General features: G+C 33.8%; 13 protein-coding genes across 15 annotated transcripts; 7 read left to right on the top strand and 6 right to left on the bottom strand.

Moving 5' to 3' along the window:
* Positions 1–10: 10 nt before the first annotated feature.
* On the top strand, positions 11–1,240 carry LOC133288551 (UDP-glycosyltransferase 72E1-like; the record flags this gene model as incomplete). Its single annotated transcript, XM_061486332.1, has 1 exon — positions 11–1,240. A coding segment is annotated over one exon (1,230 nt), but the record flags the coding sequence as incomplete, so codon positions are not given.
* A 9,226-nt stretch (positions 1,241–10,466) lies between these two features.
* On the bottom strand, positions 10,467–17,739 carry LOC133288530 (aminopeptidase P1). Its single transcript, XM_061486308.1, has 16 exons — positions 17,605–17,739; positions 17,374–17,437; positions 16,780–16,919; positions 15,727–16,011; positions 15,461–15,583; positions 14,793–15,110; positions 14,108–14,194; positions 13,862–13,929; positions 13,254–13,320; positions 12,784–12,918; positions 12,575–12,655; positions 12,189–12,243; positions 11,967–12,071; positions 11,775–11,846; positions 11,463–11,587; positions 10,467–10,854 (listed from the first exon to the last, which is right to left on the bottom strand). Exons 1-16 carry the CDS (start codon positions 17,695–17,697, stop codon positions 10,693–10,695), a joined length of 1,980 nt encoding a protein of 659 aa, XP_061342292.1. The 5' UTR covers positions 17,698–17,739; the 3' UTR covers positions 10,467–10,692.
* A 9,780-nt stretch (positions 17,740–27,519) lies between these two features.
* Positions 27,520–29,962, bottom strand: LOC133288560 (probable NAD(P)H dehydrogenase (quinone) FQR1-like 2). Of its 2 annotated transcripts, XM_061486344.1 has the most exons (3): positions 29,780–29,962; positions 29,268–29,638; positions 27,520–27,960 (listed from the first exon to the last, which is right to left on the bottom strand). In XM_061486344.1, exons 1-3 carry the CDS (start codon positions 29,825–29,827, stop codon positions 27,732–27,734), a joined length of 648 nt encoding a protein of 215 aa, XP_061342328.1. In that variant the 5' UTR covers positions 29,828–29,962; the 3' UTR covers positions 27,520–27,731. The 2 variants fall into 2 exon arrangements, with proteins under 2 accessions (XP_061342328.1, XP_061342327.1); XM_061486343.1 differs by having other exon boundaries at positions 29,268–29,962.
* Positions 29,963–42,978: 13,016 nt separating this feature from the next.
* On the top strand, positions 42,979–44,744 carry LOC133288597 (homeobox-leucine zipper protein ATHB-40). Its single transcript, XM_061486399.1, has 3 exons — positions 42,979–43,100; positions 43,225–43,541; positions 44,508–44,744. Exons 1-3 carry the CDS (start codon positions 43,013–43,015, stop codon positions 44,742–44,744), a joined length of 642 nt encoding a protein of 213 aa, XP_061342383.1. The 5' UTR covers positions 42,979–43,012.
* A 3,254-nt stretch (positions 44,745–47,998) lies between these two features.
* On the top strand, positions 47,999–59,680 carry LOC133288550 (serine/threonine/tyrosine-protein kinase HT1-like). Its single transcript, XM_061486331.1, has 7 exons — positions 47,999–48,045; positions 55,095–55,226; positions 56,948–57,080; positions 57,864–58,059; positions 58,232–58,353; positions 58,520–58,675; positions 59,261–59,680. Exons 1-7 carry the CDS (start codon positions 47,999–48,001, stop codon positions 59,678–59,680), a joined length of 1,206 nt encoding a protein of 401 aa, XP_061342315.1.
* A 3,958-nt stretch (positions 59,681–63,638) lies between these two features.
* LOC133288556 (G-box-binding factor 1) lies at positions 63,639–69,541 on the top strand. Its single transcript, XM_061486338.1, has 12 exons — positions 63,639–63,907; positions 66,637–66,767; positions 66,860–66,907; positions 67,008–67,097; positions 67,188–67,277; positions 67,475–67,641; positions 67,739–67,796; positions 68,027–68,075; positions 68,157–68,389; positions 68,591–68,668; positions 68,821–68,946; positions 69,024–69,541. The coding sequence occupies exons 2-12, from the start codon at positions 66,711–66,713 to the stop codon at positions 69,072–69,074; spliced, it is 1,047 nt and encodes a 348-aa protein (XP_061342322.1). The 5' UTR covers positions 63,639–63,907; positions 66,637–66,710; the 3' UTR covers positions 69,075–69,541.
* Positions 69,542–70,081: 540 nt separating this feature from the next.
* LOC133288581 (HVA22-like protein k) lies at positions 70,082–75,527 on the bottom strand. Its single transcript, XM_061486378.1, has 8 exons — positions 75,401–75,527; positions 75,023–75,081; positions 74,828–74,925; positions 72,464–72,515; positions 72,124–72,187; positions 70,879–70,974; positions 70,577–70,649; positions 70,082–70,487 (listed from the first exon to the last, which is right to left on the bottom strand). Exons 1-8 carry the CDS (start codon positions 75,431–75,433, stop codon positions 70,363–70,365), a joined length of 600 nt encoding a protein of 199 aa, XP_061342362.1. The 5' UTR covers positions 75,434–75,527; the 3' UTR covers positions 70,082–70,362.
* A 1,029-nt stretch (positions 75,528–76,556) lies between these two features.
* On the bottom strand, positions 76,557–90,898 carry LOC133288592 (HVA22-like protein k). 2 transcript variants are annotated; one of them, XR_009748377.1, is made up of 7 exons: positions 90,550–90,898; positions 90,167–90,225; positions 89,973–90,070; positions 87,396–87,447; positions 78,528–78,579; positions 78,220–78,283; positions 76,727–76,782 (listed from the first exon to the last, which is right to left on the bottom strand). XR_009748377.1 is itself a non-coding variant. In XM_061486391.1 (6 exons), exons 1-6 carry the CDS (start codon positions 90,580–90,582, stop codon positions 76,666–76,668), a joined length of 423 nt encoding a protein of 140 aa, XP_061342375.1. In that variant the 5' UTR covers positions 90,583–90,898; the 3' UTR covers positions 76,557–76,665. The 2 variants fall into 2 exon arrangements, 1 of the variants encoding a protein (XP_061342375.1); XM_061486391.1 differs by lacking the exon at positions 78,528–78,579 and having other exon boundaries at positions 76,557–76,782.
* Positions 90,899–91,779: 881 nt separating this feature from the next.
* On the bottom strand, positions 91,780–93,823 carry LOC133288580 (scarecrow-like protein 15). Its single transcript, XM_061486377.1, has one exon. The coding sequence runs from the start codon at positions 93,621–93,623 to the stop codon at positions 92,067–92,069; it is 1,557 nt and encodes a 518-aa protein (XP_061342361.1). The 5' UTR covers positions 93,624–93,823; the 3' UTR covers positions 91,780–92,066.
* Positions 93,824–108,326: 14,503 nt separating this feature from the next.
* On the top strand, positions 108,327–111,500 carry LOC133288549 (vicilin-like seed storage protein At4g36700). Its single transcript, XM_061486330.1, is given in 6 exon segments — positions 108,327–108,347; positions 109,053–109,389; positions 110,108–110,283; positions 110,382–110,462; positions 110,659–110,940; positions 111,027–111,500. Coding segments are annotated over 6 exon segments (1,371 nt in total).
* Positions 111,501–115,365: 3,865 nt separating this feature from the next.
* On the top strand, positions 115,366–115,908 carry LOC133288548 (vicilin-like seed storage protein At4g36700). The gene is made up of 2 exons (XM_061486329.1): positions 115,366–115,681; positions 115,850–115,908. Exons 1-2 carry the CDS (start codon positions 115,366–115,368, stop codon positions 115,906–115,908), a joined length of 375 nt encoding a protein of 124 aa, XP_061342313.1.
* A 143-nt stretch (positions 115,909–116,051) lies between these two features.
* LOC133288589 (vicilin-like seed storage protein At2g18540) lies at positions 116,052–118,633 on the top strand. The gene is made up of 5 exons (XM_061486388.1): positions 116,052–116,056; positions 116,161–116,241; positions 116,407–116,688; positions 116,787–117,848; positions 117,945–118,633. The coding sequence occupies exons 2-5, from the start codon at positions 116,224–116,226 to the stop codon at positions 118,620–118,622; spliced, it is 2,040 nt and encodes a 679-aa protein (XP_061342372.1). The 5' UTR covers positions 116,052–116,056; positions 116,161–116,223; the 3' UTR covers positions 118,623–118,633.
* Positions 118,634–119,497: 864 nt separating this feature from the next.
* Positions 119,498–122,840, bottom strand: LOC133288577 (probable protein phosphatase 2C 80). The gene is made up of 4 exons (XM_061486375.1): positions 122,045–122,840; positions 121,401–121,725; positions 120,509–120,658; positions 119,498–119,925 (listed from the first exon to the last, which is right to left on the bottom strand). Exons 1-4 carry the CDS (start codon positions 122,572–122,574, stop codon positions 119,629–119,631), a joined length of 1,302 nt encoding a protein of 433 aa, XP_061342359.1. The 5' UTR covers positions 122,575–122,840; the 3' UTR covers positions 119,498–119,628.
* Positions 122,841–127,611: the final 4,771 nt, after the last annotated feature.

The raw sequence follows: 127,611 nt of genomic DNA, 5'->3' as shown, positions 1-127,611 counted from the left end.
CAACAAACCAAACCCCTCGTTAGTAGCACGAGTTTGTTTAACCGTGATTGAGTCCCTACCCCTTCTTCGCTCTTCCATCCTATCCATGAAGCTTCCTCCATCAACTATTGTTGTGGACATCTTCGGTACTGTAGCTTTTCCCATGGCACGTGAGCTCCGCATGTCGACCTACGTCTTCTTCGCTACCAGTGCCTGGTTCTCTGCGCTTAGCATATACCTTCCTGTCATCGATAAGCAAATGGAAGAAAGGCACGCTATCAACTGCGAACCGCTTTTTATTCCAGGTTGTGAGCCGATTCGTTTTGAGGACACCCTCGAACCGTTATTATCACCGGGCGCACCTGAGTACGAAGGTTACTTGAGAGCAGCATTGGACATGCTATCTGCGGATGGAATTCTGATGAACACGTGGCAAGATCTGGAGCCCAAAGCAACGAAGGCCGTGAGAGAACCGGGGATTTTAGGACGGTTTACCAGGGGACCGGTATATGCGGTTGGACCGCTAGTGAGAACCATCGAGCCGAAATCGGACCTTGGTCAGCGAAATATGGTTATGAATTGGCTTGACGGTCAACCTGCTGAGTCGGTGATGTATGTGTCGTTTGGGAGTGGTGGGACCATGTCAGAAGCTCAGATGACTGAGCTGGCTTGGGGATTAGAGCTGAGTCAGCAGAGGTTTGTTTGGGTGGTGCGGCCGCCCATGGAAGGCAATGCGAGCGGCGCATTTTTCAACGTCACTGGTGTCCCCAGCGATGGGACGCCAGATTATTTGCCAGAGGGGTTCGTGGGGAGGACAAAGGAGGTGGGGCTGGTGGTCCCAATGTGGGCCCCTCAGGCTGAGATCCTGGGACATCCTGCGACGGGTGGTTTTGTGACGCACTGTGGTTGGAATTCTGTGCTGGAGAGCTTCCTCAACGAGGTGCCGATGGTGGCGTGGCCCCTTTATGCGGAGCAGAAAATGAATGCTTTCATGTTAACGGAGGAGCTGGGGGTGGCGGTGAGAGCGAAGGCGGAGGAGGAGGATGAAGGAGTTGTGCGCAGGGAAAAGATAGCTGAGCTGGTAAGAAGAGTGATGGTGGATAAAGAAGGGATAGGGATGAGGATTAAAGTGAAAGAGCTGATACACCTTGGAAAGAAAGCTTTGTCTAAGTCTGGCTCCTCTCATGAAGCACTGTGTCAGATGACCAAGGACTGTGAGTTTCATCTGCAGGGTTCAGAGGGAAAAGCTCGGGGTGCTTAGATGATATGTTACGGCTCATGCATTCAGCGAATTTGATCTTGAACCTTTCTTTCCTATCTTAATAAATGGAACGTTAATCTTTTTGCATGCAAATGGAATATAATATATGATAATGTTTGTTGTACGTCTTGTAAGCTGATATTTCATCAACTTTAAAGTTAGTGATAGGATTTACGCGGTAGTTTATAAAAAATAAAATCAATTTAATTATATTTACATAATAAAATATTTATAAGTTAATTAGTTATTAAGGGAAATCGCTGAAGCAACCGATGCCGCATTGTTGGCTCTTAACCGGGGAAAATGCTAATAACTGATACGGTAACAGGTGCAGTGCATTTGACATGAAGTGTGATCTGGTCTTTCTTATGTAATTAAATGGTGGATAACATGGGTGTTAGTTAGTAAGAAGATAAAATTATTACTCAAGTGTGGATCCTCTCACTCACATGCATGTGACAAGATTCTGCCGGTTCTGATATAAATTAATTGTTATTTTTTATCATCTTTAAACTTAATCCATTCTCCTATATTACTGTCTGTTAATTTATAAGTTAATTGCGATCTTTTTATATAGTTACGTGAGAGGATTAGCCCAAAATGAAAGACTCGAAAGACTCTTGGGTTTGGGAGTTAGTTTTTGGAGGAGAAGGAAGGGAAGGGTTTTAGAAAGCTCTTCCCTTGTTTGTGAGTTTAAAAAATGAGGGAAGGAAATTGAGGATTTTTACTAAACTCTCCGAAATCCTCATTCTTCTTAAAATTAAAGTTCCTACAATTTGGAGGGTTTGAGGGGAGAAATAGTAAAAACTACTTATTTACCCTTAGCATTAAAATGTGAAAACTACATAAATGTTAATCATTTTTAAAAGTGACATTATTAGAAAAGTCTCAAATACTGACAAAATTTATCAACGAAAAATATTTCGTCGAACATAGTGACGAAAATCACGTTACGTCCTAAATAGAGACGAAACAAGAATTGGCCATAATCACTAACATAAATATTTTTCAGAGAAAAATTCTTGATAGAATCTAAATTCTGTTGAAAATTTCAACGGAAATATTTCCATCAAACTTTTAGTGGAAAAATATTTCGATAAAAAGCTGTGACATAAAAAAATAATGTAAAAAAAAAATTTGTCGAAAAAAATTTCCATCAAATTTTTTTACAGAAAATATTTCCATCAAAATTTTCAACGGAACACATTTCTAGCGACAATTTTCGAGGAATTTTTTTTTCGTAAAACTTTGTGACGAAAAATATTTTCATAAAAATTTGCGACGAAAAATATTTTCGTAAAAAATCCTGACAGAAAATTTTTTGTGTCAAAATTATTTACATAATCTAAATTCCGTTAAAATATTTGACAAAACAACTTATTTGTCGAAATTTTCGATGAAGAACATTTCCTTCAAAATTTTTAAAGAAACACATTTCCATTGAAATATTTCTTTAAAAAATTTTGACGGGAAAAAAATGTCAAAATTCCGTCAAAAGTTTTCAACGAAAATATTTTCATCATACATTTTGACGAAAAAAATTCCGTTGAAATTTTCTACGAAACACATTTCCATCGAAAATTTTCGACCGAAAATATTTCCGGCAAAATTTGCAACAAAAAACATTTCTATCATAATTTTCAACGGAACACATTTCTGTCAAAAATTTTAGATGGAAAATATTTTCGTAAAAAATTTGACAAAAAAGATTTTTGAAAAAAATTTGGACAAAAAAAAAATATTCTGTCAAAATTCTTTACGGAATCTGAATTCCGTCGAAAGTTTTACAGAAACATTTCCTTAAAAAAATTTTACAAAAAAATTTTCGTCGAATTTTCGTTGTGACACATTTTCATCAAAAAAATTTGACGAAAAACATTCCGTCAAATTTTTTGGTGGAATTCTTTTTTTCGTCAAAACTTTTGATGGAATTTTTGTCGTCAAAAATATTAAAAAAATTATTTTCGTTAAAACTTTTGACGGAAACTAAATTTCGTCGTAAATTTTGACAAAAATTTAGTTTTGAAAAAAATTTCATCGGATATAACTTCTATCTCCTTTCGATGAAAAGTATTCCGACGGAAAAATATTTTTTGACGAAATTTTTATTGTTTGCAACGTAGAATTTTCGTCGAAAATATGATTTATTTTAGTAGTGTGAAAAATGCATTAATAATTTTGTTTAGAAATTTTAAACTTAATTTTATTTGTAAAATGTAAAAATATATTAATTCCTCCAATTTTTTCCTTGCCATTTTTTTAACTTTCAAACAAGGGAAAGAAATACCCTTCAATTACCTTCCCTTTCTTTCCCTTGGATCCTCTTCCTTTCTTTTCTCTCCAAACTCCCAAACAAAGCCTTAAGATCTCCTTGAAGGATACGATGATACGAATTAAGAAAAATATTAGAGACAGAAAATATAATAAGTTTGATGTATGTATTTACATAACTAGATGGCTATGAAGAAGGAAGACATTATTACAAGGGGTTGGGCCTACCAAACATATGCCTCTCAGCCTCCCAAAAAAAGTTGGCTTCCTCAAGAGGTCAAGTCTGACATTTCTCTCGGTCACAATTTGACTTTGTTCGTCCTTTCGGAGTGAGGTTATTGACTTATTTCATGGTTTGAACTGTAATGATTTTTATAACTTGTCCCGAAGTGTTTTTCATAGGAATCGAACCCATAATTTTATCGGCCAAAAAGACCCGACTCTTGAGCTACAATCCGCTTACCAACTGAGCTACACTATGAGATTAGTTATTGACTTATTCTTATTAGAAAGTATTACAGTTTTAAATAATTTATATACCATTTCAATCTTTTAAAATATTTTATTATAATTAAAGTAATTATAAACATAGTTAAATAAATTAAACTGTCAAATGAGGTCCCACACAACTTACGCGATATTAATTTAAATTCTCACTTAAATGAGGTACTAATCTCAGTAAATAAAATAAGATGAGACATCATTCTTTGAACTTGCTCCTTATTAGTTTGGTTCATTCTCCCGACAACTCCATTCAATTGTGGCGCTATTGGAGGAGTCTTTTTTAACTTTATGACCTATCGAGTTGTAGTACATCACAAAGGGATCTCATTGCTCGCCACCATTACCTGCTGCGATGGCTTTTAACTTCTTCGTGGTCTCCATTTCTACTCGCATGAAACTCCTTCAATGCTTGGAGTATTTCATCTTTTGTGTTCAACAAAGATACCTATAATCTCATAGAGCAGACGCCAATAAAAGTAACAAAATAATGTGTATCGCCTAGAGATATTTTCGACACGAAACTTACATTAGTGTGAATTAAGACAAGGATATACCTCATTCTTCTAGTCTGGTAAAATCTCTTGAATGATACTAGACATTATTTGTTAACAAAACAATAGGTGCATGCACCCAAGAGTTAGCCATTCAGGTTTGATAGCAATTCTTTTTTGGTGAGGATTTATAATCCATTTTAACTCACGTGGCCAAATCTTCTATGCCAGAGCTCCAGGTTTGAGCCATATCCAACAATAATAATCTTTCCACTTCTTACTTTACCTTGCATAACGTAGAAAAACTATTCATTCTTTCTTCTGGCAACCATCGTGCTTCCTTTAGTAAGTTTCCATCAACCTAGACCAAAGTAATCTACTAGCTCGACTTTAATAAGCTTAGGTCACATGTCTGGTATATGTCTAATCGCCTTCAAAAACAATTTGCAACCCACGTTGGTCGGCATAGTGACTTTTCCAATGTTGACAATTTTGCTGGTAACTTGGTTACCCATCTTCCCAATAACAAAGTTGCCACCGTAATACGATGAGAAAAATCCTATATGATGAGTGACATGCAAAGATGCTTCTAAGTTTATAATTCACGAACAATCATCACATGCTACATTAAGATTATTATCTTTGACCAATAAAGAAGACATTAACATCGACATTAATTGCAACAACTGTGATACTTTTCTCGTCTTTCTTGTTCGGATGTATTAGGTCCTACTTGACAATGTCTGTCTTGTAATCTCTCTTCAAAGTACAACACGTAAATCTCTTGTGACCCGGTTTCCCACAAGAGTAGCATGTAAATTCGGATCTTGGCTTTGACTAACCTCGAGACTTGTCTCATCCTCGACTTTTACTTCTTCCTCAATTTTTGACGATGTTTCTTCATATTGATTACTCGTCATCTTCATTCAATAGGCTATCAGAAACTGAGTTCATTAAACTTCCCCCTTTTGGGGCCGAGTTGCTCAGCGTTACAACTAATGTGTCCTAACTCTCGGCAACAATTGAAAAGTAAGAGAGCTTGCAACTCATCATCAATTTTTATATCAATTTTTGTTAGCTGATTTACGAGTCACTTGTATGTGTTCAAAAGCTTAATCATGCTTTCTCTATCCTTGTACTCCAACTTCACAAGTCGGCGCACCAAATGTGCTTCATTGTGTGGCATCTTCTTCTGAGTTATGGATTCATGTTTTATCCACAACTCACGAACATTTGTGCAGGTCAACATATGCTCGAACAAACTCTTATTAATGTATATGTGGATCATAGCAAACGCCTTCTGATTTAGGTGCTTCCATTCTTTATCACTCTTCCCTTCTGCCTCATTAGCGCTAAGGATTGACTTAAACAAATTTTTACGATAAAGATGGTCCTCCATTATGGGCTTTCAATACAAATAGTTCTCTATGGTTGGCTTGAACATTTCATCATCATGAGTGCGGTACCTTCCTCCCCTAACATCACAAAACCCTTGATTAAAAGATTTGATACCACTATTGTGGAAGGAGCCCTATTAGCGGAAGTGAAAAACAACAAACGTAAAAGAGACAAAGGTGTAAAAACAACAATGAGCACGCACCAATTTTTAACGTGGAAAAGCTTTCCAATATGAACAGTAAAAACTATGGGACTTAGTGTAGAAAAATATCTGTTATGGACTTGACATAGCGGCCCATATTCCAGAAGGCCCAAGAAGGGCTAACGGCTAAGAGAAAAATTAAGAAAAGATTCATTAATTATACTAATCATAATACACAACAATGGATTAAGAACTGGACCCTCAATATTTCTAAGAGGCCCAAAATTCCACTCATATCAGGTAACCCATCTATAAATAAAGGGTTAAGCCAATATGGTACAAACATTCTAATCCCTATCTCTTACCTGTTACTGTGCACACATCCCACTATTTGGCTTTGCCGTCAGTATTATTGTGCATAGTGATCTGTCTTCCTTCAAAGGTATCTCTTTCATAGATACCTGAGAGAGGATGCATAGATCTTATAAAAATATTACCAATAACTGGTTGGACATATCTGTCACGAAGACAGAACAATATCCACTATGAAAATAAGATTACAAGATTATCTCTCAAGTATAGAAACTAGAGGAATGCACTCAAATTACCTCACTCTTTAATGTGAAGGCTATAACTATTTTCTCTTATAACGAGGATATCTCCCTTTTTTCTCCTGTGACAACAACTCTGCTTTAGAGGTTCTTTTTCTTCGGCGTTTAGACTGGATCTTCTTCATCTAAGACTATTTCTCTTTTTGGATTTCCCTCCCTTGTTACGACTGTCTTCAGTAGCGGGAATGTAATCCCTTTTAAACTTATTGAGACAACCTTTGTTGTTAGTTCATCATGAGTCACGAACCCTAACAAAAGAAGAAGGCCAAAGAGAAGCAAAAAAAGCAATCGAAAGCTCCTCGTAACAACATTTGAAAATAATTACATATTTTTAATTTTTTTAATTAAAGAATATTTTCTTGTTTAAATGCTTTTTTAAAATATTGTTTGGCCATATTTCTACTTTTAAGAAAAAGAGAAGATGAAAATAAGTAACGTTGAATATGCACTATGTTCAAATATGCAATTTTTTTCATGGAATATTTTTCATCGGTTTATCAATTATTCATCTAATTCGATTCGAGCTGGATAGGATGACATGAGTGACAAAGCTCTGCCTACCAAACTGGAATAACCCATGGTAAATACACAAATTTTTTGTGACCATTATCAAATTTCTGATGCATAAAATTTTAACCATCAACTTTATTTGCGATCTAATTTTTTTTTCTACAATATTTTTTTTTAACTTATGATGTATTCAATTTATAGTATCATTTGCTTTATTTCAAAAAATTGCATTTTTTTAGGAGACAAAAATATACTATCTTTTAGTATATCTTAATTGAAACGAACCTCTTAATAGTTATGATATGATACGACTCATGCATTAACCGAATTTTATCTTGAACCTTTCTTTCTTATCATAATAAATGGAATGTTAGTCTCTTTGCATGCAAATGGAATATAATATATGAAAATGTTTGTTGGACGCCTTGTAAGCTGACATTTCATCACATTTAAAGTTAGTGATAGGGTTTACGCGGAAGTTTATAAAATTTAAAATGAAATTAATTATATTTATACAATAAAAATTATATAAGTTAATTAGTTATTAATTAAGGGAAATCGTTGAAGCAACCGATGCAGTATTGTTGGCTATATTAACTGGGGAAAATGCTACTAAGTACTAACTGATAAGGTAACAGGTGCAGTGCACTTGATATGAAGAGTGATCTGGTTATTCTTGTGTAATTAAATGGCGGATAACATGGGTGTTAGTACGAAGATCAAATTATTATTCAGAGAGTGATCCTCTCACGTGCATGTAACAAGATTTTGGCGGTTCGAATATAAATTAATTGTTATTCTTTTATCATATTTTAACTTAATCCATTTTCCTATTACCGTGGACCGTCCGTTAATTTATATATGAATTGAGATCTTTTTTATAGTTACATGAGAAGATTAGCCCATAATTAAAGACTCTAAAGATTCTTATTATCTCATTGAAGGAGACGATGGGAAGACTTATTGGAAGCAGAAAATATTAAAAGTTTGATCTATTAAATTACGTAACTTGATGGCTATGAAGCAGGAAGATATTATTAACTAGGGGTTGGGTTGGGCCCACCACAGATAAGTCTCCCAAAAAAAAGATGACTTGCTTGAGCAGTCAAGCCTGTAATTTCTCTGTCAGTCTCAATTTCACTCTGCCCCTTCTCTCATGGTTATTGACTTATTCTTATTAGAGAGGATTAAGTTTTTAAAAAACTATATACAATTTTAATCATTTAAAAGATTTTATTATAATTAAAAGTAGTTATAAACATAGTTAAATAAATTAAACCGTCCAGTTAAAAATTGCACGATGTGTAGGGAGTGTTTGATAGGGGAATTATTTTTGAAAATCCAAGAAAGTGGAGATGTGTTTCTAAGAAGTCAATGTTTAATAGCATATTTAAGAAAAAAAAAATTGGAAAATTGATTTTTTCGAAATTTTGTTTTGTGTATATTTTTTAAATCAAAATACCTTGATAGGGGGATTATTTTTGTGTGTATTCTTGGAATCCGATTCGGTGGAAAAATTTCACAAACTTCTTCGGACAAAATTATCCCCCTCTCTTTGTTCCCTGCGTTAATGGAGCTTCATTCTCATCGACGTGTTTCCAACCATACGGTTTCCGCAGCAGGGAAGGAGAAGCAATTGAAAATATTTTTTGTTGGCTTCAAATCCATCACTGTCCATTTTGTACTGGTTTTGTTAAAATACAAATACTAATGGTCTTCTTTCTTCTCTGAACCTTTTTCATTTTTTACTTTGTAAAGATGATAACTTCGAAAATATCTTTGTTATCACCGGAGTACTAAAGCCTCAGGGTATCATTTATTCAATTTCAAAAAAGTAATATATTTTTCTTATCATTTTATCCTTTTTTTTGTATGGTTATTTTTTTTTAAATCATCATCTTTTTCTACTTTTAATAAAAAAGTACATACTCCAATAACATCAAAGATATGCTCGATAACTTCAAAGCATATCACTCTTCTGCATCGTTGGTATTGCCGTTGGAGAAGATAATGCTTCTGATTTTTCTGACGATGGCAAGCTTTTATCCAGCGCTGGCAAAATGGGCTAGGCTCACAGGCCAACCCGTCAAACGGGGTGAGGCGGGCTGAGTTTTTCAGCTCACTTTCAAAAGCGGGCGGGGCGGGCTGACTCATTTTTTTGCAAGTAGATGACGAGATGGGGCGGATCGCGTACTTTGCCACATCTACTTTTATCTAATCTGGAAGGTGGGTTGTGTCATGCGGTTATTATGTAAAGCAACTCACATTTCCACATTTCGAGTAATATTATTACATAATCAACTAAATATAGAATTAAATTTAATATTTCCAATAATATTTTAAGGTTTTAATATTTTTACAGTAAATACAAATAAATTGTCATTTTAATTAAAAACTTAAAAAATTATAATAATAAAGACTATTATAACCCCAAAATAAATTATAATTATAAAAATACTTTGATTTTTGCCTCAAAACGATATCATTTTAGATTCAATGTAGATAAATTATATACATTAATTGTAAAAAAAAAAACCATATTTGAATCTACCAAACAATTTTTTATTCAGAAAATTTACTTTCTCAGCCTCTGCCAAACACCCGTAGTTTCTTTTGAACCGTAGGATATGGAATTCCTTTACCAACATAGTATTATCTCTTACATTTTATTTATTAGATATATTGAGTGTTAAACATCAAAAAGAAAATATTGCTTTGACAAAACCAACCATACCATAAATTGAATTTATAAAAGAAGCACGTGGGGAGGAGTGAGCCGTACTTTTTTTATTTCAAAATTCAAGGAGGGTTATCTTTTGGCAGTGATATAGTTGTCCGACATCAACCCTTTTACATTCTCGGTCCTTAAAAGTCATGCGATAGTCATGTACAGTCACACTTTTATCTCAATTAAACGCCAAGTTAGCTAATGATTTTCAAAATTAGGAATAGTCATATACACTGACTTGTTTGTCAACTAAACGACAATTTAGCTATGATTTTCAAAATTAGGAAGTAACGTGTGCTATATAGTACCAATTCGGGGGAAGGCATGAGTAATTTACCGAAGAAATTAAGCCATTCGGATTGCTTCAAGAAATTATGTCATCTTCTCCGTCCGGGAGATCTATTCATCTTAATTGCCACGGTGCCCCCCAAAAATGGTTCTACGAGCCGTCAAGCAAGAAAGTATCTACCAGTAAAACTTTGTCCACTTTCAGCTGTACTTGTGGTTCTTAATCGTTTTTTAGGCACAAGGTAATCTTAATTACAATAACAGGTCGATAACGACAAAAATATTAGGCGAAACAAAAGAACTGATGGCAAGTGGATAAACCAATTCAACAACATTACACCTTATTATGAGCACCATAGTCATATCTATGCTGTATACTTGAATTGAAGGAATAGCCATCCCAACAGGACATCTAAAATCTAGATTACAGTATATAATATGCATTCCTGAAGACAATGCAGATATTATGCTGAAGTAACGAAATTGATAACTTCTCAACTCAATACAGCTCATACACCTACAGGTTCAGTGGCTTTCTTCAGCCATGCATTTTCAGCTTCATCCAAATGTGGCGCCAGAATATCTCTACATGTGGAGTGGTAGGAGTTCAGCCAATTTATCTCATCAGGCATTAGAAGGTTCAGGTCAATCAACTTCGTTTGGTATGGTGTCTGAACAAGAGAAATATCAAGCACTTAGAAACACCATAAGAAATAGTATTTTATTGTTAGTAAGCGACAAATGAATCTTTTAAATAATGCTTCCTAATCAGAGGAAATTCTCCAAATTTAAAAACACCAATAAAACAGCAAAGGTCAGAAATAGGAGGCTAAACATGTAAAAGATAATTAGAAGGAAGCATATTATGTTTCTAATAAGCACTGCTAGTAACACCTTAAAAAAAACCATACTAACACGGTAACTCCATTGATGAAGTATAAGCTGTGTCATTTAACTTGCAAGTTGACTTCGCAATATAAACTTTAAAGGAAAGTGAAAATATGTAACACAATTCTAAACATCAAAAGGAAATTTAGAATGTTATACAGTTAAACATAAAAATAGATTTCTGCTACACCTATCTTAAAGTACATAAACAAAACCCCTACACCAAAGCCAGCCATTAATTAGTGTGAAAAAGGGACCCCATCAACACAAGATCAATTATAAGCCTTGACCGATGGAACTGAATAAAGCACGAAAGCTTTTAAGGATATAAAAAATAAACATCTCACGCGAATAAACTAATCACAAAAATAATACACAGATTAGGTCTTACCCAGGTAATGTGTTCAAAAGATAAGTAACCTTTATCACCAAAATTGAATTTTGTATCAGCCTCCTTGACAATAAGCACATTCTCCAATCTTATCCCAAAATTTTGATCCTCGTAGTAACCAGGTTCTGAAAAAACCAATTCATATGTATAATCCATAATAAATGTATTTAAGTAGAATTGAAAATTTGTGGCTTTTGAAATGATCAGTAAATAAATTGAAAATAATTCAACACAATCAATTGCAAATAATAGGAAAAGACAAATGATGTAGCAATCCTGATCTCATGGTCCACTAAGAAATTTGATACTAACCATCTGTAACGGTCATGGAAGATTGCAACGATACATTTCGAGCATGTGGTCTGAAACTGATTAAATGAGGTCCTGCACAACTTACATGATATTAATTTAAATTCTCACTTTGTATTGATGTGAGGAAAAAGGAAAAAGCTTGAATATAGAATCAAAATAAGCAAAAAGGAAACAGTGATAGTTCCTCAATACCTTCATGAACATTTAGGTAAGATCCAATACCATGCCCAGTACCATGTCGATAATCAAGACCATCCTTCCACAAAGGAATTCGAGCAAGAATATCAAGGGCATGACCTAAAGTTTTTTATTTTGAAAAAAAAAGGAAAAAGTAGCTGAGTTCTAATGTTAAATGGAGACTAGCTCAATTATATTCACAGAATTTGATACAAAAAATGGTCAAATTTTTTATACCACTTGTTCCATTAGGAAATCTAGCATTTCCAAGAGCAATGTGACCCTTTAGGACCTGTGCAAAATTCAGCAAATCAAGCAACTTAGTATAAAGGCTCTATAGAAAAGAAAGAAAAATGGAAAAGGGGGATGATAACTGAGTATTATTGTCTCCTTTCAGGTTGCTGACTAATAAACTAGCAGCTTTATTAGCAATATGAGATATTAAATGTTAATAAAGCATTTCCCTTTCCAAAAAAAACCTAACACCAGAAGAATAATTTCGAAACTTGTTTGCTATATTAGAATCCCACTTCCTACCAAAGGGAAAAACTTAGAATATTAAATGATTCATGGTATAGTTTTGAAACTATGTAACTTGTAAAAAAGAAAATAAAGGCACATACTGCTGTATAGCATGCTTTTTCATGTGCCGAAGGTTTCCCGAAATGAACTGTTCGCGTAATATCAGTTGTTCCATCTTGATACTTCAAAGACACCAACATAATCAAAATACAGAGGTGGAGATCATGATTATAAAATTTCACTAATAGTAACATTCTCCACAACTTCAGCAAAAGTCTATGTTGCAAACTGTTTAAAATATTAGACAGACCTGGGCTCCAGAATCAAAAAGATAAATTTTGTCTGGATCAAGCTCAGCACATGTTTCAGCCTGTGGAGAATAATGAATGATAGCTGCATTTGGGCCAACTGAGGAAATAGTAGGGAAACTCAATCCTCTGAAATGCTGAAAAGAGAAAGGAAAAAAAAATCTTAGGACTGAACACATACTGGCACACTCTCTTCAATCGGCATAGTAGTGCATATAAGAGCATCTATTTCCATGCATTTATAGTCCATTAAGTTTATAGGAAAGAAACATTTGACCTCATTTTTTTCATTCTCTTGAAATCTATAACCTTTTATGCTTAAGAAAATGCAGTCAAACACGATAATAAAATGAAGCTGCAAGATGAAATGCAATTCCTTATTATCGTGTGATTCCTACTTGTTATAGAATTTATATGCAGAATCTGAAGAAATACTATCCAAATAAATACTAAATTGTTTACTTGACTCTACCTCTTTTGATGCTCGAAAACCTTCAAGCTTGTCACTTGCAGTCACCTCAGTCAATTTCAAGGACTGCCTGCCAAATTTTGAAGAAATTCTATTATTACACTATATGGTCCAGCTTTTTACTGATGCATATGGAGCTAACTACTCTGAAAGATATGCCCAGACTCTAAGCATTTTCACTTGTTCAATAATAAGAAAAAAAACATCATCGTTGAGAAAGGTTAAAATAACTCTTATTTATTTAACTTTGGCATCGAGTCTGTAACAGTGATAAAGCTATTCTTTATTGACCGAGAGGTCACTGGTTCGAATCCAAAAAATAGTCTTCTTACAAAAACACAAGGATAAGGTTGCATACAAAGATTTCTCTCACCCTACCCTTGCAAGTCAGGGTTTCATGGAGAGAGTTTTTGATTTCATCTTAACAATATTCTGATAAAGAGCATGTTAATTTTTTAAAAAGCTTTATAGTAAGAGTTTCTTCTGATCATCATGAATTCCAGCCATAAACAAATAAAACCAACTTCACAACTTTTTCTCAATTTCTACAATGTTATATCATGATAAGCATGTTAGAGTTTAGGACATTCCAAATTTGATATCATACTTACAAATGTTTTTCCTTTTTAACAGAAATCTCCTCCACAAAGTAACCAGATGCTCCATAAATATCCTGCATCTGCACATTCAACCAAGCTTTTGCATCATTATTTCACACCTCAAAACTTGTTGTATATTTTGGTGGGTTACATGAAAAAAAAAGAAAAATATAGTAATTTAGAGAGAAGAGACTGAAAGATATGGTTGTTCTCATCTAAAATAAAACATATCCAGAGACATAAGATCCAAATGCAAACCTTCTTATCCAGCCAGACAAGATATTGCACAACAGCTGCACCATCCCGAATATGTGCCTTTCTTAACCCATCCAATTCCACTGGATTCTACAAGTATTGGAGTAAGAAAAAATAAGCAATTTTTGACATGAAGAAATGAAAAAATGAATTTTTTAAAGACATGTATAATTTTTCATTCAATTAATTGCTGAGACTTAGGCATGTTTGATTGTGTTCTGCCTTTTTAGTTCTTAAAACCGTTTTGTAGAATAGTTAATAAAATAGGTGTTTTCTATGTTTTTTTGTTTTGAAAGTTAAAAGTCAAAGCACAAAACAAAAACAACTCAGATATGTTCTCCAAGTTCAATTCTAAAAACTAAAAAACAGTTATAATTTTTAGAAATATTTTTACAAAAAAGGCATTATCAAACAAGTTTTTGTTTTTTTTTTGTTCTGAAAATCAAAAAACTGATTTTGAGAACTGAATTCAAACAGGCCCATTTTTCACTATTTCCTTCTAAAGTAATAAACTTAAGGGATATCAAAATCTATTAGCTATCCTGGATACAGACATCCATATATATATGAATCTAATTGAAACTTCCTTAATTTTCATGCAAGGTTGATTTGAGAAAGCTCCACCAACTTATGTGCTGCAAAAAAAATCAGATGGCCTTTATTAAAGGGGTATAAGTGTACAACCTACCTTTAAAGCTTTCGCAAGGGCCAAAGGTGACTGCTGCAAGAGAACTGTATCAGGGTTCAATTTTGAATACAGTGCATAACAGCATGAACCCGGATCAGCCCATATGAGATCATTACTATTTTCTTCTGCTTGATGTTTCCCATTTACACTCTTATTGATCTCACTGGCATTTTTTTCGGCCTCCTTTGTAACTTCAGCTACAGCACCCTTGGCAGTAGACACAGCATCAAGCTCATTCGTTGCAAGCAATGCCACATCAAAGTTTACTGCTGTATACTCTCGAATTTCAATTCTATTCTCCTCTAAATGATTTTTTACCTGGCACAAAACACAAATTTCAATGAGTTTAATATTTCAAACTGCCCCTTCCAACATCAGGATACCTAGATCATTAACCAAAGCAATACTCTATCAACATTTTTTTCTTAATCTTCCCTAGTAAATAAATTTGATTTAATTTGACCATGAAAAAAATGTTTTAATTGGTTCAGATGATTAGTATCGAGCATTCAGAAATACTACCATTCTTATTAGATTGTATAGATAAGGGCAATATACACATATAGTAACTTGATATAATATACTTCTTAGTTTTCTGTACTGTCACAGCTATGCAAACCTCCGGTTTGCGACACATTCAGAGATGATGAGACATTGCTCAAACTGACCTCGTCAGACACCTTTCGTTTGTCCACATAAACGAAAGCAGAACTGGTTGTCACAATAGCAAATGCATGAACAACGGGATTGTATGCCACATCGCTTCCACGAATATTATACAACCATGCAACCTGTATTGAAGCCACGTTATAGATAATAAAATGAAAAAAAAAAGAAAATAACCTTAAAAAGAATGAACATGTCAGGCAAAAAATAACATCGAAATCATAAGGTTTAAAAAAACGGATGAGAGTTGTTAAAATGATAAACTCACTTCATCAAGTGCTGTGAAAACTATCCCACGAGCTTGCTCTTGCACAAGCTTTTTTCTCAAATCTTTCAACTTTTCAGCAACAGAGCGACCTGCAAATTTCAATGGTTGTACAATAACAGCATTAATCTCTGCCGGTGGGCGATTTATCCATACTTCATCTACCAAATTTTTTGTTGTTTGAACCAGCTTCTGCGGTTTTTTGGCAAAAGCACGCTCCCATCTTTGGGCGGTATCAATTGATATGCACCAAGGGTCAACCCCAATGGACGCATCTTTTGGCAAGTTCTAGTGGAAGGAAATGACTTATTAGTACAGATATCCCACCTACTAAAATCACAGATATAGTCCTATCACATGAGATGAATAGAAAATGAACTTCTCAAAAGCAATTAATGGATGAGGCAAGATTGATCCAGTATGTTATTCTCATTCATAATAGTAAGTTTACGTTTTGGCTATATGAATATGATTTTATTATTTTTATTGTTATTTTTATTTTTTGGATAGTTCCAATAGTATCAAGCCTTATTCCTATTTGGCATTTCTATTTTCTAGAATGTTTAAATTGTCTTTCTTTCTCTGCCTCTCTCTCTCTAGTTCTCTACCAAACCCCTCTTTTCTCTCTTTAATTTGTTAACAATGTTAAGGAGTGTACAAGCTCAGTCAGCTCTTCCTAAACAAGAAGCTACTTGGGTACAACAAATAAGGTTCCTCTAAAGTGAGCTTGTCAATAAAGTGCACAAGTAAGGAGGAATCCACCCTTGATTTAATGTAAAGTATATCATGATCTTAATCCAATTCATGGGTGTATACACCCTTACTTGTGCACTTACGAGACAAACTCACTTTAGAGGAGCTTTTTCTGGGAACAACATATCAATCATGCTGAGATGTAGGCGGTGTGATTCTTGATCCAAGCTGTAATATTATGCTTTGGTGTGGCCAAACAAAGAGAAAACCATAAAAAGAACATCATTTGCTAAATTTTAGCATTTGTATTATATTTATCAAAAATATACATCACAGAATGCTTTTTAAAAGCTGGTGACTCACATCGGCCATCCAGGCATCTACAGCAGGATCTTCACCAATACGCATTAGCCTCCACTGATCACTAAGTTGTTGTTCAGCCTGCAAAAAGTATCGTCCATCGGTCCACAGCAGTGCTTCATCCTTTGTTATAAGTGCCAAACCTGAAAATCATTAAAAATAATAATAATAATAATAATAATAATAATAATAATGAAAAACAACACAAGAAGACACTTGATTGATTTTATCATGTATTAAATACACAAGACCATGGCATAGCAGTATAGCAAATAATAGGTACATCTAGAAACTCCAAAAACAGACTCAAAATCCATTTTAGAATCCATTATTTGACACTTCCGGTCTTAGAAACTCCATCCAGTGATTAGTGCATGCATTCCATAGCAACCACTGAGAATGAATTAGGGTGTAACTAAAATTCCCAACCCCAGCCAATCTTTTTTATTAAAAAAAGAGAGAGCAGGATGATCATTAATCATCAATTCAAGGCTAGCAACGAACCCTAATTCTTTTAAAAAATTGTAGAAAACGAAACTTACTTCCAAACCAATACGAAAATGCATAAAAGAAATTTCAATTTAGAAAGAAACAGACCAGCACTTCCAGTGAAGCCGGAAACGAATGCGCGGCGCTCGTCTCGTTCAGATACATATTCACTCTGCAAAGAGTAAATGTCATCGCAAAGAGAGGCAGAAGAGATTTCATATTAAAAAATAAAAATAAAAATCATCGGATTAGTCAACAGAATTAAAAAACCGAAAAATCTTCGATCTAAGTAATATTAGTGAAGAGGTGGAAAAAGCAATTGATAAGAAGATGATGAACCTGGTGATAATCTTCGGAGGGAACAACTAGAGCATCAAGAGGTGGAGAGTGAGAAGCCATCAAAGACCTCAAAGCAGAAAGTGTGTCTTCCATTTTTCTTTATTTTCTCAATCTCCCAAACAAGACTCTTTTGAGTTTCCAGTAACGAACAACACTGAACGTCTTAATATATAGAACGACAAATGCTGTTGTACACGCCTCCAAGCGTTTCCAAGGTCGACACGACACATGCTGCGAAATAATAATTAATAATGTCCTTTTCTATTTTTATTTTTTATTTTATATAAATGATTCAACCTATCTTTTTTTTTTTATGCTTACACATTATATCTATTATTTTTCATTACGGTTATATTATAATCTCGATTAGTATTTATTATTTTTCTCTTTTTTAAAAATTTTGATCTAAAAGTTTTGAAAAGTGATAAGAAAAATTGGCATAGAAAATAGTATGTTTTTAAGGATGGGATTCTAATAAGATTAGGAATATCACATCTTTATGTTGATAAAAAATTAAAAGAAAAAAATTGAACTATTATATTATAACTCAATCATTAATTTTTATTCTCGTTTTTGTCTATTATATTCTTTCTCTCGTTATATTAAATTTTAAAGATATTATATAAAAATTTACATATTAACTAAATATATTTTTGAATTTACTCAAACATAATATTCTTAGAGGAAAGTTATACTTACAATTTTTTTTTTACAACTTCTTACAACCATATATCATAACTGTTGATTTCCGACAATCAACGATTGTCATTTATTATGAATTAATAATTAATTAATGAGTTTAATTTGCGAAAATTATAACCGTTGAATGACGGAAATCAACGGTTATACTATATGGTTGTAAGAGATTATAAAAAAAAAATTGTAAGTATAACTTCTCCCGTATTCTTAATTATAATATCCTAAAATATATAATCCTTAAAATTATAGAATAGCTTATTACAAAAAATAAAAATAAAAAATTATAGAATAGCTTAAAGTATCTGAACTCGTTATAGGTTCGTTGCGTGAGTTAACTCCGAAATGGAAAATATTATTCTCCTGAATATATCCAACCGAGTTGAACAGGTCTTTCACATTATTTATTATTATCCTAATAATGCGTGACAGTGAGATTATTCTTACTGAAAATTGTCTACTTACTGAAATGCCTAATTACTGAGAAGAAGAAAAAAACTTAAACTGCCGTAAAGACTTAAAGTTTCAACGAAATATATAGGGCTGATTAGCTTGCAAATCTATTGGATGATCCTCCAACTTAAAATTTCATATAGAGTACTGTAAAATTTTAATGTTTATCTCATTCTTCAATAAATGTTGATAAATTATAATTAGAGTCTTCATAAATGTACGTGCGATTCACGTCCCAACTCTATATACTCTGCAATTTCAAAACTTGTGTCCTGATTTTTGTTCTTTTTTTAAGCATCATAATGTCCGTGTTTAGATACAAACATTGATGGATACGATTAGGTTATAGGATCTTTACATCTGGCATATTCAACACTTATTTATTAGATACATTAAACTCATTTTCTAAAATCCTATTTAATTATAAAAAGGCAAGCATTAAGCTATTTGAAAAATTTAGATTTGATAAATTAAATAAATATAAATAATATATTATTGTTATATTATAATTTTATTATAATATAATAAAATTTTATATTTGTTAGTCTATTTAAAGACCTGTTAGAGATATGATATGACATGATTAGGATACAAGTTGAATAGTCAACATGAATACGAAATCACAAATCTTAATTTTACTGTAAAAAAAACTATTTCAAGTTAAAAATGTAATTTTCAAAATATATTTAAAACGTAAGCATTAATTAGTTAGATGGTAAACAAGTTTAATTTTAAAGATTGTAACACTTTGGCAATGTCAGCTGTTTGAGTTTTAATAAAGTATGGGAATGCTGGCCTACATATATAAACAAAGAATAATTTTATATTAAGAAGATTTAAAAATATCTCATTTTTAAAAAGGCTAAATTATAATTTACCACCCCTGTACTTAGAGTATGCATGACAACCATTCTATTTTCTAGCACTGTTTCTAAAAAGAAACAATTCTTTTCTATTTCTATGCCTTGGAACAGTTTTTGAAAAAAAAATGTGTTTGATAACATATTCCATTTTTATTCCAAGAATGAGAATTGTGTTTGATAACACATCAAATAATATAATAAAAAATAATTCCTATTAAATATAAAATTATTTCGAATCATCACTTTCCTTTCCATATGGTGTAGTTGTGGTGGTGGTGACGGTGGGTGGCGTGGTGGTGGCAGTGGCGTGGTGAAGATAGTGGTGATGATTGTGATGGCAGTGGCTGCGACGATGGCGGTGATATTGGTGGTGGCGGCGGCGGTAGTGGAGGTGACGGCATGCAATGACTGCGACAATGGTGGTGGGTATGGTGGTTGGTGGCGACAACAATGGTAGCAGTGGCATGGTTGTGAAGGCATCATGGTGGTGGTAGTGGCAATGGCTGCGGCGGCGGAGGTGGTGGTAGGTGACAGTGGTGGTGGTGGTGGTGGTGATGATGGTGGCAGTGGTGGTAGTGGTAGTGGTGGTGATGGTAGTAACAGGGGTGGTGTAATGGTGGTGTGACGGTAATGGCTGTGACGATGGTGGTGGTGATTGGTGGCGGCGGCAATGATAATGGTGGTTGGAGACATTGGTGGTGATGGTAGTGGTGGCGTTGTGGAGGTGGTAGTAGTGGCAGTGGGGGTGGCAGTGGTGTGTGATGGCGATGGTGGCGGTGACGGCAGTAGTTGCGATGATGGTGGTGGTGATGGTTGATGGCGGTAGTGGTGATGGTGGTGGTGACGGTGACGGTGATAGTGGTGGTGGTGGTGGTGGCAGCGGTGGTAGTTGTGGTGGTGGTGACGATAGCATGGTGGTAGTGATGGATGGAGGTGGTGGTAACAGTGGCGGTGACATCATGGTGGTGACGACGACACTAGTGGTACGATGACGGCGGCGACGACGGTGGCGGCAGTCGTGTCGGGATGATGGTGGTGGTGGTGGTGATGATGGTAAAGGTGGAGAGTGACTGAGAGAGATAAGTGTTTCTCATTTTGTGCCCGGGAACAAAAAAAGCAAAAAAATTTGATTATTTTTTCTGTTCCCTAGCACAAAAGTTAAATCGGCTCATCTCGAGAACAAAAAAATAAACCAATTTTACCAAAAAAGTTTCCTATCCATTTCTATTCCCGAAAACAGAAATTAAAAAAGAATTAATTCCGGGAAGGTTGTCATGCACACCCTAGACCTTCTTCAGAAAACCACCCTTAACTTCTAATTTAAACAATTAACCTAATTAAATTATATTACTTAAAAAATTAAACATATCTATAAAGAATGTAAAGAATATCTCTAACTCCATTAAATGTCTCACGTGACTTACAAAAACTCATGTTGTTTTTTCTTTGCTCCCATAAATCGAAACATGTTCCTGCGTGTATCCTTGAACTTGTGTCTAACATTAGTCAGGTTGTCCGTGTGAAAGAAATAACATCATCAAGTATGTATGATGGGTACTTGCGCACCACTTGGGAAACACCAAATTATGGTTGGATTAAGGTGAATGTCGATGGAGCTGTCTCTCAAAATAATTCAAAAGGAGCATGTGGAGCATAAAAGTATGTATGATGGTGTCGATGGGTACTTGCGCACCCTTGCATTGTTACAGGTTGATCTTCCTTGTATATATATAACGCAGATGGAGGTTGGACACAAGTTGCAAATATGAACTAGTAGCTAGTAGAGTTTGTTTTATTTTGTTTTCTTAATATTTTAAGTTTGAATATTGGAATAGAAATGAGTGAAAAATGAAGCTCTATAATGTCAATTGTAAAAGAGCCACTTTTAACAAAATTTTGCCTGTGGGCTTAAAAAAAGCGCAAGTGATTGTTTTGTTTGTATCAAGGTATCAAAAAATCGTGTCGCTATATTATGTCTTTGACAAATACGAGACATAACAACTTAAATATTTGAGGATATTACAAGCTTCAATAAGGTGCCGACTTTGGCCATTTGTAATTATAATAGTAACCATATTCATTTGACTGATCTGTTAATATTAGTGGTCTTCTAGCACAAGTATTTTTTTGCCAGCATTTGATACCATGTGTAGTTTTGAAGTTTGTCAAATGTCATGTTTGTTTCTTTTTATGATAGCTTTCATCCAGATTACATTCAAGTGGTTGCAAGAGTAGTATAGTTTAAAGGTGACTTGGTAGGAAGCCTGAACGAGAGAGACAGGGAGGGTTACGATGAGAGAGTATTCAGGCGAGTTAAAATACAAGTTAGCACAAGACACCACTCTCTTGATGCGCCTCTCATTGCCGCACACTCTAGCAGAAACATGCTCTTCCATTGTGTGTATCTTTGAAGTCAAAACGTGAAAAAAGAGAATGAAAATCGATTTTAGAAGAAGAATAACAATATTTTTTTTTAAAAGAAGATTGGATGTTAAGTGAAAGTGAGGGAGAAGGTGATCAACTACGCAATAATAATAAGAAGAGAATGTGAATTTTTTTAGAAGAACAGTAATAACTCTTTTAAAAGTAGCACATGAATTGATTTTGCGATTTTTATTGGCATCACATGAGAGTAACGAAATTGGATGCCACTCTTAACAATATGCCTAATTATTTAAGTGATATAATTTAATTAGGTTAATTATTTGAATTAGAAGTAAAAGGCATTTTTTTGCAAAATGGTCTAACTATAGGGTGGTAACTTATAATTTAGCCTAAAAAAAGGGTTTTATAATTCTCATGTAATTTAAGAATTAAAATTTTTTTACACACTATTCGATTTCTATGCTGAATAGGTTTCACGTATGACTTTTTCTAGTCCCACATGTTTGTATCTATATGGCATAAGAATTAATTTCTCATGAGAATTATAAAAAAAAAAAAAAAAAACTATAATCAATCATTCATAATGCTTAAGATTAAAAAAATTTGAGCATTTCAAAAGTTGGCATCATCTACTTTATACGCAATAAAAAATTATTATCCAATCCTTATAATTTTTATCTGTATTGACAAATACAAAACTTCTAAAATACTTATAAGTACCCAATTATGTTGAAGAAGTATCTGATCCCAATACGTGTCCAACACAAATATAGCAGGATAATTATATTTATACATCATTTCATCATACCATATTTATATCAGTTCCCTTGTAAATAATAAAACCAATAAATCTTAAAATTTCATTATATTATTTTCGTAATTTTGGAATTCAAATAATCAATTTTAACTACTACGATTTATTAAACTTTACACACCCTACATTTTATTTTTTATCAAGTAAAGTGTAAATGTGGGTAAGTACCATGGTGTAGAAATATCATTTTCAAAGAAGAACTCATTTTAAAGTGTTAACTGTTAAGCTTCGTTGCTATGCTTCTTACGTTCAACAAACAATGACATTTCCCTACATCAATGAAGTTTCAACCGGAGGCCCATCTAACTAAAATGTTGAAAGTTGCTGTTTTACACGCATGCAAGCCCATCAACATTGTGACTTTAAATTTCAATTTTGGGTCGAGTACGCCTGTCCGGAGAAAACGTATTATTATTATTATTATTATTATTATTTTTTAGTACATTAAATCGTTTTCTTTTAGTTCAAAAGTTAGTTGTAATGTCACAAACATAATAAATAATCTATTTTTTATGATTGAAATACTAGCCACATATAAACAAGGATGGAAAGGAATAGGGTAATGCATAGAAGTTCATCTTTTATAGAGAAGCTATTCATTATAATCATATCCTAAGTTCATATCCTTACTTTGCTAGTTTTTGCTCAGATACAAATGGTTCTCACTTACATAACTTCTATGGCATTTTTTTTTACATAATGTTCAAGCAAGTGTACTGTTATCTTCCTATTTATTTATTTTTTACCTTTCTGCTTAAGAGCGCCTTTCGTTTTATTTTGCAATTTCTTCAATGTTAGTTCATTTCTTAAAAAATTGAGCTTTATTGAAAAAGTTCTGTCCCAACTCCCAAGTACATAAAATAATTTTTCTTTTCTCTTTTAATTAAGAATAATAATGAAGGTTTGAATAGACAAAACACAAATTATAAATGATAACCCATCCTTAAAAACAACTAAACAAAAATGAAATAACCCAATAACAAAAACTACCCATTAACATGTCCCTAACATTCTCATTCTCTTAGAATTTTTTTTTGTTCTCGAGTAAAATCAAGTAATTAAATCATCTTTAATGTCTATGCATGCCCCTTCATTATTGTTGATTGGAAAAGGTCCTATATCATTGACCCTTTGTTTCCTCTTCTCAAGAAATTTTAGAATTGAAATTTTTCTTGAATATCTTATGTTCGAACTGAATACTTGGGGTTTTGGTCAAGGCCGATCTTATTTGACTGAGACACTCTAACCATGCTCAAATTTTCACCAGTAATGACAATTTTAGGGGGTTGCTCGATTAATGGAGGTAGAAAGGGGGAAAAAATGTGTGAGCATAAAAGCTATTGGAGACTCATGATTAAAATGAGAGCACTGACAATGGTATAAAGTTATGGTTTGGTAATAGGTACTAAAATATTTAGCCGATTTGGAGTTGGGAATGCATCTTCTAAATTTTTAAGCTACACGTACAATATTTTTAATAAAAAAAAACTGAGCTATAATGAGGAAATTCAAATACACAAGTACACAAAACAATTCTTCTTTTTAAGATTTAAATAGACAAAATACAGATTTAAAATAATAACCACGGACTACAATAACTAAACGTAGTTAGAAGCTTACAATGTTACTCTGTTTTTGTTTTGGTATGTTTTGTTGAATTAAAAAAAAAAAAACTCAAGTTACTCAAATTACTTATGGCTATGCGTGAAGCATGAAGAATCTTGCCACATGTGCATCTTGTTGTAGAAGACAGTGGGTGAATAATCATCAAGAGATTTAGATCCGTGCAACGAAGATGTTATAGTTAAATATATAATTAAGGTGTAATAAAAATAAGGAACGAACTCACACGATATATATAAAAAGATGTCAATACGTAGATAAATTTGAACCCAACAAATGTTCTCTCCTTAAGACAATTTGTTCCTTCTATGAATGTCGAAGGATGTTGAACAATTGCCTTCCAAGATAGAACAAATTGTGTCTTCAGAACGATGGCACTACCGATCAGAAGCCCGAACTAACACAACTGAATGTCAGATGATTCATACTATCTAATACTATGGTATGGATGCACAATGCATAGAAAAAAAACTTAAATGAAATTCTAACTCTCTATATATTTATAGAAAACGTAAGGTCTCAAAAGGCACATTTTTGTCGATGAAAGAGCACATTCATTCGACACAAAAGATACATATGTTCGATACAAAAAGACATATTTGTTCGACACGAAAAGACATATCTGCTGATATGAAAAGACACATCTGTTCGACACGAAAAGATGCATGTTTGTTGACGAACTCGGCAAGTGTATCGGTCGTACAAGTAATAAAGTGATAAGAAAGTTGTCGATCCCACGAGGACTGATGACCAAGCAATAATATATTTATTTAAATAAAGTTGGATCGATCATTAAAGGTTTTCTTGAGAATATTGTGATTTAATTAAAAGCAGGATTTGTAAAACTATTTTTTATTTTAATATTTTAGAAATTAAATTCAGAATTTAGAATACTAGAAATTGAGTTAAGATTTTTAATAAAAAGGTGTAGTTAGAATTCAACTTCGCCAATAGTTTCTTAACGAGTTTGCATATTCTTACGATTACATTCAAGATTAAACTATTAAAAGCTCTTTCTATAATTGACTAAATCCCAATCCCTTAGTAATTTAATTCTTTATTCTAATCCAAAGCCTAATCCCTTAGTACTTTTTCATAAAATAAGTATTAACGCAAGAACTCACAATTATAAAATTCACAAGTCTATCCCTAGATCATGCAAATTCCAGCAATCAACCAATCAGAATCACATACCAACATCCTATTGTCATATATGACTCATATGTTTATCTACGAGTGATCAAGTCATAAATAAAACTAAGCATAACTATCATATTGATTGCATAATATAGAAACAAGAATGTAGTTCATAAGAATAAACAAACATCAACTAAGAGCCCATTGGTTCTGTATCTTCCTAACTACTAAAAGTAAATTAGCTACGCATAGTGATAAAAACAGAATTTAAAGCTACTGTAAAAGTAATGAGGTTCATGATAAAACTTGTTTAATGGTAATGAACAATGGTGCAGAATTGACTCCTTCCTTCTCCTCTGCAACGCTCCAGCATTCCTCTTCACTCCTGCCCTTCGTCTTCGTCTCTGACTTCGTTTTTCTCAGAGTTCCAAAATTCCCTTTCACGGCTTCCTTCGCTTCGTATTTAAAGAGAAAATGTGGGCTTCTGAATTTTGGACCTGCTTGCTAAGGAGCTCCCTAAAGCGAGCTACTTAGCGAGCATTATTTTTGTTGGTCGCTCCATAGGTCGCTTGTGCGAAGACCTTAGCGAGTTGGTTGCTCGCTTTAGCGAGCAACTTTGCGAGCTGCTCGCCCACTTGCTCGCTTTAGCGAGCAGTGGAGCGAGCGTTACACTTTTTATTTTATTTATTATTTAATTTCTAATTTTCTCATTGCTCCGCGGATTCCACTGTTGTCTCGTCCTTATCATATTGGCACTTTGTTATTCTAGTTTCAACAACTTGAAACAACAACAAATATTCAGAATCTTCTATTTGTTGACAATTCATTTTGCTTTACTGTTTTATTGTTTTAACATTATATTTTTAACTATTTTAATAATTATTTGAACTCTTTTTAACCATAAAAACATAGTGTTTTGGAAACTTATCAATGTTCAACATGAAAAGACACATCCGTTCAACGACAAAAAGACACAGCTTTTCAAATTAAACTTTTTATTTATAACCCATGAGATTTAGACCAAAAAATCCAACATATGCAACGATGTCTTGACTGCTTTTTGCTGTCATATTCAATTCAATCGCTGACTGTGATTCTATGCTGCATTTTGAGAATGGAGCATCTCCATTTTCAAGTGAACAAACTTATATGGGAATATTTGTTACGCACAAATGTCTTTTGGAGCGTTTGGTTCAGGTGAAATTTTTTTTATCAGGGAAATGTAATTACCAGAGATCAGCAAGAAAAGTGAATTAGGTGAGAAAGTTAAAAAAAGTTGTTTGGTTGGGCCAAATATTACCAGAAAATTGATTAAAGTTTTTGAAATGTATGTTTGGTTGAAGATAAAATATTGATGGGTAAATGGTATAAAATTACAAAAGTAACCCCATAATAATTTTTTAATATTAATACAAGTGGCCATTGCTCTTTAGATGAGGATATTTTGGTCTGCTTTTGGTTAGCCTTCTTGCCATTTAGCCGGCTAAATACACAATACCACCTCCAAGTTGTCTTTCAGAACAATGACTTATGCTTGCATTTTACGGGGAAATATTTTCAAAATTGTCTATCAAACATGGACGTCGTACTTTTCCAAAATCATATACACAGGAAACTATTTGAAAAACTTGAACCAAACGCCACCTTAATCATTTGTCATAATTTTTTTAAACAATAAGTAAGATTAAATAACTAATAATTATTCCTATAGCTACACATTAAAAGTGATTTTTACTTTATTATACCCAAATAAATTCAAACCAATATAATCAATTATTTTCCAATCTAAACAACAATTAAACAAGTTGATGTCATAATCTCGAGTTATCGGATGGTCCTCGAAGATAAAAACAATTTCATTATACCAATTCAAAATACATATTCAATCACAAAAACACTCCAAAAAATAAACGGAGACATGACGATACACAAATTCACATTAATATTTGATATAACTTTATAAACATCTACAGCTTCCAGAAGAATACAGAACCGAGAACAAAATGGGATCCCCATTCTCAACAGAATTGATGGTGGAACAGAGCTGCCATTCCTCGGTGCAATGCAATGGTTAATGCCAGAACCAATTTGACAACAAAGAAAGGTAAAAAAATACAGATGAGCAACAAGAATAGAATGAAATCAAGAAAACACCATCATGACTGGGCGAGCCTCTTAACTATAACAGCCATATACTTGCCCTGAAACTCTGCAAGGGCAAGCTCTGTTTCACTTGGCTCTCTTGTGCCATCACCGGCAAATACTCCTGCACCATATGGAGAACCCCCTCTAATTGAGTTCATTTTGAACATTCCCGGTCCAAAGGTATATCCAATAGGAACATACAGCATTCCATGGTGTGCCAACTGAGTGATTGCCGTCCAACTGCAATATAAAGCACAAAACTAAGAATTCCATAATGCTTTTCAAGCACCAAGGGACCGTTCTAATTTCCATCATGAAGTGAAATAAAATATGTTTCTGGAAATGTAGAGAAGAATGAATGATGGTCTTGGAAGTCAGACAGCAGACATGCACTTCTATAAATTACAATTCAATTTCAACTTGCTTGTCTACAAGAGTTTCCAGTTAACTTATCAACATAAAAGACCATCCCCCAAATGAATAGGAAGAAATGAAATTTTTGCCTCTTGATCTATGCATAACTTTTTTTAAAAAAAAAAAAAAGGTTTGCCCCACTGTGGTTATCCCTTGACAATCTTTGCGTATTACCCTGAACTTTAAGTAACCATCTTTTGATATCATCTACTCATTATAATTGAAAACTCAATAGGTTGGTGATGTCGATACTAATACGAACAATAAATAACATGTAGCTCACGTGAACTCAAGAATACATTGAAACTTTCTTAAGTTTCATTCACTCATCAATTAAAGCTGGTGAAAACCTGAGATAACTTGTCAGATATACCAGAAGAAAGCTCCCCATAAATTAAGACCATAAACATCGAATATATAACTTTAAGAGCTAATAATTTGACCCACTAAGTAATTTGCTACCGTGCTTGTAAAGATGCTTCTTACACGCCATGCATCTTGCAAATGAATATCGCAGCCCTAGCAATCATACTAAACAATAGCAAAAATATATTAGCACTCTCTCTCTCTCTCTCTCTCTCTCTCTCTCTCTCTTTTGACGATTGGGGATAAAAAAGAAAGATGATGCAGTATGAAATTATGAAAACAAGCCATGCAAAATCACATCATACAAAAACAAGAAACAATGCTGAATACAAGCCTGCGAATGTAAACAAGCAGACTTTACATTATATATATATATATAAGACCAGCCAATTCCACTAGGCATTTTCAATTTTTATGATAATGATCTACAATCCAATCAATGTCAAGTACATCAAAATCTGACCTATAATCTCATGTAAAAGAGAGCTATTCAAGTCAAATCAAGTCAACTTAGAAAACGGCCACCTTTGCCCTCTTCACAATAAGATCAAGGCATACAAAACTACTAGTTCGGATTCGAGACAACCTAATCTTTATACCTATGATGCAAAGCTTGGGATCCATGAACAATTCAAAGTTCTAATACCTGGATTATCATGTGACAAGTTAACTAACACCATGAGTCTAATACATCAAAGAAGATTTTATTTTATTTTATTTTAGACATGAAAATGGTAAAAAAAAAGGAAGAAAGAAAGAATCCTCACGCTGTAGTTTCTTGACCACCTCCTTGAGTGCCAGTACTTACAAAGAAGCCAGCTGGTTTCCCTGCAAGTTTTTGCTCCTTCCATAACTGCCCCGTTGAGTCAAAGAAAGCCTTCATTTGCGCTGCCATGGAACCATACCTCGTCGGAAACCCAAACAAGACCCCATCGGCGGCAGGAAGCTCCGCCGGCGTTATCTCCGGAATGGTTTCGTCCTTGGGCGGTGCCTTCATCTGGTTCAAGACCTCAATCGGCAATGTCTCCGGCACCCTATACAAAACCCCTTCCACACCTTCAACACCGTCCACACCCTTCTTCAACCTCCTCGCCAGCCCTTCAACGTGTCCATACATGGAATAGAACACAATGAAGACCTTCAATTTGGTATCAACAGAAACCGACGTCACCGTTTCCTGTATTGGCGCATCGGTTCCCTCGCTTACTGTGTTCTCCTGGACCGGGATCGGCGCAGTACCCGATCCTCCGGCGACGTCCGGCAATGAATCTCCGGCGACAGGCGGTGGCTTCTTCTTGCTGGGAACGCAGCCTCCTCCTTTCCCCATCAAAGAGCAAGCAAAATTAAAAACCCGAAGCCAAATTGGGAATGTAAAATGAGAATTGAAGAGAGCAGAGTTGCCTAACAATGAAGAATTTTCGAAAGCTGAATTTCAGAGCTTAGAGTTGAGTTTCGGACTTGTTTTGAGTATATTCGAATGATTGGTGATGTCACTCTCGCTTCGCTGGAGGAGTGGCATTCAAATAAAAGATAATAAACGTCCCCAACCTAATCGAAACGACGACGCTGCTCTGCTCTCTATGTACGACACTTATTATTAGTAGCTTAATGCGTTCGTTTCTTCCATCCCTACTTTCACGCGAAAATGGACAATCCGCGTCGCTTTTTCTTATTAATATTTTATCTAATACTTGCTCTTGAAGGGTGGGTTGGTTTGGTTGCTTAAGGAGAAAAGAATAAACAAAATCGATGCGTTTCTTAATTTAAATTATTTGATTATCGTGAACGACAATTAAGCACTTGGAAATGCCAATGGCAACTTCTAGAAACGATTGACAATTTTGATAGCCTCCAAATTCTTCGTTGAAGATAATGTCGAGACATCCACGTCAGACTACATTAGTCTAATTTCCAGTATTATTATTATCAGTACCTATGTTGAGATGTTCTGATTTGATGTATTACTATTTATGTTCCATTTTATACGCACCACCAACTCTTCACTAATGTATTACTTACACTATAGAATAGTATAATCCCCTTACATGCATTTTGTTAGCTTTTTATTTAATATACATAGTCATATAAAACTTCTTTTCTTTTATTGTAGTTAAGTGATGTTTAAATCAATTTCCGAATATTTCACTTATATAAATTTTTTATCTAGGCAAAAGTGAGTCATATTCAATATCGGAGTAACTACTTTAATAGGAGTCGTCAAATTATTTTATTTTACATATATATGCAAATTATATGAAAATATTAACAGCATTGTCTAAACATGCAAATTTGACTGACTTCTCAACCAAGACAAAAACGGCCCATTTATTCGTTTACTTTATTTTAGTGCTATTTTTTAATTAATTGAAATTGATTCATTCGTGCTAATAAGTGATAACTTCCCTTTACAAACGACGAGCGAGGGTTGCAATTTGCAAATGTAGCCTTCGATTCTTCGAACTAGCCCACAACGTTTTGCCGGGCCTCATAGATGAGAAAGGTTTATAATTGATTTATTGCGTGAATAAGCTCAGCCCGCATAATTTTTCTGTGTGTTTTGGGAATTGAAATTCTCTGATTGGGTTAGGGCCTAGTGCCCATTTTGTGTCTTTGAAAGACCATATGAGCCCACTATACACAAAAAAAAGGCCGAAAAAAGGAAAAACAACAACAAAACTGATGTAATGATTGATTACAAATCTTAGATATCATATTCATTAATTGTAGTGAAAAAAAATACTACATTAAGGGGTGTTTTTTTTTAATAATTTTTAATTGATAAAATACTACATTAAGTGTGGTTTGTTAATTTTTATTTTTATGTTTAATTGGTATATTTTATTAATAATTACAGAGATGTCATCGATCGTATATTTAGTTTATTTCCTGTTTTCAAGATTTTGTTAAGGAACTGCTAAAACAACAAGTTTTCAGCTTTTTCTTCAAAAAATCATGAAAAATAAAATATATTCACTGAATTTTTATTTTTTTTGTTTTATTTTCAACGTTTTATTTGTAAATTCTTAAAAATATGAATACAATAAAATTAATCTGATATTTTTGTAAGTGATTAGTAAAAACATATGAAAACTTGGGGTTGAAAACTTTGTTCTGATGGAGTATACTTCTAACTGAAATGTCTGTTTAAAAATTTGAAAAGAAAATTTGATTTCATTTTCCGATTATTTTTCTTTTTCTTGAAACCATGTAAAACTATAATGACCATTAGATATTCTGACACGGATCGATACTTTCATGCAAAAAGTATTAAAAAGATTTTGATTAGATTTAAACTTCATGCAAACTTATAATAAAACTTAGGGAAAACTTCAAAAAATCTCCTGGTAAATTTCTTCAGAATCACTTACCATTCCCCAAAAATTTTAATCATTTACACCCCTATTCAAAACTTTTTTATCACTTACTTCCCCTAACTTGATTTTCTATCCAAATTAAAGTTAACGGAGTTAGTCTTTCTAAAAAATATCAAAACTACCCTTAAAGAAAAGTAACACACAACACTCGACCTTATTGCTGACAAGAGATAGTCATTGAGGAGTGAAATCTTAATTGTTCTTACACTCCACTGCCCCTGCTTCTGATTAGTCGGTAGATGCTTATATAATTCGGGTTCTGAAGAAACACACAACACTCAAAGATTTGGACTGGTAAATCTCCATTCTATTTGGTTGTATTTGAGTGATTTGTATTCTCTATATAACAGAATTAAACGCAGTTTCATATCACAAATCTGATATGAAATCAATGGTATTCAAATGCGATCAATGTATATATATATATATATATATATATATATATATATATATATATATATATATATATATAAAAATATATATTGAATTTGCGAGTTCAGTTATGCGAGTTCCATACCATTTGCGAGTTCAAATTGTTGATTTGCGAGTTCTTGATTCATTCAATATATATATATGTATATATGTGTGTGTATAGAAGACAATAACCGACCCCAATCAACAATTCAACAATTTTTTTTTGTTTTAAGGATAATTTTGGTATTTTTTAAAAAGACTAACTCTGTTAACTTTGACTTGGATGGAAAATCAAGTTATGGGAGTAAGTAATAAAAAAATTTAAGTAAGGGTGTAAATAATTAAAATTTTTAGGGAGGGAAATAAGTGATTCTGAAGAAATTTATAGGGTTTTTTTTGTTAAGTTTTCCCTAAAATCTAATCCAATTTAAAGCCATTTGAATTCTACCAAAAAAAAGTGTTTGAATTTAATCAGATTTTTTTTAAGAGGTAATAAATAAACTGTAAGGATTAATTAAATATCTCATTTCATAAGTCGTAATATAGTCAAAATTAAAAATTATTAGTAAAAAAACTTAAAATTTCTAAAACAACAAATACACGTCCGTAAAAAAATTCAGCAATAAATGTAGCTAATTATCATATATTGCTTAATCTTCGTTTTACGGGTAATTTTATTATTTCACAAATAAAACTGTGAGTGTAAGTTCGATTCAGTTTGGATTTCATTGGTTTTCAAAATCAAAACCGAAAAACGATATAATCTAATAAAAAAGTTTGGTTTCTTCATTTTCCAGTTTTTGATTTTTACAATTTATTTTGAATTGGATCGGTGAACACTCCTACCTCTTAAAGACATCTTATAAATTAGTTACCTTAAAAAATCATATAAGAATGTCGTGCATATGTATCCATTCTAAGAACACGATCTTTCATTCCTATTTTCGCTTTATAATTAAGAACTTATGGGAAGAGTGCGTTGTTAGAGTGTTAAGAATGGATGAAATATCATGACTTCATAAATATAATAGCAATTTTAATTTACACTCATAATGAGCATAAGTTATGTAGCTATTTATAACAATCTAACATACTTATCAAATTGAGCTTAACCCGATAAACATATATATAGAGTCATTCTCAAATTTACAAAGAATCATGTAATTATATGATTTTTTTTTTAATAATTGCTCTATAGATCCTATATCTATTTATATGAAGAAGAAATCCTGTAACGAGGGGATTCTTATTTGTACAAGTGGTACTTCAAACTTGGAACGAGCATGAATAAATTAACGATACTTCTTTATCTTTTTGAGTTGTTCTTATTCTATATGGTTATGATTCTACCATATATGTCTTTTTCATTCTGTCAAAAATCGATTTTATGGTATAGACGCTTATGACCTCTCCCTCTATGTCCTGCGGTAATGATTCCTTTGGCATTACAACAAGCCTTACGAGGAGCTCTAAGAACTCTGAATAGTTGCTTGAATAGCGATTTACATTTACGTACTATCAGTGCTAATATTGGCATGTTTGGGTCGATGAAACAAAAAAACAAAACCACTCTGAAAGAGCTAGAATTCTAACCTTGTGTCAAGACCTACGGGCCAAGAGATAGTCTCAGGTAGACAGTTTCTATGGGACATAGACAAGAACTCCGAATCATTCTCTTAAAGTTCATCTTCTTTATTATAAATGATTTGCTTTTCCCGAAATGACCCAACCCAATAGAAAAATCTCAATTCATTGAGCCTTTCGATACAATCAAATAAAAAACCCCAAGAGCGTCATATTCTAGAAGCCCAAACTATATGATTTGTCAATTCAACCTAGTTTATAAAATTAATTACACCGACCAAAAGAATTTCGAAACTTACAAATTTTAACATTAAGACTCTTTATCTAGCTAATTTAAAAATAATTTCTGTAATCAAAATTAATTGATTTACATTTTTAGGAACAATGTATTCTGCCTCAGCCACTTGCATATTGTTTGGGTGAGACAATATCATAACGTGTGACCTTATCCTTCACATTGTCTGAGACTCTGATGGGTTATTACCCTATCTGTTTTAAAGTCTCTCCCTTCACGTATTTCCATAAAAGCCGGCGGAGAATACATGTTACATGGTGGAACACGTTGCATTAAACAGAAGAAAAGTCTTACATGACTTGTTCTGTAACTGTAGGTAGTTACTTAAACTTTTTTGGGTACAATTAAAAGAATTAGATTAAATAATTTCGCGACTGACTCTTTTTAGTTTTGCTATTAGATTCTTTTCAAAAAATTCCCAAAGAAGCTCATCAGGTCGATAAAGGATAGTAGAAGCTTACCTTATAAGGTCGTCACATATCCGTATTTTACTAGCTAATCCAAATTTACTTCTAAAGTTCTAATTAAAGTCAAGGACAATATCAGGTATAGTAATAAATTCACACACAACTAGTGCCATTCAATTGATTCAAGTGCATAATTCCTGAGTCGCTGACTCACATATTATCCAAAGTACTAAACCACAAACGAAGCATTGTGTTGCATCATACAAAGTTAAAATATAAAAGTGGAGGAAAAGAACGGGTGAGAAGTCTTGTTTAGTTGTCTTGGGATCAAAGGACACCTGAGAGATCAATCTAGGTAATGTTCTTCTTTAGGCCAGAGATTCCATATATCTGCTGGAGGGACAACCGGCTATTTTTTATGCCTAACACGTGTCCCGTGTGTAACATTGTTCTCAATGGTAATTGAAAGCATTGGTTATTAGCTAGCCCCATGCACATTTCCAAATTTATAGCCAAAAAAAAAAAAACTAATGAAAAGATAACAACAATATCAGTGGCAACCATGTGCTTAGGTCAGTGGTAGTTTACAGAATGAAAGACAGCCAGCTTGGAATCCCTTAAAGAGAGTGAAATCAATTGGAATCGAAGGACGAAGCAACGCCACATCCCCACTAGTCCACCTGCCACGTTTCGTACGATTGCTCTTTCTTTAATCACGATTAATTAAAGGATTAAAAAAGTTAAATCAAGTAATAGAATCTTTGATTATTATACTTCTCTCTCGAAGATACTGACTTAGCTGTATGGAGATTTCTTGCTTTTAAGTATAGAGAATAATCTAACCTTTATATATGTTTGCAGGTATAATTACAAATTTTTTTGTTTATAAACTCTTACAAATTACACTATCATTTTCGGGAGAACACTAATTTCACTATGTTCTCCCGCGAGAAGATAGTGTAATTTGTAAAAATTTGTCAAAAAAATTTATAAACGGATCATCCCTCGTGTTTACATATATATGTAAGGAATTAATATTTTCACATAAAAGTACATGAAATTTATATTTTTTTTTTATATGATTCCACACGTGCTCCATATAATTTTATGTATTACTTATAGATAAGATTATTTCATATAACATGAGAAACATTAATCCTTATATCTAATCATATTTAATGTGGGCATTTCAAGCTTTTGATGAAAGTGACTTGCTAGGGCTTTGCTTTCCAATGGAAAGCTCAGCTCTTTTTTAATGACTTTTCTTTCCTTTCTTTTTTCTAGTAGTATTTGACTACACTACCATTACATCTTTTCACCAATGGGGTTGGGTAATTAGTTGATGGCTAGTCACTTTCTCACTTTCTCTAACACAATAACACGCGCTGACGTAAACCTTTGATTGCCGTGAACCAATGTTAATGCTTCGGTTCGTACGTGTGGTGATTGGCTCGTGTTGCGTAGAGTGCGTGAGCCACTGTTCCTCAACCTTGAAGTTAGAGCTCAATTAGCCTAAGTCTAAGTGACGGAAGCTAGATAATTGCTGAAATTATGGCGCAATTTAGGGGTTGCTGAAGACTAGGACAAAAGGTTAAACAAAGTTTAATAAAAAAAAATGAAAGAAGGAAAGAAACCGTATCGTTTAGTTGCGCAAACCAAGCCTAGATATATTACATAAAAAATATTGCTATTGGAATTGAATTACATAAAAAAACATATTTAGAGGCTAAGGCGTGAAAGGGATTAGTCTGAAAGGAGGGAAACATGGAAGTGTATTGTGGGTGGCGGATACAACACAAAAAAATTGACCGCGCGATGACATTGTTCATATCAGTCATATGCATCGTTATTTGAATATCATTATCCATGCAAATATATCTATTGGAGGCATAAGGATCTATTGGTTCCATGTGTTAAATAACACGAACACGAAATGCGAACCTATTGGCTTGATTGGTCCTGATGATTATAAATATATCTATTATTATAAATATATCTATTATTACAAATATACAAGCAAGGATGAAACGATGGTCTGGGGAAGACCTAAAGGTGTTCTTAATTTGCTCGATATTTCTATTAAGAATTGTGATGTCTATTCACTCAAAAGGTGGTAGTAGAGAGTAAGTGTTAATAAACAGCCGCCCATAAAAATTGTTAGACTTGGGTCATGTGTAATGAATATTATAAAAATCACAAAAGAGGGACCACTAGCACTGAATCATGCTTCTTTATAAAAAAGAAAGAAAAAAAAGAGAGAGAGAGTGGAGGGAAATTAAACAGACTAGCTAGCTCATTATTATTAGATTTAATCGTTCACGAATGTTGGGTTGAGGAGGTGCATCCAAATATGCTTTAGGTATGTTTAAGCATATAATTGTATATCATAATCAAGGGAATGCACCTTTGATTAGCCAGGGTGTGTGACTGAAATGAGATACCTGAGCGAACTAAATGAAAGTTGGAAGATGGGAAACAAGGGCTGGAGGTGTCGGAATAAATATGACACCCACTTGTTTAAGCCCCTTTTTATTTAGTTGATTGATTAGTTTAGTGAAAGTTAAGATTTATAGACTGACAAACAACTCAAAAAGCATAACCAGAGGAATCCCGTCAGTGCCACGCGCATCTTCTTTGGCATATATTATCCATTAAATAAATGCCGAATTAATTAAGCACAAAATTAACTTCAGCTGCCAGCATGTATAACTTAAGAGCGAATCTATTGCACTAAAAAAAAAAAGAAAAACTTAAGAGCGAATCTCTCTCTTTCTTCTGACTGCTGACCTTTCTCTATCATCTTCATCCTTATCCTTTAATTACCGCCTTTATCTTTACTTTAACTCTAGTAAACTTGACGAAACATCCTGCTTTAGTTTACAATTTCATCTTATCTTATTTTACTAAATATAAATATGTCTGTTGTATTCACCATAACGATAATTCCAACTCACCCCTCACAAATAGAAAAATGCCAAATCACATCCGTTTCACTTTTGGCTTGAAAACGATGTGAGCACCTAGGTATATGATGTGAACAAAGATACATACCAATCAGTTCCCCATAGCTCCCGACACTGTTGACAAATTTACCTCTTACTTTGTATCTTTGTGGATTGGTTCGTTGAATCCATCCTCTTTCTACATGTACTGGGGTATTACTCTTTCGCCAATTTTTGACAAGCTAGGAAGCCTTTATCTTTTCATAGTCTAGAGGAAGACACTTTCACCATATTAGGTAATCTTTTATCTTGTAACTCTTATTCACGCCAGTAAAATCAAATCCATTGCACATTGATATATGTGTGTGTGTGTGTGTACAAGAAGAGTGAGTGACAAAAATTAAAACGGAGCAATGAATGTAAATTTGGGATGGATCTTGAGTGTGGGCGTTGTCAAGTGTGGCGGCTACGGTTGGTGTAGGTAGAATTTCGAATAAGTTAACGTAAGCAGAGAGAGGCAGTGATTGGGTGGGGGAAGAGGAGTGAACAGGAACTCTCTGCTATCAACAGTGTTTAACTGAATACAAAACTTACGCGTGGAATGTGGATAGAGTATGTGGTCCCCTAATGTTCTTAAGGGGAGGTGACACGCGTTAAGGTCCTTGAGTTGCATCCATGTGCGTCTCTTTGGAATGGACGATGCGGCTTTATCTCCCTCACTCTCCCTGCAGTGGTTTGTGCTTCAACTTTTAGCTACTTTTTCCAAACACTTTGACTTGGCTTCAGCTTCGTGTCCCACTCAACTCTCTGGCTTCGAACGAATGAACGGCTCATAACTCATGTCATGAGTAGGAGATATTAGTGAATTTTTAAAATTTTCTTTTTGTCGTTGAGTTTAATTTTGATGAGTTATTGCTACTTTTATTATTTAATAATATATTATCATATCATTTTTTTTAAAATATTTTAATACTGTTTATAACTGGTATAAACAACATATAGTTGTTAACAACACAAGGGCCAATGCCAAAAAAATTTGACTAAGAAAGTTTTGTGACTCAAGTTTTAATACGTACTAGACTTTTATATTTAGGGATTTATAAGCAAACTTACAAATCTTCTAGTACAGACACAGTATACAAGTATGACCCACAAAGAATGGAAAGGGAAAGTTTAATACAAGAGAGAGCCATTGTTTTTTGTGCCTGCGGGAGAAACACTGATCTGCTGTTATATAAGATATATATTACCCTTATATTTAACCAATATGAGACATAACATGATCGAAAATGTAATTTTATGATTAATTAGGATTAAATTATTTAATTTTATTAGTTTAAGATTATATATACATAAAGGGTTATGTTTATCTCATTTTACATGAGATAAACATCTCTCCTACACACACAAAAAGGGTTGGGTCCCACCACTTTTTTTTTTCTCTCTCCTCTTACATGTGGGTCCCACTTATACTTTTATTTCTACAACATGAGGTAATTCTTTTCCTACAACATAAGAAAAATATATCCCATACATAAACTTTGCTTCATTTATTTTATATTACCTTAGTGTTCACGGGAAATTTTCTGTAAAAAATGACATGATTGGAAGCTATGCAATTTTGTACCACGGGTTGAGAGGTCTCCAATGAATGGTGGGGATAGAGGGTTGTAGTTGTACCATAAATAAAAAAGAAAGTCTGCAAACTACAACAACTACTGTCTCCGTAGGGAACCCTGAAAGCTAAGCTAGTTTGATCATTGCATATGGGAGGAAACAGATGTCTTGGAAAGAATTGGTTAATGGATAGCAAGGGAGAAAATATGAGGGAAACATTTTTCATTTTTTCTCGCCAATTCATTGATCCCGTCCCGCCAGCTATACTACCTTTATGCTAGTTCATCAAACCAACATTTTAGGATAGAGAACCCTTTTCGAAGGACAGGCAAAGCGGACCCGCTTTATTTCTTGTCCAGCATAATGAATCTGAATATTCCCCGCAAGGTTGACTAGATTGTTGCCACGCCTCGCTCCAATTTTGTACAAGCCAGCCAGGGGTAGGAAAAAGAAACAAAGGAAAGTGAGATATAAAGTGGTGACGGGTGACACACAATGCAGTCAGAGAGCACCGTCCACGTTATTTGCCTGTGTTGTGCCACAGCCAGATAAACGTGATGCCTAGCTAGCTTTTCTTTTTTCTATTTTGCAATTGAGAATGAGGTACGTACATAAGCTATCAGGATTCAGTTCCAATTCACTAGCCTGAAAAGATGGGCAGCAATTATGTACGTACTTCAAATACACTACCTATAAATGGATCCGCCAAAAAATAAAATAAAATAAATACACTAACTAAAAAAGATTCCATAAAATGATTAAAATCTTTGGATATTAATCTTCTCAATATCGCCTCTTCTCTTCGTTTCTTAATGAAACCCTTCCCTTCTAAATGCTTGTTTTCAAATATATATTCCAGCTGCGAGAACCTGGATGATTTTTTCAATACTATGTCAAATTGAATTTTAAAAACTTAAATAGGTGTTAATTGAAGTGCAAGTTTATTAACTTTTAATTATAAACAGTTTTTGTAATTATTTTAATAACATTTTTTATAGCTAATAAAATCGAGGTATTTTAAACATGAAAACCAAATTACATTGATAACAAATTAATATTTAGTTATATTACTAAATAAAATTTAATGGAATGGATATTTGGAATTTAGTGTGGAAGATTAACATCATAATTTAAAATAATTTTATACGATCTAACACATGATCAACTAACACTTGTGCATCCAACGAATAAGATTTATTGGGTTATATATGATCCATAAATCTTAATTGTTAGATGCATAAAAATCAATGGTTAAGATATGATTTAAGAATAATAAATTTTATCAAAACTTAACCCTTGATTTCCATGAATCTAACAATTGTGATTAATTAATTATTAATTTTTAATATATCACAACCGTTATATTCATGAGAAGCAATGGTTAGGATTTGGTATAAGACTTATTATTTTTATACTAGTATAAATTGATTCTATCCCTATATATATATATATATATATATATATATATATATATATATATATATATTATTGGGTTTAGTTCATACTTCGCATTCAGATGATGACTCATTTTGTGGGCCTCTAACTTATTTTGTTTTTATTTTATTCTCTTAGTAGTTTGGGTTTGGGCCCATAAATAACTTTTGTTGCTTGGAGTTTCTAATTAAACTGAGTGACTTGTAACGAGTGCGGTAAGAAAAATATAGTGCATATTACTGGACATAATCCATATTTGATGAATCAGGATAAATCGTTGCCTTTTTTTTCTTCACTTTCTCTTTTTTTCAATTTTGATCGTGTGTATATGTGATTGTGTCGATTCAAAAACACACACACACACATATATATATAGTAAAATAATTTTTTTATGTCATAGGAAAATAGTTAAGAAGTGGGATCCACCCATCTTTTATGTGTATAAGAAATTTAGTTATCTAATGTAAAATGAGATAAATATAATCCATATATATATATATATATATATATATATATATATATATATATATATATATATATATATATATAAGGTCAGGATCATTTTACACCAGTGTAAGAATAATAAATCTTACACCAAATCTTAACCGTTGATTTCCGTGCATCCAATGGTTGAGATTTATTGGGAATCAAAAATTAATTAATGAGTGAGACCTAATAAATCTTAATGTAGAAAATCAATGATTAAGATTTAGTGTAAGATTTATTATTCTTACACCGGTGTAAGATGATCCTGTCTCATATATATATATATATATGAGTTCACTTTTTCTACAGTCAATGTAGATAACTAATCTACATTGAGCCCAAAACGACGTCATTTTGAGACGAAAATCAAGGTATTTTTGTAATTATAATTTATTTCAGGGTTATAATAGTCTTTTTATTATAATTTTTAATTTTTCAACCCAAAACAATGTCGTTTTGAGAGCGAATGTAGATAATTTATTTATATTTACTGTAGAATATATATATATATTGCAAATGTCATTTTATAAACCATGCAACTAAGAGCTAGTTTTATTTGACTTTTTTCACATTTATATATACCACAGATAGTATGACTTCGTATGTAGTTTCGCTATTGGATCCCAGTACGCATGTACCAATATGTTTTTTTTTTTTTTGGATATATGTACCAATATGGTGTAGCTTGTCCCTGTCCCCATCTTTTGTCTTCGAATTGCAAAACCCAACAATGAGAAAATTTAGGTGCTATTAGAATAAAAAACATGATTTGCACCATTATGCGTAAACTACGTTCATTATAGTATTAAAAATATAATTAATGTAGACAATAATAGTAATTTATATATATAACTTGAGCAGTATAAGATACATATATCAATAGATCATTTTTTTGTTTCGAAACTACCCAAAAAAAAATCAGATTTTAAGTTCTAAGTAACTACGTCAACAATGACGACATGCCTAAAGGATGTTGGAGATGGGAGACAGCTTGAGAGGAAGTTGTTGTAATTGCCAAGCATGGAAGTCTCAAATCTTCACTCATCGAGCCACGTACGCTTGCCCTTAACCACAAAGCTAGAGAGCTAAGCCGAATGAGTGCGGCTTAAGTGCAACGTATAGAAGTTAGAGAGTACCACCCAATTGGACAACAAAAGTGACTTACATGTCCAAATCCAGAGGCTAACCTCTCCTCATTGTTTATTAAGGTCGAGGTGGTCTGCTTTGGGATCACAATCCATCCCCATTTTTTTTCTCCAAAAAATAAAAATAAAAATAAAATGTATGCGTCTGAGTTGAGGACCATCTGTCCTTTTCTCACACACCATTATGAATTTATGACCCTATGTTTCTTTGTTAATCACTTATTCGGGAAAGCTTTACTTAAAGATGATTTCCGCTACACAAACACCACCATTATCTGTACTTGTTTTGCAATATTACTCCATTTTGTATTCATCATTCATTAAATCAAAACGACACGAGATGGGTTTCATGATTATAAGTTAGTGCCTTCGTGTGTGTATACATGACCAGCTACACTTTGTATAGATAACTCTTTAGTAGTCCGACAAATGAAGGGGAAAAATATAACTATTTTTTTTTTAACTTTGCGAGAAAGAAAGTGTATAAATTATTTGTATAATCACAGTCTTGACAAGTATTAAATAATAAAAGAGAAAAACAGAATGGCATTGATATGCAAATTTGAACCCAACTTGGGGCATTTTATAAGAGAACCTCCCGCATCATTCCACACAAACAAAGAGGAAAAGCATCATTTTGCCTATAAATATGCAGAAGGTTCGTGTTTTCTCTCCAAAAACATTTCTTCACCCTTTTAAGGAGAACATCTAAATGGCCTTGAGATAAAAGAGAAGCAAGCCAGTGAGCTAGGAAGAAATATATATATATATATAGAGTGAGAGAGAGAGACTAATAAGATACAGATAAACCACTATGAATCATCGACATATCGAAGAGCATATGATGCTTATCTCTCAGTTATACCCTGCTGGTGCATACACTCAAATAATTGCTGAACAGGGTTAGCATCCATGCTCAAACTAGTCTTTAACATTTTCTTGTATATATTCGTCACAATTTTACTGCATAAATTAAATTGAAAGAGCCTTCTTTTAATTTTCCATGTCTATACATATTTTTTTCAGGGGAGAAGAAGCCAAGACGCAGGCGTAATAAGAAGAACAAAGGAGGAGAAAACGGGGCTGCGGAAGCCAACAAGAAGAGGAAGCTCAGTGAAGAGCAAGTTAATCTACTTGAACAGAACTTTGGAAATGAGCATAAACTCGAGTCCGAAAGGAAGGACAAGCTCGCAATGGAGCTTGGTTTGGATCCTCGACAAGTTGCTGTTTGGTTTCAAAACAGAAGAGCTCGTTGGAAGAACAAAAAATTGGAAGAAGAGTACTCAACTCTTAAAAAAGCCCATGAAACCACCACGCTTGAGAAATGTCGCCTGGAAACTGAGGTACACCTCTTTCTCTTAATTTCTCATATTTTATTTCAACTAGAATTTTAATAAAACTAAGGTTATTATTTAGTTCCCGAGAAGATAATTCCGAATAAACTATATTTAAAAGCAAGAGATCGTGATTTAGCAAGCGAGAGCCAGTTCATTGGTCCATAGTTCTTGTGCTTAGGAAACTTGTTGGGACAGTACTGAGTATGATTTTATATATGGTGTAGTCTTCTGGGAACTCAAAACGTGCAAGTGGCATTTTCTTTCTCACAACGATAACGTCAATTTCGGGCTAGCATGTCACGACTTTTCTTCTCTGTTGGCCTTTATTCTTTATTGTTTCTCTAGCTCTTGAAGTCGTTGCTTTATTAGTTTCGTTTAAAAAAGCTCTCTCTGTTAATTAGTTTAATCCCGTTAGTGTTGAAAGAGAGAAACACCCGCATGCAACCGGTTCTTCAGGGCAAAGCAAAAAGAACTAACTGAGAAAATGAGATAACAAAAGGGAAAAAAAAAAGAAAAAAAAAAGTGAAGAGCTGAAACTGAGACCCACCAAATGAACGTGCAGATGAGCTCTGGGCTCGAAGAAATCCAAATCGTCCTCTTTAAGTTCTCAGCCATACGATAAAACTTAATGAGGGAAAAATACAAAAACATAAAAAACACCACTAACAAGGAACTGAAAACTGCCACCTTAGTAGACAACAAAAGACACTGTTTCTTCCATTTTTATTCGATAAGTGCCGTACAGCATAATTAGGATAGCTCATGTTGGGCCTTGCTCAAGGCCCACTTTTGAAGCGGAAGACACGTGATTGATATATGTTCCCACGTGAAACGCCATTAACCTATAATTAATTAATACCTACCTACCATGTCTCTATATAAATAAATAAATATATTCCCACCACAGCGCCTTTAACTTTTTTAATCTTTGGTTACATCTTAATCCCTATCATATGGCACCATTGCTTGTAGGTGTTGAAGCTTAAGGATCAACTTTCCGAGGCAGAAAAGGAGATTCAGCGCCTACTAGAGCGTGCTGACAGAGTCCCAAGCAACAGCTCCAGTTCACAGTCACAGTCACAGTCAATGGAAGCTGTGGACCCACCATTTCTTGGAGAGTTTGGAGTAGATGGATATGACGATGACGTGTTTCACGTGCCCGAGACTCATTACATCTATGGCATGGAATGGATTAATCTGTATATGTAAACCAATAGGAATTGTAGATAATGTGAATGATCCAATGTGGCAATGTATATTGTTCCTAGCTAGTGTGTGTGTGTTTGACTATGGTTTGGAAAGTATCCATTAACATAATAATTTGCATTTTAACCCCCAAATGGCAGTATCTTTGTGATATTAGTTTATGTCAGCTATGAAGATATAGCTGTTTCTTTTAAACAAAATAATAATTGGGCTCACCAATGCTAGCTTTCATTGTTTTTTTTTTGGGAAAAAAAAAAAACCATATAACTATATAAGATTAAAAAGAATAAAATCAAACTATTCATTGGATAAGCCGAGCTACGTGGTAAATTGGTAATGACATCGAATCAAACCTAGAAGGTCGTGTTATCGATCCGTGTTTTATTTTTGGCAAATGACAACAGATTCTTCATATTTATTTTTTGGGAATGTATTAATAATGGAATTCCTTGTTGACTTTGCATTCGTTTCTTTCCACTGTCATAAGATCGAACACATTCTTGACTAGATAATCTTGAAAAAAATCAGTTCCTGGTCCTGAACGGAAAATATTTAGTTCATTAGTTGTTTCGACTTTTCTCTTTTCTCCCACAAACAACTTTACCCGCTTATCTGAACATAAATGGTATAAAGGTGACCGCGCACTTAATTGGCCATTTTATCTTACCTTCATATAACCGTATCGCGTGGTCAGTTTTTATTATTTGAATAATTTCTTTTAGTACATGCGTGACTTAAATGTTTGTTCAAGGAAAAAGATGAAAGATACTAATTAAAGAGATACGAATAAATATATCCACCCTAATTATTCCCATTTGAAATATTTGCTTTGAAGCTTTGAACATAGACAAAAAGTATTTGCTTCTCGTTTAAGGGCTCTGGTATTACAGACACCACATGCACTAGCATACTGGGAAATTTTACCCTATATTAATTATTATTGTTTTTCTGTGAATTCCCCCTTATTAATTTATGAAAAAAGTTTAAGAAGTAAGAACCTCCCTACTTTTTTTTTTCTATATCTATATTCTTCTTTTTAATTTAGACATATTTGATCTTTTTTTCTCCTTATATTTTATTTTAATTTTTTTACTTTTAATCTTTTTTGTAAGTGTTGTAAGTTTCTTAACATATTTGGCCTTATTTTTTCTTCTTATTTTTTCTTTTTTGTTAGACCTTATAAATTAATTAGAATTTTTATTGATTGGAAATTTTGAACTTCTAATTACCTTAGTTTGTAACATATATAATTTGGCCTTGTAAGAATGGTAAAATAGGACAATAAGTCAAGTTTCTAATAGTGTTAATGATGAGTTTGGATAGAAAAAATAATATGGGGTAAATGATTAAAAAAAGTATAGGGGTCAAACAAAATCACAGGTTTTTTTTTTTTTTTTTAATTTTTCCCTTGATTTATTTACCCATAAAGTTAACTTAACAAATGAATTTGGGATTCGATAAAAGAGAATCCTTGTTCTCAAAAATAATAATCATTATTCAAAATTCAACAAGCTACAAATAAAGTCATAAACACCCTTTTATAAGGTGTCAAATAACCCAAAAACACAATCAAAGTATGCATTAAAAACTTTCGTTCAAATAATTAAAATATATCTGATTAAAAATCAATGAGCATTAAACACACCTAAAATAAGGAAATAATTAAAATCAAATCAACCTAATAATTAAAAGATTAATAAGAAATCAAATTACATTCCAAATCTAAATCTTCCCATGATGTAAGTCAATTGTAAGTGCATCATCATCCTCTGCTTGGAAAAGATCTGCCTTCGAATCTATTTTTTCTTCACTGGTATTAACCTTTTCACGTGGTAATCCAGGTGGCAATTCTTCCGGTACTATGAGAAGATAATCGCTTCATGTAATACAACAATTAAATAATAAAAACATATGATAAAAAATATAAACTTTATGGTGATTTTGTTGACAGCTCTGCCATCTGTTCATATTCTCTATGATCTATCCTTCTTAGGAGCCAACAAGGCTAGAATTGCACATAGACTCATGCTTTCCCATATTGCACCTTTTTTTAACAACTCCTACCTTTATCTCTGTAACTCTTCATGTTCTTTTGGACTTATTCTCTGTATTGCTTGATTGGGAATGACAACTATCCTGGAATAAAATCAATACAATATTGAATGTCACTCATAGGTGATAACTCAAGGGGCATATCTTCTGATACCATATAAACAAAGGCCTGGAGTAAGGATAAAATCTCACTATCTTCACAATCATCATCGTATTCAACATATTGTTCTCGATTTCCATATTTATGTTCTCCATCAAAGTTATTATATATTGGATCACCATTGCAATGTTGTTCTCCGTTGTAATCATCACAGATTGGATCGCCACCACAGTCTTATTCTCTATCAGAGTCATCATTATATTCAACATAGTCCTTTGGCTTTCCATATTTATGTTCTCCATCGAAGTTATTATATACTGGATCACCAGCACAATGTTGTTCTCCGTTGTAATCATCAGAGATTGGATCACCATCACAGTCTTATTCTCTATCAGAGTCATCATTGGTTGGATCGTCATCATAATCTTGTTCTCCATCAGAGTCATAGACTAGACAATCTTCACGGTTAAGGGTGTAAGTGGACTGGGCTGGGCCGAGATTTGTCCCAAAAAGCCCAAGCCTATGCTAAAAAATTCCAATATGACCTGGCCTAATAGCATAGTACGAGTCTAACTGTTAGCCTGACTTGGCTCATTTATAAAAAATAAAAATAAAAAAGCAAATGGCCTGGTCTAACCCGTTAGCCTATTAATTTTTAATTTCCAAGCAGAGCCATAAATTAACTTCATAAAATACTCAAATTCTGTTGATAAAACAAAAACCACAATTTCGACGTCCAAACAGAACCATGAATCACAATAACAACTTATCACAATCTGCATTTAAGTCACCTTCAGAAGAAAAATACCTAAAAAAAATAACATATTTAATCAGATCGAACAAACCAATCCATACTATGTAAATTAAAATAACTTCCTGAATCCAACAAACACATCATGATGCTTGTAGTAGTCAAAAATTTCTTATCATCTTCTCTCCATTCTGGATTGGATCAGTTTTGGAAGTAAAAATCATCCAACCTAATCCCTTCGGTTTGATCATGTGATCATCCATTCGGTTTGATTTTTTTCAAATCCGATCCAATCCAATTTTATTCGGTTTGAATTGGATCAATTTTCGATTTTTTTAAAAGCCTAAAACTTGTATGATGATTATTGTGCAAATAACATATCTTTTGTATCTATTGACTTTGTAAAGTTTGTATGATGATTATAATGCAATCTAGAAGCATCAGTAAATAATAATCTAATTTTTAATATAGTACAACAAAAAGTTGAAATTCCATCTTTTACCTCTAACAAAAAAATTACAATGTATGTTATCAAAAAAAAAAAAAAAAAAAAAAAAAATTACAATGTGGTTACCTGAGATACGGAGTAACCCAAATTTTCATCCTACAGAGGAGTTGTTGTACAACAATAACTCATACAATAAAAATATATGATGTATCTTACCAAAAAGAGAGAGCATAATATAGATCAAGTACAATCCACTTTCTTCAACATGATGGAATTGACAACATTGTTTACAAAAGCATTGGTGGCAACAATTAGGCATTAAGGTGGATTTCTGAAACTGAGTATGTCAGTATGGTTGCATATTGAGCTTGAGGGCTGCTCGAAACTGCAAGCAGCCAAGATGGTATGGGTAGCCTGCCTTGCAATAGCCTTAAAGGTACCAACACCTGCATCACAAACAGCTTCAAGTAAAATACTTTTATTCAATTAACAATTATCATTAGCATGCAACCTGTTAAATAATTTTTAGCATACATGAAAGGACAACAACAACCACAAATAAAAAAAACTAGATAGAGTAGTTTCTCATAAATAATTTTTTTTTTTTTTGTAATAAGTTTCTCATAAATAATTTTGTTCTTACATCATAAACTTTTAATCAAAATCCTCACCAGAATCATCATCAACTTTTGTATTTGGATAAATATCTAAAATAATTATAACAAAACATTGTTAGTAAATTAATAATTAGAAAAATAAAAAATGATATAAAATAAAAAATTATACAAGTAGAATAAAATAAATTACCTATCTCCATCTTTACAAATTCTTCTATAAACTCCTCTACATCATTGGAAAAATGCGTAGATCGAAACCAATTTTGTGCACAAATTAATGCTTCAACTGTCTTTGGAGTAAGAGTACTCCTATAGTTGTTAAGAACTCTACCCCCCGCGCTGAATGCAGATTCCAAAGCAATTGTAGAAACTAGTATAGCCAATACATCTTTAGCCATTAAACCAAGAGTAGGATATTTGGTAGAATTTACCTTCTACCAATTCAAGATATCAAATTTTTAAGTTCCTTTCTGTAGTGGCTCCATGAGATACAGATCCACCTTATTTTTATTCAATCTCTCACTCACAGTTATGTCTGTCTCAAATTCACTAGCAAATGAAGAGTTATCAAATGCTTCCAAATCAGTGTCTTCAACCTCATGGCGATCTTTGGTGGACGATTGAGAAAGATTATTTCTATGAAAATGTTTATAGCTATGGAACATCTTGTTTAAAGTCTCCTTAACTCTAACACTTAAAAATTTTGCATCCTCCCTTTCATAAAGCTTCTCAAAACTCCATTACATAAATCGTAATTTATATCGGGGATCAAGTATCATAGCAATAAAAATCATCATGTTGATATTTTTAATGTTCTCCCAATATTTGTCGTGCTTAGCTTTCTCTTTTTCAGCCATGGGCCCAAGTAATGGATCCATACTCCTACTCCATGTCTTTAAGTTATTCAATATCATGCAAAGCTCATGAAAATATTGAGAATAAGTCACATATAAAGAACCAGACACTTTTTCAGTGACATCATGAAAAGTTTTCAAAATTCTCACAAACACTCGTGCATTATCCCAATCCCCCGTTTTTGGAATTCCACTTTGCATCATTGCATATTTAGCAGCATGCTCTCCTAACCTTTTAAATGCCTTTTGAAACTTCAATGCACTTTCAAGCATAATATAAGTAGAGTTCCATCTAGTAGGAACATCTAATTACACTATGTCACCTTCTTGTATCCTACAATCTTTTATACAAGTCTTTGATCTATCCATATGACTAAGGGAAGCACACACAAATCTAACAACATTTCTTATTTTAGTAATTGAAGCATGCAACTCTTTCAATCCATTATTGACAACAAGATTCAAAATATGAGCACAACATCTAACATGCAAATATTCACCTTTCAATGGATGTGCATTCCAATCCTCCATTTTAGCTTTCAAGTAAGCAATAACAAAATCATTTGAGCTTGCATTATCAATAGTAACAGTGAAAACTTTCGAAATTTCCCAACCCAGAAGACACTTCTCAATTTTCCTTCAAATAGTCTCACCCTTGTGATTCTTAATCAAACAAAAGTTCAAATTATTTTATGCAATTTCCTATCATTATCAATGAAATGAGTAGTAAGACACAAATAATTAAGATTCTGCACGGAACTCCAGCAATCAATTGTAAGACACACACTTTCATTCGGAACACTAAATATAGATTTGAATTTTGTCTTCTCATTTAAATAGAGATTCCAACAATCTCTAGCAACAGTAATTCTTCCAGCATAAACATGCAAGGAATAAATTAAAGCAATAATGGCATATGAACAACATAAACAAATGATTAAAGAAAGGAAAAATGAAAGAAGCGCACAAGAACTAAACCGAGCAAGTGGTTAGTGGGGAGACCGGTGTAAGATTCCTTCGTCGAATACAATACAGTGCTACCTTCTACCTGACTCGCAATAAACATATTTGAATAAAGCAAGTGATGTGCAAGGTATCAAGACTTGTTTATATTAATTTAAAATGACAGAGAAGCAAAATAGGGGAAGCCACATCACAAAACTTAAACATTTTATCAAACACTAAGCAGGAAACTAAACTCAAGACAAATAACAACTTCAAATAAACACTCTCCATTTGGAATATCACATTATAGAAACATACTTCATTGTTTGTCAAACATTCAAGCTCTCTCGATGCAGTAATGGAGATACAGAAGAAAAAAAGAAATTATAAAATTACCAAAAGAGAAAGTTCCTTAAGTGATTTTCTTAAAGGCTCTAGCTCTCCTTTCCTAGTTTCTCTTTTTCAATCACTATCAATATACTTTCAAACAAAAATGTTCTCACCAAGTTTACCAATTTCTCTCAAAAAGAATTCTCAAATTTCTTTTTTTACAGAAATCTCTAAGCTTCATCTCTGCAATTAATTTTGTCTCCAACCTACCCAGAAAGCAATGAACGCACAAAACCTCATTAGTTCAAACAAACATCAAAAACTTCTGAGTCAGAATTAGAATGGAGTCTTAGATTGTAGAAATAAATCATTGTTTTTCGGTACTTTGGAAGGAAAACTGGTTGGGTTGGGTTCGGACTTGGGTTGGTTGGGGTAAAAGGATGGGATATTAAAAAAATAATAAGGCTAGCCTGAAGGCTCATGGGCCAAGTCTCTTAAATTAAGATTTTGACCCAATTATTAATCAAGCTTTAAAACCAGCCCAAGAATGTACTAGTAAGCAAAAAGGCTGCAGGCTACAGCCCCTAGCTAATAGGCTGTATGACCCAGTTTCACCCTTATTCACGGTCTTCATTATCAACAATCATCGTAACCTAATGATTTGGACAATAAATGACAAAATGGCCAAAGTACTAATTTAGAATCTTGATCTGTATCCCGGTGTTTGGAAGATAAGATTGAACTCTACATAAAATCCCCCAATTTTGCTCTTGGCTCGGAATCGCTAAGGGATTGTCTCTCCCTCCTTATCATTATAATCAGAAGCATCTTCGGATTCCATTTCGTCTTAGGTTTGAACGGACAATTGTGATCTAGCAAATTATCATTCTAGTTCCCCAACTCATAATCGTAGCTCTTTCTATGTCGCATAGGTCGCTTTGACATGATTGTTCATCTTCGATCTGTGGGGCAATTCCATGTCTTCTGCCATTGTGAACCCACTACTCATGCTAGTATGAATTTGTTTAGCCATTAGTGAAAGCCAACCTAAACTCTGATACCAACTAATGCCAAAACGCATAAAAAAAGTTAGACAAATGAATTTAGGATTTGAAAAGAGAATCCTTATTCTTAAAAACAATAATCAATATTTAAAATTCAACAACCTATAAATGGAGTCATGAACACCCTTTTATAAGGTGTCAAATAAACCTAAAAATCAATTAAAATATGTCTTAAAAAAGGAAATTTTAAATATAGTTCATTACAAATCAATCATCATTAAACACACCTAAAATAAGGAAATAATTAAAATCAAATCAACCCAATATTTAAAAGATCAATAAAAGAAATTAAATTACATTCTAAATCTAAGTCTTCCATGAAAGCCAATTCTAAGTGCATCAAATATCTCTCTAAGGTTGAGATAAATTTTAGTGTGGTTAGTTAACATGTAATGAAACACATATATGTCCTTGATGTTTATCTTATAAGTTGATCGCCGGTCTTGGTTTCAATTCCCATCAAATAATTGCTTTGGTTTTGATTTAGAGTTGTCTAATGGAATTTGCCTACTAGAGGGATTTAGATGTTAACTCAGTTTACTTGCTTGTTTTATGCACTGTTCAACCAACCTTGATAATAGTGCTCATTTGCGTTGTTGTTGCACTTTAAATAGAATTTAAATTATTGATCCTACTTTAATCGGCCATTCTATTTTTGTTGTGTCGTCTTTCTATACATATATCTGTAATTTGTTTCTAGTATTAAATTTCCATTATCATTAATTAAACATAAATTCAAAAACAAAATTATAAATAATTTATTTTATATTTATATCTTATTATAGATATAAATATTATAAGATACATGTGTTAAGTGAAGATCGAGAATCAAACTCATAATCACTAATTACCAACTCTGATACCATATATATTAAATAATCATATAATATAAAAGCTCAAGTTATATTAAATTTCTCTAACATATTTATTTTTAAATACTCGTCAACTTTTTTCTTTCTAGTCATAATTTTTTTTTATAAATTCTGTGATTACAGTTTCTCTTCATTATATTTTTAAAAAATATTTTATTTTTATTTTAATTAAAATAATACGTGTTAATGAGATTTAAATGCTAGTATTGAAGGTGACTCTAATTTATTGTAATATTAAACTGATAAGCATTTTTTTTCATTTACTTTTTGACAATTAAATTATTTGAAAACACGAGTTGAATGAGGAAATCTAAAATATTATAATAATAGTCAATAAAATAAATACTTACTTTCTAAAGAAAAAGATACTTTAATTATATACCAAACAACTGCATTACTAATTAATTTGAGGTTTTTGGCCACATTAATTGTGATGTACAAAAAACATTATTCAAATACTTAATTTGATACTATTTAATGGAATATTTAGCATGGAATTAAAAAATTATCTATGAACTTTTGACCTTTATTTTGACTCCATACCAAGCTGAGTTGTGCTTAATTTTTGCATTTGAACTTTTGCTTTGAACTTTTGCTATGAACTTTTAGATATTTTTAGTCACATTTGAACCTTTTTTCTTTTGATTTTTTGGAATAAAAATATTAAATATCTTAAAAATAAAGATAATAATCTGTATATTTTCCAATCTCTAGATTTTAATCAAATTATGAAATAGTTGATAATATGAGTAATTGAATAACTATTTATTATTTTAAATTTATATTAAAGTGATAATGGTCTTACATATCAAAAGCAGTACACGACATATATTTATTCTTTCTGTTTCTTTATGATGAAATCTATTATTCAACTAATGCCTTACACTTCATTAATATTTGAGAATATCTCCGATGTAGTTAATTACAGGTTTTTTCCATATATTCAAATTCACTTAATCTATCTGGATAATTATTATTATTTTGTTTGCAAGGGTATCCGTACACATACTCTTTGATCATAAGAATTTTCCCTTCGAGACGCATAGTAATATGATTAGGCCTTCCATATACAAAGTGATGTCTCTAGAACATGATAATAACATAAGCATAAGCAAGAAATATGATTGACTCAACACCAATACAAATCAAAACAATGTCACATTAGTTATAATCATTTCAAAATAGTTTAGTTTACTAGACACTTTCATATATATACATTTTATCTATTCATCTATAAAGAGTGTCATTTAGCTTTGAACACAAATTACATTCGTAAAATAAATCAGTAATTTGAGCGTACATGTATTGCTTTCAACGCACTATAGTACTATATTTTATGTAAGTCCAAAAGAAAGAGTTTTTTTTAAAAAAAATAATTTTAGTACATTATGGAAATAATTCTGGAAAAGCTACAAATTTATTTTTAACGTTTGCGTTTTTAAAATAAATTTAAACTAACAATTTATCTGGTCCGGAAAAAATAAAACGTGTAGGTTCAATGAAGTTAGATGTTTTAAAATTTGAGTTGAAGGCAGTTATAAATTAGATTTTTTTTGGTAAAATAAATTAGATATTTTTTAAGAGAGTACATTATAAATTATTTGGATAGGATATTATAACAAAGTGTTACTACCAATCAATTTCACCGTTAGATCGATTATGTTGATTCAATGGTTATATTTATTTTCATCTTTGTATGATTATGGTTCTCCATATTTAATGTAAAAACATTAAATATAAGAAATCATAAACATACAAAGGTGAAAATAAATATAAATATAACCATACAAAGATGGAAATAAATATAACCGTTGGATCAACAGAATCGATCTAACGGTGAAATTGATTGGTAGTAAAATTGGTAGTAACATTGGTAGTAACATTAATTGGTTGTTACAATATCCTTCCCCTAAATTATTAAGTAAAAGAAAAGGTTTAAAAGGAAGAAAAGAAGAAGAAAAAAGGAATGTATCTTGGCGCCAGAGTATTCATTAATTTCGATCCCGTTAAAAAGGAAAAAAACCTGAATTTGGATTTTGAAATAAATGACAAGTTGTTGATAGGTCATCTATCACATGCAATAACATCCCTTGACGCCCGGTAAAAGACTCAAATAGGAAAGAAATGAGTTTCCAAAAATGTTACAACAATTTCCAAGTTTATTCTGTACATTGGATTTTAAAAATGCTACCAAACCTGTTCGTCTGTAATACAACCAAGCAATGGCACAGCAAGTTCCACAGCTCTCAGTCTCGGAAAATAAGCTTCTCTTCAATCTCTCACACACTTGGTCCTCAGAGAACACTGGACTCGGCCCAAGTGACAATGTTGCTGCTGATTTCGATGATGGCTTTGTCTTTGATATTGATCCTAGCTTGCTAGTGGACCATGATAAACTAACCATTGGCGACATGATCGGAGAAGGGTCTCACTCGATTGTCTACAAAGGATGGTGGGCACCCCTGGTTACTACTATGAATTTGTCTTTTAATATATTTTTGGCTTTATTCATATATACTTGCGTTCGCGTGTCTTTCCCGACTTTCCGTTTGCTTTTGATTTCTTCTTTGATTTAATTCACTTATTTTGTCGTGAATGTCATGATCAACCCTTTTGTTTGATGGTTTTGAATGATTCACATGATTAATTGAAAGGTTGATGTATCGTCTTGCAACCTTACTATTAATTTTTCTATATTATATATATACTCGAGTTCAATTGTGATCATTGAAGCTTAATTTTGTGGTCCAATGAATTTTGACTTGCATTTTTTCCTGGATCTTTGGGTTTCCATGTCAGTGGCACACATTAATTAAGTGCTTGTTATCTACTATATATATATATATATATATATATATATATATATATATATATATATTAATAACGAAGCTATCAGACATGAAATCTCATAAATTCTATGTGGAAAATTAAGTTGGGGTTGATACCACAGTGCAAACAAGGTAACCCCACTCAGTTGATACGTATATCCTTAAAAGATACTGTGTATATTCTTCTTTTTGGGAAGTGGATGAAAGTAAAATATGTGAGCAAAATCCTCTTGGTTTATTACTCATAATCCATCTAGGTTTATATTAGTAATATAAACTTGTCAAGACATAGCTCTTATTAGTGTAGTGACTCTTAATTTGTGGTTCAAATTCTTGAGCAGTATATAATCGTTTTGAGAGTTATGAGAATGGCTAGCTGAATAGAGACTATTGAGTTAGGTAAGTAGATAACTCAGAAATTAATATTTTATATGAGAATCCAAGTGTGAGTAATAAAATTTTGCGTTGGGAAGGAATAAGTTAACTAAAGAATATATAAGTAAAATGACTGATAAACTTAATCCTTAAGATTTTGGGTTGAGACATGAGTTGGTTGACATATTTTGTTAAAGCTAAAATTTATTTTTAAACTAAAGTTAAAAAGAGCTTAAAAAATAAAATTAAAAGTTATTTGATAATTATATAAAGTTGTTTAGAGATGATAAAATAATTTTTTATTATGATGGATTATTAGGACAAAGGATAAAATTTATAAATACAAATTTAAAATAAGGGTAAAATTGTAAAATAAATATGAGAACTTCAAAAAACGGATATACATCTTAAAAAAAAGCCTCTTCATGGGAGCTTCTAACTTTTAACCTTTTTTTTTTCATTATAAAAAAAATGTCTTTTATAATAAGAGCTTTTATAAAATTATCTTTGATTAAGCTTCGACTTTTTTTTGAGAAAGAGAAGCTAAAAATAAAACATGTCAGGTTCTTGAGAAAAGATTGTTGGAAATTTAAGTGTTAGGAATAAAGTCTCATGTCATAAGAAAGAAACCAATAAACCAAATAGTTTTAAATTTTGGGTTGACACACTATAGAAGAGAAGCTTATCTCGAAGTTAATTGAAAAGTTTGTCTTTATATAGTGATAGTTTTTAGGATACAGGGGAACATCCGGCCTGTGTTTGCTTTCCAAACGGATATATAAATGAGTTCTCTACTAACAAGATTATGTACTGTAGCCAAATTATAGGTGGCAACATGTATGCAAATTTTTGTATATTACATGACGTGTGCGAGTTTCATTAGAGCATTTTAAGTGTACGAAAACCAAAACTTTTCATATAATGTTTCCTCTAATACTAAATGTTTTATTGTTAATTCGTGTTGTTTTAGGTACGAAGACCATCCTGTTGCTATAAAGGTTATACTCCCAGAAAGAACCAGGGATGCTACCCCAGAATGTAAGGCGAAATTTCAGAGGGAGGTGAACTTGATATCTAGGATTAAACATAAAAATATTGTGAAGGTATTTGATAGTGTCTTCTCTTACGTGAATGCCTTCATACTTGTTTGATTCCTCTCTAAATTTACGGAGATTTTTTTATTTTTTTATTTTTTAATGACTTTTAACTCGAATTTATCAAAGAATTAGGTAATTATATCATCAGTCACAAGCTACACTTGATATCTATAGGCTGCTGTTTGTCATTGAAAGCATAGAAGCTTTTTTCTTTTTTTCGTAGGGATTGTAAATGTGAAAGTATTTATAGCCATGGATTTCTAATCAAGCTACGTTGTTTACCACGTTTATTATCTATATGTTTTAGCATGAAAAGTAACGAGCTTCCTTTTTCAGCAACAGAATGAAAGCTTTCATCCCATTTATTCTTCTGTCAACTTCCAGAATAATGCTTAAGATATCAATAGCTTAATAAATTTATGTTTAGAAATTTTCCTTTATGGTAGCTATATATATATAGGGCAATGTACTAACAGACATGAGATCCTGCCACTCATTTTTCTTCATATCATACACATTAAGATTGAAAGAACATGGCATCTAGTATGTAAAACATAGCATGACCCATTTTTCTTTGGAGGTAATAGGACAACCGTTTCATAAAATTCTATATTCTAAGTGCCTAAGTCTCAAAGCAGTCATTTCAGTTTTCTTTGTTTTATTTTGTGATTTTCGACGCCCTAAACATAACTATCATTCGTCAACACTACATTCTCTTCTTCCACATAAAAGCAGTCTACCTTAACATTTCAGAGTTGGCCAGTTGAATAATTTAAACTTATTTTGCAGTTTATTGGCGCCTCTGTGGAACCATCAATGGTGATAATCACAGAACTTTTGGAAGGTGGTTCACTTCAGAAAAACTTGAACAGCATCTATCCAATGACTTTAGATTTGGAACAATCTTTAAGTTTTGCTCTGGACATTTCTCAAGCTATGGAGTGTTTGCATGCAAATGGCATCATTCACCGTGATCTGAAGCCTAGTAATCCTTTTCTTTATTCTTTTAATGAGTTTTTCTTTATATAATTTAATGAAATATTTTTGGTTCTGATGAGTATCCAAATACGTACTGTCATATTTGTTTTAATTTCGAAATGTTTTCTACTATAAAATCAGGTTTGCTTGTGCTTTTGTGAATGCTATGTCTTTTCTAGGTAATTTACTTCTAACGAAAGACAAGAAGCTTGTTAAACTTGCTGATTTTGGGATAGCTAGAGAGGATATATGTGATGAGATGACTTGTGAGGCTGGTAGTTACCGATATATGGCTCCTGAGGTATATTTCTTTGGATTATATATATACATATATATATATATATATATATATATATATATATATATATATATATTGTCTCTGCATAAGGAAACAGATCACCATTACCTGTTCCTATTACTACAGAATCTTCATCATGTCTGTTTAATTTTTCCAATATTTGCACTAGTTGTTCAGCAAAGATCCACTTCCAAAGGGAGTAAAGAAATTCTATGATCGCAAGGCAGATGTCTACAGCTTCGCAATAGTTCTGTGGTCCTTGATCAAAAACCAAATTCCATTTAAAGAAAGGGAAAATTTGATGGCAGCATATGATACAGCAAACGTATGTAATTACTTAATACTACTCGAGTTCTAATTTTACTCTGGAAATTCTTCCTTCCTTTCTATTTTTATATCTTCCTTTTATAGATTTCAATAAATCTTGCATCCTAGTAGTTTATTTTTATTTTTATTTTTTTTAAATATCTTCACTTCAACCATAAGGTGTTTGCCATAAATGCTATGATAAGTAGTATAGAATTGCAAAATATGGCTTACTCTACTGTTCGTATTCATTATTATTTTTTCTTGTGCATCACTAGATATGATCAGGGACATAATATTTTTATGGGTCCTTCATATAAACCCTGACTTTATAATTTGGTGTAGTTCCTGACAATAAATCTTTCAGGGGTTTTACCCTATTCTATATTTCTGATATTTTTAAAGCAAGAATAACAAATTAGGTGTCTTGCTATATGCCAAAGAATTGAAGTCAGTAAGTTTGCAAGCCTTAATGGCTCACATTTTGGTCTGAAGACTCTGAATATATAGCAGTTATGGGTTTGGTAATTACATAGTTGTGAGATTTAATCCATTAAACATGGGCATGTTGTGATATAATCTATGTTCCTGCTGGTTGTTGCAGAACAAAAGGCCAAGTTTGGATGAGTTTCCACAACATCTACTTCCCCTCGTGCAATCCTGCTGGGCAGAAGACCCAAAACAGCGACCAGAATTCACGGAGATCACTGAAACACTGACAATGTTTCTCCAACATTGTTACTCAACAAGGACTACACTTGCCAGCATAACTGAGATTGAAGAAATCGATAGTAACAGTGAAGAATCATGTCCAAAAATACGGGCCAAAGGCCCAAAGTCTGTGAAAAACATTTCGATACATGATCATGGGACTATAATAAAACCCAAGGACCGCATAAAGTGTGAGTTTGAGTCTCTGAGGGGAGAACAGAACCCCTACTCTGACACAGCGGAAAGCAAGCCAAAAAAGAAAAGCAAGCTCAAGAGTTTACTCAAGTGCTTTCGTTGTTCCTTTGGCATTTGATTTGACATGCCTTCGCATGCATCAAGAATGGTGACTCAGTTTCTAAAGGCTTAATATAATGAAGCTCCTAAGATTTGCACTGCTGTCTTGAATGCAATAATTGGATTTCAGCTCTTTATTATATGAAACTTTTAGAAAACAGAATTCAAGGACTTACTGTGGATTGTTTGTACTTAATGTCATTAATGCTTTGTCATATTTATATTTATTTATTGTGGATTGTTTTTTCTGATTTTGTAGTCCTACCCAAACCAAGCATTAGTTTCGTGCTTTTCGTCGTGTTTTTAGGTGCGAATTCCTTCTCTCTCTTTTTTTGTCTCTTTAAAACATAAATTACTCTCAAAATTTTGGTCTTTGCTGACTTACAATTATGTTGATGCATTTGTGATTAATCCTTGTCATTTGACTATAGAATATATAGAATTAGATCATCATAGCTTATCATAAGGGTTATGTACAAGCTTCTATGCTTCAAATTCTTCACCATTTCGAGTCCAATAATGAGAAAGGGGAATGGATGAGGATCATGATTATTTATGAGCAAATCAATAATAATGAGAGCGAAAAAATATTGGGATAAAAAATGATAAAATTATTAATTTGTGCATAAATAATTAAAATCATTAAGATCATATTAAATAACATGCATGATATAATTCACGATTTCTCTCTTTTGTAGCTTGCATGAAGACATAATTTAACTAGTTTAGTGAAACCTAACACCTACTCTCTCTTTTTTTATGCTAACTCCTAAAAGGCCTATTGTCCTTGTGTTTGGACTGTGCCTAATAGGCTTTAGGCCTTGTTTAATACTTTTTGAGCTAAATTGCTCGTATCCACAACAATATTTATAGTTTGGAGCCATAATTGGATGAGATTTGAAGCGTTTGGACAATTAGAAACGATCTCAAAAGTGAGAATGAATCTCATCCACGTGGAGGACTTTGATTAACAAATACGAAGATCCTATAAACAACGGTAACGATCACAAACAGAAATATGACAATGTAAGCGAATTTTTGTTTTTTGTTTCATTTCTTTCTCCTACTGCTTTTTTAAGGATTTGGATAATGAAGAGTGAAGGTGCAGAATTGTAATTACTGAGGATTTAAAATTTTAAATTATGTAACCAGCGATAAAGATCATACGCCCACATATGTATAAATTATAAGGGATAAGATATTCTGACACCCAAGTTATGTTACACCCATGTGACACCCAGTCAATCTCACCGTTAGATCGCTTATGTTGATCCAACGGTTATATTTATTTCCATCTTTGTATGGTCATGATTTCCCAAATTTAAAGTGAAAGCATTAAATATGGGAAATCATAACCATACAAAGGTAGAAATAAATATAAAATATTAAATTTGGGAAATCATGACCATACAAAGATGAAAATAAATATAACCGTTGGATCAACATAAGCGATCTAACGGTGAAATTGACTGGGTGTCACATGGGTGTAACATAACTTGGGTGTCACAATATCCTATCCCAAATTATAAAAGCCATTCTCTTTATTATTTATTCACAATTAGGATCATATAGTTTATGGGTAAACCTATTATCATGTAACATAATCTAAAGCATTTTTCCTACTCAAACAAAAATCACGTGAGTCCCATACATATAATAAAAACAAAAAATAAAAAATGCTGGTGCGGAAACCAAGGGTGAGTAGGTAAAAATTGTTATATCATGTTACATAATATTAGTTTTCCCCATAGTTTATTCTTTAAAATCTACTTTTCACGTTCAAATCTATTTTTATTTATTGCTTACGTATATACAGAGACTCAGAAGGTAAGCGCAAGTCGGAGTGCTCAAAACTAGGGGTGTAAATAGGCCAGGCTAGCCCAGCCCAGCCTACAACCCGACCTACATTAAGCCCGGTCTAGCCCGGCCTTTCAGAAAAGTAGAGTAGGCTTAGGCTTATAAAAAAGTTTTTATAACAAATAGGCCATAGGTCAATTTTGTCAAGCCCGGCCTACAGCCTTGTAGGCTGGCCTATTTAGTTTATTAAAATAAAATAATAAAATAATATTTATATTATGTGGCAAAGTACCAATACCAACCCTAATTTTTATGTGCACCGCCGCTTCTCACTCTCGGCTTCGTCTTTTACTTTTTGTTGGTTTTATTTTATGAAAGGAAAACTTGTCTAATGTCTCCAAATTTTACATGTTGTTGCAGCTTAATACCATGGAGCAATGGGTACCTTGCTGGATTATGATGTTACTGATGAAGATCTTTCAATAATACTCTTTTTTCCCTTGTCTTGAAGGTGGTTTAAAGATTTTTAGATGAATGACATTCTCTTGCAGACTTTTTTGGGTAAAACTCTTGTAGACTTTATTTCAGCATCTAGTAATTGTATTTTTCTTATTTTCCCCATTTCTTTGACTTTATTCCTCTATGATATACATTCTAGAGCTGGGGTATTATATTGACTCTTTCTTGTTTGTCATTTTTTTCTTATGAGAAGTACTAGTGCATGCATGAATGGAACTTTCTTTGCTCTATACAATTATTTTTTTTGCTTAGTATTTACAGTGGTAGGCCTACAAGGCCTATAGGCCATGTCAGGCTTTCTTATTTTTAAAAATGGGTCGGGTTTAGCCTACAAATAAAGCCTTTAATAGGCCAGTAGGCCAGATAGGCTGAATTTTTTTTTACGTAGACTTGGGCCAGAAAGGCCATAGCCCAGCCCAGCCCAGCCCATTTACACTCCTGCTCAAAACTAAGCCTAATTTCGCTCGAGAATAACTAAGTCGAGTTTGAGTTTAAAGAATTAAACTCGATGTAATTTTTGATTGGGATTGAACTATACAGTTTGACCTAACCGTTGTCATTTAAAAAGCTCTAACTTTATAAATGTCATTTTAGATTCTAACCGTTAATTTTCATCAATTAACGGTTAAGATTTATTGGGTCAAATTTATTAACTTTATAAAAAACAAATGGAGTTAGTTTAAAATTGCATGCCTCACTTAACCTATCCAACACTACAAGTTCTGGTTTTCACAACGTTAATTTTAAGGTTTGTGATTTTTTTTTTAAAATTAATAACAAATCATGATACTTCGTTATTGAAATTAATATATTATGTATAATATGATAACAATTTTAATTAATATTTTAAAAAATATATCTTTTATATGTTTATCATAATTAAATGAATTAGTTCAAAAGAAAAACATTATATTCTTAGCATAATTAATTTTATATATTTGATTATAACATTAAGCATTAAAATTAACATTATATAAACTATGCATTATCATTTAAAAAATTAAAAATAAAAGCCTTTAAAACATTCTAAAATTTGATAACAATATCATATAGTATTAAAATTAGTATATTTTGTCTAATTTTGGCCCGATCCCAAACCTAATTATAACTCAACCATATCTAAGTCTATATCTAAAAAATTAGTCGAATTAGGCCACATTGAGAGTAACTAATAAGTGATATTTGACACAGTAAGAATTTTCTATGGCGTGCGGCGTTAGCACAACAAAGAAAAAGAAAAAGAAGCAACGCAGACAATGAGCGGAAACCGGAGGCGAAGTACCGGACACGAATATATATGGAGAGAGATAGTATGAGTGTGTGCCAGCTGGCCTGGCATTCAATACCACACGCTAGATGAAAATAATAAATGAAAAATAAGAAATTGAAAAAACAATAGTTAATAATGTTATCCTAATTCCTAACTAACCACAAACGCAAATAGTTGTGTGATGAGTCACGGTGTAAATTGCAATGGACCAAACCTAATCCAGTAAGACATTGACAGCTGTAATCCTCTTTCTCGAACGTGTCACGCAGAAAGCCCCAAACCCAACCAAACTCGCATTCGTTGGACCTTGCCACTTCCTTCAACTTGAATATGTTTGTTACGTTTGATTTGATTTCGGTTCAAGTTTCACGTAAAGTCCTTACCATACTACCATTTCGTTCCTGTCCTGTCTCTAACATCTAAGAGGAGTCACACAAATTTTGCCACGCACTCTCTTTCTTTCTTTTTTCTATTCTGTGGTCTTTGTTTGTTATACCGTACAAAACCAAAACAAGACCCAAAACGAAACAACCTGTTTGGTTCCTTACAACAAACCAAAACAAAGCAAAGTCCTTAGTTGAACTTTAATCTTCCTTGTCCATCCCAGTTGGACTTCCACCTCACCGTTTTTCGCCATCTTTCGTAGCGCCATTGAAACAGGTCACTCCCTCTCTCTCTCTCTCTCTCTCTCTCTTCTATTTTTCTGTTAATTATTATATATTTATGGGACAGTGATGTTGGTGCGTTGTGCTTAGCTAAATTAGTTTTCTTCTTTTGTAGCTTTCTCTTCATTTCGGGATCTCAACCCTTTTCAGCTTGAGTTTGGTTTTTGAAATGTGCACTCTGACTTTCACTTCATTTTTCTGCTTTCTTTTCTTTTGGTTATTTGATTGAAATGAATTTCCGTTTGCTTCAAATTCTGCCCTCTCAGAGAATTCCGATTTTGCAATGATTTCATCTTCTGCTCTTCCTGATTCTTCGCTAATTGGTTGTTAAATTTGTTTGCTGCCGTTTGTTAATAGTCAAATTCTATTTAATTAGTTTGTTTTTTTTAATCCTCTCCACACGAGAATAGTAAGCGGAAAAAGAAAGCTTTGAAGAATTATGATTATTTCGATAGAATCCCATTGTTCTTATGTTTGCAGCAATGCTCAGTTTATTTTATTGTAATTATAGGCTATAGCACCAATTTACTACGATTTGTCTTTGACGTAAGGAGTCTATGATAGGATTTGGTTTGGTTTGTTTTGCTGACTCAAAAGCGGAATTAAAAAACAGCAATGTGAAATATTAAATACTAGCATAATCTTACGGATAAGAAGGCGAAAAAATGGAGGAAAACTACTTTTGGGTCCGTTTGATAAGGTGCAGAGAAGACATTCAATGAAAAAACTACTTTTGGTGTCAAACTTTTTGATATCGATGTTATATAAAATGAAATATTCATATAGTTTCTTTCCTAAATTTATTTATTATTTTTTTTGGAAAAGTTCTTTCTTTCCTAAATGTTGCAGTCACTAATCATCTATGATTTAAAAAGAAGTTAGCATGTGTACTAAAAAAAAAAGAAGAAGTTAGCAGCGTACTCTTTCTAACATTTTTTTAAGGGAAACATATTTTTCTTGCTACAAGAGATAAAATTAGGATTAGAGAATTAATAAAGGATATTTTAAGAATTTTATTTATTTATTTTATAAATTTTATTAAAATACCTTTTATTAATTCACTCGATTTTTAAAATAACATAATTTTCGGATTGCTGAATATAACTTTATCTCCTAAGTTTTTTTTTTTAATAATACTCTGTATTATTGGATTATGTTATATACTTGTTCTATAAATAAAAAATAAAAATAATAAAAAATATTTGGAAAAATTGTATTACTAGCAATTTTTGAAAACGAGAGTTACAACGATCAAAAAATGGTTAAAGCGGGATAAGGCCAAGGAGGGTACGACGTCTCATCCCTATTAATTCCATATGTTTATGCTACCTATATAGATGGTAGGTATATAGTGAAAAAGTTTGGAGGTTTCTATGTTACTATAGTAAGTGGTGTACAGTAGAAGTATTGTTAATCTTTGGATTTTTCATCTGAATTCATGAGAGATTCTTGCATAGACTACTCAGCATAATTTTCTGTTGATTGAACCAATAAAATATTGTCTTGAAAGGTGAATTAAATCTGAAAACTATAAGTTAAGCCAAGTACATTTAAATACCTATATTGAGTTTTAGTTTTCTGTTTTTTTTTTCAAATACAACTAGTCTTGCATCTTTCTTCCTAAGCAATTTCAAAATAAATATATGATGTGACTAAGTGATGATTTGTCAACAAATACAAGATTTTTTTTAATTCAATATACAATAATAAAGGCAAACTAAATAGAGGCACCATAGAATTCCCCTAATAAAATCCTTATTTTAATCTTGATATTGCGCTTAACTCCACATAAGATGACTTTAAGCACGATTGTCCTGATAAATAATATCAGTATAATCAGTCCGTAAGTAAGATACAATCAACTATAAACCTAAAATCACATCACTGGAAATTGCACTTATATATGTGAATACAAACATATATATATATATATATATATTTGAGTGATGTTGCTAAGTCAGGAAAAACTTGAACATAAATATATTGTCTCCATGTCTCTTTCATGCTTTCCTTTTGTGAATCGGATTCTTATCATCCTATTTGTTGCATGATAAGACTTAGTCATGGGTAAGCTGTTATCTCTTGTCCATTTGCTAATCAATGATTGTGTTTAAGGGGTAACCATTTCAAGTGAGGCTCAGTATTACAATTTTTTTTTCTTTTACTCAAAATTATTGAACTTAGTTTCTAGAATTGTAAGACGATCTTAATACTTTGTAGTTGAAAAGTCACTCTGTTAAAAAAATTCCTTTCTTTGCTAATACTATTTGTTGATTGCATTAATTTTCTGGTAGATAAAGTGGAAATGCAACTAATTGTCATATTTTAAGTTAGTCAAAATAGTTTTTAATTTAAACTTGGATTCTCAGATTTGATCACTAATGTTTTTTCTCAGATTCTGTTTTTGAAGTAAGCCTATTTATCTTAAGACCTAGAGCATCAACCTTTCCAATTAAGAATTGTTGTTGGACCATTAATTCAAATCTCATCTAGAGAAGGGTCAGCTTTTCACCCTCCTTGATGATATTAATATATTTGGTTCTAAACAAAGTGCTTAACAATTCATATTTTGGGACAAAAGATCTTGAAAACAATATGCTAAACTTGATTAGATTTGAAAGTTGCTGATAATTAATCTGAGTGCTACTAGTGATATGTTATTTTATATCTTTATTCAGTGGTGTTGTCTGACATTCGTGCTTGTTGATATAATGACTTAAACAGTTATCAGAACTTGATCTGATCACAAGTCTTTTGGTTTGGTGGCACTGAAAGGGAAGTTTTTCTGAGTGATCTGGATGGGAACTGGAGAAGAAAGCACGGCTAAACCTTCTAAACCAACTTCTTCTACTCAGGTTATTTCTTTACTATCACCCTTTACTTTTTTAATTCTTCTGGTCCTTTGACCTACCTCCTTATTATCGTTTCTGTTAACTATTAACTATAGATACCGTTGGCACCTTCGTCATATCCTGATTGGTCAAGCTCCATGCAGGTTGGTGTAAAATGTGATATAGACTTTCTAATCAAACTTTTGTATTTGTGAAAGCTCAGATAAATAATTTTGGTATCTAACATGTCAGTTTCTCATTTAGGCTTATTATGCTCCTGGAGCCACTCCCCCTCCTTTTTTTGCCTCAACTGTTGCTTCCCCAACTCCACACCCTTATTTGTGGGGAAGCCAGGTATATATATCATATTTCATTTTTAATATATGTTAGCATACTCTATGTCAGAGAAAGTTCACATTTACAATTTTTTCTATTTTTTTTCAGCATCCTCTAATTCCACCATATGGTACTCCTGTTCCATATCCAGCTATGTATCCTCCTGGGAGTGTCTATGCTCATCCTAGCATGGCAGCGGTATCCCATCTTGCTCACTCTAATCTCTTTACCCCTCAACCCCTGGGCACAAAAATGTGATTTCTCTGTAATATTTACTTATACAAAATAAATTGACATGCTTCTAGGAAACTTTAAATGCTAGGTCTGTTCTAGTTTTGCATTTCATTTATAATGTTCGCTTTTTGTTCTTTTTGGCTTTTTAATTGTTTTTGTAGACTCCAAGCGCCATACAGCATGGTGCAGAGTTTGTAGACAAGGGACCTAATGAAAAAAATGGGGTTGCTGCTAAAAATCTGAAGGGAACAGCTAGAAATACTGGTTCCAAAGCAGGAGACAATGGAAAGGCACGCTCAGGGTCAGGAAATGATGGAATCTCACAAAGGTTTAGCAAGCCACTGGTTAATTTTAGATCTTTTTTAGAGTTTTTTCTCCTCAGTTTGCTTCCTTAATATCCATTTTTTACAAAATTTCATTAACAGCTCTGAAAGTGGATCAGAGGGATCTTCAGATGCCAGTGATGAGAATTCTAACCAACAGGTATGTCACTGTTTATCATCGGTACTTGTGCTCTCACTCGGTTAAAGTAAATTACTAAATAATAATAACCTTCTCGAAATCTACTTGGCTCATTCATACTCTACACTTAGCTGTCTCTATTACTTTTAATTTTTTTGGTAAAAGTCTCAATTGAACTGGTTTGATTGAAAGAATGATGATCTTTTTTCCTTTCTGTTTCCTGCAATCTCATAAGTTATATTTCTTTATAGGAATCAGCTACAAACAAGAAGGGGAGCTTTGACCAAATGTTTGTTGATGGTATGCTGCATCCTTCTTCATGATTAACTTTCTTTTTTCATGGTTGCTCAAACAATTTTATGTTTGGGGGAACCTTTTCAGGAGCCAATGCACAGAACAATTCTGTGGGTGGAATTTCTCAATCTTCCACGCCTGGAAAGCCTGTTGTGTCAATGTCTGCAAGTAATCTTAATATTGGAATGGACTTATGGAATGCATCTCCTGCTGGTGTTGAAGCTGCAAAAATGAGACATAATCAATCTGCTGCCTCGGGAAATGTTGCTCCTTCAACCATAATGGGACGTGAAGTCGCACTTGGTGAACAGTGGATACAAGTATGGTTCCCACATTAGTTTTTCTTAAAAATTGTTCTGAGCATGTTTTACTTTTTTTCTTTCCACAGTTAACATTTTATTATCTTCTTTAAGCTTATTTTAATAGACCAGAAAAGCATTTTAGTTTTGTTGATACCTTGTACTTCCCATAGATAGGTGTCCATTATTGTATTACAACTTTGCATTCTTTCTTTTTGGTAGGACGAACGTGAGCTGAAAAGACAGAAGAGAAAACAGTCTAACAGAGAATCAGCTAGGAGGTCAAGGTTACGCAAGCAGGTATTTTGGAATTTCTACTTCATGCCCCCTTGTTTAAGTGTGAAACTAATTGCTAGGTATTTGTAGGCTGGAAAAGCTATCTTTATTTGACTATATTCAGTGCTACTTTATTACAACATTTGGATGTGTTTTTTATTTTTTGTTCCAACCAGGCTGAGTGTGAAGAGTTACAAAAGAGGGTGGATTCACTGGGAAATGAGAATCGAAATCTGAGAGAAGAGCTTCAGAGAGTATCTGAAGAATGCGAGAAGCTTACATCTGAAAATAATTCTATCAAGGTAAATTTTCCTGACCCGACCATGTTGTCATGTTACAACCTCAAATCGTATCATCTGACTGCAATTGTTGTCTGCAGGAAGAGTTGGAACGATTGTGTGGGCCAGAAGCTGTTGCTAACATTGAATAAATCTGCTTTTTATTATCATGCTAAAGGCAACCATAAACTCCTAGAAGAGCAAATTTGCAGCTGGGACTTGATCAATGGCCTAATTGAGAATAGGATATAATTTTTCATTTTGTTTACTAATCGATACCATTAACCCTCAATTGTGATTCCCCTGATGTTTTAGACGCCAATTGTTGTAATGTTCATCTGTGCGGAAGAATAGATAAATTGTAGGCTGATTGAGCGCTTACGCTCAGAATTTAGTTTGGCAACTGAAGCAGCGTGTAAGTTTAACTGTTGACCCACTTTTTTCGTGTAGTATTTATATTTGTGCTGACTGAAGATGCAGGGGTTCCTATCGGAAGTTAGTCACCATTGCCCATCATTGGAGTGTTGAGAATCACTGCGGTGAGATCAGTTTTACCTATGTTTTTTTTCCCCTAACATCAATTGTACCTAATTTTACCTATCAAATTCACTTTAAGTACTCGTGTTTGAACTTCGAAGACAACTGAACTCAAATTTAGTGAAAGCTTTCACGAGAATTTTTAAAATCCATTGCTTGGCGATTTGCATCATAAAATAATGATTTTTATTTTTCTCATTTTTATTTTTCTCATGTTGCATGAAATAAATTATTTCATGCAACATACAAAAAAATGGATAAGATTTACTTTTTCATTTTCTCTTTTTTTTATAATGGATCGTATTCACTTTTTTATGTGTTACATCAGACATAATGTTTCATGCAATATAAAAAAAATAAAACCCTAAAATAATTTAATCTTTGACAGCTTTTTCCTAAAATTTTATACAATGAGCAAGATAAGTATTTTGTAAAATCCATGTTGCAAAAGTAACTTGTAATGAAAAAATATAAATGTAACTTTTTAGCAACCAACTGTATGAATAAGACGAACTTCCAAATTCAAATGTTGATACGTTTAGTGAGGTTGAATAATTCTGGCTCCTTTAGTGGAATCCTATCGTTATCCCCCGGTTTAAAATAATGGGATGTCAGCGCGGAATTGTAAGTGTGATATACCACTATAAAACGTGTTTATCAACAAAAATATTTACAGCTTCAGATCTTTAAAAAAGCAGCAAATCTTAGAAAATTTATCTACCACATCCTATCAAGAGAAAGCTTCCGGTTTTTTCAATGAAAAAAATTTAAAAAACGTTTGAAAAAACTAATAGAAGAAAGCAACGTCGTGATTGATGCACAGGTTGGCAGAAAGTTTAGACACTCTTATTCCAAGCAGACTAATGGGCACTCTTTGTGACAGCACTCATCAGTTCATGAGTCTCAGCGCACCGAACTGTTATTGTTCTGGTCCGGCTCAGCATCAGAGGACACCGGGAGTTCATTATCAGCTGGATTATGTTGCAGCGATCTATTTGAATCAGTAGGGCCTCTCAACATTTGATTCGCTGACCCGCATAAAAAAATTCAAATCGTAGTTTAGTAACTTAAATAATGTGCAGTAGCTATTGCAAAGCACAGAAACGTGATGTTTCACCTGACCGAGTTATCTTTACTACCATGCTCCTGACAAACTGTATCTCTGTTTGATGTGAACTGACAAGTTTGATCTGCAAGCATAACAAGTCAAACTGTGAATACAGTTGTCCTTAAAAGGTTAAAATGAACGCTATATTTGAAAGAGGATCCTGAGCATGTTCCCTTCTGTCAGCTTTTGGCAGGTTAATACCAATCAATTTAATACTCGGAAAATAAAAAATCTATTCCTGGATTTCGCCCTCTTTGATGGGATCACGAGATTCTTCTTGATAAAGTCAAAAAGAAATGTATGGGGCATACCACTTCAGAATATGCATGGCCTAAAACTTGATCAATTCTCGCTTGATGCCTCAACAAGAAGGGGCGCAGGTGGTTCACATATAACTGCTTTGCTCCCTGCTTGAACGCAAGTAGTTTGTCAGCAAAATAACAGAACAGAGTTGAGGTATTAAAGAGACAAATTGTCAACCATAGAACGTATTAAACGGAGAATACAATATAGTGCTGTTAATAACATGAAGATAATGCAAAATAGGACGAGGGAGGATAAAAAAATTCTAATAACTTAAAAAAAGGGAAAGTCCTTGGAGAATTACAAGAGACAAAATATCCATCCAAATCTAGGAATCAACTTACAACTACAAGAATATTGCAAGAGACACACTGATTGTTCTTCCATGGTCTAAAAATGTTTTTAACTATATGGCTATCAGAGCTTCATCTAGCCTCAACACTTACCAATTATTAATCAAGAAGGGCATTTGAACAAAATTGTTTTTGGTAAAATTTTGAACTATTACATGTAACAAAATTCACACATCTTACAGTTTACACGATTAGATTTACATCTACAGTGTCATATCAAAACTTTTATGCAGAAATCCACATGCAATCCAGTGCTTTTGCGTATTAGCTGTCTCTTTTTGTCTCTCTAATAGTTGTCCATAAAGAAATTATAATGCTCTCATTTTCCTAGAAAGAAAAGACAAATATAAAGTAGAAGATAATGATGAAAATTTCAACATTTGCAAAGAAATTAATGCTATTACAATTGTAAAAAAGACCTGTATTGAAATTTGTCTATTACAATTGTAAAAAAGGTTCCGTGTATTGAAAATTGATTCCAACAATGATACGATACAACATATATACACACTACATGTGAGTGAAATAAGGAAACTAAATCAATCCTAATTAAGAAGGAAAGAAACTGATCCTAATTGATTGTGATTGATTCCCATAAATAAGGAATTTGAGAACACCCCTAATATATTGAAATAATAATTACTCAGATTTTCCACAAATACACTTATCAAACGCACGGTGAACTGCTTTTTAGCAACAAAAATATGATAACCAATTCAAGGTAAAAGAAAAAGGAAATGAAGCGAAAAAATATGAAGAGGGGAAATGGCATAAGGACAACAAAGAAAAAAAGGAAAAACATAGGGACATAAGATAGAAACATACAAAAAATAATTCAATTACAGATGGTTTGAAAACATCATTATAGATTCAACCTCATCCTGAGTCTTTATAACTCACACTGGTATATGGAAGTTGAAGCCAAACAAGAAATGCGAACTTCAGGTGATAGTACATAGGAAACCTGCAAAAAAATAAAATAAAATAACAAGCGATTTGGTTCCCCGATTAATTTGGAATAAAGATGTTGTTCATGTACAAGCAATTTAGTTCATTATGAGTCCCACAAAACTAATAATCCCGATAAAAGAATGAAAGGATACTACAACCATGAGATAGAATCTTGCTAACAAAAAGGTAGTGTATCATTTGTTTAGAAAAAAAAAAAATAGACATCTGAAAATTTCAGGGGAACAACCCCATACAACCAACTAAATGGATTAGGATGGGAAAACTATACCAAGAAATAAGCTTGTCTGTGAATACTTCGATGATGCTGAATGAGCCATAGGCTGCAAATATCAAAAGAGAAAAATTATATTTAGTACAATAGAATATGGGTTGTGTTTAGACATGGTAATGCAGAGAGATTGAACTCAAGTATCGTATTGGAGGAGGGAGGGGGACGTTTTAGACATCAGGAACTTTATATCAGAATAGGATGTGGTGTGCTAGCTATAGGAAACAGTAATACTTAAGCAGTTAAGGGTAGAAATCACAGTAAGTCCTTTATTCTGGAACAAATTTGACAATGCTCAGGAACAAATTTTTATCAACGGCAAGCCCAATGACATGCAATCTAGAGTAAAGTAGGATGCATAAAAATGGAGGGCAGGGGCAGATAAAATTCTATTAATCTCTCAAGATGGAAAATTCAACATAACTGGAACAAATAAATCAGAAACTCAATCAAACAAATATTTAGAGATTTCAAACAAATACTTTAGAGATTATTAATTTGATCAAGTCAAGTCCCTCTATAACAAAAGTGTCAACATGATGTATATAAATCATAATTTTTCCAGATTACATACATCTCGTCATCCTGATAAACAAGATTTTCATGAAATGGCTCCCCAATTGCTGTATTGTCACCAAGCAGAGAAATATATAAGATCATACTACAATTTTATGTCAGAAAATTCATTATGTACAGAAACTAACAAGAGTTTATCATGCTGTATAAATCAAGTGGTAAGTTAAAATCTTTTTTCATTATAATTTTTTGAAACAATTCTAATGTTGGAAATCGTTAGAATATATGGAAAGATATGTCAAAATATCTTCATTGCATCTTAGAATAATATTAAAGTATTTTAGATCATCTCTTAGGGTTGGTTTCCATATATCAATATATTTCATGATTTGGATCCTTCTTTAATTAGGATTTGAAGTATAATATTAGTATAAATAAGGATTAGTACTTTGTGGTTTGTATCAGATCATGACCCGTCCTTCATATCAAACCAAAATCAATATTATATTATTTAGTCTTTATTCTCTCTTTTTTCATCCCTACATATTTTTTTATAATTTCAACATGATATTAGAGCGATGCCATCTTCCGAGACCTGTCCCATCACTATTCCACTGCCGGGTTCCCTAAAATATGAAGCTCCATTTTATTTCCATAATTATTTTCTTCTTTCAGATTAACAATTTCCCTTGTCAAGTTTTCTTTACGGCATCCTCTCTATATCTCTCCACCACACTACTATTAGTATTGTTGCTCTCTTAGTCAGCGAATTTTTTCCTCATTGCCATCATCTTCTCCAAAATCCTTAGATCAGTTCCGTGTTGTCTCTTCGGTAGCCTCCTCTCCACCATTCAATGACACTCCTCCTCCAAATTGGCCGATTCCCAGTGGTCTACGGTCCAACCAACCTCATCTTGCTATTCGACAACTTTTGCAGTGACTTCTTTCTATCAATGAGTCATACAATAATAAACTAGTAACGAATTGGCTGTGATTCATACCAGCATACCATTGTGAATCATACCAATAGTGATTTCTCCTATCTCACAAATGAATCATGCCAAGTGCCAACAATATATTCTCCATGGCTATGATACACACCAGCCTCAATTTTAATTTTTTTTGGCCTCCTAAGTCCTACTGTGGTTTGAAGCTTTAAAATGATGTTCTTGATGAACTCGGAGAAGTTTTAGTTCTTGCTGAGTAGAAATGCTTGCAAGGAAAGATTTGCTGATAATCATTCCAACGAAGTATCTTCTTCATTGGTCATGCAGCAGTCCAACAAGTTCTTCAATCTGATGATCATTTCAGTCATCCTGCTGAGTTGCTTTTCCAACAATGCTCAACTCTTCGAAGCGTCCAATGTTGCTGAGTTACCTTTCCAACTCAGTTTTTCGGAGTCCAAATTATAGTTTTTGGTTAACTTCCCATTTTAAAGGGTTCACTTGTAGCAAGCTTAAAGCTTAGTAAGCTTTAGCTTGGGGGAGTATTAGAATATATTAAAAATATCTCATAATATCTCGATTGTATCTTAGATTATTTAGTCTTTATTCTCTCTTTTCCTCCTTCCCTACCTAAATCCCTATAATTTCAACAAAAATAACAACTCATGAGCAAACAAGGAACCTCATCTAACCTTTCCTGTCATTGAAATGTAGTAACACTAGATATGTTCTCCGACCCCCCTCCCTCCCAAAAAAAAAGAGCTAGGTATATCATAGCCATGTCAAGCAGTCACACCCTCAATCGCATCATGCAGTCATTTAGTAGAGTTACTCTTTTTTATCTATTTTAGGGGTGGTGAAAAGAGATCAAAAAAGGAAATGAAAAAGGTAGGTTAATTTGTACCTGCCCAATAAAGAAGACACCTATTCTGAGCATCTTGATCTCTATTTTCTATTGCCTTGAATGTAGAGTACACAGGCAAAGCAATTCCGACAGAACAGCTGCAAAAACGGAAGGATAATAGTTAAATAATAATTTTAACCACAAACCAGCTTAAAATTAGAAGTGGCGGTAATAGTGAAATGAAAATTATGTGACCATGCTGTCCGAATTACGACGTTGGAACCAAGTGGACAAAGAAGCAAACGGAGTCCAACCTGCACCAAATAGTTCATACATCAATTTAAGTATGCATTTTACATCACTGATAACAGACAATGAACCCGGTAGCATAGTACCTCTTATAAAATCAATAGCTAATCACTATATTTCATATTACTTTGATATTAGCAAGTAATAAAAGAATGTTTTAATTATAATCAAGACTAGCAAGTGATAGAAATGTAGAATTTGGTGACGCTGTAGAAACTGAGAACGCGATTATAACAAAAAGAAATGCTGGGAAGCGGAATCAAAACCCTAGCTGAAGACAAAACAGCGGGAAATATATTAGAGAAAAAGAAAATCATTGCCCACCTCGCCTGTTATGTTTGATCCTAGGAGAGCCATTACAATTCCCAAGCCACCATTCCCTTCCTTTCCAACACAGTAAGGAAATTTGGGTGTAGTTTATGCTTTAAGGTTTAATAAATCGTAAAACACCATCGCAAAACAAAAAAGTTGAACAGAGGCCAGAAAGGCTGGGAAAAACCAAAACTAGGGCCCAGCCCAAAAAACAACAGGCTCCAGCCCAAAAAATAACACGTCTCCTTGAAGAAGAAAAAACAACAAGCATCACAGGATGGGGAAAGGATAATGCTTTATCGCCCTGTAGCACCGAACTATGCTATTGGATGATTATCGGAATTTTTTATTTATTTTTTTTGGTTGAATAAACTGAAAGGGATTTCTTTTTAGTAAAATCAAATATTTACATCTATTATAAAATGTTTTCACACATTTCACTCAATATTTATTATAAAATTTCTGTTCACTGGGAGTCAGACCTTTTTAAAAAAAAATGATACGTTGGGTAATGAAAGTAAGTATTTTTTTTTTTTTTGGTAAATTTAAAGTAAGTAATTTTAATGAGTTTGCAATCAGTTTTTATAAATTTGTATATCTCTGTTTTAAAATAGCGGAAAGTATTTCTTATTTTAAATGACATAATTTTATATTATTTTTAATAAAACTATATTGGTTTGTTGTGTTGTATTCTCTCTCCTCCACTTTTTTTTTCTTAATTTTATAAGAAATATAAAATGTAAAAAAATACTAGAAATACAACAAAACAATATAATTTTATTAAAAATGACACAAGATTGTATCATTTAAAATAACAAATACTTTTCTCTTAAAAGAAATATCTTAATGTTATTTTTGGTCCAAAATGTCATGTGAAATCACATTGATCGTATCTACAACGAACTTGTTATCATTCCCGTACAACGCAAGGGTTTGTACTTTGTACATTATTTTTATTTTTATACATAATTGTTTAAATTTTTGTAATATATCTGAGGTGCAATTTAAATTATTCAAAGCATTACTAGACGTTTATTCAATTCAAGTTTGATAAAAGAAATACTGTTTTAAAATTATGCAAAAATAAAATTGCTTACTTGAATTTTGAACTATTTGAAGAACTATTAGTAGCTTTTATTGACCTTAAACTAATTTCGCTATGGTTGCCAAGAAATAAAAGGGTAATAAAATGCATATAAACCACTGAGTTAAAGTATATTCCTTAGCAGAGATTTAACACTAGGGATGGATAAGATGAGTGAGAGAGATTTCTGTCGTTAATTTTTTTGTAAATTAAATTTGTCATCCATTACTAAAAAATGAAATATGAAAATTATTACTTGATGCCTCAACAAGAAGGGGCGCAGGAGGTTACCATATAACTGCTTTGCTCCCTGCTTGAACGCAAGTAGTTTATCAGCAAAATAACAGAAGAGAGTTGAGGCATTAAAGAGACAAAATGTCAACCATAGAATGGATACAATATCGTGCTGTAAATAACAGGAAGAAAATGAAAAATAGGAAGAGGGAGGATTAAAAAAATGCTTATAACTCAAATCTGGGAATCAACTAATAATATCTACAAGAATATTGCAAGAGGCACACTGATAGTTCTTCCATGGTCTAAACACATTATTAACTATATGGCTATCAGAGCTTCATCTAGCCGCAGCACTTACCAATTATTAATCAGAAAGGGCGTTTGAACAAAATTGTTTTTTGGTAAAAAAATTAGCTTCTTACATGTAACAAAATTCACACATCTTACAGTAAATCAAGTTTTTTACAGTGTCATCAAAACAGTTATGCAGAAATCCACATGCAATGCAATGGTTTTGTATATTAGCTATCGCTTTTTGTCTCTATTATAGTTGTCCATATAGCATTTTCCAAATCATAACGGTCTCATTTTCCTAAAAAAAAATTACTCAATGAAATCCCAACTTGTGTGCACTTGGGTGAGGGAAATCCTTCTTTACCGTCTTATTACCCTTATCTCTCATTTTCCTAGAAAGAAAAGACAAATATCAAGCAGAAGAAAATGATGAAAATTTCAACTTCTGCAAAGAAATTAATACTCTTAGGGTGTGTTTGGTACAGGAGAAATTTTTTGGTGACCGAGAATCATGATTAATGGAAATTCAGTAGAAATTGAGTTTACTTGGAATCTTACGAAAGATGTGTTTGGTTCGCCAAAATATTACCGGGAATATTGGGTAAAAATTACTGATTCCATATTTGGTTTAGAACGAAATATGACTTGGAATATGAGGTTATTTTACAAAAATAACCCCAAACTATTTTTACTTTTGTAATTGATAGATTGGGTCTAGATTTTTATGTGTATTGGAGTATTTTTGTCTCAAAATTTATTGTTGTGTTTTCCCTTTACTTGGTATTCTTATTGGTATTCCGAATTACCATATTATTTTTGGTAATCTGAATAGTGACTTTTCTTTATAAATCAAATTACCGGTAATCCTTGAATATCCGGGAATCGTAATTTATTCCTTCTACCAAACGTGGTAATTATATTTACCAAGGAAGATTACCGGTAATCCTCTCCAAAAACTTGAACCAAACACCCCCTTATCAAACTCCTAGTGAATTACAGATTATTTTTAGCAAAGAAGATACGATAACCAATTCAAGGTAAAAGAAAAAGGAAATGAAGGAAGAAAAGGGAGATGGGAAATGGCATAAGGATCAAAAAAAGAAGGAAAAACACTGGGACATAATAAGATAGAAACATACAAAAAATAATTCAGTTATCGATGGATCAAAAACATCATTATAGACTAAATCTGAATCTAAGTCTTAATCAAACTCACATTGGTAGATGGAAGTTGAAGCCAGACAAGAAATGCGAACTTCAGGTGATAGTACATAGGAAACCTGTGAAAAAAAAATTAAATTCCAAGCGATTTAGTTCATCATGAGTCCCAAAATACTAATAATCCAGATAAAAGGATACTACCAACCATAAAAAAATAATTTAAAAGAGGGAAAGAGAGAGAGAATCTTGTTAACAAGATGATAGTGTATCATAAATTAAGGAAAAAAAGGTAGACCCTTGAAAATTTCAGGGGAACAACCCCTGACAACCAAGTTAATGGATTATGATGGGATCAAACTGTACCAAGAAATATGCTTGTCTGTAAATACTTCAATGAGGCTGAATGAGCCGTAGGCTGCAAATATCAAAAGTAGAGGAAAATATCATAATAAATATAATAGAATATGGGTTATGTTTAGACATGGAAATGCAAAGAGATTGAATTCAAGCATCATAAAGGAGAGGGGGAGAGTGAGTGTTTTAGAATTTTAGGAACTTGGTATCAGGTATTAGAATAGGATGTGATAATTCTAGGAAACAGTAATACTTAAGGGTAGAAATCACAACTTAGTTTCATTATCTGCTTTTCATCATCTGATAAATTAATGAGTATGTTGAGCACATATTTGGTTCCCTCACTCTTCTCATAATAACTTGAAAATGCTCATGAACGAATTTTTATTAACAGCAAGTCCAAGGACATGCAATCTGGAGTAGAGAAGAATACATAATAATGGAGGCAGATAAAATTCTTTTAATCTCTCTAGGTGGCAAATTCTACACAAATATAACGAGTATATCTGAAACTCAATCAAACAAGAGATCATTAATTTAAGTCCCTCTAGAACAAAAGTGTCAACATAAAGAAAATATAAATCATAATTTTGCCAGATTACATACATCTCATCATCCTGCTAAGCAAGATTTTCATGAAATGACTCCCCAATTGTTTTATTGTCAACAAACACGGAAATATATAAGATAATACAATAATTTTATGTCTGAAACTTGATTAGGTATAGAAATTAACAAGAGTTTACAATGCTGTATGAATCAAGTAGCCAGTTTTACTATTTTTTCTTCTAATTTTTTAAAACAATTCTAATGCTAGAAATTGTTGGAATATATGAAATTATCTTATAATATCTTGATTGTATCTCAAGAGCAATTTAGAGTATCTTAAATTATCTCTTAGGATTGGTTTCCATGTAACTATATATTTCATGGCTTATTTCCTTTAAATATGATTCGCAGTCTAATATGAGTAAAATAAAATTAGTACTTTGTAGTTTGTATCGCATAACACATTCTTCATATCAAATCAATTTTCAGCTTATTTAGTCTTTATTCTCTCTTTTCTTTCATCCCTACTTAAATTCCTTTAATTTCAACATAATATCAGATTGATACCATTTTCTGTGAGTCGTGACCTTTCTCATCACTATTTCACAACAGAGTTTCCAAAAATCAAGAGTTCTACTTTATTTCCACGATCATTTTCTTCCTTCAAATTATTCAGCTCTCTGGTTTTGTTTCCCTTCTGGCACCCTCAACCTCTTCACCGCGCTATTGTTAGTGTTGTTTCTCTCTTAGTCAGTGGGTTATTTTTCTCACTGTTGGCATCTTCTCCAGAATCCTTAGATCGGTTCGTTGAGCCTCCTCTCCAATCTCCACCATCCACAACCATATGACAATTTTTGGCTTTGGTCGACAACCACACCATCTGACTCTCCACTAGATTGGCCCATTCCCGATGTTTTAAGGTTAAACCGACCTCATCTTGTTATTTGACGACTTTCCCGGTGACTTCTTTCTACCAATGAGTCAAATAGTGATGACTTAGTAATGAATTGGTTGTGAATTGTGATTCATACCACCCTCCCATTGTGAATCATACTGATGTTGATTTCTCCTATTTCACCGATGATTCATGCCGACGATAAATTCTCCATGGATATGATGCAAAGCAGCCTTCATTTTGATTTCTTTTTCTTTTTCTTGTTTTTTTTAGGGGTTGGTGGGACTCATAAGTTTTCTTGTGGTTTGAAGCTTCCAAATGTTGTTATTAATGAACTTGGAGAAGTTTTAGTTCTTGCTATGTATAATTGCTTGACAAAAAATTTTTTGCTGATGATCTATCTAGCGAAGTCTTTTCTTTCTTGGTCAAGCAAGAGTCCAACCAGCTCTTATGATCATTCCAGTCATCTTACTGAATAGCTTTTGCAACAATGTTCATCTCTCGGACATACCCAGCATCCTTGCGTTTTCTTTCCAGCTATGTTTTTTTGGGGTCCAGAGTATATTCTTTGGTTATTTTCCCTTTATAAAAAATTCATTTGTAACAAGCTTAAAGCTTGGTAAGCTTAATGTTGAGGGGAATGTCAGAATATATGAAGAAATTGATGTTTATACAAACGAGGGACCTCAACCCCACTCCTGAAATGTTTGAACTCTAATGACGTTCCGTACGTAATAGAAGAAATTCATGAAGGTATCAATGGCCATCACATAGGTGGTCACTCGCTGGTAAAGAAGGCGTTGAGAGCAGGGTTTTATTGGCCAACCATGGAACGTGACGCTCACGAGCATGTAAAGAAATGCGAAAAGTGCCAGAGATTCGCTGACGTACACAGGGCACCACCCGAAGAATTGGCGTCAATCACATCTCCATGGCCTTTCTACAAGTGGGGAATTGACATTCTTGGGCCTTTTCCCAAGGCGGCTGGGCGAGTCCAGTGGCTAATCGTTGCCATTGACTACTTCACCAAATGGGTAGAGGCGGAACCCTTAGCTACTATCACGTCCCAAAAAGCAAGAAGGTTCTTTTGGAGAAGCATCATCTACCGGTTTGGTATCCCTGGGGAGGTCATTACTGACAACGGCACTCAATTTACTGATGCCAAGTTCCGAACACTGATGAACAGTCTACAGATCAGACATTACTTTACCGCTGTAGAACACCCTCAGTCCAATGGCTTAGTAGAATCCACCAACAAAATGTTGGGGAAAGGAATCAAGAAGAGGCTAGAAACGCACAAAGGAGCATGGTTAGAAAATCTAGACAACGTCCTATGGGGATACAGAACTACCGCCCAGTCCTCCACCAGAGAAACGCCTTTCAGGCTGACATACGGTGTCGAAGCCATGATTCCAGTGGAAATAGGCGAGCCTTCCTGGCGACGAGAGCACGTGACAGAGGTCACCAACAACCAGCACTTGAAAGAAGCGTTGGATCTGCTGGACGAAGTAAGAAGATACGCCGCCCACAACGATCGCCAGACAAAAGAAAGATCTGCCACTTATTACAACAAGAAAGTGATTCCACGAATTTTTGAAGAAAAAGATTTGGTTCTCAGAAGAGCAGACGTTGGAAACAAGAACGTCCGGGAAGGAAAGCTCGCCCCTAATTGGGAAGGTCCCTACCGTGTAGCAAACAAACTGGGAAAAGGAGCCTACTCACTCGAGACGTTAAACGGAAAGGCGATTCCAAGGGCGTGGAACGCAGACAAGCTCAAAAAGTACTATAGTTGAAATACCATGTAATTTCTCCTGCACTCTTTTCCTTCCCTACGTTTTTGTCCCAATGGGTTTTACTAGGGAAGGTTTTTAATGAGGCAGGGTCCCGCATTTTCAATAAAAAGCAAACATTGATCGCCTATACTGTTAAAATAATCAACAAGCGAGATGGTTCTCACACCCAGCCAACGCCCAACAAGCGAGATGGTTCTCACCCTCGCCGCAGTTGGACTGGGATGGTCCTCACCCCCAGCCAACGCCCAACAAGCGAGATGGTTCTCACCCTCGCCTCAGTTGGACTGGGATGGTCCTCACCCCCAGCCAACGCCCAACAAGCGAGGTGAGCCAACGCCCAACAAGCGAGACGGTTCTCACCCTCGCCGCAGTTGGACTGGGATGGTCCTCACCCCCAGCCAACGCCCAACAAGCGAGACGGTTATCACCCTCGCCGCAGTTGGACTGGCATGGTCCTCACCCTCGCCGCAATTGGACTGGGATGGTCCTCACCCCAGCCAACGCCCTTAAATCAAGCTTAGTTCTCAGGAAAAACGAGAAAAATAAAGCGGTCCTTTAAATAAAGCGGGAAAAACGACAAGTGTAAAGAGAATCCATTCGTTGATATTGATAAGTTTTTAAACATAGAGGCCGCAGTTGACATACCAACCGCGCCAAAAAAAAAAAAAAAAGGAGCCTAAGTCCTAAAGGAATGTCGCCAGCACATCTCAAACATCCTGAGCCTGAACGGTCGAGTCCTATTCAACTGCGGAAGCAACCGCCTCTGGCGCCTGATCATTCTGCCCAGCAATCATGACTTCGGTACCACCGCCACTCACAACAAGAATTGGTTGACGTGACACGCCCATCATCATCTCGTGTATGATCACTATCCGTGTCAGTCATAGGAAGCACGCCGCGAGCTCCTTCATCGTCATCAGTCTCTGGCGCCGTTTCAATCACCTTCACAACATCACCTTCAAGGCGATTCACAATCTGGCCATCCTCAACATCATAAGACGGATCCAGGCCAGTCAAGTCAGGACCAGGATACCTGACGGCAACCTGTTTAAGGGCGCTGTTGAAAGAATCATACATCAGATCGGCCAGAGCCTCTTCCAACTTCTCCACTTGCCTAGAAGCCTTCTTATAATCATCATCCCTGGCGTGAAGGTTCCCTTGCGCAACAAATAAATCTGAAGATAATTGATCTCTCTCCGCTTGAAGAATCTCTTTTTCCTTCTTCAAATTTTCCACTGATTGACTCAGGTTGCTTTTATCGGCGGTTAATAGTTTCACCGCATCCTCTGTCGTTTTTAACTTCGCGGACAGAGACTTCGAAGAAGCTTTCCCATCGGCAACTTCTTTGCCAAGGCGCCCCACGTCAGCGGTCAAGCTATTAACTTGCCGCCCCAAATCAACAAGACGATCCTCCTGTTGGGAACACCGTTCCTCAAAATCCAGGGTAATCTCCTGTTGGCCAAGGATACGGCCAATAATCAATTGGGTACAGTCCATGAACTACTGACGGTCGAAATGCGCAGACATTACCATCTTAGGACGCCTGATATTGGGGAATCCGTGGATAAGGTCCCTCTCCGACAAGCGGAGCGCCCTGCTCACAGGAATTTCAGAAAGAAGAGGTGAACCTACAGCCTCAGATGGCCCACGAGGGTGGTCATCCCCTCCATCGCCTGGAGCATTGTTAATCGCCTGATCATTTTCAGAAGCGCCGTCCCGAGTCAGACCGCCCCCAGAAGGCTCAATGCGTCTCGCCTGGGAAGATCTGGGAGGTGTCAAGCTTGCTGTCGCACCTCGTAATCCAGACCCCAAAGTTGATTCACTGGCAGAAGAATGGCCAGTCACGCCAATGGAGTCTTTAATAATGGGGCGATTAGCCCGTTTCTCAAGTTCACCAGCAGCAGAACGAACTTTCTTCTTTTTCGGTCTCACCTCTTTATCTTTCCCCTTGTCCAAGCTTTTCCTTTTAGAAGGGGATGGTCTGAGTCTGAGGCGCCACACCCTGCTTGGCCCTCACTTTAGCTGCTGCATCACGCGCAAGCTTCAACGCATCGGTCGCCATGCTTCCAACTACAAACAATAAGACAAGTCAGCACAAACACAAGAAAGAGTAAACACAAGAAACAACAGTATAGATCGCCACAAATAAAAACAACATTGAACGCCACCACACCTCCATGGCACAACACTTGCTTCGTGGGCCACCGGTCAAGACCCCCCTTCACTTCCAAAAACCAATTGATCGCCTGTACCTCCCCAAGTGACAGGACCCCTAGAGCAAACGAGTACTGACCGGCCGGCGTCTCGTAATGAGCCTTAGTCCAGTATAGGGGAAACCGACACTCCCCACTCGACGGATCAACAAAGAAAGGGAGCTCGCCCTCGCCCAACACTGGTTCAATCCAAAAGAAGGTATGCGTCTAATTCTTATAAGAGTTGGCGTACTGGGCAAATATTGATCCAATCGCATTGCCCGCCTTCAATGAAACCCAGCCAAGCTTCGTCTTCTTGGATGGCGACACTTGAAAACAGTAGAAGAATGATCGTACAGAGTAGGCCATATCGAAATACTTGTATATACTCTCGAAAACTCTGACAAACGCCGAAGCATTGGGATGCAGTTGCAAAGGCGCGACCTGTAAGTGAGATAACACCTCCATCTCGAACTCGGACAGCGGAAACCTCACTTTCTGATTAGTAAAGTGAGTTTTGTACACCATAAATCGCCACCGTGATCGGAGCGCCATAAGAGGCGCGTCACAGGCCCGACGATCAGCACCGACCGCGACCGGTTGCCACTTCGCCTCGTTTGCACCATTTTCAGTTATGCTGAAGCTGGGTTCACCTTTATAGTGGCTGCGTAAGATACCCTTGTCAGAGTAGCTTAAAGAGGTTGTGGCCACCACAGGATCAACCCATTCCCGCGCCCCGAGACCGTCGTCCGACTGAACAGTCGCCATAAGTCTGGAAAGTCTTTTAAAGTCCTGCCTAGGAGCGACAAACACACAGTCAGTCCCCTAAACTTCACTGACGCCAAGAAGACCATTGCAAAAGGAAACGGGATAGTCCAACTCACCCTATCAACACCCATGTCACCTCCAACACCCCCCACGTCAAGCACAACGAAAAGAAAAAAGAAAAATATAACACAATTAACTCACCATCAGAATCCGAGGTGTCTGATGAACTTGAATAAAAATCTGAATAGCTCAGGTTAGAAGGCCACCAAGCAGGCGGTATCTTATAAAGCCCTATGTCTTCAAAAATGGCGTCCCACACGCCATTCCTTATAAGGCGACCATCCTCCGGGTAGTATCTACCTAAACGGTTCTCTGTGGACTCATCATACATACGACGATGGAAAGATTTAGGGATGGGAGGAATTTGACCATGAGACGTCCGAAGGGCAACTGAAGAAGGGCGAGGGTGGAAATAACACTCTAAAGGACGGTTTTGTCGCTGCCGGTTGATGTTGGATACAGGTCGAATTAATCGCCCAGTTCCGAGATCAGAACGCCGCGAAACACGACGACGTGAAGCAACCTTTCGCCTCATAGAGCCGGCAGGCGAACGCCCGCCAGATCTGGAACTCTCCTCACCAACTAACCCGCGGCGCCCACTACGGGGATTAGAACATGATGTCTCACCAGCATACGGGAGCACAGGACCTAAAGCTCTTTCGGGAAGGAGATTTTGAATCTCCACTTCACTAAAACCCAAAAGTTCGGGTACTTTCTCATGGGGCAACTTCTCAACCCCAAGAATTAAAGGATGACTTGGGGCGCAACTAGCCAGATACTCTCGCATTGTTGGCCCCACTGCACTATCCCCCAGTGCCTCAAAGGCCTCATCAAACTCCTCTTCCTTAATTTCTACTTCCGGTTCAGGAAGTACGAGACCAGGGATAGGTTCTGTAAACCTAACCATCGATACAGCAGAAAAAGGAGTAGAAGACAACCAGAAACAAGAATAGAAACGACAAGAGAAGAAGGACTATACCTGAGAATTGCAGAAAAGAAGAGAAAGAAGACCGGCACTATCACACTGAACTGAGGATAGGAAACAAAGGCTTTGAGCAAAAAGCGCAACAGAGTAGGTTTCGCGTAAGGAAGAACCCCAACAAAGGGTCTCCCCCTTTATACAGAAAGAGGAGGAGAAAGGTCTCGCACAGACACGTGTAAGTCCTCCTCACTTAACCGTACGATGACACAACCATCGTGCAATGGGCGGTTGAGAAAAGGGGGCAAGGTGGTCATTTCAAAAGGACAAAAGAAGGTCTCGCACAGACACGTGTAAGTCCTCCTCACTTAACCGTACGATGACACAGCCATCGTGCAACGAGCGGTTGAGAAAAGGGGGCAAAGTGGTAACTTCAAAGGATAGGTCAGCAGTCGCGTCGCATTAATGCGCTGAACCCTGTGATGCTTGGATGCCTGCAATAAATGGTAATGATGGGAAAACTCATCATTACGACTCCTCGAAAACTGAAAAGCCTCCTAAAGTGCCAGAAGCGGCAGCCTTTTCACTGGGTGTCACCCACCAATCATCGTCATCAATGACCTTGTTACAACAATCACCAAAAGGAATCGCCCATGCTCAAATATTTCACATCGCCAAACAAGGCGTCGCCAAATCCTACCTGCCTTGGCACCAGCCTATGCTCGTTACCAGGCTGGAGGGCTCCTGGCGCCACGGCGATAAGGTCCTTTGTAGTAGATTCCCTCTCGAAGGACGCCCAAGTAAAACGCCAGAAATTCCAGAAGAACAAAAACCCAAAATACCCTGGGAGGAGCTAGAGACAAACTGTCACTCTTCCGATATCAATCAAGGTGATCGCCCTAAAGGTAACGCCCAAAGCATTTAACTTGGCACCATCCTACGGTTGCTGTCAAGCTGGGGGGCTCCTGTTCCGGATGGCCCAAGCACTGGAGTGGCCCAGTTACTCAGGCCCAATCCTCAGCCTTCTTCTGCGTCAGCCCTTAGGGCTGACGTGGACCCTCACGATCTCCAAGACTGCAGCACGTCCAAAAGATACACCAAAATGTCCCACTTTGGGACATTAACCGCTAAAGGCAGTCGCCATAAGCACTGCAAAGGAATCTGCCCTTTTGCTCAATGCTGACATCGCCTGATGCAGTGGGTGCAGCGCTGCCATTGTGGCAGCGCCAACCGCGCCTAACACTGCCATCAGGGGAACACATCCCAAGGAGGGCTGACCCCCACCTCACCAACCCACACCATTTTCCTTATAAATAGCCCTCATGGGCACAGCAGGAGGATCATCTTTTATGTACTGTATTTATGCCCATTTACTCTTAAGTCATACCCTTACTATTTGTCTACCATTGATATCTGCTTACTTGTTCTTGGAATAATACCTTCTAGCCTGGTCATTACCTCAGCTAGAGGTACCATCCATACAACAACATTACCCTCAAAGGGTACATAGTGGGCTCACAGAACCAAACGGTACAACTACCAACCATAAAAAATAATTTAAAAGAGGGAAAGAGAGAGAGAATCTTGTTAACAAGCTGATAGTGTATCATAAATTAAGGAAAAAAAGGTAGACCCTTGAAAATTTCAGGGGAACAACCCCTGACAACCAAGTTAATGGATTATGATGGGATCAAACTGTACCAAGAAATATGCTTGTCTGTAAATACTTCAATGAGGCTGAATGAGCCGTAGGCTGCAAATATCAAAAGTAGAGGAAACTATCATAATAAATATAATAGAATATGGGTTACATTTAGACATGGAAATGCAAAGAGATTGAATTCAAGCATCATAAAGGAGGGGGGAGAGTAAGTGTTTTAGAATTTTAGGAACTTTGTATCAGATATTAGAATAGGATGTGGTGTGATAATTCTAGGAAACAGTAATACTTAAGGGTAGAAATCACAACTTAGTTTCATGATCTGCTTTTTATCACCTGATAAATCAATGAGTATGTTGAGCACATATTTGGTTCCCACACTCTTCTCATAATAACTTGAAAATGCTCATGAACAAATTTTTATTAACAGCAAGTCCAATGACATGCAATCTGGAGTAGAGAAGAATACATAATAATGGAGGCAGATAAAATTCTTTTAATCTCTCTAGGTGGCAAATTCTACACAAATGGAACGAATATATCTGAAACTCAATCAAACAAGAGATCATTAATTTAAGTCCCTCTAGAACAAAAGTGTCAACATCAAGAAAATATAAATCATAATTTTGCCAGATTACATACATCTCGTCATCCTGCTAAGCAAGATTTTCATGAAATGGCTCCCCAATTGCTTTATTGTCAACAAACAGGGAAATATATAAGATAATACAATAATTTTATGTCTGAAAGTTGATTAGGTATAGAAATTAACAAGAGTTTACAATGCTGTATGAATCAAGTAGCCAGTTTTACTATTTTTTCTTGTAATTTTTGAAAACAATTCTAATGCTAAAAATTGTTGGAATATATGAAATTATCTCATAATATCTTGATTGTATCTCAAAAGCAATTTAGAGTATCTTAAATTATCTCGTAGGATTGGTTTCCATGTAACTATATATTTCATGGCTTATTTCCTTTAATTAGGATTCGCAGTCTACTATAAGTAAAATAAAATTAGTACTTTGTAGTTTGTATCGCATAACACATTCTTCATATCAAATCAATTTTAAGCTTATTTAGTCTTTATTCTCTCTTTTCTTTCATCCCTACTTAAATTCCTTTAATTTCAACATAATATTAGATTGATACCATTTTCTGTGACCTTTCTCATCACTATTTCACAACAGAGTTTCCAAAAATCAAGAGTTCTACTTTATTTCCACGATCATTTTCTTCCTTCAAATTATTCAGCTCTCTGGTTTTGTTTCCCTTCTGGCACCCTCAACCTCTTCACCGCGCTATTGTTAGTGTTGTTTCTCTCTTAGTCGGTGGGTTATTTTTCTCGCTGTTGGCATCTTCTCCAGAATCCTTAGATCGGTTCATTGAGCCTCCTCTCCAATCTCCACCATCCAGAACCATATGACAATTTTGGGCTTTGGTCGACAACCACACCATCTGACTCTCCTCTAGATTGGCCCATTCCCGATGGTTTCAGGTTAAACCAACCTTATCTTGTTATTTGACGACTTTCCCGGTGACTTCTTTCTACCAATGAGTCAAATAGTGATGACTTAGTAATGAATTGGTTGTGAATTGTGATTCATACCACCCTCCCATTGTGAATCATACCGATGTTGATTTCTCCAATTTCACCGATGATAAATTCTCCATGGATATGATGCAAACCAGCCTTCATTTTGATTTTTTTTTTTTCTTTCTTTTTTTTTTAGGGGTAGGGGGCACTCGTAAGTTTTCTTGTGGTTTGAAGCTTCCAAATGTTGTTATTAATGAACTTGGAGAAGTTTTAGTTCTTGCTATGTACAATTGCTCGCCAAAAAATTTTCTGCTGATGATCTATCTAGCGAAGTCTTTTCTTTCTTGGTCAAGCAAGAGTCCAACCAGCTCTTATGATCATTCCAGTCATCTTACTGAATAGCTTTTGCAACAATGTTCATCTCTCGGACATACCTAGCATCCTTGCGTTTTCTTTCCAGCTATGTTTTTTTGGGGTCCAGAGTATATTCTTTGGTTATTTTCCCTTTATAAAAAAATTCATTTGTAACAAGCTTAAAGCTTGGTAAGCTTAATGTTGAGGGGAATGTCAGAATATATGAAAAAATCTCATTATATATTGATTCTTTCTTCGAGTAATTTAGAGTATCTTAAATTAGCTCTTAGGACTGGTTTCAATATATCTATATATTTCATGAATTGTTTCCTTAATTAATTAGGATTTGGAGTTAAATATTATTATAAATAGGGATTAGTTCATTTTAATTTGTATCACATCATAACATATTTTTCATATCAAATCAATATCAATTTCATATTATTTAATCTTTATTCTCTTTTTTCTTCCTTCCCTACCTAAATCCCTATGATTTCAACAAAAATAACAACTCATAAGCAAAACAAGAAACCTCAATTAACCTTTCCATCAACCAAATCCTGCAGTCATTTACAGGAGTTATTCGTTTTGATCTATCTCACCATCTCTATTTTGGCGAGAATTTTTACTAGAAGCAGAAGAACTACTGAAACTGCGCGAAACTATCACAAGGGTTTATGAAAATAGATAAAAAAAAAGAAACTGAAAATGGTAGGTACATCTGTACCTGCCCAATAGAGAAGACACCTATGTTGAGCATTTTGATCTCTATTTTCTATTGCCTTGAATGTAGAGTATACAGGCAAAGCAATTCCCACAGAACAGCTGCAAAAACATAAGCTTAATAGTTAAATAACAATTTTAACCGCAAACCAACTTAAAATTACAACTGATGGTAATAATGAAATGAAAATATGTGACCATGTTGTTCGAATTACAACGTTGGAACCATGAGGACAAAGAAGCAAGCGGAGTCCAACCTGCACCAAATAGTTCAGACATCAATCTAAGCAGACATCTTATATCAGTAATAACAGGCAATGAACCCAGCGGATTGATACCTGGGATGATTTCAACGGCTAATCACTATATTTCATAGTTCTTTGACATTAGCAAGTAGTAAAAGTCTGTTTTAATTGTAATCAAGACTAACAAGTGATAGAAACGTTGAATTTGGCGACGCAGTAGAAACTAAGAAACGCGATTATAATAATTAAAAAGAAATAGTAGGATGCGAAATCAAAACCCTAGCTGAAGAAAAAACAGCGGGAAATATATCAAAGAAAAAGAAGACCGATGCTCACCTCGCCTATTATGTTTGATCCGAGAAGAGCCATTCTAATTCCCAATGCAGCATTCCCTTCTTTTCCAACACAGTAACTCAGGAAGGAAATTTGGGTGTAGTTTATGCTTTTGGTTTAATCAAACATAAATCACCATTGCAAAACAAAACAGAGGCAAGAAAGGTTCGGATAAACCAAAACTAAGGCCCAGCCCAAAAAATTACACGTCTCCGCAAAACCCCAGCGTCACAGAGCAATGCTCTATCGTACAGTAGCACCCAGCTAAGCTAATGGAAGATTATCTGTTTTTTATTTTTTTGGTTGAATAAACCGAAACGATTTTTTTTAATGAATTCAAATATCCATATCCATTATGAAATGTTTTAACACATTTCACCCAATATTTAACAAATTGTTCGTTGTGATTCGATTTCTCAGTATATATATGCATATATGGAGAATTACGTCACTTCACGATACACTATATTTTGGACTAGTAAATATATTATGCTCACTAAATTGTCGATTCATATTTCATACATTGTTGATGGTTCACTTGAAGCCTTACGTTCTTTGGTACAAGTAACAGTGTAACACAATATACTGGTAGGTTTTTTTTTAGAGAGCTTTCATTCTCAAAACTCAAGAAGTTTGAAATTATTAGGCTAGCAGGAAACTATTAATCCCTCGATATAATTGTTTTGGGTTTGCTACCCCTTGGCCTTTCTGCATGCTGTAGATGCTTTCCGGAGATATGCTATAGAGTGTTCTTAATTCTTACCCAGCACAAAAAAATAATTAAAAATAATATATAAAAGAAAAATATTTTTCTTTTTACATGACATAAAATTATTTCTTACAATTCTAAGACTACATCATTTTGAGAGTTAGATGTATTAATAAAAAATTAAATTAATTTTTTTTTTAATTTTATCAAAATAGTCTTCATTAATTTCCGAAGTCCTTCCTTAAGAATTTTATTTATTTATTTATTTATTTATTTTTAATGATTGGGTCACGTCAAACAACGGTGGCAGTTTGGTATTGAGAACATATTTCATAGCGGTTAATACCAAAACAAGAAAATATGAAACAATGGAAAAACAGTATAACTAGAAGGTGGATGCCGAACTGTTATTCCATGCTGAATATGCTTGTCATATAGACCTTTGATTTCTCACTTTTGCAGCAAAATACTCCACAGTCCACACCATAAGGCATTAAAAAGATAGAAAGAACTATTTAGTCTGCCAAACCCGCAAAGTTCATTAGGATAACAAGAGTCTCCAACAAAGAAAGACTCCCCAAGTCAAACTACAAAAATCAAAATGGTCAAGAATAAATACAAGTTTATCTCCATCCCCCAACCCCAATTTTTTTTTTTTTTTTTCCTTTTGTGAGATACCTTGATTTTCCATAATAATAATAATAAGTTGGACTTGGAAGTTGGAACCTGAGAACAATACTGTTATTATAGCACTATTTTGTTTATGCCATATAATCCCCTGTCCCAATTATAATTTTCCTTGTTCTAAGTTCTAACAGTGCCATGCTGACGTGACAACCATGGCCCGCTCATGCCAGAAGAGCACCAGCTCAGCCTGGCGTTTGGCCACGTGGAAGCCTCTGATTTGTACCTTGGCCAACAAACATTCCGCTTGAAAATCCGCGAACTGGCTTAACTGCACAGGCCTCATTCCGGCCCCGTAAAACGCCTCCCTCCACGGCGTCACCCGCCGCCCGGCACCCTCCACCGCCGCCAAAATCTTCGGGCGCAGCAGAAGCATCTCAATTCTCCTCACCCATTCACCTGCTCCCCCTACCATCGTCGCATCCAGCGACTCCAGCATCATCGAATAGAACTCCAGGCTACTAACCACGCCTCGCCGGAAGGACGACGCTGCCGCGGCCTCCGCCCACCCTTCCGAGTCCACAAAAACCACCACGCTGGGCGAGACCCTACGTACGTCGGCAAGGAAGGCAGCGGCGGAGACGAGGCGGCGGAAGATGGCCGGAGATAAGAGGACGGCGGTCTTCTCTCCGTCGAGGAACTTGACGGCCTTAAACGACAGCGTCTCGAACGTCCTGAGAAGCACGAATTCAACCTGGACTTGGATTCTGAGTTCTTGAGCGAATTGGGTGAGGTTCTGGCGGACGAGCGTGCTCTCGACGGCGTACTCTTCGGGAACGACGGCGGTGATTCGGAGGATCGGCGGGGAGGTGATTTTGCATGACTCAGCCTTCTCCGCAATCTCCTTCATGAGAGAAGCGTATTGAATACCGAGGCCTATGTCAAAGTCGATGACGTGCATAAAGGTGGTGGCATGAACGTGAAGGGCTTCAAGGAGGGCTTGGTTGGTGGTGAAGATAGAGAACATTGGGATCGGCGAGATTCCAGAGAAGGCCTTGAAGGTTCTGATGCTATGCACGATTTCAACCAAGGAAGAAAGCCGCGGGGTCCGGTTCGAACCGGAGAGAAGGGACTGGAGAGCTTCTTTGAAGTAAAACGCTGCTCGGTGGAGTGGCTTTCCCACGGGAGATCGTAGCCGTTGATTGAGCCGCTCCAATATCACGGGCGCAAGTTGTAGCTGGTTGTTGTCGAAGCAATCGGCCGCACGGATAAGCTCTTCGATGAAATCGAAGCCGTTGAAATCGTGAACGGAATGGTCGAGGGTGGTGAGGTTGTAATTACCCAGGTTATGGTTCGAGTACATGTCGGAGAGAGTGGTGAATTCTGCGGCGTGATCGAAGGGTGGGAAGTCAGGGCCGACAGAGAGGTCGCATGGGTTAATATTATTGGGTTGGAGAATGGTAGTCTTGGATTCGTCGTGGAAGCTCAAGTCCTTCATGATGGAATCCCAATCCAAATCATGCAAAACATGGTCGTCAAGTACTTCCACACACTCTCGGTCTCGGGTGTGATGGGTGGGGTTTTCGGGGGGGACGGTGGTGGGGCTGCGACAGAGGTCAAGGACAGAAGTGGGCTCGTAGGTATTGTTGAGATTGGGAGGGGTGTGACTGTGAAGGGCAATGGTACGGGTAGCGTTATTGGGTTTTGGATTGGCCTGTGGGGATGACGAAACGGGAACTCTCATTGCTGAATAGGGAGGTCTCTTTGTTCAAAGTTCAAAGTGAAAGAAAGAGAAGGGAGGCTTTTGGTTTTTATGATTGTGTTGTGGGGCGTTTATCTTTGCGTGCGTGCCCCTCAAGGTGGGGTAATTACTTGTTTTATGGTCATGTCATGTATAGGAATTAATGGGATGAAATATGGATCGCTACTGTCTATATTTTTGAATTTTGTACTGTGATTTATATGACCTGACCTGACCATGCTTGACACGAGTCAGAGAGACAATGCTTTTTATCGTTGTGAGGCTTCAAGTTCAAGGTGAAGGAAGACACGCTAGATCGTCTTGCCTTTTTCTTTGCTTTTCTTCGTTGAAAGCTCAAACCTCAACGCTCAGTGGGAGGACATGTTTGGCCATGTAGCTATCACTTTTCAACATGAATTCCTGTACATACACGAGATGTTGCTCGGAAAGAAAAATATCCACCCTTTCTAATCAAAACAATATATGTATACATTTCAGAACATACAAAACAATTTTTGCCCAATCAAATTTCAAAATCAAGACAAATGCTTGAATTATATATTATCAGTCTGTTAAAATCTTAACTGATTTGGGGGAGTTTTTTTTTAAGATACTTTACGTGGACCACCATACTCGAATTCTGAAAATCTCAATAGTTGACAGATTTCAAAGAGACAGAAGTGTAATTTATTTATGCTCTATCATATAAATTTTTCACTAATTTCCAAGGAAGAATTTATATTGACAAACTTTTTTCTTACAAACTAACAAAATACACTAAGTCTGCTGATTAGTCAAATTTCAAGAGTGCATGACTAGTTATACTTAATATAGTTTGTAAGAAAAAAAAAATTATCAATATAACATCTCTCAATGTCAAAATAAGTTAAAAGTAATTTCCTTCTTCTTCATTCAAATTATAATACATAAACAGTAAAGGCGAACTCATACATGTCAAATGATATTTCAACAGTAAAACGACAAGAGTCAAATAGCGGGCGTTAAAGGCTATAAAAGCACCTAGTTTAGACGTGCCTACTTTAAGTTTGGCCCACAAAAGTTCTAAATGGACCCCAAGACAAGCATAGCACCACCAATCTTTAATTTATTTATACCCTGGAAAAAAGCTTCGAGAAAGGTCCATTATTAACTTCTTTGTAAAGGGGGCACGGTTAGCGGAAAGTTTTGGGCCCGTTATGTTCATACCTAGCTAGTAATATTAGCCGTTAAAATTACATTTCGGGAATAGCGAGTCTTCCTTCACAGAACCGCATATGTTCGTTATTGTGAATTGTCAAAATGGATCAACCCATGTAAATAGGCCTCCAATCTACTGGAATCTGAGCACTTTTGACTTACTCAACTCTTTTGGTCATGTCAGGTAGGAAAAAAAGTATTGGGACTTCGTATCATGTGAAAATGTTTGGTCATGTTCCATTGAATTGTACAATTTATTCATACATAGGAAGGAAATAAAGTTCAGCTTTAATATTTGTGGAAATGATAGATCCATGACTAGTGGCAATTTTTTCATGACATTATTTGTTTCATATTCCGGTTGGAATACTATCAGCTAGCTTTAGTTTCCCTTGCCTTGTTTGACATCTTAATTCAATGATCCTTTCCGTTCAAAGCTTAATCAGTTGCATCTTTTTTATGTGGACCTTCTTAGTCAATAGTAACATGGAATTTCGGCATTCGTTGTGCGGCAATGATACTGTCGTCTCATCTCATTTGGTCGGGTACTTCATTTGCGTCATGTAGCATAGTCACTAATAATTAAATACATTAGTGTGTATAATTTGCTATACAATTACGCATAATTAACTTGAATAAATTATGTTATCATTCTCGAATATGCATCGATTATTTGTTTTATAATTATTTTTGCAAACTCAGCAATAAAGTAGAGAGTATTCTTGTCGTTTGCCTTGGCCTTGTTATCATTTTATTGTTATATTAATGAGCGAAAACTAAACAAAAAGAGGCGCGGGAACATAGACGTACTTGTCAAGAATCCAGCAGTGTTCACACTTGAAAAGGAAATTCACTGAGTTTTTCGTTAATTATTAAAAAGAAAATATTACTCTCATCTCATGTTATATGAGAGAATTTTTCTTTTATACACTCATAAATCAAAGTTGAGATTCGTTTTACATTTTTTCTTTTTTTTCTATTCTCTCTCCTCTTCTCTAAGTTGTGAATGTATATAACAGAAAAAATCTCTCGTATAGTATGGAGTAATATTTCTATTGTTAAAAATATAATACCAGCATCTTGTCTTTTCTGTTTTTTATAAAAAAAAATTCACAAGGTACATTATTTCAAGAATTCTCAAACCGTATAAACATACAATAAAATAGTTGAAATTTTATAAAGAGAAATCAAGCATGTAAATTAAATAGTTAATACAAAATAAAAAAACATCCTGTTAGGATAATTTAGTTGATAAAACTAAGATATATAAAGAGGAATGCAAATTCAAATCCATGCAATAAATGCATCTCGTCCTCATCCACTCCCCTGTCAAAGAAAAAAAAGAGTTACAATATATTTGAATATTTGTTTTTAGTTATTACGACCCCTTTTCATTAATGTTATGTGATTGTAATGCTCCATATTAAATTATATATATAAAGAATTAGTGCAATACTTAAATTGAAAAACCCTTTTACACTAATTTTATAATTTGAATTATCTATATGAATTAATTAATTTTTTATTTTATAGTAATAGCTTTTAAAGTATTTACTTTTAATTCCTATTAGGATCAACATAAGAATCCTACGGTGTGATAGAGTGTTCTTGTTAAAAAATAGATTAAAAATATATTATTAAGCATTAAATACCTAATGGATTGTAGGATTTATTAGTCATATTTCAAATGAACTATGTCTTTTTTTTTGGTACATGAATTATTTAAGAACAAAATACTATGTTATTATTTAAGAAGAGGAGATAATCACCAATAAAGATTGAGTGCAGTGGAAAAAAACACATTTCTAAAAAAATATCAAAATTGAAATCTTAAATAAAATAAATGTTCGAAGGACATTTTAAAAAAAAAAATAGGAATATCTTATTTTAAAAAATAAAAAAAATCGTTAGGGAGGATTGGATTCGTAAGAATCACTCTCTAAGATCAGTCTTAGTTTTTGACGTGGAGTGCTGACGTGATGGGCTTACTGATTACGTGCCAGTTGACCCACTGGACGGCTTTTTGTCGGATATGCATGCATGCCATTGATCGTTCAATGAGTAGGCGCGTGCAAACACGACGCTGGTATATGGCAATTGGCAACCACCGAAGACCGATTAGGAATATGTTTCGAGCTATGATTAATCTGGGCTTCAAATTTTCTCTCTATTACGGGTGGCGAATTCAAGAAATTAATGAAGGGTGGGCACTCTTCAAGTACATATAGATCTGGGTCTGGTCTGGAACGCGACTTGCGAGCAGGAGTGAGCCGGTTGGGTCTGGTTTAGATCTAGATTTAGACAGATTGCGACTCAACTTGACCGATGAGGGAGAAAGAAATAAATGTTCCAACTTCTAATAACGGAGATTGAGGTCTGAGAGGAGATGAGATACAAATGAGCTCTCTGCCGTTAGGTTTTGGATAATGAAGATGGAGGAGAAAAAAATACTTACGAGAAAATAAAATAGGAGGAAAATTAAAGGGATATGATATCATAACAATCAACTAGGGTTACCACCAATGTTACTTCCAATCAATTTCACCGTTAGATCGATTATGTTAATTCAACGATTATTTTTATTTTTATCTTGTATGGTTATGATCCCCATATTTAATGTAATAACATTAAATATGAAAAATCATAATCATACAAAGGTGAAAATAAATATAAAGTATTAGATATGGGGAATCATAACCATACAAAGATGAAAATAAATATAACCGTTGGATCAACATAATCAATCTAATGATAAAATTGATTGGTACTAATATTGGTAGTAACCCTATTTGATTGTCATAATATCCTACTCCAAAATTAAATTGAAAAAATTTGAATTTTAAAAGAAAAATATTTTTATATTTTTGCATCATATTTTAAGAGTGGGCACTTACCCCCTTTCTCTAACACTTGGGTCCGCCCTCTCTCTGTTACTGATAATTAAATATATTCATAGACTCTTTCATGTCTAAATTTTACACAGAGAAAGATTTATTTCCTTGATTGGCCTATCCATAAGTACTTTTTTTATCGACTAATATATTATTATTATTGAATCTTAAGGTTAGGAGAAGCCTAATCGTTGTACCTAACAATCTTTTGTTTCTAAGATTGTAGCCCTAGCAAGGACAAGTTTGTTTTTGTTTTAATCAATTTCAGTCTTTCTAAATTCAACATTAAGTATAATATATTCATTTATAGGCAAATTTTTTTTAAACAAAATTCTGACATTATCATTTTGAACTTGAATTGTTTTACAAACTTATTTAAAGGATAATTTTATAATAAAACATTTAAGAGACTAAAATGTGTTTATTTCTAAATAAATTAACTATCCTAAACCTTTGCATAAGACCTTCACCTCCATATTGATGAAATTGATAATGTGTAATCTTAAAATACTAGTTAAAGAAACAAGAATAATTATATTTATAGATTAAAGTATTTGTTATATATTGAGATTGAAAAAATATTTAATACTTACTTCTTTCAATAATTTAAAAATATTTAATAGATTGTAATAAATGCTCTGCGGACATCCCCACTTCCTTTCTAACATTGTCAATGGCCACTTTAACAGAAAGTTTGATCACTTGGGGCATGTTTGGTGCATAGTATAGGATAAGGCCTTATAGTATAAGACTTAATAGTATAAGGCCTGATTGTATAAGATCTGATTGAATTTTAATACTATCAAGTGTTTGGCACGGTATTGTATAAAATAATATATTGTATAAGATCATATCATCTAGTATTTGGTAATGCACTGTATAATACTATATATGATAAAAATAAATATTTTTAATAAAAATATCTTTTAATAAAGAATTTATATAATTCTTCAAAAAATGTCATATGATATTAATTTTTATAAAAATTTATTGATCAGTGTGTCCAAAATATAAATTAATTTTTATAAAAATAAAAATATTCATTATTTTAAAAATTAATATATTGAAAAATAAATTTTTATTTTAATAGATTAATATTAAAATAATATATTAATTTTTGAGAATTACATTGGTCAACGATGTTAATACATCAATCTCTTATCAGGTCTTATCCCTCACCCTTAGGCCGGATTAAGTTATACATCGTTTTGATATATTAAGGGATTATGTTGTATAAGCTTATACTATACGGTGGTCACACCAAACAACTGAAAATGTCATAACGTATAGTATAAGCTTATACAATCATGCCTTATACATCACACCAAACAGGCCCTAAATGTCTTTATGTCCATTTGCTCTTGTACACACCACCTTTAATTTGATGACCAACTTTATAGGATTTCTGCTTATTTTTGCAATCTTTTATGAGAACTGATTATTGCTAATTAGTTATTTGCAATTTCTACACATTCTAATAACCAATCGAGGGCATGTAGTGTAAACTATTACTCTAGCGAGTACACCATAAAGGATCCAATGCTAGCCACCCCTTGTAAGAAAAAAGCAATTGAACTCCTTTTCTTCATTCTTCTCTAACCATCCAATATACCTTTTAGCCATGAAAAGGGAAACTATTATAATCATAATATATGGTCCCTTAGGAGTTAAGATGGGAAGAAAATTATTAATTGAAAATAAACATATATTACAATTTATTTCTACCGAATTATATTATCAAAATAAATTTATAGGTTCGCTTTTTCTATAGATAATTTATCTACAGTGAGCCCAAAATGACGTCGTTTTGAGGCGAAAATCATGTTATTTTTGTAATTATAATTTATTTCAGGATTATAATAGTCTTTTTCATTTTCATTTTTTAATTTTTCCACCCAAAACAATGTCGTTTTGGGAGCGAATGTAGATAACTTATCTACATTCACTTTAGAAACATTAAAGCCTAAATTTATATTTCACTAATCAATGACTCATAAATTTATTTCACACACACACATACATACATACATACATACATACATACATACATACATACATATATATATATATATATATATATATATATATATATATATATATAAGTTTATACCAAAAAAAGAAAAAAAGAAGAAGATACATTAATAATATATCACTCTCGATTATATATTTGAATTAGTTTTCCATAAAGTTAAACTTGTAAATTTTGTTCCGCATTCACATACTAGAATAAACCCAAACGGAATGAATTAAAAAAGAAAAAAAAAAAAAAAATATATATATATATATATATATATGTGAAACGAAGAGAAAGGTTATAGTTATACATTTTTTTCTTAATATCTCTTATTATCAAATATTAACCGTTAATTTTCGCCAATCTAACAGTTATAAATTATTGGATTACACTTATTAATTAATTGTTATTTTTCAATAAATTATAACTATTAAAGTGACGAAAATCAACTACTAAAATTTGATAATAAGAAATAATAAGAAAGAAAAGGTAATAAGTATAATTTCCCAAAAAACAAAACCCATGTTTCAACTTTCAATAAATTGAGGAAATAGATCCTCTCATGTTAAAAAAAATGACATTGAGAAGATCATAACCATATAAAGGTGAATCAACGGTTATGATTTTATAATTATCTATTTTAATATTTTTCTCTCTCTTTCTTTGCTATCATTAATCTACTTTTATATGGTTATAATTTCTCAAGTGATGCCGTTTTTTTTTTATACGAGAAGATCCATATACATAATTGGATAGCTCAATACTGATTAAAGTACACAACACAAGATTGAAATTAACTCTCCGCCGATACATGATTCCATCACGATTCCAATCATTGAGCTAATCAGTGAAACTTTGTTTTTTTAAAAGGTAGTTTCAAGCTCATGCAATATATATGTGTGTGTATACATACCTTAGCGATTAAGGTTCCAAGGAAGGAAGGACACGGGAGTGACGCGATGGAGATAGGGAAGCTTGTAGGACACAAAAGAAGAGAAGAGGTGGGGGTGTAAGAGCAAGAGAGATTCTGGTTTATATCATGGGTCATGTAAAGAGGTCCATTCACCCACTTCCATTCCAAAAGTAAGGGAAAAAACAAAGAAAAAAAAAAAGTGAAAGGGTGTTGAAGAAGTGGACGATGTGATTTTTCATTTGGGGAATAATAGTGGAGGATCTTCTATCTTCTCTGTGGTATAATGGCACACCGAAAGCTTTTCCACAGGGGATCCATAAGGATATGTTGTTGCTTTGATAAGTATAAAATATCACCCTCGGTTTAATTGTTTTTTTCTTTTCTTTCCCCACTATCACGGCTATTTATTTTCTGCATGTGATATTCCTCCACATTTTTATATATACGTGGTCTTCTTTTCTATCTCTGGCTCGGTCAGCATCTTGGCACTAGTTGATGTGAGACATTATGGCACAGGTTTGTCGTCTGAGGTGAAAGTCTGAAAGATTTTTGCTTCTGGTATTGTTTTGAGCCACTTCAGCGAATGACATTACCAACTCATACGGCTCACTTTAAAATGGAATTTTTGTTGTCCGATCACAATTAAAAAAATATTTTTAATACTACCAAAATATATCATTTACTAAATATAAAAAAATGACATATTTATATTATTCGTACTTTTATGGATTTAATGTTTCTACAGCTAATGTAGAAAAGTTATTTACATTCGCTCCTAAAACGACGTTGTTTTGGGTTGAAAAATTAAAAAATTATTATAAAAAAGATTACTATAACCCTGAAACAAATTATAATTACAAAAATATCTTGATTTCCGCCTCAAAACGACGTTGTTTTGGGCTCAATGTAGATAAGTTATCTACATTGACGGTAGAAAAAACGAACCCTACTTTTATATATGGTTATCTTTTTAGAATATTACTCTCATGTTACATGAGAGTAGTTCTCTCATGCTATACAGAGAATTTAAGTGGGGCCCACCATTTAGAAAAAAAGGGGCAATTTTTGAAATGAGATAACTATCTCATGTAAAATGAGAGTAGGAGGTGGAAAAAAAAATTCTGAAAAAATTGAATGAAAAAATTATTTGCCTATATTTGATAGGAGATGAAGTAAAAATATGGCCAGAAATTTTTTTTTTGCATCATTTGTTTTTCTATGTAAAATAGTTGGGAAAGAATATTATTGAAAGGGTGGAATTCTTTTTCCATGTGATGATAAAATTAACACTTGATAAGTAAAATTAATTCCATATTTTCGAAAAAAAAGTTGACTTATCAAATACCTTTTAGTAGCTTATCCAAAAAAAAAAAAATTCCCAATCAAATTCTCAAAAGTTATTTTTTCCCGATAATTTTTTTTTTCTTTTACCATATGTCCCCTTTGTGTTAAGGTAATACCTACACAGAGAAAATGTGTTCCCCAAATAAATGAGTGTGATTGGACTTTGGAGATATGACAGGCCTTGATAATTATTTTTTAAAAGAATAAATAAATAATTTTAATCTCTGTTGTCAATAATTAGAATGAGAATCCCAAGAAGATAAATAATTTTTCTCTTACCATGTATAAGTTAGTTTTCTTTAAAATATTGTACTTTTTTTTTTTTTTTTTTGAATGTAAAAGTTGAATAGAATTTTTTTTTGAATATTTAAATACACATGTACATGGGAACAGATATTTATTTTATTAAGAGTCTTCCTAATGATCATAATGATTAATTAATGACTAATCTCACAACAATGTTGTGAAAGTGAATGACGCCACAGAAAGCAATTTTTAATCTTAAAACAGTCATTTATCATAACATGATCAAGATTTGTTCTTTTTATCTTTAACAATAAACCAAGAGTTTAATATATCTACTGTTATATATATAATGTTATATATATAAAGTATGTGAGATTCATATTTTTTTTTTCTCTTCTTTTTTTTTTTTTTTTTGATAACATTTTTTTTTTTCTCTTCTTTGCATATAAGCTCACAGGATCATATATACTTTTATGTAAGTGTAAGAAATAATTTTATATTCTAAAATATGAAAAATATCAAACTCAAACCAATCCTCTTTAGACATGTCCCATAAATTATATATAACCACAGTTGTGTTGGACCGAACCCTTTTGAAGTTCTTCAGTACAAGCTTGGGCCAACTATAATAATCGTTGGATCTGTTGTGGGGTCAAAGCTGAACCCTTCAACTTAATGAATAAGCCAAAGCTGAACCACAGATATTGACGAGCTCGCCTTGCTCGGAGTCGCAACTCTCGGGGTGCTAAACGAGCCAGGGGCCTTTGGCTCGGCTCGTGAAGACCTGAGTTTACATGTCTAAAATTGATTGTTGGATCCAGACTTGGACTTGTATAAAAGCTCGTTTAATAAAAAGGCCTCAGGCTCTAATCCAAAAGCTCGGCCTTAGAGTCTCTCAGGCTTGCCTAATATATATATATATATATATTTTTTTGTTTTTTATACTACTTGTGATAGCACTCTCTCTCTCTTCTCAATTCATTTCATCCCATTTTATTAATTAAACAGACTTTTTGAATGATTTTATTTTATATTATGCTATTTGGATATACTTTAAATTTATGAATATTTATGAAATTACTAGTGCTGTTGATTGTAGATTTTGTTTGGGTAAATTTTTGTTGTCTGATTTTTTTAAAACAGGCAAAACCAGGCTTTTATTTTTTGTAAATAAGTCAGGCCACAGGCTGATATTATATTCGTAACAGGTAACAGGCTGAGGTCAGTCTGACACATTTGAACACAGGCTCAGCCCGTTAAGACCAAAGCTCAGCTCGGCTCGGCTCGTTAACATCTCTACTCAAAGGCATATGAGAAAAAAAAAATTAATATGTAATTAGTTTAAATGTTTTATATTATCATCTAATAATATGTAATCATATCATTTGATGATTTTAATAGTATATGAAGAATTGAATTATATTAACTGATATTAAAAATTTATAATACTATACGACATTTTACTTATGAGTATATGTATAAATATTTATCGATAAATGTATCTAAAATATAATATAAAACTTATTTTACTAAGATTCTCACATGCTGATTTACTTACATTTTTAATTTTATTTTTAAAATTTTAAATTTAGTTTTTCTGACATTTTATACTTTTCTTTCATTATTTTTTTTAAAAATATTTACAGCTATTTTTAGTTTTTTAAAACAAATATAAATCAAAACACACCAATTTTAAAATTAAAAATACATTATTTACTACCTATATCGATATTCAATATATATTAACAAAAAATCCTACAATTAAATATTATTTAAATATTTTTTTCTACTTGTTTATAAATTTTACTGTCTTTGAATCTTATTTTTGCAAGTTCTTATAAAAAATTCATTTTAATAATATTATTTTATTTGATTTAATTTTTATACGTTTTATTAAAAATATATTTTAATTTTAATTAATATTAATAGCATCAAATATCATTTATTTTGAAATTTATACGTAAAAGTCTTTGATAGAGTTTTCTTACGATTAAGACCGGCATGTACTTTCCTTATATTTGAGTATTTGTTTAATAACTTCATATCAAAACTATTAAAATAAAATGAAGTTTTAAAAGAGCTTAAATATATTTGTTAGTGATTAAAGATAAAATATATGAACAAAATTTAAAAAATTAAAAGAGAGCTTGAAGGTTTTTTTTTTTTTTTTTAAGCAAGAAGGTTTGTTTTTTACCGTGGTGGAAATCCTCTTCTGTCGCCATTATCTCTTGCTCTGTTTTTATTTTTATTTTTATTATTATTTTTAATCCTCTTCCTCAATTTTTATTAGTATTTTTTATATTCAAAAATTATTTGATCAGAGTTTAAATTATTATTTTTGCTTTGAACTTTACTTAAATTTCATTAATTTCATAGTTTTTATGCATGCTTTGATTGCTGTCTAATATTATTAAACTCTGTAATGCATACAGATCCACATGAGGTGGTGATATTTCTACTGGAAGCAGTTCAATTGAGGAAGATATTGTAGATGTTGATACATCAATACAGTTTAAGATATAAATTCTTTTGTTAATCTTCCAACCAACTCAATGTGATAATAATTTGAAATTTGGATAAATTGAGACTGAATGTTTAACATTGGTATATTACAGATTTCAATATTTTATTTTATTTCTTATAAGAATTAAATAATTGCTGTTTTGGTATATTACAGTTTAAGAATATTGCTTTTTTTCTGCCTTTTCTCTTTATCATTGCTATGGTTTTGTTATTTTTTGTCATGCATATTTTTTAGATAGATGTTTAATAAAAAAACGTCCTCTCTTTTTTTTTTTAAGTCAAAAGATGGATTATGGATGAAATTTACCAAAAATCATTGTTTTCGATCCGAATGAGATCAAATTTTTGGCTCCAACCCAATTTTGACTGGATGAATTGTTGTATTGGTAGTGAATTGCATGATAAGGTATATGGAAAGCTTCTTCTATCAGGTTATAATTTTGATATTGTTATCTGTTTAAGAAATCATGTAATGGTGTTAAAGTTACACTATTCAAGTGGCTCGTAAATCTAGTTATCGTTACGGTGTAAGTGCATGCCTTCTAATATAATTAGAAGCACGATCCTTTGATACCGGTGTCAAATTTTAAATTTGACACCTCATCTGAGAGCCGTTAGATCAAAAAAGATCAACGGTGTCACATGCTTGCAAATCAGAGTTGTTGATCTTTTTTGATCTAACGATTCTCAGATGAGGTGTCAAATTTAAAATTTGACACTGGTGTCAAAGGATCCTACTTCATATAATTAAGTCCTCGTGTACTTTCACTTAAATTTCATTGATTTCATAGTTTTTATCAGTGTTTTAAAACTCGGACCGGTCATCGAACCGGTCGAGGTACTGGGTCACTGGGTCACTGGTTCAACCGGGTTGAACCGGTTTTACTGTTCATATATTAAAAATATAAAAATATTACTTATATTAATAAAAATTCACATAAGAAAATTATCTATGAGCTTCAAAAAATAAATTGGTTTTCAATGATAGCAAATATTATATACTTCTAAGTTTCTAGCTCTAGACCGTTGAGATGAGATCATGAGACCATCAGTGTTTATCACCACTTAACTTCATGAGATCATTATAGGATGCAACTAAATTACATAAACGAACTACACTAATCTAAAATACCTTATTATTTTCACCTTACTTTTAATCATATTCATAATAAAATATGAATATGATTTAATTCAAGAGTTCTTATCAACAAAAAAAAAATTTACCAAAAAAAAAAAAACCGGTTTAACCCGAGTCAACCGAGTCGCCGGGTTTCGGCCGGGTCAATCGGTCCAATCCGGGCTGACTGCATAACCGGTCTAACTACCCGCTCGGACCGGGGAACCCACCGGGTCACCGAGTCCCGGGTCGACCCGGCCGGTCCGAGCCGGGTTTTAAAACACTGGTTTTTATGCATGCTTTGATTGCTCTCTAATTTTATTGAACCTTGTTATGCATACAGGTCCATATGTGGTGGTGATATTTCTAGTGAAAGCAGTTCAATTGAGGAAAATATTGTAGACGTTGATACATTATTACAGTTTAAGAACATATCAGATTCTTTTATGAATCTTCCAACCAACTCAATGTGATAATAATTTGAAACTTGGATAAATTGACAAAAGAATCTGGTATATTCTTAAACTGTATTGATGTATCAACATCTACAATATCTTCCTCAATTGAACTGCTTTCAGTAGAAATATTACCACCACATATGGCTCTGTATACCTAACAAGGTTTAATAATATCACATAGCAATCAAAGCATGCATAAAAACTATGAAATCAATGAAATTTAAGTGAAAGTACACGAGAACTTAATTATTTCAGAAGGCATGCAGTTACACCATAATGATAACTAGATTTAAGCACTTGAACGTGTAACTTTAACACCATTACATAATTTTTTAAACAAATAACAATATCAAAATTATAACATGATAGAAGAAACTTTCCATATACCTTATCATGCAATTCACTACCAATACAGCAATTCATCCTTGCAAAATTGGGCTGGAGACATAAATTTTATATACTTGGGATCGAGAACAATGATTTAGCCATTGTGTTTGGCTGGCTTTTTTATTATTTTTCCCTCAATGCACCCAAGTAATTGACTAAAATCTTAATTCAGCCACTAAAACGTACTGTTATTAATTTTTTTACTCATATTTTTTCTTTTAAATTTGATCTTTTATAGTTAAAATTTATAATATCTTAATTCCTCAATGAAATATAATTTGTTTTTGGAAATACTTTTTTTTCGGAAATACATTAAATATAATTTCTAAATCATTCTTTTAACTACTAGAAAATACCAAAATGGATTTTGTTTCTATTTTTTTCTTTAATTTTGACGAAATTTATTTTTGTCTCTATTTTTTGTGGAATATATTTTTTGTCAAAAAATTTATAAATAATTTTTACGGAATTTTTTCAGTCGATAAATTCTGTAAAAAATAAAGCCTTAGTAATGTTTATTATTTGAATCAATGTACGGAACCAAAAACTTTTGTAAAAAAAGTAAAATTTGGAGATGCAATACGATAAAATTAATGACTATTTATTCTCCATCCCAACTTTTATCAGTTGACAAGCTTAAGGGATACGATTGATTCTCAACCCAAGCCCCTTCTTGTCTCCACTGCTAATTTGAATGGGAATAAATGTTTAGATTTGAACTTCAGGATCACATTGAAAAATACATAATACATAGGAAATTAAATTGATAATAAATAATCTTTTAAGAACTCTAATATAAATAAGAAATGAGTAAATATGTAACTTAATCCTTTAATTTGTAATTTTGTTTATACGTACAAATTAATTCTTTTATTTACAAAATTCATATTAAATCTTTTTAAGCGATTAAAATAAAATATTAAAAATTATAACATGATATGAACTTTTCAAATTTAAAATTTTAACACAAATATTAATAAATTAAAAAATGAAAATATGACTGAAGAATAATCTCAGGAATAAATTATTTATTTATTAAGAAGAAAGGCGACTAATCGATTTTATTTTTTTTCCTTTTAAGATCGTGAGGCATTTTGATATCCTTTTGAATGTACGACTTGGCTTTGACGATATGGTTATTTTCGTAGGCTAAAGTACCATTTTAAAGTTTTTGGACAAAAGAATTGCCCCGTTAAAGCTGATTGGATAAGTTTTTTCAAAGTAATGCAGTCAAACATGTCACCTATGATGAAGGGACTAGTCCCGTCACTGATACTGACGGGACTCGTGCCACGCCAGCGCCACGTAGGCAGTCCAATTACCGTAAAGCTTCGGAAGGTCATAACTTGTGACTCGGGTATCCAAATCAGATGATTTTTTCTTATTTCCCATAACTTTTCAAGATCTACGCAATGACACCTCATTTGATATATTTTATCTCCCACAAACATAGTCTTATGGATAAACACTCTTGTGATTGTGATACAACTGTTACAAATTCAAACTATGTTTATGGGAGATAAAATATGTCAAATGAGGTATCATTGCATAGATCTCGAAAAGTTATGTGAAATCAAAAAAAAAATCATCTGATTTGGATACCCGAGTCACAAGTTATGGTCTTCCGAAGATTTACGGTAATTGGATTGCCTACGTGGCGCTGACGTGGCACGAGTCCCGTCAGTATCAGTGACAGGACTAGTCCCGTCAGCATAGGCGACATGTTTGACTGCATTACTTTCACTACTAGAAAAAACTTGTATAACGACGGAATTGCTATGGAAATTCCGTCGCTAATTTCATCCTCGCTACTATTTTTCGTCACAAATTCCCTCGCAAACGATTTTGCGAGGAAATTTGCGACGGAAAGTAGTATAGAGGATGAAATTAGCGACAGAATTTTCATAGCAATTCCGTCGCTATAGAGATTTTTTCTAGTAGTGTTTGGAAAAACTTATCCAATTAGCTTTAACCAGGCAATTCTTTTGTCCAAAAGCTTTAAAATGGTGCTTTTCCCTATTTTCTTAGGATAACTTGTAATTTTAGTTTTCAATATTTATTTATTTCTATATTTATACTAACTAATGCCCCCTTCTTCTTTATTTTTTTTTGGGCTATGAGTATGACATTTGACTGAAGGATAACTTGTTTGTTTTTTGTTTTATCACGTGATCTCATTCCTAACGTACTGTTTGGAATTTTGTGGTACAGACATGCACCAAATTAACTGCCATCTGTTGAAATTTACGTGCACGTGTCCAAAGATTTATTCCACAAAATGCTAGTCACCTTCTTCTATATAGAGTCACCATTGCTAAGTGCAAAATCACTTTCCATCCAAGTTTTTCTTCACTGTCACTCTGGTGAAAATGAAGCCTCGCAAAGCTTTCTTAGCTTCGCCATTTTCATGGGTCTTGATCTTCTTCCTTACCATTTATTTGTATGGGGAGAAGGCATCAAGTGATGAGGAGCATAATGTCACGCCTCACAAGGGACCTGTGGTAGGGAACGGTCAATGGAGGACATTAAATGTCACTGAATACGGAGAGATCTATGCCATTGATGTCAAGGATAAACAAGGAGCACCATCCTACCATCTTCAGTTCCTCACTTTGGAACCAAACTCTTTGTTTCTTCCCGTGCTTCTCCATGCAGAGATGGTCTTTTATGTTCATAGAGGTACTATTTTTCTAAATTCCATTAACTCCATACTCATTGTAATGACTCGATTCCTCAACACGTAGTCCATTTCTGAAGTATAAGCGCGTGTGTTAATGTCAACTCTAGTTATTACCCTTCTTATTTTTTACTTGTATCTGGCATATCAAATTAACCGAATCAATGTCTTCACTTAGCACATACTAAACAGCTTTTCAGCCAAAACATCTCTATAATTTTGATTTTAATTTTTTATTTCTGAACACTACATCCCTAAGCCAAACCCACATAGAAGAGAATTGATCTTTATCTGTAATGTTCCTAAATTCCTTTGCGTATGTATTGTCCTAGACTTACAACAATTGTTATTTTCCTTGGAACATGAATGACTCGGATATTTCCAAAAGACAAAATAGAAGAACCTGGCCATTTCTGTGAATTTTTTTTTTTTTTCATTTTACTGTATAATATTAGGGTCCATTTTTTCTCTTGAAAAAAAAAATCTTCTCCGGCCACCCACTATACTCAATAAGAAAAAAACAAATTATCAGAGAGACAATTTTTTTTTTTTAATATTACAAGTTAGAACTATATACTCCTAGAATATATAATTATAATGTGTGGCACGAGTGGAGTACATAGTTATAATTTATTGGCACCAACATGAGAAAGTAGATTTCCCATGATATTACGTGACAAACAAATTAACTTCAACACATTCAACCCACTGGGGTTTTAGGGAGTGGAAAGCTGACATGGGCAAATGAACATGGTACTAGCACGATCACTTTACGTCGAGGAGATCTCTGCAGTCTCAGTGAAGGATCTGTTATCTATATGCAGAGCAACTTGGATGCAGAGAAAAACAAACTTGAGATTTATGCAATGTTTGCCAATGCAGACGACAACACTTACGTAAGTGGTGAACATGTATTCTTTCATTGTTCTCATACAAGAATAAATTGAAGTTTCCTAGACTTGTTTGAGCTTGTTCATGTTAACCGCAAATGCAGGATCCATTAATCGGTTATTACTCAAGGATCAATGAACTGGTCAAAGGCTTTGATAAGAAAATCATGCAAGCAGCACTTAAGGTATTAATTAGTACTCTAGCCTCGTAATGTGCAATATTGTACAAGTTTTTGGTGCAAAAGCACAATGGCTATATTTTTACGTGTATTTTATTTTGTAGCAATCGTATTGTTGTATTATATGGGGATATAAAATATAAGATTTGACACGAATATGAATAGTTACTGCTTACAAAACTCTAAATTCTGACTTTTGAAGGTGCGGGAAGACTTGGTTGAAGAAATCACAAACAAGACCAGCACTCCAGTTATAGTGCAAGCTGTTTCAGAGGAGCAAAACCCTGTCTGGAAATTGGAGGCTTTGTTAGTTGAAAACATTTTAGACATTCCGTCCAACTCAAAGAAAGTCAAAACATATAACATCTTTGATCATGACCCCGACATAAAAAATTGTAATGGTTGGAGCTTAACAGTTACCAAAAGGCAACTAAAATCATTAAAGGCCAACGACATTGGATTTGTGATGGTGAATTTGACTACGGTTAGTGACACTATAACTTATTTATTTATTGTATATGTTTATGAAGTTATATATATTAAATTTTGTTTTGTGAACCATAATCCAAGGGATCAATGTTGGGGCCACATTCGAACTCAAGGGCAACAGATATAGTAGTGGTGTTGCAAGGGGAAGGCATGGTCCAAAAAGTCTGTGGAAACAGCTTTGATAACAAGACAGAATGCCGAAGCATGAGGTTTAAAGTTACGGAGGGAGATGTTTTTCTGGTGCCTAGGTTTCATCAAATGGCTCAGATGTCATTCAACAACGATACACTTGTTTTTCTGGCCTTCCGCACTGCATCAAGGAGAAATTATCCAAAATATTTAGCTGGAAAGGGATCAGTGCTTCAAATTATAGACAAACAGATACTTGCTACCTCTTTGGGTGTCGGTAACACAACCATTGAACAGATTTTGGCTTCTAAGGATGATTCCATCATTTCCGGGTGTATTTCCTGCGCGGAGGAAGAGTAAATGATAATGAAGGAAGAAATAGAGAAGAAAAAGGGGAAGAGTATCTTGGATTTGAAGTATATCTAAGTAAGAGAAGTACTTCATTATGAGAGTGAGAAGAATGAATTTAAACCATTATATATCTTAAATAAAAGATTGGGATTTGTAACTTTTTTATGCTTAATCATCAATGTGTAGTTATATGGTGAAATCTTGTTCATCTCATTCCACGTAATAAATCACTCTCAAGTCTCATCTTATTGGATATGGATCAATTACCACGTGAGAGAAGTGGTTTATTGTGAAGATGAAAATAAATAAATTTAAATCTTTAATTCTTATAGGTTAGTATTAAATGAGATTTTGATCCTCTCATGTTAAAAAAAACATAATCATACAAAGATAGATCAATAGGTAGATCAATGGTAATAAAAGAAAATAAAAAGAAAAAATATTGAAATAGGTAGTTACAAAATAATCGATTCATCTTTGTATAGTTGTGATCTTCTCCTATGACTATGCCATATTTTTTTTCACATTATTTTCCATATGACTTTTCTAAATGGTTATATGAGCTTTAAGCAATTTGTAATCTTACCCATTCAGTTATAATTATATAATCAATACCATTTTTTTATATATACTATTGCACAAGGATGACACTCATCCCAAAGCTCAACAACAGCCCAAGCCCAACTTAATTGTGCAGCAACGTGATTCCACAAATGCAGCTGATATAATACATACACGTGGACAGAATCATGATAGAATAACTGAGTAGTTAATCCTGTTAAGTTGGTTAGACAAGTTAGTTTTTACTTCCCCCTAATTACGGATTCAGTTTCAACTAGAACGGTAGCAACGATAGGTATATATATCATTGTAAGCTTCATTTCTGATTTAATGAGAATTATGCAGATTTCATTTACCCTGAGCACAATGCTCTGCATCTGCGTTTCTTGCTTTCTCGATATATACATTGAAGTAAATCAAGATCTTTTAAGGGTTTTATAAGAGTTATGTTGTAGGAAAAGTGATTGTGTAATGTTATAGAGATTCATTTTGCGTGCCTTAATTTTTTATTTATTTTTTTGTTTTAAAAAGTGTGGGCCCCACAAAATGCTGTAAGTGTAAGAAAGTTTGTTGTGTTATGTTAAAGGATAAAACGAAAACCCATCTTTTAATCTTTAGCAATAAATGGATACTTTCTAGGCATGTCCCACGTTATATATATAACCAAAAGTTATGTTGGATCGAACCCTTTTGAAGATCGTCAGTACAAGCTTGGGCCAACTATAATAAACGGATCTATATTTTGGGTCAAAACTGAGCCCTTAAGCTTAAAGATTGAGCCCAAAGCACAAGCACAAACCTTGACGAGCTTAGATGCTCGGCGTTGCCTTCTGTTCCCAACTCTCAACAGCATATAATTAAGAAAAATAAAATCAATTTTAATATATAATTTGCATAAAACAATTTTTTTATCATCTAATATTATGTTATTATATCATTTAATGAATTTAAAAATATTAAATTTATTAAATAATATAACAACGTCTTATCATAAGACAGTTCCATATAATAACATGTTGCTATAAGACGACTTAAGGACATTATAAACTTTTTTACGCGTATGCATTCAAATTAATTTCTATGAGTATTCAGAATCTCAAATTAAGTTCCTTACGTAATGTACCAACTTATATCTATGAGTTAAATATATGAATATTATTTCATTACAGACCGAAGTAAAGTTATTTTACAAAGATTGTGTCACATAGTGTTTTTCTTAAATTTTTATTATTTAAAATTATAAAAAAAAAATCTGTCTTTTCATAATTTTTTTCATATCTTCTTGACTTTTATGTGAGGCATATGATATGAAGGAAATTTAATGTGTATACATCATTTCTCTAATATTCTTATTCTTATTTTCACAAATATATATTTTGAAATTTTATACCGAAAAGTCTTAATCAGAGTCTTACGAGTTAAGACCGCAAGTATTTTCCTCATATTTGCTTATTTGTTTAATAATTTTATATTAAATATTAAATAAAATTTTCAAACAAAATGAAGACTTAAAACAATTATTAATTATTATTTCATAATCTCAATCGCAATTTATGATTATTTGGGTTCAACCTTAAGTTAATATCTATGAAAGTTAATTAATATCTTTAAATATTACATGAACGTGAGAAAATGTCCTTAAAATTATTTAGTCATGTTGATACAATAGCTAAATAAAAATTATTATTAGCATGAAAAGAAAATTACAACTGCTACTACTACTAACTAACCATGTCATTTTTTCCGAGGTAGAATTTAAGAAAACAAAATATTTAAAGAGGTTAAAGATCATTTTCTGAGGGACTCGATAGCGTGGCGGAAATCCTCCTCGGTCTCCATTCTCTGTTCCTAGTAGTCTGAGGGACTCAATACTTTTTTATATTACAAAAATCATCCGATCAGAGTTTAATATTATTGTTTTTGCTTTAAACTTTTATATATCCTACTTCAATTATTGAAGTGAAAACCTTCACTAGACATTGTGTCTGGACTCTGGCCAATACATTCAGGTAATTGACTAAAATCTTATTTTAGCCGCAAAAAAAAAATACTGTTACTTACTTACTTTGTTTTTACTCATTAATTGTATTACTTTGATCTTTTATAGTTAAATTTTTCAATATTTTAGTTCCTTCATCAAGTATAATTTACACATTATTCCTTTTGTTTGAATGGAAAAACTGAAACATTTAGATTTGAACTTAGGGATTAAATTGATGAACATATAATCTATAAGAAATTAAATTGATAATAGATAGATATACTATTAGGAACTCTAATAAAAATAAATAATAAGTAAATATGTAACTTATTTTTTGGGTACCTAGTAAATATGTAACTTAATTAGTCCTTAATAGTTTCATCCAAACGTACAAATTAATTCTTTATTTGACAAAACCAGTACTAAATTATTTTTTATGTGATTAAGATAAAATATTAAAAATTGAAGTGACATGAGGTTTTATAAATAATTAACTTACACATATTAGGAAGAAAAAAATTGGTAGAACACATTAATAAATCTAAAAAGTGTAATTAATATGAATGAAGAATAATTTTAAAAAAATTAATCAATAAAAGAAGAAAGGCGGCTAATAATTTTTTTCTTTAAAGATCATGAGGTGTTTTAATATCCTTTTTATTGTAGATTTGGCTTCGACGACATGGTGATTTTAGTGGGATAACTTTTTTATTTTATTTTTAACTTTTTTTGGAGTTGGATAGCTTTTAATTTCAGTTTTTAATATTTATTTATGAAAAAGTTATACTTACAACTTATTTTCGTTTACAGTCTCTTACAATCAATATCTTAACCGTTGAATTCTGACAATCAATAGTTATAATTTATTGCGAATTAATAATTAATTAATAAATTTTATTTGCGAAAATCTTAACCGTTGATTGATGAAAATCAATGGTTAAGATATTGATTATAAGAGGTTGTAAACGAAAATAAGTCGTAAGTATAACCTCCCTTTATTTATTCTTGTGTATTCATGTTAACTAATTTTATTTATTTATTTTTTTGGTTAACGTATTGATCCCACCATGAAAGAGTAAAATATAGCCCTACTATTGCGAAATTTCAGTTATCTCAGCTTTATTTAAGAAAGTAGAAGTCTGAAAATTGAGTAAAAACTCCTAACTTTGGGATCGTAGTTCATAGATTCATAGTGATCTCATTCTGAACGGTTTAGAATTTTGTGGTATACACAAGCACCTAATTAACTGCCATCTGTTGAGATGTATGTGCACGTGTCCTAAAACAAAGACACACAGCTATCAAAAATGCTAGTAACCTTCTTCTATATAGAGCCACCTTTGCTAAGTGCAAAATCACTTTCATTCAAGTTCTTCTGCTCCTGTCATTCTGGCGAAAATGAAGCCTCACAAAATAGCTTTCATATCTTCGACATTTTCGTGGGCCTTGATCTTCTTCCTTACCATTTCTTTGTATGGGGGAAAGGCATCAAGTGATGAGGAGCATGATCATGTCAAGGCTCACGAGGGACCTGTGGTGGAGAAGGATCAGAGGAGGACATTAACTGTCACTGAATACGGACAGATCTCTGCCATTGATGTCAAGGAAAAACAAGGAGCACCACCCTACCATCTTCAGTTCTTCACATTGGAACCAAACTCTCTGTTTCTTCCCGTGCTTCTCCATGCAGATATGGTCTTTTATGTTCATACAGGTACACCCTTTATTTTTCTGAATTCTAATTAGAAGATAATTCACTTTTTAATTACAATGTTCCTCTAATTATTGACTTAAAAGCAATTATTATTTTCCTTATAACAATAATAACTGAGATATTTCTATTAGATACTAGTGTTATAATGTTATGTTATAAACAAATTAGCTTCAACACATTCCACTCACGGGGGTTTCAGGGAGTGGAAAGCTGACATGGGAAAATGAACATGGCACTAGCACGATCCCTTTACGACGAGGAGATCTCTGCAGCCTCAGTGAAGGATCTGTTTTCCATATAAAGAGCAACTTGGAGGCAGAGAGAAAGAAACTTAGGATTTATGCAATGTTTGCCAAGGCAGACGATAACACTTACGTAAGAGTTGCCCATGTATTTTTTCACTGAACTTATACAACAAGAATGAATTGGAAGTTTTTTAAGACTCGTTTGCTGTTGTTAATTGTTGACCGCAAATGCAGGATCCATTGATCGGTGCTTACTCAAGGATCAATGAACTGGTCAAAGGCTTTGATAAGAAAATCATGCAAGCAGCACTCAAGGTATTACTTTTGGTTCATAACAGTAGATGGCAAAAGCACAATGGCATATTTTTTATTTTTGTAGCAATCGTACAAGTCTATTGTTGCACGATATGGGGATTTAAAATTTATGCTTTGACACAAATATGAATATTTACTTCATACAAAACTATCTGATTTTTTAAGGTGCCGGAAGACTTGGTCGAAGCAATCACAAACAAGACCAGCACTCCACCAATAGTGCATGCTGTTACAGAGAAGCGGAATACTCTATGGGAATTGGAGGCTTCATTTCTTCAAAACTTTTTAGGCATTCCGTCCAACTCGAAGAAAGTCAAAACATATAACATCTTTGATCATGACCCTGACTTTAAAAATCGTCATGGTTTGAGTTTAGCAGTGACTAAAAAGAAACTAAAATCATTAAAGGGTAACAACATTGGATTTCTGATGGTGAACTTGACCAGGGTTAAGTGATTATACTTCATTCTTGGTTATAACTTATTTATTTATTGTATATGTTTATGAAAGTTATATTAAATTTATTTTCTGTACCATAATTCAAGGGATCAATGTTGGGGCCACATTTGAACCCAAGAGCAACAGAGATAGCAGTGGTATTACAGGGGCAAGGCATGGTGCGAATAGTGTGTGGAAGTAGCATTGATAACAACACAGAATGCCAAAACAAGAGTTTTAAAGTTAAGGAGGGAGATGTTTTTGTGGTGCCTAGGTTTCATCCAATGGCTCAGATGTCATTCAACAATGATTCACTTGTTTTTATGGGCTTCAGCACTGCAGCAAAGAATAATGATCCTCAATTTTTAGCGGGAAAGGGATCGATGCTTGAAATTCTGGACAAACAGATACTGGCTACCTCTCTCGGTGTCGGCATCACAACCATTGAAGAGCTTTTGGCTTCTCAGGATGATTCCATCATTTTCGGATGTACTTCCTGTGCAGAGGAAGAGGAAAAGATAGTGGAGGAAGAAATAGAGAAGCAAAAGGAGGAGGAAGAGAAGAGAAGAAGAGAGGAGGAGGAAGCTAAAAAGAGAGAAGAAGAGGAAGAAAGAAAAAGGGAGGAAGAGAAGAAGAGAAAGGAAGAGGAAGCTAGGAGAGAAGAAGAAAGGAGAAGAGAAGAAAAGGAGGCGGAGAAAGCCAGAAAAAGAGAGGAAGAGGAAGCTAGGAGAGAACAAGAAGAAAGGGAAAGGAGGCGAGAAGAAGAGGAAGCTAGGAGAGAGAAAGAGGCACAGAGGAAGGAAGAAGAAGTTAGAAGAGAGAGAGAAAGGAGAAGAGAAGAAGAGGTAGAGAGGGAGAAAGAAGAAGCTAGAAGACAACAGGAAAAGAGGGAAAAGAAGCGTGAGGAGGAAGCTAGGAGAGAGAGAGAAAGGGAAGAGGAAGAGGAAGAGGAGAGGGAGGAAGAAGGTAGAAAACAAGAAGAAAAAGAAAAGGAAAGAGAAGAAGCTAAGAGGGAGGAAGAAGCAGCTAGAAGACAACAAGAGGAAAGAGAAAGGAGGCGAGAAAAGGAGAAAGAACGAGCTAGGAGAGAGCAAGAGAGGAGAAGAAGAGAAGAAGAAGTAGCTCAGAGGAAGGAAGAACAAACTAAAAGACAAGAAGAAAAAGAACAAGCTAAAAGAGAACAAGAAAAGAGAGAAAAGAGGAGAGAAGAGGAGGAAGCTAGGGAAGAAGAAGAAGAGGGGAAGGAAGAAGAAGCTAGAAGAAAGCAAGAGAGGAGAAGAGAAGAAGAAGCAGAGGGGGAGGAAGAACAAGCTAAAACACAAGAAGAAGAAAAACAAGCTAAAAGAGAACAGGAAAAGAGAGAAAGGAGGCGAGAAGAGGAAGGTCGAAAACAAGAACAAGAAACGCAGGAGGAGCAAGAACAAGCTGAAAGACAACAGGAGAAGAGAGAAAGGAGGCGAGAAGAAGAGGAAGCAGAGAGTCAGCAAGAACGACCTAAAAGACAGAAAGAAAAGAGAAGAAGAAGAGAAAAAGAAGAAACACAGACGGAGGAAGAAGAAGCTGCTAAAAGAGAACAGGAAAAGAGGGAAAGGAGGCGAGAAGAGGAGGAAGAAAGGAGAATAGAAGAGGAAGAAGAGAGGAAAGAAGAACAACCTAGAAGACAGCAAGAGAGCAGAAGAGGAGAGGAAGAAGCAGCAGCACAGAGGGAGCAAGAACAAGCTGAAAGACAACAAAAAAAGAGAGAAAGGAGGAGAGAAGAGGAGGAAGAACGGGAAACAGAAGAAGAACAAGTTGTGAGGGAGAGAGAAGGAGGAAGGAGATCACAAGAAAAAGGGGAACAAGAGCGAGAGACTGATAGTAAATCCATGCACAGAGAAGTAAAAGGGCAAAGCAACGGGATCAGCTTTGAAGGAAGGAGAGTTTTGAAGATTCGGAATCTTTGATTTTGTCTTAAGAGGGTTAGGTACTGTAGTGTATCTATTTAAATCTTTGTTATGTCGTGTATCTGTTTCTATATTTTCTATTTGTGTGTCACAAAGTTGAAAGTCTATGTTTCACGAAGCTTGTATAGACAAGTTTTTGCTACACGATGTGCTACTGAAATAATATGGATTGCAGATCCAAAAATTCAACGCTTTTCTTGTCGCTTTTTATTGTTTTAGTATGAAAACTTGGATCACTGAGTGGGAGGTACTCGACTACTAAGCAATAATTTTCTTCCCCCTTTTCTCTCTCCTTCTTATCTTACAAGTTCCACTCACTCCCCTCTCTATATATAATCCTATTCAATCGAACAGTAAAACAATTAAACTTCAACCGAAAACTTTGCCTATTGATTTGAAGTGACATATTTTATGATGACCTGGGATACTTCGTAAACCAAACCAAAAGTGGCACATTTTGTTGGACAAATGGCTTTGATTAATTGGCATACAAAAACCCACGGACAACAGAAATACAAGCAGCTACGTTATCTTTTATCAAATTCTTACCGTATCAAACACTAATTCTGCATCAGATCGTTACTTAGTAACAAGGAACATATTCTTAATTCTTTTATTTTTTTCCCTTCCCTTTTGGGTACTAACATCGTCAAAATTCTAAATAACGTTATTGAATTTGAATTTAGAAGATTAGGTGTGAGGGGATAACTAACCGTGATCGTCACTGTCTTTAACATTCAAGATTACATTTACATGTAACCAAATAAAACTGGGCATTTGGTTTTTTCTTTTTTGGCGGGGAAGGGGGATGTATAGTGCAGAGAGAAGGAAATAAAAGACGCAATGACCCTTTTTTGTAAAGAAAAAAATAGTCATCAAGTTTGAGAGCAGTATTAGAACAGTTGAGTACATTCAGGTCAAAAAAGAATATGCAGGCCTAGCTGCACAACCATTGTAGAACAAATATGAATATAAAAAATGAGTCAAAGTGAAAATGGCGAAAAATTCACTCACTAATTGAGCTGGTTATGAATGACACAACAACTGTTATGTCATCAAGTTTGCCACCATGATAACGGAATCCAGCATCCTGAGCAGCAGTAGAAAATGGTGTCTGCCTATTCTTGTCCAGTGCTCGTTGACGAGCCAGTGCTGCTATCTTCTGAGCAGTTACTTGGGGTTCTAGTCGAGCTCTAACTGCTTGTACAACAACTGCAATGATCTCATTATTGTACAAGTTGTCAAATAAGCCATCTGTTCCAGCAACGACAACATCTCCTGAGGCAACAGCTATTGTGAAAACCTGGATACATTATTGCAAAAGATATGCTTAGTTTGTTTAACTTCCTACAACGGCACAAAATTGATAGACTTGTTTTAAAGAAAAGATCACGAACTTCATCTTACATTAGGCTTCCTAGGGAATAAGTTTGCTTCGTACAGGTGAATGTGGAATGAAAGCTATTAAAAATGCAAATCATATTGTAATTGATTGGTAGGAAAAATGAGGGAAGGTTGAAAATGATATCCTCCTTTTTTTTTATTTTTCACACTCTCTACCAAGTACCAACGAGCGAAAATGAAAACCTCTCTATTTTCACTCCCCTCCATATTTTCCACCTTTCCTACCAGCATGCCCTAAGTCTCCCCATGAAATCTTGTACAAAATAGGGATAATAAGAAACAATTTTCACCTATCTACTACGGATTGCATTGCATCCAGTGGAAAGGATGCTATAAGAAAAAAGGCTTGATTGTTATTGTCTCGACAAATTAGGAACTTAATTTTGAGTTAAACATATTATTAATGTAATGCCGTCCCTACAGAAGGTAAAAACCAAGCCCACTAAAAGTAAATCTTATTTGCAATGCTAATGTGTGTTTACCTCACCAGAGCTGGGTAGATCACCTCCAGTGCCACACTCTAATTGATATGTGAAATTGAATTCATGCTGTTGAACAGGGGACCTGAAAATGGTGGATCCATCTCTAACCACAATGAATCCACTGTCACCCAAATTAACAGCATGTAGTCCCTGTACCAAGAAACCAAACACAAAGAATGAAAATTAATCAGTTGATAATACATTTGCTTTTATACTAGCTCAAGAAAGTAAACTACCAAGTTTACTAGTAACAATAATTTTATTGGCTGCAAATGAGGGGGCCTCAGTCAATCAAGATGCAGCAAAAACACCAATCACAGACATCATACTTAAGAGCATAGGAACAGTTTAGACAACATTTAAGAATATGTATCTGCACACAAGTTCATGTGTATGTCAGTATTGTAGAGCAGAGCATCACCAAAGCATGAAGAAAAAGAAGCTGCTAGAATTCCCAAAGTGCTTTAATTCCATTCCTAAGTCTAAGCAACTTAACTTTTGACTTAAAAAGAGTTTGGTGGGAGGCATGCCACATGTAAACATCATCAATATCATAACTGAAATCTTAATTTCCAATTTTTACTGCACACAATTTTATTTCAAATAGCATGCATTTTGAAACACAAAAGTGTTGGGCTGATGCAGCATCTAAAGTAATATTGATTAAGTCAACCAAAAATTTATATTGTGATTCATGAATTCATGATCATGGTTTTCACTATTCCAGATGTAGGTAAGTGAAATTGTAGAAAACTTTTCTGTTGATACATATGAGAAGAAAACAAACCATCTAATATTCAGTAGACACGAAAAGTGCTATGAAGATTTAGATCACCCACAAATGGACAAACCTATTTTTCTTGTCAAAGTTCAGAATAAAAAAATATAATACCTTATCAGTAAGGGCAATGATACAAGCTGTTGATGAACCCTTGGCTTTTGTACTTGAGTGAGCCTTCTCTAACACCCTTGCTGGATTGAAAGAACCTTTAGGCTCCTCTTGAATTGCATTCACTGAATGGGATATAAGTTCTTGGGCAAATAGTCCTGCATTTACACCGACATCTGCCCAGCCACCTACACCATCTGCAACACCAATTGCTTGTTCTTCTGTGCAAATAAAATGAGCATCCTCTCCTCCTGTCTCCTCTTTATCTGGATGCGGCAGGTAACATGATCCTGAGAACATCTTCAAGGTCTTGCCACCAACAGTAGATCTGAAAATACTCAGGATAAGTAAGTCTCGGCCGCAAGAAATATAAAATAATGTTTATTAATATATTCTTCCGCTACCTAGCTATTCAATTAATTGGTGACAAAGCAAAATTTGACTCTCACATGATATAATTTAGTGTGTAAAATGGAAATAGCAAGACTCCGTTTCTGGAGCTTACTGCAGAATCATCAGCTTCTCTTTCAAACAGTATAAATAGGATAAGCTTAAAATTGTTTTGGAATTGGTATCTAAATTATATAATTTATAAACAATTCATGCAGAAGCAGAATTTCAAAAAATAAATAATAACAATCACATACTGGTCATGCGAAACGGAGGAATTTGCAAGCTGCTTATCAGGAGTGCAGCCATCAAATGAGACATCATGCGCAGCCCCAGCTGAACAACAAGCAGAAGAAGGGGTAGAGAAATTCTTCAGCCATGGTCCATGAAAAGAGGAACATCCAAAACTCAGAGGACCATACAAAGGTTGTGGTCTTCTTAGATTCACACTAGCTCCCAGGCAACCTTTATGAGTTCTATCTTTGAAGTACACACCAGAAGGTTTTGTGAAGCCTAGCACACTGCCACAACTTGAGATAAAGTCATCAACATAAACATCTCCCAACACAGCATTAAAAGGTGAAGTAGCCATTGATTTTCTAATAAGTCTGTGGCTTGAAAAGCAATGAGTGGAACCGGGCAAAAAGGAAGTTGAATACATTGAAGAAAGACACAGAGATAGATTATTCCTGTACAACGATGTTGGTACTCCTTGTTGCTGTGTTATTGCTTCCCGAAAGCGATGGTAAACGGTAGCATTCAGCCTTGAGAGAATGCCAGATAGCATCTTAATCCCTTAAGCAAAATACCCTTAATTCAGTTTCTCCCTCGAAGAAGATTGCGAAATCTTAGATGCGTGATTCAAATTAAAAAAGCTCATTCCTTTCCGCCACCAACCCTTGCCTCAAGGGAATTGAACTGCACCCAGACTCTGAAACATTGGAATTTTAACAATTATTATTCAAAGTTTCCAACTTCATAGAAAAAGACACCCCAGATGTAGAGAGGAGGTCATAAATAGATTAAGATTGAAAGAAAAGAGATGAAGAAAAGGGTATGTCACTAATGAGATGAAGAAACCATATTGATGGAGAAAAACAAAATTGCATGACAGTTGTGAGGGGGAAGTTGGAAGAATTAAAATCATTCGTACCAGTTATGAACGCGAGCATTCTACGTTGAAAATTTTCGGAGCTTTTGAATCTCCCGCAGTGGGTCTACGACTTGCGCTTACCTCCACAAACAATTAAAAAGCGCAGTGATATTGTTTGAAGATTTAATTTAAGGGATTTTTGTTTGTCATCTTCAAATAATGTAAATTATGTCATCGTAGAGTGATAACCATAAGAAATAAAAATTATAAAAAAAAATGATAGAATTTTTTTATTTAAATTTTGAATATAAAAAATTTATTTTGTATTTATCTCTCTTTGTGTCATTTTAAATTTCAAAAAGTTTTTCCTTAATTTAATTCCAACATAGCTAGTTTGTTAGACTGGTTATGAATGCAATTAATAATGAATAAGGTAAGAAAATAAGATAAGAGAATCACGGAACTAAAAATTATGAATACGATAATATTATAATTAAATATTGAATTTTGATGTGCGCATTAATTAAATAGGTTATTTTATTAATGTGTTCAAGGAAAATTAGATAATATTATAATGTGATATAAATTGATAAAATATTCTTTATAATAGAATTTTTATATAAATCTTAAATTGATTTTAATTTTATTAAAAAAATTAAAAAAACATAATTAAAAATAATATTAAGATAAAAAAATTATAAATTTTTCCAAAATAAAATTTTATATTCTCATAAAATAAATTTTAAAAAATTAAGTTCCAAATTGATTTCCAATATTAATATAGTCGTTGGCTAATGACAATATTAGTGGCTAATGGGGATTGGGCGATTGACCAGTAGAGCCTGAGTTAGCTATCATATTCGGTTATCCTACGATGTTCAATCTTAACAATAGTCCGACCAGGATATCTTATCAAATTCCTCCGTCTGGCTCGCTCTTCAGTAAAAAGCAAATAAGGCATTTTATTCCCTTTATTTTCCTATTTTATATTTGTTTTTAAAGGTATTTGTAGTCTGGATAAGATCGATTTTGAAAATAAAAATCATCAAATTCAATTCTTTCGGTTTAGATTTTTTTTCAAATCCAATCCAATTTGTTTGATGATTATTGTGCAAATAACATATATTTTATATGTATTGGATTTATAAAGTTTTTTTTTAAATACAGAAGCATCAGTAAACAATAATCTAATTTATTAATTTTGGGCAATGGATATGAAGCTCTACATAGATAAAATTTTGCTTATGAGATGTGGTTAGGTTTTTTCTTGGGTTTAGTTGATGGGTTAATAGGTCTTGGGTTTAAAAATTGTTGGGCTATGATCAGGGAAAGGCCTAAGTAGGTAAAGATAAATTAATATATTGGGTCAATTTTTACCAACCAAACCGAAAATCAATCCAATCCAATTAAAATTACGATTTTTTTTTTATATTTTATTTTTGGTTTATTCGATTATCGATTCGGTCACCGTGGTTTGGATCGGTTGATAAACACCCCTATTTATTTTCCATAATTTACCAATGGAGTCGTTTAGTAATGCAAGAAGGACCCAGCGGGTTTAAGTCCCACAACCCCACTCTCACGAAACACACATAATTTTTTTTTTTTTTTGTCAAGTGAGTTATGCCCCATTACACCCACGAAACTCAATAGACCAAGAAAAAGAAAAGATGTGTTCCGCGGATGTAGGGAGGCGAAACTCACTTAAAAAAAGAAAGAAAGAAAAAAGATGTGTTCTACATGCAAGGGTGGGGGTATCAAACTCAAATCAGTTGGACTCCTTTCACGGTATTTAACGACCCTCATTAATAAATATTGGAAAACAAATATCAAATAGAAAAATAAAGGGAATAAAAATCTTTATTTGGTGAAAGAGCCTAACTATTCTCGGTTCACATCTTCTTCCTTCAGTTGTTGTTTTTGCCTTGTAATATTCTACCAGATTTTTGGATGCTTCCACTCTTTCCTTTTCCTCTAATTTTCTCTCACCAAACGATAAATTTGATGGAAACTGATCCGGATAAAATATAGGGCCATTAGAAGCCCAATGACATACGAAGAAGCCCAAACCCATTAAGGATCTAAAGCAAAACGCGACGGACAAACATAGCGCACAAGACGCGATGCCCTCATCGCGCAAGACAAGACGCGATGCCCATATCGCGGATAAAACCGCCCTTAAGGAAGCTAACTTAAGACCCAAGGTAATCCCACTGCGCCTTTATACCACTAAACGGAAGACAGCTCCAGCTTTTCGTGACTCTATAACTAGACATCAGAGAAGATAAGGCTACTCAGGTCCTAGCACTGACCTGCAGCCCAAGCCTGGCCATTCAGAGGCCAAGCCGCCTTGCTAAGGCGGCATCATAACCTCTATATAAGCAAAGGGTACAACACCAAGGTACGATCATTCTTTACATTAATAACATACAAACTCATGCCTCTGATACTGACTTAAGCATCGGAGTGTCTTCGCAGGTACCCCCCATTCGGATTCATCGCGCTACAACAAAGGACAAAGACATAGTAAGATCCAACTCAGATTCAAGGCCCAAGACCAAGAACAACAATTCACATCTCAACCGTGTGTGATTAGGCTCGATACATATTGGCCAGCCCATATTGTATTTGGTCTGATCAGAAACAAACACGAAAAAGAGAGAGCATTTATTTTCAATTGTGGAATATTTCTCTCACAATAAAATTAAGTTATGTGAATTTTAAGATGGGAGGACCGATCTTCAAACTTGATACTCTTTACGCAAAAAATGAAAAAACTCAATAAACATGTTAGTGGCTAGCAACACCAATTTTTCTTAGGAGTTGTATGAGAAAGGTGCAGGATGTTTGATCATTCATAGGTGTCTCTATGATATTTTTGCTCATTTGATACATCCCAAAGTTATTTTTCGATTGGTTCATTTGATTACGTGAAACTCTTTTTATATATTTTTTTAATGAGTTTTGTGGATCCTCTTCGGGGAACTCAAAGATCGCATCACGTGGTGCAATCTCAGTCATCCAAAGCCCTTACCCTTCTTATAATATTCACGTCTAACCGAATCTATGTATTTATTCCTATAATAATCATGTAGCAATGACATGAGAGCACGAATAGTCGAATACAGTTAACCTCACACATTGACAATCAGGTATGCTCAAATCGACCGAAATAACATGATCACCTGTTTATATAAAATAATTGAAAGCCTCTTCAATTTCAAACCTATGTGAATTATGGTCATAAATGCAAATGACATGGATAGATACAAACTCTTGGTTAATTTTTTTTTAATACACCTCATGATTATTTTACATTGTATCAAGCAGTAGGGTGGCAAAAACGAGCCAACCCGAACAAAGACGAGCCAGCTCGCGGGTTGGGATTTATTTTTATTAAAAATAGTAATATCAAAAATTTCCCTAGTCGTACCCATCGACGCCATCGTTCTCACTTCTTACATTCTTTCATCAGTCGTCACTTTCTTTTCTTTCATCGTTCCCATCCCTCTTTTTTTCCTTCGCTCATCTTCGCTGCCAGAGACTCAGAGTGCCAGCAGGTAAACGACCTTTCCTTACCATGTTCTTTCTTTTCTTCGCTCGTCTTCTTTCTCTTTCTACTAATTGTATGTAATTTCTTCTAAAATGACAGCCTTGCACCTTGAAATCAAAATTTATCCTGATTTATGTTCAATGTTTATTTATCTTCCCTGACAATAGAGGGGATCTGAAAGTATAATGTATTTTAACGGAGAAAAATGTTTTGCGCAAGTAATTAAAATACGGACCATCTCAAATTTTTAACTTGAAGTGGTTTTCACTAATGAAATAGAGACCTACTTTTAGTCTTGTCTCTTTTAATTCGATAAAATCACAGGTTTTTAAGATTATATACTTCATCAAACTATATAAATCAAGTTTAAAGTATATTAAATGAATGCTTATTTCCTAACTTTATATCAAGAAGTAAGTCAGATACTGCAAATAGGAGATAACATTCACAAAACACCAAACATTGGTCCTAGATTCGCAGGGGGAAGGGGGAAATAACACCAAATATTGGTCCTAACTTCTAAGCTATTTATCTGGGTTATTTTATTTAAAAGATATTCGGTTTTGTCTCTGAACTCATGTTTAGATTCATAGCATAATTTGGATTTATATAGTTATGAGTGCTCTCTGGTTGATGTTGATTTTGAAATTGTGTACACAAAAATCAATTTTTTGAGGCAACCCGCGAGCTAACCCACTGACAATATTTCGAGCTAACCAACCCGCGAGCCAACCCACTGGCATCATTTCGAGCTAACCCGCGAGCTTTTTTGAGCCAACTCGCGACTTTTTTCCGAGCCAACCCGCGAGCTGATTATCGAGCCAACCCTAATCCGGCTCGGGTCGGGCTGGGTTGGATTTTCTGGCTCGTTATTTTTTCGAGCCAACCCTAATCCAACCCGTTTTTTGGAGTTAAATGCGGGTTGGGCCGGGTCGAGCCGGGTTGACCCGTTTTGCCAACCCTATTAAGCAGCACCTTATAGTAACGATCGTTAATGGCTATTTTTTGACAAGCCTTGTTTCCTCCGGTAATAAAGTACTTATTTATATCAGAAAAAAAATTATTTTAAGGGTTAAAACTTAAAAGCTTTGGCGTGCACACAGTATGTGAATTCTCTAGATGAATCTGCCTAACTCATTAACAAAATTGAAAAAAATATATGTGGGGGGGGGGGGGGG

This window comes from Gastrolobium bilobum, unplaced genomic scaffold (genome assembly GCF_033153095.1).
Source record: "Gastrolobium bilobum isolate Gb01-03AN ecotype WA unplaced genomic scaffold, APGP_CSIRO_Gbil_v1 utg728, whole genome shotgun sequence".
In the NCBI taxonomy this organism is placed as follows: domain Eukaryota; kingdom Viridiplantae; phylum Streptophyta; class Magnoliopsida; order Fabales; family Fabaceae; genus Gastrolobium; species Gastrolobium bilobum.
This window is presented reverse-complemented; position numbering and strand designations above follow the sequence as displayed.

Excerpts from the sequence above, each read along its gene's own strand:
- LOC133288550 (XM_061486331.1), top strand. The coding sequence starts at position 47,999 with ATGATGATTATTGTGCAAATAACATATCTTTTGTATCTATTGACTTT. Across the intron at positions 57,081-57,863 it reads AACATAAAAATATTGTGAAG|TTTATTGGCGCCTCTGTGGA; the intron begins GTATTTGATAGT and ends CTTATTTTGCAG. Across the intron at positions 58,676-59,260 it reads CAGCATATGATACAGCAAAC|AACAAAAGGCCAAGTTTGGA; the intron begins GTATGTAATTAC and ends TGGTTGTTGCAG.
- LOC133288577 (XM_061486375.1), bottom strand. The coding sequence starts at position 122,574 with ATGCTATCTGGCATTCTCTCAAGGCTGAATGCTACCGTTTACCATCGC. Across the intron at positions 121,726-122,044 it reads TCCTCCGTTTCGCATGACCA|ATCTACTGTTGGTGGCAAGA; the intron begins GTATGTGATTGT and ends GAGTATTTTCAG. Across the intron at positions 119,926-120,508 it reads ATCTACCCAGCTCTGGTGAG|GTTTTCACAATAGCTGTTGC; the intron begins GTAAACACACAT and ends TAATGTATCCAG.
- LOC133288597 (XM_061486399.1), top strand. The coding sequence starts at position 43,013 with ATGAATCATCGACATATCGAAGAGCATATGATGCTTATCTCTCAGTTA. Across the intron at positions 43,101-43,224 it reads TCAAATAATTGCTGAACAGG|GGGAGAAGAAGCCAAGACGC; the intron begins GTTAGCATCCAT and ends TATTTTTTTCAG. Across the intron at positions 43,542-44,507 it reads AATGTCGCCTGGAAACTGAG|GTGTTGAAGCTTAAGGATCA; the intron begins GTACACCTCTTT and ends CATTGCTTGTAG.
- LOC133288530 (XM_061486308.1), bottom strand. The coding sequence starts at position 17,697 with ATGGAAGACACACTTTCTGCTTTGAGGTCTTTGATGGCTTCTCACTCT. Across the intron at positions 17,438-17,604 it reads CCTCCGAAGATTATCACCAG|AGTGAATATGTATCTGAACG; the intron begins GTTCATCATCTT and ends TACTCTTTGCAG. Across the intron at positions 14,195-14,792 it reads CCCTTGCGAAAGCTTTAAAG|AATCCAGTGGAATTGGATGG; the intron begins GTAGGTTGTACA and ends CAATACTTGTAG.
- LOC133288589 (XM_061486388.1), top strand. Across the intron at positions 116,689-116,786 it reads TGATGGTGAACTTGACCAGG|GGATCAATGTTGGGGCCACA; the intron begins GTTAAGTGATTA and ends CCATAATTCAAG. Across the intron at positions 117,849-117,944 it reads GACAAGAAGAAAAAGAACAA|CAAGAGAGGAGAAGAGAAGA; the intron begins GCTAAAAGAGAA and ends GCTAGAAGAAAG.
- LOC133288556 (XM_061486338.1), top strand. The coding sequence starts at position 66,711 with ATGGGAACTGGAGAAGAAAGCACGGCTAAACCTTCTAAACCAACTTCT. Across the intron at positions 67,797-68,026 it reads ATGAGAATTCTAACCAACAG|GAATCAGCTACAAACAAGAA; the intron begins GTATGTCACTGT and ends ATTTCTTTATAG. Across the intron at positions 68,076-68,156 it reads TGACCAAATGTTTGTTGATG|GAGCCAATGCACAGAACAAT; the intron begins GTATGCTGCATC and ends GAACCTTTTCAG.
- LOC133288580 (XM_061486377.1), bottom strand. The coding sequence starts at position 93,623 with ATGAGAGTTCCCGTTTCGTCATCCCCACAGGCCAATCCAAAACCCAAT.
- LOC133288560 (XM_061486343.1), bottom strand. The coding sequence starts at position 29,827 with ATGGGGAAAGGAGGAGGCTGCGTTCCCAGCAAGAAGAAGCCACCGCCT. Across the intron at positions 27,961-29,267 it reads GGTGGTCAAGAAACTACAGC|TTGGACGGCAATCACTCAGT; the intron begins GTGAGGATTCTT and ends TTTATATTGCAG.
- LOC133288548 (XM_061486329.1), top strand. The coding sequence starts at position 115,366 with ATGAAGCCTCACAAAATAGCTTTCATATCTTCGACATTTTCGTGGGCC. Across the intron at positions 115,682-115,849 it reads GGTCTTTTATGTTCATACAG|CTTCAACACATTCCACTCAC; the intron begins GTACACCCTTTA and ends TAAACAAATTAG.
- LOC133288592 (XM_061486391.1), bottom strand. The coding sequence starts at position 90,582 with ATGGCTCTTCTCGGATCAAACATAATAGGCGAG. Across the intron at positions 87,448-89,972 it reads GTGTCTTCTCTATTGGGCAG|CCTACGGCTCATTCAGCCTC; the intron begins GTACAGATGTAC and ends TGATATTTGCAG. Across the intron at positions 76,783-78,219 it reads TTCAACTTCCATCTACCAAT|GGAGCAAAGCAGTTATATGG; the intron begins GTGAGTTTGATT and ends GCGTTCAAGCAG.
- LOC133288581 (XM_061486378.1), bottom strand. The coding sequence starts at position 75,433 with ATGGCTCTCCTAGGATCAAACATAACAGGCGAG. Across the intron at positions 75,082-75,400 it reads GATCAAACATAACAGGCGAG|GTTGGACTCCGTTTGCTTCT; the intron begins GTGGGCAATGAT and ends TATTTGGTGCAG. Across the intron at positions 70,650-70,878 it reads GCCATGCATATTCTGAAGTG|ATCAAACTTGTCAGTTCACA; the intron begins GTATGCCCCATA and ends TTATGCTTGCAG.